The sequence below is a fragment of the Calidris pugnax genome, unplaced genomic scaffold, assembly GCF_001431845.1.
Source record: "Calidris pugnax isolate Ruff unplaced genomic scaffold, ASM143184v1 scaffold41, whole genome shotgun sequence".
NCBI lineage: Eukaryota > Metazoa > Chordata > Aves > Charadriiformes > Scolopacidae > Calidris > Calidris pugnax.
This window is the reverse complement of record NW_015094509.1, coordinates 8,199,455-8,343,294: the sequence shown is the minus strand read 5'-3', so window position 1 is coordinate 8,343,294 and position 143,840 is coordinate 8,199,455. Positions and strand designations below refer to the sequence as shown.

General features: G+C 43.8%; 3 protein-coding genes, 1 long non-coding RNA gene and 1 other non-coding gene across 9 annotated transcripts; 3 read left to right on the top strand and 2 right to left on the bottom strand.

Moving 5' to 3' along the window:
• The first annotated feature begins 41,107 nt into the window (after window positions 1-41,107).
• Window positions 41,108-41,189, top strand: TRNAS-AGA. Its single transcript has one exon. It is a non-coding gene; the product is annotated as a tRNA-Ser (tRNA).
• Window positions 41,190-41,422: 233 nt separating this feature from the next.
• Window positions 41,423-48,928, top strand: LOC106902109 (chromosome unknown open reading frame, human C8orf37). Its single transcript, XM_014965287.1, has 6 exons — window positions 41,423-41,567; window positions 43,015-43,114; window positions 45,285-45,355; window positions 45,877-45,942; window positions 46,743-46,838; window positions 48,769-48,928. Exons 1-6 carry the CDS (start codon window positions 41,425-41,427, stop codon window positions 48,926-48,928), a joined length of 636 nt encoding a protein of 211 aa, XP_014820773.1. The 5' UTR covers window positions 41,423-41,424.
• Window positions 48,929-51,793: 2,865 nt separating this feature from the next.
• LOC106902290 lies at window positions 51,794-59,123 on the top strand. The gene is made up of 2 exons (XR_001414470.1): window positions 51,794-53,607; window positions 58,690-59,123. It is a non-coding gene; the product is annotated as an uncharacterized LOC106902290 (long non-coding RNA).
• Window positions 59,124-83,638: 24,515 nt separating this feature from the next.
• On the bottom strand, window positions 83,639-105,925 carry PLEKHF2 (pleckstrin homology and FYVE domain containing 2). 3 transcript variants are annotated; one of them, XM_014965655.1, is made up of 2 exons: window positions 105,807-105,925; window positions 83,639-85,972 (listed from the first exon to the last, which is right to left on the bottom strand). In XM_014965655.1, the coding sequence occupies exon 2, from the start codon at window positions 85,956-85,958 to the stop codon at window positions 85,209-85,211; it is 750 nt and encodes a 249-aa protein (XP_014821141.1). In that variant the 5' UTR covers window positions 85,959-85,972; window positions 105,807-105,925; the 3' UTR covers window positions 83,639-85,208. The 3 variants fall into 3 exon arrangements, with proteins under 3 accessions (XP_014821141.1, XP_014821143.1, XP_014821142.1); XM_014965657.1 differs by lacking the exon at window positions 105,807-105,925 and adding an exon at window positions 104,996-105,016; XM_014965656.1 differs by lacking the exon at window positions 105,807-105,925 and adding an exon at window positions 104,014-104,034.
• Window positions 105,926-117,409: 11,484 nt separating this feature from the next.
• Window positions 117,410-137,055, bottom strand: NDUFAF6 (NADH dehydrogenase (ubiquinone) complex I, assembly factor 6). Of its 3 annotated transcripts, none has more exons than XM_014965587.1 (9): window positions 136,863-137,055; window positions 132,638-132,737; window positions 131,598-131,720; window positions 127,509-127,565; window positions 126,269-126,371; window positions 123,604-123,737; window positions 121,742-121,843; window positions 118,058-118,114; window positions 117,410-117,553 (listed from the first exon to the last, which is right to left on the bottom strand). In XM_014965587.1, the coding sequence occupies exons 1-9, from the start codon at window positions 137,042-137,044 to the stop codon at window positions 117,425-117,427; spliced, it is 987 nt and encodes a 328-aa protein (XP_014821073.1). In that variant the 5' UTR covers window positions 137,045-137,055; the 3' UTR covers window positions 117,410-117,424. The 3 variants fall into 3 exon arrangements, with proteins under 3 accessions (XP_014821073.1, XP_014821072.1, XP_014821074.1); XM_014965586.1 differs by lacking the exon at window positions 136,863-137,055 and adding an exon at window positions 136,235-136,424; XM_014965588.1 differs by lacking the exons at window positions 118,058-118,114; window positions 136,863-137,055 and adding an exon at window positions 136,235-136,424.
• Between the last annotated feature and the right edge of the window lie 6,785 nt (window positions 137,056-143,840).

Below are 143,840 nucleotides of genomic sequence, written 5' to 3'. Positions count from 1 at the left end.
ATATTTCTGTAGAAACTGAATCCATTGGCACTTGGGTCTCATGTGGATTTCTTCCTCTTGGCCACCTCTGTTTTTGAAACATACAGGGACATCCTGTGCTTGAAACCTTCACAGGCTTCTGTCAAATTTGGTTGCTCTACATTCAGGAGGGCTTACAGGTAAAGGACTATATTCCCCTCAGTGCCTAAAGAATCTAAATTAAAACAGGGATGGATGGGGAAAACAAGCAAATCCTGCTTTATAGCTCTAGTTTGTCACTATTTCTGCACATTACATCTCCTGTGTTTAATAATGACCTCTCAGTCTCTCCAGGGAGAAGGGTGGTCTTTTAGTTAAAGTACACGAGCAGCAAATCAGGACACTCAGGTTCTGGTTTGAGCTTTGGTACGTTTGCTCCCTGGCTTTGGGAAAATTACACCATTCCTGCCTGCCATGATTTTCACAAATGTCAAACAGGTTAATAACCTTGGGAGGGAGTGTGAGTATTCGTCCCCGCTCCCTGGGGTGAACAGCCCAGCTCCTCTTCAGAGGGACACTCCATCCTCCTTACAAGCAAACTGGGAGCAGGAGCCCATCTTCGGAGCCACTAATTGCCCTCACCTCTCTCTCCCCCATGATCACAGCAAAACTGCACACCCTTACACACCCTTACACAGGGAGCTGGCACTAGATGCCCAAGGAGGACAGCATGCCCATACTCCCATCTCCATGGGCTCAGCAACATGTTTTCACATGTACTTGGGAAGATATTTATGCCTTTAGACTTATCATAGACACTTGTTTGGACATTTTTCAGATAAATATGCTAAGTACTCTTAAGTACTCAAAGTACTCTTAATATTCTGGCAATCAATTTTAAACATTCTCATAATAACCATTTTTCTCTTGTTGGTAAATCAGTTTTACATGTTTATGGGTCTAAGCGCAAAGATGTGAAGAATTGAAGTGTAAATTGAAATGGTTATGTAAGAGAAGGTTTTGATTTCTATCCTACACATTTTTGCATACACTGATGTCCATTAGTTTGCAAATTGGATGCAATTTTGTACTTGGGTGTATACATTAGAGTGCCCAGTCCCTTTACAGAACCTTCCCTCAGGAGTTGGAAAATCCACTGAAGCCTTGGGTTTTTTACTTCTAAGAGCTGACCTTAAACTTATCCCTTGCTTAGAAAGTCCTGTATGTCTCAGCAGCACCAAGTCTTTTTTGTATCTCAGATGTGAAGTGAAAGATCCACTGTGTGGCACACTGTTAATCAAGGGAAGAGGAATGAGATATCAGGTCATTGGACACAAAGAGGAATACCAATCAAGTTATTTTCCTTTTACAAGCTCCTTGGTTGCTGGTGAATTGTGCTGGTCTTCAACAAAGCATACATATAATTTTGAAATTGGTGAAAAGAGTAAGACATGAGAAATTGTGCGGACAAGTGAGATAGTATGGATTTCAACTTGTAATTGCTTTGTTTAACCTTTCACAGTCCTGCAACTTGTCCCCCATATTCAAAAACATGATGTATTTCCTCCTATTTATTATTTGCACTGGGCTACTGAAGAAAAAAAGACAGTGAAATATGCCTGAGTCAAAACAGTCTCTGCCAGGAATAACAGCAAAGCTCTTGCACCGGTGCCTCATTAGTGTATGGAAAACAGGTCCCAAAGGAAATTGTGGGGTGTAAATAAATTTAAAACAGTTTAGCCTTGCAAGTAAAGGGGATGCCAGATTTTTAAAGCAGTGGTGGCTCAATGATGCCTTAACACAGTCTTGCATGTATCATAAATTTCAGCTAGGTTCTCCAGGACGTTTATAGGCACCATTGAGTGATAATACTACAGATGCATATTTTTAACCTGTAAAGTGCATGTGTGCACTATGTCATCTCTAAGTCATATCTTTACTAGTGGCAACTTGTAAAATCCTGTTAGATATATTTGACAGAGGCACAAAAGGGTCCCTCTGCCCCTTAAGATACCACCCCAACTCTGTTCTGCTGAGCAAACTGATTTACTTTGTGTTCATGCAACATCCACAAACACAACCGGGCCAGTGCAGAATGTGCGGAATAAACATCTCTCTGGATGAGCAATGAAGTTCAAACTTCTGGACAAAATCCTACTGCTGATAGAGATCCACGTGTAGATAGGTCATCCAGGTTTCTGAAGATCCCATATCTGGAATCAGCCCAGGAATAACATCTAGTTTCTCCATGCCAGCTCCATAGATCTCAACTGCTGATGTAGCTTGTGATGGGTTTTCCCATATGGAAAACTCCCACACTTGGAAGGCCTTCTTGGAAAGGCTATCAAGATGTCCTGCAGTCTCTCAGAAAGACAGATGTCAACTCCAGCCTAGGCAGTGAGACATTCTCATGTATCATGGGGTCCTTACAAAATATGAGCATGTAGTCCTCTTTCAGCCAACATACTTCTGAAGATATATATAAAGGATTCGTTAGTCTTTAACCTCGAGTTACATAAAATATTGTCTAAAATCCAGTCAAGATGATATGAAATGTTTATATTTGTTTAGAAAAGTAACATCACAAAAGATAAGCAAAATTAGTGCTTAGAAGTTGAGAAAATGTCCAACAGTATTAAAAAGACTAAATATATCACCAATGCCAGATCCTTCAATGATTTTATATCTAGTGGCAAATAAATGTCCGCTGTACAAACCCCAGCCAGGTCCAAGTCAATAAGGGAGAATACACCTTCAGTACGTTTCAGATTACTGGAAAAAGGTGTCATGAAGCATCACTCCAATGAGCAACCTAAGGCCAAAACAAGTCTATGATACGCAAACCTCACAGGCCACCGCTGCAGTAACTACCCTCGTGTATTCTGGTGAAGCAATAACCCTGTCTTGTGTTATACAATATAGGCAGGAGGCAGCACCTTATTCAAAGGTGATATTCAGGCACATTTTAAATTTTAAGTCTCAGAATACAGTGTATTTCTGTGTCGATTAATAAGATATCCCTTATTGCTCAAGGCTTCAGTGTAGCAGTCTGACAGCAATAGGCCCTGTTTCTACTTAACACATAGGAGCGAGATTACATCCATCCTGAGCTGCCAAAAATTTATGAAGCAAAAATTCTCCAGGGAAAGCCATAGCTTTAAATAACATTACTGGATATTTACATTTACAGTGGGACATGGGACTTCTCCATTAGCAGATATGTGAGAGAAAATACATGAATGCAGCCATCCTCCTCATGCCTGCACATCTGGGAAAGCTACTGCATATCTGTTATTTCATCTGAAGGCTGCAATATCTGTTTTTACAGTCTTCATCTAAGCCAATATCAGCACTGAAAATTTGATTTTACAAAATATTTTCCTGTTTTGGAGATGGGATGAGGTTAATCCCCACAAGCTCCCACAGGAATAAACTCAATAATAGAGATATGAATATCTGGAGTAAACAGCTATTCAGAGAACCACTCAGATGTCCCATGTTTCATTTTTGACACCCACAGATGCCCAACACCAAGAATTCTCAAAGAGAGTATATGGAGCTGTGAAAATTTGGCACCTTTGGAAAGGCCAGATTTTTTAGGTGCAAATTTGAGCAGGACAGTTTGATACTGAAGTTTTTGATTGTGACCATGGGCACGTTTCTCCCTGCCTTTGCTTGACAGGATGTCGAGCAGAGAGACAGCATGCTCCAGGATAGTGTCACACCATCCCGCAGGAGGAATGATGCAGGTTGTCCAACATCACCTGTGGCCCAGGCAGGGCAAGGAGAAGGACTGGGAAAGCTCTGCTGTACCTGGTAAAGTGGGACCTTGTCAGCTCATAGTTTTTGAGATATTGCAGGGAAGATCTTTCTGCAGAAATAGGCACAGGTGACTTGGGTGTTGCTGAATAAATTTAAAAAAAAAAGGCGTTTGGGAATCCTGACATTCGTCCACAGACACAGCTCTGTGGGATAAGTGCTTTTCTTTTCTCATTAGGATGCAGTCGTTCAGGCAGACTGTATTAATGAACGTGCCCAGCAGCCTCTGTGCATAACTCCAGCCATCCTCAGAGAGGGGCAGAAGAGCCTGGCTATGTCTGTGCTGCTCTCTTCTAGAGAGCTAAAGGGCTACAAAGGGCATCACTGATGAAGAGGAGGTTCGTTAACAAGGGAAATGATACACTGCACATATCTCAAATGGGGTTTGTTTATCCCTACAGTAAAATGAGATTCATTTCTGATTCTTCTGAAAGACAACAGCCAAGTCTGATTCCAAACCCCAGACCCAAGAACTTGAGATTGCAAGTGATCCTTAAAATTGCAAGGAAGACTTAATTCAACTTCACTTCATTTCTAAACAATAGTTTGAACCTTCATTTAATAGGACTAGAATAGCATAACGTATTCCAAGCCTCAGTGGGTTTCCAGTGACTAAATTGTACAATAAAATTGAATGAAAAGTGTTAAAGAGGTAGAACTCTTGCAGTGTTTGTTCCTCTCTGTTTGCTTTTGTGTGTAACCTGGATTTAGCTGTAACAACACTACATAAAACACTGGTGCGTGTTCAGCAATGCCTCTGGAACGAAAAAGGATGATGATAGGAGATCTCGCTACAGCTTCTGCTATTAAGTCTTTGGGAGAGCTGAGAAGAGATTGCTCATTAAATAAGTGTTATAAAGCATTCAGCACTGAGAGACTAGTTCAGAAGTAGAAAGTGAAAGGTCAACTGTTCCCACTAGAAAAGTATCCATCACAGCCAAGCAGTTATTATTGCCTATTGTCACAGCGCCCTTCCCAGAAACGTGGGAGAGGTCTTGGAATAGTGACAGAAACTAAAATAACAGTCATTAACCAGGACAGCAGTACATCATGGAGTCAAGATGACGAGGCAATCCAGAGAGCAGTCCCGTGCCACAGAGAGGGAAGTATCTGGAAGCTGCTTCCTCTGTATCCTTGTGCCACTCACTTCTGAGCTGTGTGTGTCAGCTGATGAAACAGACCACAGAAAAATGAGAGTAAGTTTTAATTGCTTCTTTCTCAAAGAGAGTATATGGAGCTGTGAAAATTTGGCACCTTTGGAAAGGCCAGATTTTTTAGGTGCAAATTTGAGCAGGACAGTTTGATACTGAAGTTTTTGATTGTGACCATGGGCACGTTTCTCCCTGCCTTTGCTTGACAGGATGTCGAGCAGAGAGACAGCATGCTCCAGGATAGTGTCACACCATCCCGCAGGAGGAATGATGCAGGTTGTCCAACATCACCTGTGGCCCAGGCAGGGCAAGGAGAAGGACTGGGAAAGCTCTGCTGTACCTGGTAAAGTGGGACCTTGTCAGCTCATAGTTTTTGAGATATTGCAGGGAAGATCTTTCTGCAGAAATAGGCACAGGTGACTTGGGTGTTGCTGAATAAATTTAAAAAAAAAAGGCGTTTGGGAATCCTGACATTCGTCCACAGACACAGCTCTGTGGGATAAGTGCTTTTCTTTTCTCATTAGGATGCAGTCGTTCAGGCAGACTGTATTAATGAACGTGCCCAGCAGCCTCTGTGCATAACTCCAGCCATCCTCAGAGAGGGGCAGAAGAGCCTGGCTATGTCTGTGCTGCTCTCTTCTAGAGAGCTAAAGGGCTACAAAGGGCATCACTGATGAAGAGGAGGTTCGTTAACAAGGGAAATGATACACTGCACATATCTCAAATGGGGTTTGTTTATCCCTACAGTAAAATGAGATTCATTTCTGATTCTTCTGAAAGACAACAGCCAAGTCTGATTCCAAACCCCAGACCCAAGAACTTGAGATTGCAAGTGATCCTTAAAATTGCAAGGAAGACTTAATTCAACTTCACTTCATTTCTAAACAATAGTTTGAACCTTCATTTAATAGGACTAGAATAGCATAACGTATTCCAAGCCTCAGTGGGTTTCCAGTGACTAAATTGTACAATAAAATTGAATGAAAAGTGTTAAAGAGGTAGAACTCTTGCAGTGTTTGTTCCTCTCTGTTTGCTTTTGTGTGTAACCTGGATTTAGCTGTAACAACACTACATAAAACACTGGTGCGTGTTCAGCAATGCCTCTGGAACGAAAAAGGATGATGATAGGAGATCTCGCTACAGCTTCTGCTATTAAGTCTTTGGGAGAGCTGAGAAGAGATTGCTCATTAAATAAGTGTTATAAAGCATTCAGCACTGAGAGACTAGTTCAGAAGTAGAAAGTGAAAGGTCAACTGTTCCCACTAGAAAAGTATCCATCACAGCCAAGCAGTTATTATTGCCTATTGTCACAGCGCCCTTCCCAGAAACGTGGGAGAGGTCTTGGAATAGTGACAGAAACTAAAATAACAGTCATTAACCAGGACAGCAGTACATCATGGAGTCAAGATGACGAGGCAATCCAGAGAGCAGTCCCGTGCCACAGAGAGGGAAGTATCTGGAAGCTGCTTCCTCTGTATCCTTGTGCCACTCACTTCTGAGCTGTGTGTGTCAGCTGATGAAACAGACCACAGAAAAATGAGAGTAAGTTTTAATTGCTTCTTGAAGGCTTGAAGGTAAAAAAAAAAAAAAAGCACATTTCCTACAGTTTCATCTGTACTTAAAGTATCTAATGTGCTCTACATCACAGCACACTGTAAATATTACTGAAAAGCAGAATCTAACTCATAAATTATTGGCATTCTGTGCCAGACAGGCTTGTACTAATGTTTAGAGAAGCAGATCACCTGGGAGAAATGTGCTCTACAAGTTGCAGGAGAAACTAAAGAGACAATTAATGGGCATTGGCTGTGCTGCACATATTGTTCCCATGTTGTTCAGGCCAAAGTTGACTGCCTGCCAATAGATATAGAAGTAATTGTCAACAAGATTTACAGTTACTTTTTCATTTGCACAGTTAAAGTAGAAAGGTTGAAAGAGTTATGTGATTTGTTGAAGGTCTGTGCTAACAACTGATAGACCATAGCATCCTGCACCAGTGATCGGTAAAGAACACAGAACACAGGCTTCACATTTTTCTTGATTCTGGAAGCTATTCTTCATGGCAGAAACCTGAAGTGCCTTGCTATCGTCAGCAACTGCTTTTTATTTTACACATCCGTCCGAAAAGCCATCCTTCCTGCTGCCAAACTAGGCACCAAGCAAGTTCTAATACTACCAGTGGAAGAAAAAAGAGTATTTTTTAGCAAGTTGCACTTTAATGTAATGAAATGAAGGCTGTAGTGTTTCAGCTTGAGGCAGAGCTGCTAGCCTGAATTGGCCACTCTTGTATGTGAACATGGACGGCATTATTTATTTAGCCACATTAGACTTCAGCCTGATGATACACATCTCCACTGCAAAAATATAAAATGGGAGAGTAAACACCCTATGAAAGTCTGGGAAATTGGTAAAAATAATCAGTTAACGGCACAAGGTTAGAAGTATCTGTGCATGTTTTAGGAAGCGCTGTCACCGAAAATAGAAAATACAGATTACTTGAAATGAACAACCTGGTCCAGAAACCTGTGACCTTCCTCCAGGCTGCACAAGGGATCAGCAACAATTTGGGATCAATCTGGAGATCTAGGCAGGCAGCCTGCGGATGGATCCAGGAGGTGCTGGATTGAAGAAGGATTCTAAGGTCTTCTCTTTAGTGGTTTTCTGGAATATCTCTAGAGCCAGGAGTATATGGAAGGCAATGAAATGCGACCATCCCATCAAGGTCAAAGGATGCCCGCTACAGGACAACCTTTCAGAAAAATGGTTGTACCTCTCTAGTGTCTCCTTCGCAGCTCACTCCTGGTCAGCCCCACAGGCTTCTCCTCTTGGCAAATGCTTCCACTGGGGCTCACAGGCAGGGCAGAGGCAGTGCCTCTGCTCTCCTTACTCCCAGCTAACACAGCATCCAACAGGTTTGGGCTGGTTTGTAGCTGCACCCCGCTGGCTAGTGTTTGCCTTCTGCTCTGACGGCGTAAACTGTGACACAAGTGGCTCTTTCAGCCTTTTCTGAACTGGGTCTCTAGCCCAGGAGAAGGCAGTTGGTAAATGTGGCTCTGACACAGTTTGGTGCTATCCGCACAGGTTTGTGAAAACATTTCATAAGCCGTCTCAGCTGGAAGCAGGCTTAACTCTGTCCTCCAGCAGAGGTGAAGTCCTTTGTCGTGGCCAGTGTAAACAGGGCTTAAGCTCAGCAGAAATTAATTGGGCTAATTAAGAGGTAACCCTAGATTTGTAGGATGAATCTATAAGGATTTGTATTCCCATCAGCATTTAAGACTGTGGCAAATGTTACTCGTTAGAGTAACTGCTGTGCGATTGTCACAGAAGTGCTGCAAGCCAGAATCAATAGGCTGCAGCCACTCAGCAGTGCCAAACTCAGAAAGGATGGAAAATGTGATGTATCAAATTAGGGACAATAAGTGATGATGATGCTGAATGAACATGATAATGGATTTGGAGTCATTTGAAGACACTTCTCAGTCTTCCACCCCCATGGAAAGGAAATGTGAAAATGCTAATATAACCTCCCACATTATTTGGAGTAGCCATGGCACTAAGGGATCTCGGGCTGCACTCCCTTGGTTTATAACAAAATAAAACCTGGATTTCAAGACGGTTTTCATCATCCTTGCATTTTCTGGTGTACTTCTTTAAAATGAGTAACAGAGAAAAGAGGGGGTCAGGCTTCAGACACAAAACCAGTAGAACACAGAACAACTCCTTCATGTTCAGGCTAGAAGACAGTTAAGCTAATTCTGGACTCTTGGGTCAAGCCTGACCAGTTCTTCCTCCAGAAATAACATTGGCATGAGGTCAGAGGGAAAAGAAGTCAGAGGGAGAGAATACAATTCTTTCATACTCCATCACAGAGAAAGCTTTCACCCCACCAATGCAAACATCAATTCTTAGTCCAGATCATCAGCACCAATGCTTCATGACTCCATTGCATCCATCCTCCAGGGTCTCCCAAGAAGGGTACTACCTAACTTCCTCTTTAAGGGGGGATTCCAAGAGAAGGGCTTCTTGGAAACCATGAAATGTGTGAACTTCTCAATCAATGTCATCTGTATACTAAATCTGTACAACTTAGCACTCATTACCCCTACACACTAATACTTCCTCACCCTTCTACTTTTATTTTCCCCACCACATAATGGTTGCAGAGACCAACAACCGATAACATGAGACCTTCAGGCAAGCATTAACTCAAAGACAGGTAACATTCTCTCTAGGAAGGATGAAACTGTCTCACAGAAGGGATCCACTGTAGCCAGATGCTGGGGAAATAATTTTCCCAGCACAACTGTCTTCCCTTTTACACAGAAAGAAAAAAAAAAAAACCCTAAGAATGTTAAGAGGTTTAGAAAACATGACCTATGAGGGAAAAGCTGAAAGAACTAAGTTTGTTTAGTCTAGAAAAGAGAACACTGAAGGGGCACGTGATAACAGTCTTCCAATATGAAAAAGGCTGTTGGAGACAGAGATGATGAACTGTTTTCTGTGGCCACAGAGGAAAGGATGAAAAATTAATTTGTGGTAAAGAAGATTTCAGAGTGATGTAGGGAAAGAGTTATCAGTCTGTGAGGTGATCGGAGTGAGCAGTGGACCAGAGCTTCAACCTCTTGGAGAAGACAGTGCAGGTCTTTAAAAACAGACTAGACATATATGTCCACTGTGGAATCCGGTGGTGGTATGAGGGGTGGGACACTTTGTGACCCCTTCCAGCCCTACAGTCTTTTCACAAAGCTCTGATACAGAGAAGCCTCACGTTGAAGCCAATGGGTTTGTCTGTCCAATGACTGAGCGAAAACTTCAGGCATTAGCCTAGTAACTTCAAAATCAAAATAGAAGGTTGCAAAGCACTATCAGATGCCAGTCAGAACCAAATTTTTGTTCCTAAACCTGACTAAATAAGGAATATTCATTAAAGGAAGCAGGAATTGGTCATGCTTTATCTTCATGCTTTATCTTCAGAAGATAGAATGCTTGCTGGGTGACAAGGCAGAAAGAAGTCTCCTGAGTGTGCCTTGGTGAGAAAATACAATTCCTTGGCACCAGCAGACCCAAAAAGACTGTGAGGCTGGTTTACAATGCTGTAAATCCAAGGTAATAGAGAAGTAATCAGTAGATTTATAACAGCATAATTGTGATCAGCATAGAAGCCATTGTATTTTTGCTTGGGAAACGGTAGCTAAGCATTCAGCAAAGGCTCTGTTTTCTCCCCTTGAGCCTCTTGCGTGATTCTGTGACACATTGCTGGCTTTTTCCATGCTCAGACATCACTGTTTTTCACTCAAGAAAGCTATTGGATGTCAGGAAAAGGACTGCGAGGATAAACTGTGCATCTGTTTGTTTAAGTGTTTTCAGATTTTTATTGTGATATGCTCTTTCTCAAGCCCACTTGCAAAAATGATGGCTTGTGAAAAAAACTGGCAGTGCCAGCACACCTAGAGCAAGCCTGGAGGACCTGGACAAATACCCTTGTGCTCATGTGCATTATTCTGCACATGTTCTTAAGTTATGGCTGCCTCCAGATGTATTTTAATCTTTCTGCTGAATTAGTCCTGTAGAGGATGTCTAGTTGCCTGTTGTTTGAACACTGCATGGATCTCCTCTTTGAAAAGACCCATTGCAACTCATCTTTTAGTGTGTACCATAGAGTATTGCCCTTCCCTTGAACATGCCTGCAACATGAATAAAAAGAAGAGGCAGAAAAGGAAAGACGTGAGCTTAAAGAAAAAAGGTTCTGTTTTCTTGACTCTTAACATGTCTTTACTCTCCCGGCCCTCTGCCATTCTCCAAAAGCAAAGTCAAGGGGGCTTAGGACAAGGCCTTTGGAAAGGTTGTTGAAAAAAGGACTCCAGACCCCAAGGGAATCTGTAGTTGGAGGAACCCTAGATCATATTTCCTTAGTTAGACAACAGCTACCTCAAGTTATTTCCATCCTGGCTTTCCCTTTGCCCTATTCACAGAGCTCAACTGAATGAGCTATTTGTTTTATAGATAAGAAGCCATTTCTTTTGGTAGTCTATGATTTTCCTGCTCTGGACCAAAATAAGCAATCAAGACCATCTTTCAGTGTAACTCTGGCAAGTTATGAAAAATTTACAAGTCCTTCTTGCATCAAGAGCTGCATCTAGAAGCTGCCACATGGATAAACCTAAGCAAACAGAAACCACTTGCCAACAGCCCAGCTGGAAAAAGTTGCCCACACACTCAAGTTGTGCTTACCCTGAAGTCATAAAAACCTTAGGAAAGCTGAAGCTGCAGCATGTCTTAGGCCCTAGTTCAGACACAAATATTTCCAACCAGTGGGACACAAAAATATGTAGGACCTAGAAACTCAGAAGAGTGTCCTGAAAATTCAAAACTCAACAATAAAGAATTGCATTCATTTTTTGAGATTTTTTTTTGCGTTTTTGAAGCTAAAAAGAGTTCCAACCCTGTGCACATAACCAGTGTAAACTGACCATGTAACCTTAAAAACATGTTTTTTAAGCTGTACTTACTGTGTTCCCACTGAAGTCATGGCAGCTAACTTATCCATTGCAACAGGCTAGAAGTAACAGAGGTTACAATAAGAGTTTTGGAAAATGACATAGAATTGTAGCTTGATTGCCTGGAAACATGTTTCCCTTTCCTTAGGGATTCCATATCTTCCATTTTTTTCACTCCCAGCCCTCTCATACTGCTATTACTCTCTCCGTCTTTTACCTTTCTACCTCCTTCCCTGTCATTTTCCTGTTGCACCTACCCACAGGAGACTCCCAAATTCCCCCCATAATCCTTGTAGGAATTCAGATATCCAAATGAAACCAGGAAAGCGTAATTTGCACATCAACATGTCAATAAGAATGTTGAAAATGTGTTTGGGAGGAGACTTGATAATATATTAACTCTACTGGCAGGCCATGCATTAGGTTTTTAATCATACCTTAATCTTACATTTATTATTTTAATCACACTAAATCAGAAAGATTTAATCTCCTTTTAGTTTCACAGGAGACCTTCAGCAATTAAAGAATATTGCTCATTTTTCTTGCACATAAATAGATAAGCATGACCTACCACCACTTAGCTTCTTAATCATCAAGAAATGCACTTCATGTGTTGCCACTGATCTATCACATGATGGTAGCTGTAGTGAAAAAATAACTAGAGGAAAGAAAGAGATTACAAAGTCTGGGTGTTCTGCATATACACTGGTGAATGGTAGACATTAAGAGTCGGCTAATTTCTTTTCAGATTGACTACATTCAGATCCAATTAATTTGCAAGGTACATATCAGGCTGTTGTAAAAATAATTCATTTGCAAAAGGTTGTGTGGACCAGCACATGAAGTTGCACACTCTTATAGGAAAGGCATAGAGTAAAAACATGGGATTTCCAATCATAGATGCTCTGATCATTCCCAGATGGTGTCAGACAATGTCTGTGCAGTGATACCAAACAAGGAACTGATCGCTTTTCCATATATTGAAGAAAGAAATAATGTGTGTTCAGAATTAATATAAATTGAATCTCAAACTTCTCCATGTGTTTGTGCAGTCAGATACATACCCTTTATGTACACATGGAAATGCATGTTGGGAAAAGATAGGCATGAAGGAATTTCTTCCAATTATGAAGCTTCCCATTAAACAAATCACACCTAACCCTGTGAGTATATTAATGAACAAGTGGGCACGCTTCAAAGAAATGAAAATGTCAATGTACATTCAACGTGGTCTATTCTGGAAGGACCCAGAGGAGGAAAATAATTTTAAATTAGTTAAAATACTTCAATCAGTTTTGTCATTGTGCCCCTCAGCCTTGCTGAGATGAAGGTATCATATAGCAAACCTGGTGCAATTCGGACAATTTTTAGACAAACAATAAATGTATCAAACAACTGAACTTTGGAAAGAGCATAAACCTACAAATGAGTTTTAGTCACGTTTGGAAAAATAATTTTGGCTGGGATTAAAAGATGGAGGAATTCTTTTTCATGTTGAAACTTTTTATTGGTTTGGGAAATGTTGAAACACTGTTTTTTTAATATTCCCAAACAGAAACTCACCAGCTCTTGGTTTTAAACTGATGTTTCTCTCTTTAACTTGTAAGCCTATGTGGGCGACAAAAGGGAGTGGAGGTAAAGATCACTTGACTTGCATCCACCAAGAAAAGAATCGTGGTGTGAAGATGCAGCTAGGGAGCTGTAAGTTAAGACCTACCCTGTAAAGGAGCAAATGTGCTCATTTTGGCCAGAGAACTCTACAAAGCCCTTCTTTTGATATGCACACACATCCTGAGCTCCATCCTGGATTCCAAAGGCTCCTTAGTTTTTGAATAGTCTCAAAAGTGTGTTAAAAGCTTAACAAAGATGACAAATGTTGCCTTTAAGGTTTTACAGGCCCTGATCACACAGTCTGTTACACAGAAACAGGCCTTTCTGTGCTCATCAGTATTGTACATTTATATAATGTTAAATATAAAAGTGGCTTTAAGAATTTCATACCTATTGGTGAATGCGAGTGAAATTCTCTGTATCTAGGAATGCAGGAGTTCATATCAATTTATTGGCTTTTGACATCTGTGACTTATTGACATAATTGGCTTTTTGACATCTGTGACTTTCTGGTATTTTTCCAGCTATTCCATTTCTAAGTTACAGGTTTTTCACTCAATTGTTCTTCATACACCTTTTTATTATGCACAGAAGCAGGTAAGAGTGCTCCCAGAAAATATCACAAAAGCACTCAAAAGGATCACATGAGTAGGTTGGGTCCCAGTCCCGCGGTCTCCCTGTACCCCCAGGAGAGCTCCCTGGATTTCAGTGGCATTTCTCCTGTCTGCCAATGTCCTCCTGTGCTACTCAAACTGCAGGATGAGGGCCTTGGTCATAGGAGAGGGTCACAGGTTTTTAAGGGATCGGCACTGAAATTTTTGTCATACTTTTTATGTCTCCAATGCAAGAGTGGTTAAATAACCCATGGACTACAGCCACTGAACATTTCACTTAGCTATCCAGGGGTGAATATTACCATTTATTTGGGGACTTGTCAAAGTATTATTTTCATTACACTAATAAATACTGTAAAAGTCAAAATAAAAAATGTTATAAGTTCTGGAACATGTCTTATCTAAATCTATATGATCTGGAAATATTTAGCAAGGGAGTTCAGTAATACAAAACAGAAACAGAAAGGGCCCTTGGTAAAGCCTTAGGGAAATGCCAAACTATTAATTACACATTAAGTGGATGGTTTTTATTTTTCTGTTGAAACAGCAACTATTCAAAGTCTATACTACAGTGCAAAAAAATTATTCTCTGGTATAACTTAGCATAGAAGTCCAAGCTATTTTGATCCCTAGAGTCAAAGTGTTTTAAAAGATGAAATAAAATTGTGTTGGGATTTTTTTAAAATTAGGAAACAGAAGAAACAAATTCTGACCCATTAGCACAGAACTTGGCAAACACTAATGATAAATCAAAGCTATGCTCTGCAAATATTCTTGCAAGTTTAACTGTATACTCGCAAATTCTTTTTTCTCACCAAAATGATTTTCCCAACTTGAATTGGTAAATATCACCAATCCTGCTATGTCTGATAGGATTTCATAGTTCTGATGAAGTCAAAAGGACTGCTCTCCTTTGTAAAACTGACCATACATGAGGACATTTGCCCAGTCAAGCCCAACAGCTGTTACATGTTGTTGCTTGCACTTCTGGCCATCCCTTTATATTAATTATAAATAATGAAGAATATCTAAAAAAGGATCCCAAAATACTTCACAAGGCAGGGCCATAAGCTTGTTCATGCTCCGTACAAACATGGGAATCTTGCTTTTGTGTGCAGAGCCCCCTGCAGTACCCAAGTCTTTCTGTATACACTTGTGTGTGTGTTTACACAAAGGCACAAACTGCATCATCAAAATGCAGACACTTCAGGGTGGAGAAGAGCCTCTAATCAGAGTAGGGTACGCTCCTTTGCTCTGGGGAAAGGGTTACATTTTGGTAAGGATGTGGGGGTAAATACTCCCCTAATATGTAAAGCACTGTGGGATCCTTAATGTCTAGGCTGAGCAGACATGACCTCAGTTTTCTGAGGTTTCCTTAATTCCTCAACTCCCACCTGTGAAAGGTCACAGAGCAGTTCCAGTGTTATTGAATTTGTGCTTTGCTTTGGATTTTTGGGAGGACCGTTTGGGGTTTTGGGGCATTTTTTTCATTTGACCAACCTGGTTCCTCCCCAGATTTGTGTGGTCCTCCGAACCATGAAGTCAGTTTCTGTCAGTGCCTTCGATGCAGGGTAGAGGAGAAGAGGTAATCTGAAATCTGAAGACAGACAGGACACATCATCCTATGAATCTGTGCTCACCTATATCCTTTTCAGACTTTAATGGAAGCAGTCCAAAGACTGCTCCACAGAAGACGTGTCTAAGATTTGCAAAGGTGTATGAGGTGTATATGACTACAAATGAGTAAAGCTCCCATTTCAAAAGGCTGCAATTTTCAGGACAAATCTATGATGCCTTCCCAGTTATATCTTGAAATCCATAAAACTGCTGCGTGTGAAAGAACTGGAAAGCATGAAGTCCTGCTCAGCAGAGAATGCACTGTAATTCATTGACTTGGACTTGGATGCAAGCTACGGTGACTCTAGCGCCCTGCAAGTCTTCCATCAGAAAGTAACACGCCGCTGATGAACACTCCTTCCAAAGGCACATTCTTACTTTCTTGTGTGTGTGAGCATTCATCTTTGTGGTCTCCCTGGGAACCTGAGAGAGGATTTTCATTATCCACCCTCACAGAGTCCTCCCTCCCCACCAGGATATTATCCACTTGACTCACTAGTTAAGGTCAACATAACCTTGAGGAAGTTATCACAGTAAAGCCACATGCATTTGTCTACAGCAGGAGGAACAGCCCAGCACTCTGCAGAAGCAGGGGTTTGCTTGGAGGAACTTCACAGACCTGAATTAAGTGAGGTCTCATAAAGTGCCATGGCCAATTTAAGCCCACAGCTGATCTGTGTCTACTGACCCTGCGGGCTACCAAGGGAAAATGGAGTGGAAATCATTGCATAATAGTGGAAGGGAGGGACTGTCCATAGTAATTCACCCTTCCAGTTTAAAAAGTCAAAATAAGCTTGCCAAAAGATGTTTTATCTTTTTGCACTCTGTCTTATGTTGACTTTCCTCTGTCTGCCTCCTCCCCCGAGTTCCACTGGCTACATCCTTTTCTTATTACACTGAAGTCATAAAATTGTAAAAATACCTTCATTTCACCTATTGACCACTCTTAGATCTCATAGTCCATAGCTCCTTTAATGAAGTCCTCGGGCAGCATTTCCCTGTATCCTTATCTGAGGTTGGTAATAAAGCATATCTTAAGCCAACCTCCTTTTACAATATATGAACTAGAGCTGGGCAAGCTTTTCATAGCAAATGTTTTATTTAGTGGATTAAGCCTTTTGTTCTCTTTGTGAATTATTATGGACAAACTTTGACTTTAATTCATCTGGTTGTTATTCACAATTGTTCAAATAACTGTGTCAGTGAACATATTTCAGCTGTTTAGATTGTTCTCAAGTGATTCACTTCAGTTCTTTCTTTTGCTATTTGTTATATGCTATTTACTATTCAAGGGCTGTATTTGGTTTTACCCACCCCACCTAGTGACAATATTACCTGATGCTTACACCACTGGAAGGTCTATGTAGAAGAGAAAAATCAAAGAGATTTCATAATTCCCTCTTTTCCTACGGTTCTCTGTTCACAACATATATTTCTTACAAAATTTTGTAAAAATACATTACAAATATCTGCGATGAGGCCTATTTTTGATGAATAGCCTTTCAGTAAAAGTCATTAGGTATCCCCATGTTAACAGAAACCATTAAAAGGCCTAAGAATAACATCTAATTGGACTGACAGCTTCAGTCAAGTATCTAAGATTCCACCTAGAAGTAACAAGGCAATGGGATACCAGACTGTATTAGTTCCTTATCTCACTGTGCCTTCTTTTGTTGAAATGAGCATTACTAAATATTTTTGTACAATATCTACCTGGCTTTAATGTGAACTAAGTAGCATACATATCTTCAGTTTATCCAGCATAACTGCAGAAATACACAGTATGTTCCTGCAAGTATAAATCCAGAGACAGAATACATCTCACTAAATCTACTTCAAATTATTTTTCTTCTTATACTTCATATAATAATATATTGTGCATATAATAATAGATCATACATCTCTTTTTTTTTGCATTTAAAGAGATTCCCAGAAACTGTAAAACTTTAATCTAAACCTAGATTTGATGTGCAGTAAAGTTAGAGTGTACCAGATTCAGCGGTTCAGGATTTAGTTCTTGTCCGTGTCATCTGTACTATGTGCCTCATGGCTCTGAAAAGACAGTTTCTGCAATGGTTTTCTCCACACATGCACAAACAAACAAAGCAATACAGATTTGTCAACAAGAAAATAGGCTAAAGGGCCAAATTCTATCCTGAAGTCAAAACTGGAGCTGGAGGCACTTTTTTGAAGAGGGACTTTAGCCTCTCGGTTCTCACATTCGAACAGAATATTTGGTAAACTTTTTCTAGGATTCAAAGCTTTTGTTTTGAACAGCAGTGAACTATGATTCAGTGAACAGGTTAAAAATATGTCACCAAAATCTCTTCAGGTCCTGCAAATATTTGAACCTCTCCTCTATCAGCAGCTTTCACTTACTGCGTTCCGTTTTTGTGTGTTGTCCTTTCAGTCTGTTAAAGTTATCGGTCATGAGAATAAGTTCCTCAGATTTCTGCTGAAAAAAATTTAGCTTTAACAGTTGCTGAATTTTTGCAATTTATCACTCTTTCTACCCTAGTATAACATGAGCTCTTCAATTTGCTTAAGTAAATATTGGCAGCAAATCAAAGAAAGTACTGTAAGTCCATGGAACACAATTTTAAACTAACTACGGAAAGCATGCCAGGGATAACCATGATGTTAAACGTGTTAGGCTCACTAATTTTCCTATGTGGTATATTCTTCCCTGACTATATGCACAAGGGGAAAACACAACCTATGAAATGTTATATTGTCTAGTTCCTCCAGCCTTTAGAAATACTCTATTCATTTTCTTTCAAGGGTCATTACAGCACTATTTAGACAGAGCTGGCAACCTGACTAATGACATTTGTTAATCTTAGTATCACATTTCTGCAATATTTTCACTAGTTACATTTCTCTCTTAAGTCTGTATTTTCTAGAGTTGTACTATAGCTTTGTATTATGCTTCTTTGGTTACCAGGATCTCCAGCAGGGCAGCAGAAAATAGTACTGTAAAACACAATTGGGATCCTGCCTGTGAACTCCTCTGGACTTGCATACATCCACCAAAAGATATTTCCACCAAAGGGTGGTTTGCAACTTGCTAGGCATGAGCTGTGTTTAATTCAGCAGCAGTGTGGTCAGGAGCCTATTAAGCTCCCTGTGGAGTTACTCTGGATTTATACCAGTGTGATTGTGATTAAGATTTAACTCAGACTGTGAGATGCAGCTGTAAAAATTTCTCTCCCTCCAATTTCCAGTGGCTGTAGCATTCAGTCTTCTCAAACACTTACATTCTTTTCCATAAATTGCATGTAAACTACATGCGGGTACCCCAGAGCTTATAAACACATTTAATACTCAAGACTCCAGTCTTGAAGAACTTGTCCTAAAAGAATTGTAATAAATAATGGAAAATCCATGACTTACAAAAAAAAAAAAAAACCAAACCAAACTAAAACCCCAACCTGTAATAATCCATGATTCACATTTTTCATCAGATTTATACAGAAAACACAACCTTGCTGCAGGTGCAGTTTTACAGACATTGTCATTTCTTGCCTGGAAAACAATCACAATTTATCATAATGATTATTGAATGCATGATTCTATAAAACTACATTTTACATTCATAGGACAACTTTGCTTTTGCAGTTCAGCTTTCCTTGGCTAGTCTTGGTCTTTCCATGCTGGATATAGAATAGTCATTTGTAAAAGCAAATAGTAGAAGTAAATTTAGAACTGTACTAAAAGTAATAACCTGCCTTCAGACTCATACAGGAGCTTGGTGCTTGGGTGGTAGGCATAGACAACTGCTCACATTTTGGTTGCCAACAAGCAGCAAATCCTCCCAGTTTTAGTCCTGGAGGAAACTCTTCCCCTTCCCCCTTGTTTTTTGGATAAATGGAGCTTGCGATAAAGTCCACAAGCACCAGCCAAGTCCCTTTCCCCCTCACTCCCGCAGCTTCTTTGTGGAAGTGCTCCCCTCACTGAGATGTCTATCCATCTCGGCCACCCTCGCTCCTCTCCTGTTCCTGCCTGCAAGCACAGCATCTTCTCCTCGCTCCCATCTGCCCCTCATCCTCCACTAGCTACGCTTTATCTCTAGGAGCAAATCTTTGCCTTTCTTTCTCCCATGAGAACCCCAAAATACTGCAAGGTCTCAAGGCTGGGAGGTGATACACCAAGGATATGAGATGGACATCTGTGGGTGCCCTGAGTAGGTACCAGTGTAGGTGACAATGATGACTGGATGAATAGCCAGTGTGTGCAGGAAGGGAACAGGAGCTCAGCAGTGCTGGGAACCCATGGCTAATGACGTACAGAGCCTTCAGGAGTAGGGTCTTGTGGGGACAACAAGGTGGGGACAGGGCAGGCTAGGGGCAGGGCCTTGTTTCACTGGCAGGGTTCCAGGGGATACAAAATGGATCAGTACATCAGTACCTACGGCCAGACAGGTACTTAGGAAAAGGAAGAAAAGGAAAGAAGGAAGAAATTGGCGGGGAAGAAAAAAGACAAAGAAATGAAGACTATAGATACGCAGGTATCAGGAGTATTTTAGCTGATGAGAAACCACTTGCAAACAAAGGACCCAGCTCTTGAACCTGGTGGATGCCCAACCCAGAATGTTTTACCTTTCTGAAACTAGTATCCCTTGAGACAAGTTGTTTTCTTTCCTGGACAGCTGTTCAACCCGCTGTCTTTTGCTCCAGTGGCTCTGCCCAGCAATTGCCGCTGAAGCACTGAGTGAAAGCTCATCATAAGATCCTTGATCCACAGGGAGGAGCTGTAGCTAAAAATACTTTATTAAGCTAATGAGCCAGTGCCATTCTTTTCCTCAGTCTTGGACTGTGTTCCATTTATTTATCCCTTTACCAAGTCTAGTCTAGCTTCAGGGCTAACTGGAGAGGCCTCACAGAAGCCCGGGTGGAGAAGGTGGATGCCTGCTTCAGGGTGAACTTCAGGAGTACTCACAGAATGACTAGATGGCTATGCTTTGCAGGTAACCAATAGTTACAACTTGAATTGTCTACAAATATAAATGCTATGAAGCTGAACCTTCTCTTGGATGTATTCCTTGGACAAATGGTATAAAGAAAAGAGATTCATTAATCCCTACCCATTGAGATAGACATCAACAGCTGTATATCTGAATTCTAGTCTTGGGCAAACAAGATTCACTAATCCAGGCAACTTTGTGGTTTAAAAGTTCTGACAATACAAGAAGCAAGGACTGAACGTCCTAAGCCGCAATGCCTGAATAGTAGGTGCTGAAATAGAAACCAACCCATCCACAGTTAGGCTTCCCACGGGTGCATTTTGAGTCAGAAATCCCGGGAAGGGATCCCACCACCCCCAGCATGAAGGGAATGTGTGTCTAGAGCTAGCTAACATAGAACGTGGCCAGCAATAGGGTGTCAGAAGCTTCCTTTCCCCCATAGCTGAAGCTCCTTTCTTGGTACTGCAGAGCACCCCTCTCTGTGAGATCAAGAGATCAGAGTTGCTCCTGGGCACTTCTTTCAGAAACTGGTCTTTAAACAGCTGGTGCATAGATATCCTACCACCAGGGCTCTATACAGCAGCCTATGGGATAGAGCACTTCAGCAGTTCTTTCCTCTGCCTGTTCTTTCCTCCCTCCAGGCTCTCAGGTGAAAACCACGTAAGCAAGGCTGAATATCCAGTTGGGACACTCATCTGGAAAAAGTGGGACTCACGTTCCAGTCTGTGATCCAAAGCCTACAAAGATGTTTTCCTATCCATGAATTATTCAATGTGAAAGAAAAAAAAATATCACTCAAAACGCTCTTGGAGAAGTGTGTCCCTAAAAACACCTCAAAGTTAACTCCATTACTATAACAACTAACAAGCATTAAATCATAGAATCATAGATTTATTTAGGTTGGAAAAGACCTTTAAGATCATTGAGTCCAACCATTAACATAACACTACCAAGTCCACCGCTATACCATGCCCCTCAGCACCACATCTACACGTCTTTGAAATACTTCCAGGGATGGCAACTCAATCACTTCCCCGGGCAGCCTGTTCCATTGCTTGACAACCCTTTCAGTGAAGAAATTTTTCCTAATATCCAATTTAAACATCCCCTGGTGCAACTTGTAGCCATTTCCTCTTGTCCTATCACTGTTACCTGGGAGAAGAGACCAACCCCTACCTCGATACAACCTCCTTTCAGGTAGTTGTAGAGAAGGATAAGGTCTCCCCTCAGCCTCCTTTTATCCAGATTAAAAAACCCCAGCTCCCTCAGATGCTCCTCAGAAGACTTGTGCTCTAAACCCTTCATCAGCTTCATCGCCCTTCTCTTGCTGTACTTACTGTGTTCCCACTGAAGTCATGGCAGCTAACTTATCCATTGCAACAGGCTAGAAGTAACAGAGGTTACAATAAGAGTTTTGGAAAATGACATAGAATTGTAGCTTGATTGCCTGGAAACATGTTTCCCTTTCCTTAGGGATTCCATATCTTCCATTTTTTTCACTCCCAGCCCTCTCATACTGCTATTACTCTCTCCGTCTTTTACCTTTCTACCTCCTTCCCTGTCATTTTCCTGTTGCACCTACCCACAGGAGACTCCCAAATTCCCCCCATAATCCTTGTAGGAATTCAGATATCCAAATGAAACCAGGAAAGCGTAATTTGCACATCAACATGTCAATAAGAATGTTGAAAATGTGTTTGGGAGGAGACTTGATAATATATTAACTCTACTGGCAGGCCATGCATTAGGTTTTTAATCATACCTTAATCTTACATTTATTATTTTAATCACACTAAATCAGAAAGATTTAATCTCCTTTTAGTTTCACAGGAGACCTTCAGCAATTAAAGAATATTGCTCATTTTTCTTGCACATAAATAGATAAGCATGACCTACCACCACTTAGCTTCTTAATCATCAAGAAATGCACTTCATGTGTTGCCACTGATCTATCACATGATGGTAGCTGTAGTGAAAAAATAACTAGAGGAAAGAAAGAGATTACAAAGTCTGGGTGTTCTGCATATACACTGGTGAATGGTAGACATTAAGAGTCGGCTAATTTCTTTTCAGATTGACTACATTCAGATCCAATTAATTTGCAAGGTACATATCAGGCTGTTGTAAAAATAATTCATTTGCAAAAGGTTGTGTGGACCAGCACATGAAGTTGCACACTCTTATAGGAAAGGCATAGAGTAAAAACATGGGATTTCCAATCATAGATGCTCTGATCATTCCCAGATGGTGTCAGACAATGTCTGTGCAGTGATACCAAACAAGGAACTGATCGCTTTTCCATATATTGAAGAAAGAAATAATGTGTGTTCAGAATTAATATAAATTGAATCTCAAACTTCTCCATGTGTTTGTGCAGTCAGATACATACCCTTTATGTACACATGGAAATGCATGTTGGGAAAAGATAGGCATGAAGGAATTTCTTCCAATTATGAAGCTTCCCATTAAACAAATCACACCTAACCCTGTGAGTATATTAATGAACAAGTGGGCACGCTTCAAAGAAATGAAAATGTCAATGTACATTCAACGTGGTCTATTCTGGAAGGACCCAGAGGAGGAAAATAATTTTAAATTAGTTAAAATACTTCAATCAGTTTTGTCATTGTGCCCCTCAGCCTTGCTGAGATGAAGGTATCATATAGCAAACCTGGTGCAATTCGGACAATTTTTAGACAAACAATAAATGTATCAAACAACTGAACTTTGGAAAGAGCATAAACCTACAAATGAGTTTTAGTCACGTTTGGAAAAATAATTTTGGCTGGGATTAAAAGATGGAGGAATTCTTTTTCATGTTGAAACTTTTTATTGGTTTGGGAAATGTTGAAACACTGTTTTTTTAATATTCCCAAACAGAAACTCACCAGCTCTTGGTTTTAAACTGATGTTTCTCTCTTTAACTTGTAAGCCTATGTGGGCGACAAAAGGGAGTGGAGGTAAAGATCACTTGACTTGCATCCACCAAGAAAAGAATCGTGGTGTGAAGATGCAGCTAGGGAGCTGTAAGTTAAGACCTACCCTGTAAAGGAGCAAATGTGCTCATTTTGGCCAGAGAACTCTACAAAGCCCTTCTTTTGATATGCACACACATCCTGAGCTCCATCCTGGATTCCAAAGGCTCCTTAGTTTTTGAATAGTCTCAAAAGTGTGTTAAAAGCTTAACAAAGATGACAAATGTTGCCTTTAAGGTTTTACAGGCCCTGATCACACAGTCTGTTACACAGAAACAGGCCTTTCTGTGCTCATCAGTATTGTACATTTATATAATGTTAAATATAAAAGTGGCTTTAAGAATTTCATACCTATTGGTGAATGCGAGTGAAATTCTCTGTATCTAGGAATGCAGGAGTTCATATCAATTTATTGGCTTTTGACATCTGTGACTTATTGACATAATTGGCTTTTTGACATCTGTGACTTTCTGGTATTTTTCCAGCTATTCCATTTCTAAGTTACAGGTTTTTCACTCAATTGTTCTTCATACACCTTTTTATTATGCACAGAAGCAGGTAAGAGTGCTCCCAGAAAATATCACAAAAGCACTCAAAAGGATCACATGAGTAGGTTGGGTCCCAGTCCCGCGGTCTCCCTGTACCCCCAGGAGAGCTCCCTGGATTTCAGTGGCATTTCTCCTGTCTGCCAATGTCCTCCTGTGCTACTCAAACTGCAGGATGAGGGCCTTGGTCATAGGAGAGGGTCACAGGTTTTTAAGGGATCGGCACTGAAATTTTTGTCATACTTTTTATGTCTCCAATGCAAGAGTGGTTAAATAACCCATGGACTACAGCCACTGAACATTTCACTTAGCTATCCAGGGGTGAATATTACCATTTATTTGGGGACTTGTCAAAGTATTATTTTCATTACACTAATAAATACTGTAAAAGTCAAAATAAAAAATGTTATAAGTTCTGGAACATGTCTTATCTAAATCTATATGATCTGGAAATATTTAGCAAGGGAGTTCAGTAATACAAAACAGAAACAGAAAGGGCCCTTGGTAAAGCCTTAGGGAAATGCCAAACTATTAATTACACATTAAGTGGATGGTTTTTATTTTTCTGTTGAAACAGCAACTATTCAAAGTCTATACTACAGTGCAAAAAAATTATTCTCTGGTATAACTTAGCATAGAAGTCCAAGCTATTTTGATCCCTAGAGTCAAAGTGTTTTAAAAGATGAAATAAAATTGTGTTGGGATTTTTTTAAAATTAGGAAACAGAAGAAACAAATTCTGACCCATTAGCACAGAACTTGGCAAACACTAATGATAAATCAAAGCTATGCTCTGCAAATATTCTTGCAAGTTTAACTGTATACTCGCAAATTCTTTTTTCTCACCAAAATGATTTTCCCAACTTGAATTGGTAAATATCACCAATCCTGCTATGTCTGATAGGATTTCATAGTTCTGATGAAGTCAAAAGGACTGCTCTCCTTTGTAAAACTGACCATACATGAGGACATTTGCCCAGTCAAGCCCAACAGCTGTTACATGTTGTTGCTTGCACTTCTGGCCATCCCTTTATATTAATTATAAATAATGAAGAATATCTAAAAAAGGATCCCAAAATACTTCACAAGGCAGGGCCATAAGCTTGTTCATGCTCCGTACAAACATGGGAATCTTGCTTTTGTGTGCAGAGCCCCCTGCAGTACCCAAGTCTTTCTGTATACACTTGTGTGTGTGTTTACACAAAGGCACAAACTGCATCATCAAAATGCAGACACTTCAGGGTGGAGAAGAGCCTCTAATCAGAGTAGGGTACGCTCCTTTGCTCTGGGGAAAGGGTTACATTTTGGTAAGGATGTGGGGGTAAATACTCCCCTAATATGTAAAGCACTGTGGGATCCTTAATGTCTAGGCTGAGCAGACATGACCTCAGTTTTCTGAGGTTTCCTTAATTCCTCAACTCCCACCTGTGAAAGGTCACAGAGCAGTTCCAGTGTTATTGAATTTGTGCTTTGCTTTGGATTTTTGGGAGGACCGTTTGGGGTTTTGGGGCATTTTTTTCATTTGACCAACCTGGTTCCTCCCCAGATTTGTGTGGTCCTCCGAACCATGAAGTCAGTTTCTGTCAGTGCCTTCGATGCAGGGTAGAGGAGAAGAGGTAATCTGAAATCTGAAGACAGACAGGACACATCATCCTATGAATCTGTGCTCACCTATATCCTTTTCAGACTTTAATGGAAGCAGTCCAAAGACTGCTCCACAGAAGACGTGTCTAAGATTTGCAAAGGTGTATGAGGTGTATATGACTACAAATGAGTAAAGCTCCCATTTCAAAAGGCTGCAATTTTCAGGACAAATCTATGATGCCTTCCCAGTTATATCTTGAAATCCATAAAACTGCTGCGTGTGAAAGAACTGGAAAGCATGAAGTCCTGCTCAGCAGAGAATGCACTGTAATTCATTGACTTGGACTTGGATGCAAGCTACGGTGACTCTAGCGCCCTGCAAGTCTTCCATCAGAAAGTAACACGCCGCTGATGAACACTCCTTCCAAAGGCACATTCTTACTTTCTTGTGTGTGTGAGCATTCATCTTTGTGGTCTCCCTGGGAACCTGAGAGAGGATTTTCATTATCCACCCTCACAGAGTCCTCCCTCCCCACCAGGATATTATCCACTTGACTCACTAGTTAAGGTCAACATAACCTTGAGGAAGTTATCACAGTAAAGCCACATGCATTTGTCTACAGCAGGAGGAACAGCCCAGCACTCTGCAGAAGCAGGGGTTTGCTTGGAGGAACTTCACAGACCTGAATTAAGTGAGGTCTCATAAAGTGCCATGGCCAATTTAAGCCCACAGCTGATCTGTGTCTACTGACCCTGCGGGCTACCAAGGGAAAATGGAGTGGAAATCATTGCATAATAGTGGAAGGGAGGGACTGTCCATAGTAATTCACCCTTCCAGTTTAAAAAGTCAAAATAAGCTTGCCAAAAGATGTTTTATCTTTTTGCACTCTGTCTTATGTTGACTTTCCTCTGTCTGCCTCCTCCCCCGAGTTCCACTGGCTACATCCTTTTCTTATTACACTGAAGTCATAAAATTGTAAAAATACCTTCATTTCACCTATTGACCACTCTTAGATCTCATAGTCCATAGCTCCTTTAATGAAGTCCTCGGGCAGCATTTCCCTGTATCCTTATCTGAGGTTGGTAATAAAGCATATCTTAAGCCAACCTCCTTTTACAATATATGAACTAGAGCTGGGCAAGCTTTTCATAGCAAATGTTTTATTTAGTGGATTAAGCCTTTTGTTCTCTTTGTGAATTATTATGGACAAACTTTGACTTTAATTCATCTGGTTGTTATTCACAATTGTTCAAATAACTGTGTCAGTGAACATATTTCAGCTGTTTAGATTGTTCTCAAGTGATTCACTTCAGTTCTTTCTTTTGCTATTTGTTATATGCTATTTACTATTCAAGGGCTGTATTTGGTTTTACCCACCCCACCTAGTGACAATATTACCTGATGCTTACACCACTGGAAGGTCTATGTAGAAGAGAAAAATCAAAGAGATTTCATAATTCCCTCTTTTCCTACGGTTCTCTGTTCACAACATATATTTCTTACAAAATTTTGTAAAAATACATTACAAATATCTGCGATGAGGCCTATTTTTGATGAATAGCCTTTCAGTAAAAGTCATTAGGTATCCCCATGTTAACAGAAACCATTAAAAGGCCTAAGAATAACATCTAATTGGACTGACAGCTTCAGTCAAGTATCTAAGATTCCACCTAGAAGTAACAAGGCAATGGGATACCAGACTGTATTAGTTCCTTATCTCACTGTGCCTTCTTTTGTTGAAATGAGCATTACTAAATATTTTTGTACAATATCTACCTGGCTTTAATGTGAACTAAGTAGCATACATATCTTCAGTTTATCCAGCATAACTGCAGAAATACACAGTATGTTCCTGCAAGTATAAATCCAGAGACAGAATACATCTCACTAAATCTACTTCAAATTATTTTTCTTCTTATACTTCATATAATAATATATTGTGCATATAATAATAGATCATACATCTCTTTTTTTTTGCATTTAAAGAGATTCCCAGAAACTGTAAAACTTTAATCTAAACCTAGATTTGATGTGCAGTAAAGTTAGAGTGTACCAGATTCAGCGGTTCAGGATTTAGTTCTTGTCCGTGTCATCTGTACTATGTGCCTCATGGCTCTGAAAAGACAGTTTCTGCAATGGTTTTCTCCACACATGCACAAACAAACAAAGCAATACAGATTTGTCAACAAGAAAATAGGCTAAAGGGCCAAATTCTATCCTGAAGTCAAAACTGGAGCTGGAGGCACTTTTTTGAAGAGGGACTTTAGCCTCTCGGTTCTCACATTCGAACAGAATATTTGGTAAACTTTTTCTAGGATTCAAAGCTTTTGTTTTGAACAGCAGTGAACTATGATTCAGTGAACAGGTTAAAAATATGTCACCAAAATCTCTTCAGGTCCTGCAAATATTTGAACCTCTCCTCTATCAGCAGCTTTCACTTACTGCGTTCCGTTTTTGTGTGTTGTCCTTTCAGTCTGTTAAAGTTATCGGTCATGAGAATAAGTTCCTCAGATTTCTGCTGAAAAAAATTTAGCTTTAACAGTTGCTGAATTTTTGCAATTTATCACTCTTTCTACCCTAGTATAACATGAGCTCTTCAATTTGCTTAAGTAAATATTGGCAGCAAATCAAAGAAAGTACTGTAAGTCCATGGAACACAATTTTAAACTAACTACGGAAAGCATGCCAGGGATAACCATGATGTTAAACGTGTTAGGCTCACTAATTTTCCTATGTGGTATATTCTTCCCTGACTATATGCACAAGGGGAAAACACAACCTATGAAATGTTATATTGTCTAGTTCCTCCAGCCTTTAGAAATACTCTATTCATTTTCTTTCAAGGGTCATTACAGCACTATTTAGACAGAGCTGGCAACCTGACTAATGACATTTGTTAATCTTAGTATCACATTTCTGCAATATTTTCACTAGTTACATTTCTCTCTTAAGTCTGTATTTTCTAGAGTTGTACTATAGCTTTGTATTATGCTTCTTTGGTTACCAGGATCTCCAGCAGGGCAGCAGAAAATAGTACTGTAAAACACAATTGGGATCCTGCCTGTGAACTCCTCTGGACTTGCATACATCCACCAAAAGATATTTCCACCAAAGGGTGGTTTGCAACTTGCTAGGCATGAGCTGTGTTTAATTCAGCAGCAGTGTGGTCAGGAGCCTATTAAGCTCCCTGTGGAGTTACTCTGGATTTATACCAGTGTGATTGTGATTAAGATTTAACTCAGACTGTGAGATGCAGCTGTAAAAATTTCTCTCCCTCCAATTTCCAGTGGCTGTAGCATTCAGTCTTCTCAAACACTTACATTCTTTTCCATAAATTGCATGTAAACTACATGCGGGTACCCCAGAGCTTATAAACACATTTAATACTCAAGACTCCAGTCTTGAAGAACTTGTCCTAAAAGAATTGTAATAAATAATGGAAAATCCATGACTTACAAAAAAAAAAAAAAACCAAACCAAACTAAAACCCCAACCTGTAATAATCCATGATTCACATTTTTCATCAGATTTATACAGAAAACACAACCTTGCTGCAGGTGCAGTTTTACAGACATTGTCATTTCTTGCCTGGAAAACAATCACAATTTATCATAATGATTATTGAATGCATGATTCTATAAAACTACATTTTACATTCATAGGACAACTTTGCTTTTGCAGTTCAGCTTTCCTTGGCTAGTCTTGGTCTTTCCATGCTGGATATAGAATAGTCATTTGTAAAAGCAAATAGTAGAAGTAAATTTAGAACTGTACTAAAAGTAATAACCTGCCTTCAGACTCATACAGGAGCTTGGTGCTTGGGTGGTAGGCATAGACAACTGCTCACATTTTGGTTGCCAACAAGCAGCAAATCCTCCCAGTTTTAGTCCTGGAGGAAACTCTTCCCCTTCCCCCTTGTTTTTTGGATAAATGGAGCTTGCGATAAAGTCCACAAGCACCAGCCAAGTCCCTTTCCCCCTCACTCCCGCAGCTTCTTTGTGGAAGTGCTCCCCTCACTGAGATGTCTATCCATCTCGGCCACCCTCGCTCCTCTCCTGTTCCTGCCTGCAAGCACAGCATCTTCTCCTCGCTCCCATCTGCCCCTCATCCTCCACTAGCTACGCTTTATCTCTAGGAGCAAATCTTTGCCTTTCTTTCTCCCATGAGAACCCCAAAATACTGCAAGGTCTCAAGGCTGGGAGGTGATACACCAAGGATATGAGATGGACATCTGTGGGTGCCCTGAGTAGGTACCAGTGTAGGTGACAATGATGACTGGATGAATAGCCAGTGTGTGCAGGAAGGGAACAGGAGCTCAGCAGTGCTGGGAACCCATGGCTAATGACGTACAGAGCCTTCAGGAGTAGGGTCTTGTGGGGACAACAAGGTGGGGACAGGGCAGGCTAGGGGCAGGGCCTTGTTTCACTGGCAGGGTTCCAGGGGATACAAAATGGATCAGTACATCAGTACCTACGGCCAGACAGGTACTTAGGAAAAGGAAGAAAAGGAAAGAAGGAAGAAATTGGCGGGGAAGAAAAAAGACAAAGAAATGAAGACTATAGATACGCAGGTATCAGGAGTATTTTAGCTGATGAGAAACCACTTGCAAACAAAGGACCCAGCTCTTGAACCTGGTGGATGCCCAACCCAGAATGTTTTACCTTTCTGAAACTAGTATCCCTTGAGACAAGTTGTTTTCTTTCCTGGACAGCTGTTCAACCCGCTGTCTTTTGCTCCAGTGGCTCTGCCCAGCAATTGCCGCTGAAGCACTGAGTGAAAGCTCATCATAAGATCCTTGATCCACAGGGAGGAGCTGTAGCTAAAAATACTTTATTAAGCTAATGAGCCAGTGCCATTCTTTTCCTCAGTCTTGGACTGTGTTCCATTTATTTATCCCTTTACCAAGTCTAGTCTAGCTTCAGGGCTAACTGGAGAGGCCTCACAGAAGCCCGGGTGGAGAAGGTGGATGCCTGCTTCAGGGTGAACTTCAGGAGTACTCACAGAATGACTAGATGGCTATGCTTTGCAGGTAACCAATAGTTACAACTTGAATTGTCTACAAATATAAATGCTATGAAGCTGAACCTTCTCTTGGATGTATTCCTTGGACAAATGGTATAAAGAAAAGAGATTCATTAATCCCTACCCATTGAGATAGACATCAACAGCTGTATATCTGAATTCTAGTCTTGGGCAAACAAGATTCACTAATCCAGGCAACTTTGTGGTTTAAAAGTTCTGACAATACAAGAAGCAAGGACTGAACGTCCTAAGCCGCAATGCCTGAATAGTAGGTGCTGAAATAGAAACCAACCCATCCACAGTTAGGCTTCCCACGGGTGCATTTTGAGTCAGAAATCCCGGGAAGGGATCCCACCACCCCCAGCATGAAGGGAATGTGTGTCTAGAGCTAGCTAACATAGAACGTGGCCAGCAATAGGGTGTCAGAAGCTTCCTTTCCCCCATAGCTGAAGCTCCTTTCTTGGTACTGCAGAGCACCCCTCTCTGTGAGATCAAGAGATCAGAGTTGCTCCTGGGCACTTCTTTCAGAAACTGGTCTTTAAACAGCTGGTGCATAGATATCCTACCACCAGGGCTCTATACAGCAGCCTATGGGATAGAGCACTTCAGCAGTTCTTTCCTCTGCCTGTTCTTTCCTCCCTCCAGGCTCTCAGGTGAAAACCACGTAAGCAAGGCTGAATATCCAGTTGGGACACTCATCTGGAAAAAGTGGGACTCACGTTCCAGTCTGTGATCCAAAGCCTACAAAGATGTTTTCCTATCCATGAATTATTCAATGTGAAAGAAAAAAAAATATCACTCAAAACGCTCTTGGAGAAGTGTGTCCCTAAAAACACCTCAAAGTTAACTCCATTACTATAACAACTAACAAGCATTAAATCATAGAATCATAGATTTATTTAGGTTGGAAAAGACCTTTAAGATCATTGAGTCCAACCATTAACATAACACTACCAAGTCCACCGCTATACCATGCCCCTCAGCACCACATCTACACGTCTTTGAAATACTTCCAGGGATGGCAACTCAATCACTTCCCCGGGCAGCCTGTTCCATTGCTTGACAACCCTTTCAGTGAAGAAATTTTTCCTAATATCCAATTTAAACATCCCCTGGTGCAACTTGTAGCCATTTCCTCTTGTCCTATCACTGTTACCTGGGAGAAGAGACCAACCCCTACCTCGATACAACCTCCTTTCAGGTAGTTGTAGAGAAGGATAAGGTCTCCCCTCAGCCTCCTTTTATCCAGATTAAAAAACCCCAGCTCCCTCAGATGCTCCTCAGAAGACTTGTGCTCTAAACCCTTCATCAGCTTCATCGCCCTTCTCTTGACATGCTCCAGCACCTCAATGTCTTTCTTGAAGTGAGGAGTCCAAAACTGAACACAGTATTCGACGTGTGGCCTCAGGGGCATCACATTTGCTAACCTCCAGTCACCTGGGACCTCCACAGCTTGCCAGGACTGTTGGTAAATGACGGAAAGTGGCTCGGTGAGCACTTCTGCCAGCTCCCTCAGTATCCTTGGGTGGATCCTATCTGGCCCCATAGACTTGTGTTTGTCCAAGTGGTGTAGCAGGTCACTCACCATTTCCTCTTGGATTATGGGGGCTTCATTCTGCTTCCCATCCCTGTCCTCCATTGAGTCTTAGTTTCTTTTTAGCACAAGAGGAACTGAGAACATCCCTCTCAAGAAAGACTGAAGCCTTTTTCTTGAAATGGATGGAAAAAATATACCTGGGATGGAACTAAACCTGGATTTCCCACATCCCAGATAAGGGCATTAATCTCCAGGTTGGGAGGGTAGGAGGTGGTAAAAGAAGATCTAGCCACAACCTTTTAAAGAAAGGGGGTTCTGTTGCACCGTTTTCAGGATTTATTGGTGTTGTCCCTGAGAGCTGGGCTCTAAGAACATCTAGAAGATCTGTCCTGTTTGGAGACCTAGTTCCAGATCCTCACCTGCTTTAGGTCAGATGGCTGTGACCCTGCCTATCAGGAGAGCTGCAAGCAACTGAGGAAATATGAGATTATAAAAGAATTAGGCACCATTTGCAAAATCCCCAAAATTTATTCTGATGCTGCTGCCTCCCTGAGGTGCTTAAAACCTATCCAAGTTTTAGGAACCTAAATCTAACTGGAATGTGACCTTCAGCTGCAGACATCCTGATTTGTTTATGTTATTGAGAAATGCTGACATTTAGTTGAGTGAAAGTGATGAGCTCTGTCATGCTCACAGTAAGATAATTCATGTCAGTGCTCACAGGCAGCCATTATGTAAAGACTGGGTGGATGACTTTACCCAACAACAGGAAAATATATACTACCTCATCCTAGCTACCAGCAAGTGTTTGGGAGACCTCTCCAGTTTCCATGTTTCATAGAATTATCATTGGGTTTGCTACTTCAGAGACACGGATTATATTTGCAATTCCCCTTACTCAGAAGAGAGAACATGAGATCAGTTCTATAAGAATTTTTACTGTTTATTTCTCTTCATGCTGCTTTTCTGGGTCATGATTTAGATGAAATTTCAGTAAATTTCTGTTCTTTTTGTCCTGTGGACCCTTTCAGACTACTGGTAAACCCACAGAAGTCAAGAAGAAAAAAGAAAGCCCGTAAAAAGATGTATTCTAGAGAAAACAGAACTATCATCAATAAGCAACCAAACAAGAGAAAAATGTGAATTCACATGGAATCAGTATATTCATTTCAAGAGTTTCAAAACAGACACAAGCAATTTCCAAAATGTGAAACAGGTTTGGTAGGTGTCATTCACCTTCGGTGGCATTAGACACAGAGAGCAAGGAGCAGTGGGGCAAAATCAAAATTGACATAGATCAGGAGCACTTAGAACTTTCTATCTATAGAAATGTGTGCTTTATTTCCATCACAGATTAATGAAACACCTCACAAATGTTGTGCATTTGCGGAGAGCGCGCAGGTCTGTAGGCAGCACACATATTACATAGTGTGTGTGTGCACTACTCCTGTGCATTGCTTTCGAGCATCATCACCAGAGGCTTTTTAAGACTCTGCAGCCATGGAATGAGCTGTGGTATTGCCAGCCAGCTGTGTATCCTCCACGGACTTCGGAACAAGCTATAAAAGTAAAAAGAAAAACATACTTTGCCAGCTCCTCACAAAACAGAGCCAGCACTTTAAAACCAAGTGGGTCCTTTTCCGCACAGCAGATCTGGAGGTCGGCCTCACAGGTCACCACTGGGGATTACGTCAGGGACCAACCGGTTGGGTTCAGGCAGGCTGGGGTTGGTCTGGCAGGCCGCGTGCAGCCAACAAAAGCCAGACCAAGACAACACAGTGAGGGAGTGGGATAGGAGGAAATGAAGAAGACTGTTCCAAAGGCTTTTAAATTACGATGGCCATGTTGTTGCAATACTATTGGAAAACTAAATGAATTGCTCCCTTCCTTAGCCCCTCCTGCTGTGGCTATATTTCTTGTAGCTAAGGGCCTGAGTCAGTAAAGATGCATCCAAATTCCACGCTGTCCAAATGGTTGAAATCACTGCAGAAGCCAGATAGAGATTTCAGTAAACTGGACTTTCATGATAAACAAGGCTGTTCATTTGGTGGCTCTTGGCCTTCCAAGTTTTCAAGACGACAGAACTACTAGGAGAAGGATATAAATTTACCCTAGAAAGAGCTGATTTCCTCAAAATCCTTCTCACCTATTTTCTTAAAAGCAGAGGACTTTAAAGAGTTTCTGTTCAGGAACCCAAAAGCTGAGGCACCTTGACTCTACAGTCACTGCTGAAAAAAAAAGCAGACTATCTTTATTATGTTTTAGTTCACAGTTAAATTACTGGAAAGCCAAAGGTTTTCTAGGCACTGTAAAACCACATCATAAAAGCAGTGCACGTTTTCTGTAGAAGCCAGGGGCTCTGTAACTTCACAATCCATAATACAATTTGCAAGGATGCAGCTACACAGAAACCCATTTTTTTAATACACTACAGTAAAAATCATCTAAATTTTGCACGTTTGAGCTTCACCTGGCACAGGTTGACATTGGGAGCGTTCCAAGAAAACGCTACTCATTACATACGAGATCTATCACCTTTCCTTGAGTTCTTCTGTAGCCATTAAACACCCCTTGAGTGCAATGACAGCCATGTAAGTTCCCTGCACAGCACAAAGAACCGTGTTAAAAGAAATTGAAATCGTAGAGCATGAGAAGTTGTGAATTTCATGGTGGATTCCCCATCCCTTTGTTTGCCCTTCTTCTCCCCTTAAACACTCAATGTGTCTGTTTAAAGACTGAGTTGTTTTCTGTTTCACGTTTTGTTTCCTCTTACTTTACTCACATAATTTGTTGCAGACTTCAGGACAGTAACCCCCGTAGAATTTGCTAGTGGCCCACAGAGCTAGCATAAAATAAAAAGTTACAAGTCCACATAACCTTAATTTTATGGTTATAAGCTATATTTACTGCTATATCATAAGTTTGAAAAGACTGCTAAGTGTTCAGTGTGGGAATGCAGGGAATTTCTCTTAAGTTAGTTTTATGGAGAAATGTGTTGTTAAACTGTAGGAAAGGTTATGGTCCTTTCAAGTCCTCCAGAGCAGAATGCCTATTACGTGTTTTTAGGGTATTTATAACCACTCCCTCAGTATCGTTCATTGAAATTCAAATTCAGGACCTTTGCTCTCTTCAAGTCCCTTTGGTTTTAACACTGTAAACTAACCTGAGTGAGAACGCTATCAAAAATCAAGCTGGGAGAATTTGCTTTTTTAACTCTTGCCCACCTGCACCTTTTTAACTTTGCAAGTATTTCTCACCACAGCACACAAATAGGTTGCAGCCCAGTGAGTGTACAGCACACTGAGCTGAGACTTCAGCAACAGAAGAGATGGGAGTGCTCGTAGTACTTCTGTCCTGATTTCACCTGATGAGCCCAGGCAGGAAACAACTTCCTGGGTGCCTCAGTTTCCCCACCTGTAAAACTACAATGATAGTACTGATTTCCTGAATCCTCCTGTGACCTGCTAAAAAACCAAATGCAAAGGAAGAGAAAGTCCTGTTGCTCCACATGTCCATCAGCCCACACAGTTTGCTGGGTGGCCACACAATAACCTGGACTAAATACTGCCTGCAGACAGAGACCTATTGGGATGCCTTAATGTGTTGTGGAGTCAATCTAATCACGTACAGTAAATCCACTGCCTCCAGAAAGTGGACTGGCACTACTGGAACGGGACACGACTGGCCAGGATGTGGGGACACTCCATCTGCCCTGTGGGGCACATGTGGGAGGCTGCAAGGCTCGGAGCAGAGATGACAGGAAAGACAGAAGCCTGGCGTTGAAGGCTATGCATTGCCCATAGGTACCTGGGTACCCTGTAGCTTCTTGGTTTCATACACAGCACACTCCTATCTTTTTAAAAATCTTCTCCTTTCTTACATCCACTTTTTCAAATTACATTTGTTATTCGCATCTACTGCAAATTATGAAGTTTCACTCTTCTCCTCGTTACATGATTTTTACTTTAATTCTCCGTTTCATTTTTATAGGGAACAGTATATTATTTTTTACAGAATGTCAGCCTGAAACAAGCCTTTGCAATTCAGCCTGCAGTGTCATTTAAAACATAAAATAAATTGTCTGATAGAGACACTGAAGAGCAAATGCTTTCTGGCATTAGTTTCCTCTTTCAGGCATTGGGGTTTTTCAGAGTGCAAGGAAAAATTCCTTTTATCTTCCAGCTACAGAGTTCACTAGCAGCATCTTTTGGTTTTAAATGACTGATAATCTACTCTCCCAGTGGAGGTCATTAAAATAAATTTTAGACCGGCCAAGCAATCCCCTGAAGTTCAGTTTACATTCTGCCAGCTTGTCCTAAAAACCAGTAATGTCACCCTGCAATGCCCTCTGCTGGGAGACGCGACTTGGAGCTGGAAGGAGAGCAACCAGTTCATGTCCTCAAGCAAGGAACAGATACTTGCAATGAGATGGACTTGATTTTCACCTTCTATGTGAAATCCTGACCCCGCTGAAATCAGTGGGGTTCTAGCTTTTAATTTTCTGTTTGGCCTTAATCATTCCCCCTTTCAGAAACTGCACTGTTATTAACTGTACTGGAAAAAACCTGTTTATTTCAAGTCCAAATGAAAACTTCATTACTGACTTACAGGCATGAAGATCTCCTTTTAGCATTTATTGAGCTCCTAGCGAGAGGTTTTATAAAGAAGCTTTTAGCTGCAAAAGACATTGTTCATCTTGACATTGTTCTAAATCATTTTAACTGTAGCCTACACAAAATCACACATGCAAACAGCGTTCCCGTTACACAGGTGTGACTCTGTCTAACATATATTTTCACTGAACAGGATTCTTTTGCTGAGAAAAGGAAAATGTTACACAGTAAAACAAAGGAGTGTATCTGGAACCCAATGTGTGAGGACACCAACTCGGTCAACTGCCACCTCCCACTCCCTCTGAGATGCAGCATCCTGGCGCCTAAGGAAGAAAAGCCTGAATCATCCCAGCTGAGGAGCAGGATACTAGCGTAGGAGCTCACACAAACAGCAATCTCCCCCCTCACATGCATTCTCACTCCACGACCCCATGGCTTACGGGCTCGTTATTCCCAGCTCACAACTCATCTGGAGAATCAACCCTGAAAAATATTTTCCAGCCTTGGCAAGGGTGATGTAACACTATCGCTGCTTTGGTTTCAGCTCCCGTGTCCCTCAGCTAGGATGGTCTGCGTGTTGTTTGACTCTCACTGCAGCTGTGCTATGGGCAGCAAGTAGGAAGGATTTTTCCACAATAGCCCCCCAGTCCTCTCTGCTGGACGCTTGCTCCTTACTACTCATGTGCCACAGCTTAGGTCCTTCTTGGCAGGCCAGTTATTTTATATTTACTACTAATTATTCTTTCGATCTTTTAAATGGAAACATTTTTTCCTTGTGATGAGATGTTTCCTCTGCATTAACCTGCTTTATCACCATGTGCCTCCCTCTGCCCTACTTTACAGGGACAGACACCCTTGGTGCCAGAGAATGCAGGTGCAGTGAAGCCACGCAGTGCCTGGCAACACCATTTTTATTTGAAGTTACACATAATTATCATTGATTTGGAAGTGTGACCTCCTTGATACACAGCCTTACAAGCTAACAGGTTTTTTCCAGAAATGACTTTTCAGTGTTTGTTATGCCCTCACGGACAACAAAATGTCATGGGTTTAAGCAGTTTTCAGGACTGTGCCAGGTTCCTTAAAAGGCCCCCAGACAAGTATTTTTTTGCTTTGCATACTGTCCTGAAAACCTTCTGTTTCCCTTAGTAAGCACCACAATGTCACACTAGTGTGAAAATGAGCACGTGTGGCTACAAACATCCAAAAGTATGTTTACCCCTGACAGCAAGGGCTCAGATTGTCACACTGGACACTCACCTGCTCTTCTCAGGAATATCTTCCTTTGCAAGAGAGCTGGGTAGCCCAGGGACCAAGCAGCGGGTGCTTACACACCCTAACCCTGAAATTATTATTTCGAGGGAAGGTTGGAAGTGACTGAAAGTTGTTCCAGTCCTGGTGCCAGTCTGGTGAGGCAGCTATGCCAGAAAATCAAACCCAAAATCCACCCTCTGAGCTGCTTCCACCTTTGATGGAAGGATCAGCAGTGAAGTCCATGACTGAACTGGCCTCCAGCTTAAACTGTCCTCTGATCCAAGGCCGTCTCTCTACATCACAAACGAATAATGTTATGCAGAACGTTGCACACACTGCTATTTTTTTGCCAAGCGGTCTGTCAAGAAGTTGTCTTCCGATCTGATATCTTTACACAGAGTAATTTCATCCACAGAAATGCTTGCTAGTGGTTAAATTATGGCCAAGAATCTACATCCGGCCTGAATTTGCTCATGTTGATGCACTGTACCACTACTGGAAAATAACTGTGGTGTCACTCAAACTGGTATTATACTGGAGTGTGACCAGGAACAGGATTCAAGCAATATCCTGTGACTGGGAGCAAGAAGTTGAACTGGTTCTACATTTGCTGGAGGCAGTAGAACACCTTGGTGAGAGGCAGTCACTGTGCTCCCTTCCATCCCAGCATCTGGGGCAAGAGATGGGAAGACAGAAGAGGCTGCAACGTGTCATCACCACATCAAAAAGAGCATCCCCCTGCGTTCCTTTCCGTCCTGGCTGGCCGTGGGCAGCATTAGGAAATGACAGCTTTGGTATTCCCTGTCTCTGCCGGCATCTATCATCGCCCAAACCCTGGAGAATTCATCATTCAGAGAAGAGGGCAGAGGAAAGCTCTTCTCGACCTCAAGGCTCTCTTTGGTTCCCAGAGAAAACAGAAGAGGCAAATTAACATCCTGCCCTAGGAAGCTTTTTTTGTCCTCATCACTGTGGTGGCAAAATCCAGTTTTATTGACACCGCTGAGAAGGCTTGCAGTGGCTTGAGGATTAGAGAACATGATGGCTTCCACCCAGGACAGTCTTCCAGCTTCCTGTCCTCTCTTCCTAAGGACACACTGAGAGAGTATCAAAAAAGAAAAAAAAAAAAGCATCATCATCAAAGTGGTCATTCTGGGCTTTTCCAGCCCACAGAAGTCAGTAACCTTTCTGTTTGCACCAATATAAGCCCCAAGCAGTCAGAAAGAGACATGATTTGCACAAGCAAATTCACTCATTTCCTAAGAGAGGGCAACATTCAAGGCGTGACCTCAACTCCTTTCTCCTGGCCACAGCTCAGCTGAAGGCCCAGTATGTCAGATTCACCTCAGTGTGATTCCAGGGACTGGTCTGGAATCAATTTGACCCAGTAAGTCTCTTTGATTGCATCAGGCCTTTCAGAAGTTTTGAACAACAAGGATCTAAACAGCAGGCAGCAATCTGCACAAAAACAATCTTTGCAGTTCAAGGAATTTTTAAAGGTCTGTGCCTTTTTTCTTTTTTTTTTTTTCTTTTTGGTTTCAAATGCTTTCCAACTGAGCAAATGCTGCAGTGGGTTCATGGGAGAAGGCCTTGAGGCACCCCTGACTTTGGCACCATTATCCCATAGACACTCCATACATTTTTGGCACCTTGCAGCAGACACATTGACAGCCACAGGATTGATGGAAAGGGAAAGAAGCTGTTTTGCAGTCAAAAGAGAATGTACTCGGATTTCTAAGGCCATTTGAAAGAATGCCAGAATGATACTGGATTTTGGCATTCTTAAGCTCCTTTAAGATGATGCAGCAAGTGGTCTTTTCCACATGTGATGATGTATTTCAGGACAAGAGTTTCTTCAAGATTTTCCAAGCCTGTGGGCTCCTGATCCTTTTTCAAATTACAGAGATGATAGCATACCGGGGAGAATTGTGATTAGTTTAAACTCTCCGCAGCTGCGAGATGAATGTAAAAATTCCACCAAAAAATCCACTTCTTCTGGATTGAATTTACCTACACGACACCGAGCCATGACCAAGGGACCACTTAAAAGAGCTGGAGCAGCATCAACACTATTTAGTTTCTTCCATCACATCAACCCAGGGAAGGCTCACAACTGTTCTGCCCTACACATCTCCCCCAGCAGCGCTGCCATGACACAGGCTGGGGCACTAACGAAGCCCTGAGACACATGGGGAGGAAAATGGAACGATGAAATAACAGCTTAAGTACGAGGGAATTCAAACAGGGCTTGCAACTCATTACTTGGAGTACCAGGAGGATTGTAAAACACCTTGTAACCGAGAGGCTTTGCTTGGAGCTGTTAAGGACTGCAGCCCCCACTTCATCACGGGCTGACAAATTTTGAACGGTCTTGGCAATGGAGGGGGGTACAAGCACTGAGCTTTCTGTCTCAGCTGAGCTGAGGAGACGGCAATGCTTTGTTTTGCTTAACAGGACCCCTCCTCTCTCTCTCTAAATTGCTTCCTTGGGTTTCTAATCAAATGTAGCAATGCACAGCGTTCAGCTCCATCGTCTGTGGCAAAGTGTCGGCACTGGCAACCCTGGCGGAGGGCCCACCCTGAGACATTGGACCTTCCACTTGTCACTGAAGGCAGAGGAGGCCACAGCACACCTTGACAGACCAGTGACCAACACCTCCAGCGTTCGCCTGGATTTATTAACTCTCCAATGGGCGAGAACCTGTTTTATACGGCCTTCCTCAACAATGCTAGATGAACAACAGGAAAAATACCCCACTTGCTTATCTCTTTGTCAAGGAAAAGCAGCACTAGGGCATGAAGCCCCACAAAGCCCACAGCCAGGCAGGGGGGCAGACGTGTCCCTCAGCCTCCCGGCTGAAACTGGATGGAACCATTTGGAACCGGCTGGAACCAGCCAGAACCGGGCACTCCTTGGCCCAGAGCTGCCAGCGTCCCCCCACAGCCTGCCCCGAGGTCCCCAGGCACCCCTCGGGGACATCTGCTTGGGAGCCTACCTATTTTTAAGGGAATTAGGGCCTTTCTCTTAAAGGCAAAAAAAAAAAAAGCCAAACAGGCTTCTCCTGCAGGACTTCGAGCAAAGTGTAACCATTGCTTTTTGGTCTCAACAGACCCATATACCCCATACTGAGCTGTATTACAAATACGTTAAGCATAAACTCTATTTTATGGCTCTCAATGCCATAATCCTCAGTTGTGCCAGGGAACGCTTCCCTACCGGCGGCCCGGCTGTGCCCCGGGGTCCCGCTCTGAGGGGGCTGCCCGCGGAGGGGCCCGGGCCGGCCCGGTTCGGCGCAGCGGTAGCCCGGGACATTAGACCTAGTGTGGCGGAAAGACACGAATGCAGCATGCGTAGTCGTGGCCGAGTGGTTAAGGCGATGGACTAGAAATCCATTGGGGTCTCCCCGCGCAGGTTCGAATCCTGCCGACTACGGCCGGAGGTAAACAACTCCGTGCTTTTTTTTTTTTTTTTTAATTTGACCCCTTTCACTCCCGTTTCCCGGGATGGTGGGCGAGCCGGGGTCACGGCGGCGGGAGAAGCCCCACGGGCGCTCCACAGGCGACCCCACACACACACATACGCAGCCCGCCGGGCCGGGCGCGGAGACTCCGCCCCTACCGGCGCCGGGCGGCGCGGGGCCTCCTTGGCAACCGGCGGCGGCGGCAAGATGGCGGACGACCTGGAGCAGTTACTGGATGAAGTGGAGAGGCGGCTATGCCGCTTGCCGGGGCGAGAGGCGGCGGGCGGCCACCGGCACGGCGGCGGCCCGGAGGAGAAGGAGGAGGCGGCGGCAGCGGCGAAGGAGAGCAGGTTAGCCGTCCTGCGTCCATCCCGGCGCCTTCAGGCGCCTCCCCGCCGACCGGGCGGCCCGTCCGGTGGGGCGGGAGGGGGTCGGCGTCCGGCGAAACCCCTCCGGAACCCAAAATACCGGGGCTGGGGAGCCGAAATGTCGGCCGGGGTCAGTGAGCATCCCCTGTCTCACCTCAACACCCGAGCCGTGTGCCAGCGAGCAGAGTTACCTCAGAGAGTTTTGGTCTCTTGGGAGTATCCCAGCCTCGGATTAAATATGGCGCTAAAAGCTGCACTAATTTGCTTGTGAGTTAGGATTGGGGGTTACTTAACTCTACAGCTGACCTCCTGGTTCATAAAATATCTATAAATCTCCCAGTTTATAGCAGGAAGAACTTTAGTGGTACTGTTATAAAACATTTTATGCTGTTGATACTTCAGTCATTTATGCGGTCTGTTCATACCTTCTCTATTAACCGTACAATAAGTGCTTAAGTTTCACTCTACACATCGATGCATCTACCTCAGATTTCACAATTTTCAACACGACGGTCAGAATAACGCCAGTTTTCGGTCAGCACTGGCTCACTGCTGAAAGTACTGACAAGCTGTTGACCACAAGCTGGCCCTCAGGTTTCCATCCCGGCCCTCAGGTTTCCATCCCAGCCCTCCCTGGTGTCTCAGACCCCGGTTGGAAGGTCTGTGGACCAGAGGGACTTGGCCAGATATCTCCACAGGTGACATCTCAGCAGTCCATTTCAGGCAAGGATCTTGACGAGCCAAATGGCTAATACAAGACCCAACAACCCCACTGTCTTTGGCCACTTTACTGGACTTCCTCATTGTTTGCATAATGATTAGATAACCACCCAAATAGAATCAATCAAATTGCAATATTTTAAAAAATCACACAGTTTTCTTCTTTCTCAGGGGTAGAGATTTGTCCTTGATTGGTTGACGCAGCAATACTACAGACCTCCCTTTCTTTGACAAAGAGCTAGCAAACAGCAGACTTGAGTGATGAGGCTTCTCACACGAGTGAAAGCAAAATATAGGCCATCTCTCTAAATGCATACAGTTCGGCAGGAGTTCTTTCGGAACCCCTGCAGCTGTGCAGCATGAGGAGAGAACTCCCTCTGACCTTTTAATATTCATGCCACTGAAGATTAATGTGAAAAATTGCTCAGTAAGTGCAAAATGGGTTATGATATAGATTTATTCAGGCTTGGAAGTGATTGGAAGTGAAAATAGCAAGCAAAAATGAGACCTATGATGATAGAGCTCAACAGGGAGTGAGAGGTGTCATCCTGTAGTTTACATCTGTCCAGTCGTGATTCGAATGGCCCACCTTAGGTACTACAGAAACATTAGAGGAAAAAGGCTGTATCTAATTTTATGTTTTAATTTACAGTTCTTAGAACTGCTCTGATCGTGCTACAAAATGAAGCCTGATTTGTTTGTTTTTCAGATCAGCCAAACTGTTAATGAGTGCTGGCAGCAGTGAAGAAGATATAGATGACATTATTGATGAAATCTGTAATGACAGCAGCTTTGCCAAAACACCTCTGGTGAGTAGGAGTCTGGGAAAATGCAGAACAGATGAGGTTCAGCAATGGAAAGAAAGGCACCATAAACTCAAACTGGGTTCAAGCAAAAAAATGAACTAAAACAAGCTGTAGGATAAACTTGGAAAATAAAGCAGAAAGGAAAATACAACCATCCTATGGTGAGGAACAGGAGACGTGTAAAGAAATGGTCTTACCCAGGCAGTAACAGGCAATTAAAGGAAGTGCTAGTTTAAGATAGAGCATAGTGTCAAGTCTCACAGAATCATGGAACAGTTGAGGTTGGAAGGGACCTCTGGTGATCATCTGGTCCAACCACCTGCTCAACCACTGCTTGTGAGCACTTTGTGCTCATTGCCTCTTGTCCTGTCACTGGGCTCTACTGGGCCCCTTCTTTACTCCTCCCATCAGGTATTTACACACATTGATAAGATCTTCCTGGAGCCTTCTCTTCTGCAGGCTGAACAGACCCTTCTCAGCCTCTTCTCATATGAAAAATACTCCATTCTCTTAATCGTCTCCATGGCCCTTCGCTGGAGTCTCTCCAGTAGCTCCATCTACCTTTTGTACTGGGGAGCCCAGAATTGGACACAGTACTCCAGGTGTGTGGCCTTGTAGACGTATCTGGAGTGCTGTGCCCAGTTCAAAAGAGAGATGGACATAATGGTGATTAAAGACTTAGGCCATCTGACATGCAGGTAGAGGCTAAGAAAGTTGGTGTTTAGCCTGGAGAAGACAAGGGTCAGGAGAATCTTGTCAATATAAAAAGAAAAAAACTTCTTTAGTTCTTGTGAGGGTCGTCAAACCCTGGGACAGGCTGCCGAGAGAGATTGTGGAGTCTCCATCTGTAGAGGTTTTCAAAACCCAACTGGACACCATATCCTGGGCAAGCTGCTGAAGGTGACCCGGCTTTGAGCAGGGTGGTTGGCCTAGATGATCTCAAGAGGTCCCTTCCAACCAAAATGATTCTGTTATTCTGTCTCACCAGTGCTGAGTAGAGAACAGGCTGCCGAGAGAGATTGTGGAGTCTCCATCTGTAGAGGTTTTCAAAACCCAACTGGACACCATATCCTGGGCAAGCTGCTGAAGGTGACCCGGCTTTGAGCAGGGTGGTTGGCCTAGATGATCTCAAGAGGTCCCTTCCAACCAAAATGATTCTGTTATTCTGTCTCACCAGTGCTGAGTAGAGAGGAAGGGTCACCTCCCTCAGCCTGCTGGCAGTGTTCCTCCTAAGGTAGCCCAGGTGCTGTTGACCATTTGTGCTGCACGGGCACTCGACTGGCTCATCGTTGACATCATCAACTGAATTTCCCGTCTGGCGCACCAACCACTGCTCCCCGTTCTGTATCATCTGCAAATTACTTCTATCATTTGACAGCAGGAGACTGAGATGAAGCCACAAATTTACATGGTCAAGACAGTCAGAGTGACAGAAGACACTGAAAATAGGTACTCATTTAGGTGTCATCAGTAGAAAATTGTGGCATTTATACTTCATAACCCCCTGGGCAGATTCTCTTGTTTTCATGAATGACATAGGTTTTGCCTTATTTGTCTTTGATAGGGAAAACCCTCTTGTATACCACAATACATACATCTGAATGAGAGAGGATTATGTCACTAAATTTAATTTATAATTATATTAATTTATAAAATTATCATTTTATATTCCTAGGACTTCCCATCTAGGATCTAGAATTCTCATATTCTAGAATTCAAATAACCTGTTTCATGTGCAGCAAATAAACTTTTCAAAGACACTTTATCTTTTTGAATAATATAAGTCCTTGATGTGTTGTCAGTAAAAGTAAAAGCTCAAGAACACTGAGGGAGAAGGTTCCTAAATTAAAACTGGTTTTAAAAGCATAATTATTAGAAAGAGGGCATAAAATACTAAGTCTTGATTGTAAAGTCAAAGTGGTCATGTGTGGCTGAATTCCTTCAGGCAGAGCTGGGAATTCAGGGTGGGCAGAGAAGCCTCGCTGCTCGTTTATCTGTTACTTCAGCAGCTTTTGTCTCAAAGAGCCTCACAGAAACTTGAGGAAGAAAATTCCTAAATTCTTAGTCCCTTTCTTCTATGACTGAGATTTTCTGGCTCCTGCTTATTAAGTAAACCAGAATATCGATACTTTGCTGTAATGCTGCCTTTTATTTTTGATTGCTTTTTAAATAGAAATTGAAGTCTAACTCTGCAAGTCTCACACCTGAAAGCAATAGTGTTGTTGCACAGGCTCACAGGAAAAGGTAAGTGAAAAAAGGTTTTGGCTAGTTCAGCATAGCTTGATCCTAGCTTGTTGTCAGTCAGATAGTATTGCTGCTGTTTAATCTGTGTTGACATTAACTAAGAAAGAAACTGATTATTTAGAGAAGCATTCTTTTTAAAGAAAAACAAAGATAAACAGAAAGATCATTTTGAAGAATTACTAATGTGCTTTCTTGTGGTCAGAATTATTTATTATAAATTTATTAATTATTTAAGTTATTGAACAACAGCTTCCTTTGCCTTATGGATATAAACATTTATCAAATGCTGAAACATATAGTCTGTACATATTTGGTATAGAGAGTGGTTGTCATGCAGTTTTTTTTGAACACCTTGGTAATGGGAATTTTAAAATTGTGTAGTTTGTAAGCATTTGGATACTTTGCCTGTATTTAATAAATATTATTTTTGACATACCATGCAGTTAAACAGGAGAAGCATTGTATTGCTTTCTCCAAAATGTTTTTTTATAATTTAGTATTTTCTAATTAAATCCACGTAGATGCTGTCCGGTGTACCTGGGTGGAAGCTCTTCACCGTGTGGCATAGGAACAAATATTTCAAAAAGGTAAGAAACATGAAAAAAAAAAAGTTCTACTTGCTTTATCATTATTTTTAATCATGGCTGTATTTCTCTGGTGATACGGAGTTCTGCATTTGAACTGGACAGGGACACTTTATATTCATTTAAACATATGTCTGACTGTAACTACAGTTGAATTTAGCTGGTCCCTTCCAGTCCTCTGTTGTTGACCACTAAATCTTTTGTTCTTTTGAAGAGTTGAAAGATATGTGCAAATTAGACACAAGACTCCAAAAATCGAAACCATGTCGTTAAGGAAATTGCTGCTGTAGGGTGTTTTATTTTTCCCTGCCTCTCTTCAGCTTTCTATATGATGCCATATATGTCACTTAAATCAGTGGCTGGTTTAAATCATCCCGGAGCCTGAACTGGAAATAGCCAGAGTGCTTTGCAACTGCAGCTGAACTTGGTAGAAGAGGTACTTTAAACATTTATCCCCAGCATCCTATAGGACATTATTACATTTCCATGTGGGATTTTTTGTAGTAAGTAACTATGCACTTGGTGCATGTTTGAATGCTGGTCAGGTGCCCCAAAGAGTATATATCAAGAGAATATCAGTTTATTTTATGTGTTCAGTGAAGTCAGGAACCTGTAAAAATAATACATGATTGTATCGTTAAAACACCATAACGAATGTGCCAGAAATGTAAAAAAATTAAGATTACAGAATAACCTTGATTCTAATATTTCTGAGTGAGTGCTGTACTTTAAAACAGTTATGATGTGTGTAGGTTCTCTGATTGTAATAAGCTTCTGAAGCTTTTTGTCCTTTTTTTGACCAGAACGTGTGATCAGCTGCGTTGTACTGCTTGTGACTTCCGTGTGTCTCTTTTCAATGACTATATCTGGGATCAGTCCTGCGATTATCTTTTTTTCAGGTATGTCTGAGGTGGGTTTGGTAATTTTTTGGTAATACAATAAGTATTGTGTTACTGTGCTTTGCGGCTTGATAGGAATGGAAGAGATGGGAAGTCCTGAGGACTCCTGTGTTACCTAAAAGGAGCGTGTGTGCAGCCTGTTTGGTGATCAGGTGGGAAAGTCTGCAGGGAGAGGGGTGCAACGTCTGCTGGAATCTGTTGTCATGTCTTCCCATTTCTTTCCCTGTCACTCCTCCTCTCTGCTTTTAAAAATTCAAGTTTCATGAATTAAAAGGCAACCTTACTGCTGAAATAAGCAGCTGATCTGTGGGATGGGTTGGCCTCTGGTGTGCCATTGCAAGATACCTGCAAAATGAATGCAGAGTGTTCAGCATGTGCTTCTCACGATACCTTCAGTCACAGGCTGTGATTGTTTCAAGTCAGATTTTCTTTTTTTCAATATCAAGTCTTATGCTGTCATGTTCAGTGAAAAACAAATAGTTTGATTTCTTAACAGACTTATTTGTGAAGCAAGGTTTGATTAAATGGGGGAGTGGTATTTTTGGTTTTGTGTTATATTGTGATGTTTTCAATGATTTCAATTTTTTTGAAGACTTAAAATTAAGGAGTTCTTATTTCCAGTTTCTCAAAAACTGTATCACTAAAACTTAGTGAAGGATAGTGGAGTAGGCGTGCTGCTAATACAGGCTTCAAATTTGGATTCCTTTTATTTTAGTAAAGTCTGTGTTCATGCCCGTTAGCTCATGGAGGTAATGGACACGTTCAGATAATGTGCTTGGCCACCAGAGGGTGTGACAGCTGGAGTAGAGCAGTGCTGGACAGCATATCATCTCCTTTTCCATTATTTTTCTTGTATTAATTACATGCAAGGTTTTTCCTGTATTTTCATTCCAGTTTCAAAATTTTTGTTTCTTGTTGAGTGAAAATCTTATTTTCCCATTATTTAAAGCAGCTGCACATACAGTGCTGCACTAGTCTCCTAACATGAGTTTAGTAGCTGGAATGGTTAAATAAAAATATGATTCCTTTATTTACTCAAAGTCTAAATTATTCTGCTTCTGAGATCTTGAAATCAATAAAATTCTTTAAAAAAAGACAGGAAAGGCATTAGTAGCGGATATTTGTAACTGATTAAAATCTGTAATCTTTAGCAAGATATTTAGCTATCTATTTTGACTAACCTGAATCTTAAAAAGCAAACTTGAAGATTATTTTCCTTCCACTAATATGCATCTGATCTCTTTTTCTAAAAATTCTTCCATTCATGTTTGCTTTTGGTTGTCTTTATTTAACTGGGCTTGTTAATATTGTTTTTGAGCAATTCAGTGGCCAGTAATTGACTGCCAGGAGGAGGTCATAAGAGCAGGGATAGTTAAAATGCTAGTTTTCACTTGTTTTTTGAAACAACTTGTTTTTGCAATAGCCATGCTGATTTTTCATTTGTTGTGATTGACAGTTGCCCAGGGATTATTTGTGGTTTGATGTACATTCTTTCCTTTTATGGCTGTTTCATTTCAGTCACTTTAACAACCACCCTGAGTAACAGTTCCTGATGAAAAGTTTAACTCTGTAGTTGTACCCACTCTGCATAGGGATTTTTACAGTAAGTTTGGTAGGATAAACACATTTTTTGGTAATTTCTTAACACGAGAATTAACTTTATCTGGGTTTCTTCCCAACTCTAAACCCGACAGAGAACATTGCTTACAAAAACATCAATCTCCAGTTGATCTGAGAATATAGCAAATATGTACGGAGACTGTTCAAAACAGAATTTAAACATATCCCTAAACTCGTTCATGACAGTGGTACTCAAAAATGTTCTTAAGAGCTTTTCTGAATTGAAATGGCCTCATGAATATCACTTTTTAAAAAAAAAAAAAAAAAAGCATGATCCTATGATCCTAAACTGAATTCATTTGATTGGCAGGAATAATATGCCTGAGCTCAGTAAACTGAGAGCAAAGATGATAAAGAAGAAAGGAGCACGAGCGTATGCTTGTCAGTGCAGCTGGAGATCCATCGATGAACTAACTGACCTCCAAACAGAGCAGCAGCTCCGGTGGGTTTGTGGTAAACATGCAGAATGAAGTCCTCTTCTGGTTGGTACCTGCTGAAATTAAAAGGGCCCATTAAAATCACTTTTTAAAAAAAAAAAAAAAAAAAGCATGATCCTATGATCCTAAACTGAATTCATTTGATTGGCAGGAATAATATGCCTGAGCTCAGTAAACTGAGAGCAAAGATGATAAAGAAGAAAGGAGCACGAGCGTATGCTTGTCAGTGCAGCTGGAGATCCATCGATGAACTAACTGACCTCCAAACAGAGCAGCAGCTCCGGTGGGTTTGTGGTAAACATGCAGAATGAAGTCCTCTTCTGGTTGGTACCTGCTTGTGCAGAAACAGGTCATAAACTCAGTTTGTTTCCCACACAGTTTTCTGAGAACAGATGGAAACCTGAATCCTTAGATCTAGAAATAGATCACAACACCCAGACTCCAACCCAAAACCTTTTTTCTTTTTCAACTTAACTGTCTTGCAAGCAATATGGGGAGGTGAATTATTAGAAGAAACAACCGATTTGGAGGCTTTGTGGAAGCTAAAGGAAGTTAAAGCTCATACTCCATAGTGTTAAAGAAAGGAAGAGGAAATGGACAGATTGAGGCCTGGGGCAAAGCACCTTGAGACTTTTCCTCGTATGTAGCAGAGAGCCCTGTTTCTCACGTCTGCAAAATCTTGGACTCAAAATGGTGAGTTGGGATGCAGCCATGACACACAAGCGGATGAATTTCTGCACAGAAATTAATACCTCTCTTCTGCTTTGCTCATAGCTGTTAATGAGCAAGTGGTTGTAGATCTCTTAAAAAATTACTGCAAGATCAGCTCTCACCTCGAAGGTTTCAGCACACCCCAAAACTTTACTTTCTTATACCCACCGGTAGCCAAAAACTGCAGGTGCTGGAAATTTCCTTCCAGTTCCTACTGCTTTCTTCAAAGCATTTTCTGCTGACTAAAGACTTTTCAGCAGTGAATTTCTTGGATCTCCCTTCAGCCTTCACTGCAAGAGGTGGACAAGTTATTGTGCAATTATTAAATATTGTGCAATTTTAAAGAGATTCTGAAGAATATATGACTCTTCTATCAATATTTTCAAGGGAAAAAAGGCTCAGGCATCTAAGAGTGAGGAAAATATGTATCCCCACTGACGTGCAAATTTGGATTTTTTACAGTTTCACTTAGTTTTCACTTCAACTTCACTTCAAAATACTGCATATTCAGAAAGTGTAACTGTCCTGTTTCAACACATTCCCTTCCCCCAGTAACATCGTAAAACTACTTCCAGTATCATGTTACTGGGTGAATTGTCTTGATTACAGTTAATGTCACTATAGTTTATGAGCTCTTTCTTTTCATTATGTATAAATAACACAGGAGATGGATTTGGGGTTTGGGCAGGCAGAAAGGAAGGAAAGGATTACCAGTCCTGGCAATTACTACTTTGAAAAGTGTTTCAAAATGGGAAGTCTGTCAGTATTTTTGCTATGCAGTATGTGATACTCTACAGATAAATTCAAAATTACTTACTTTGTGCAATTCTATACAGAGCCATTTATTATTTTTTGTGAAGTTTTGTTCATGGCCTTGCACTGTACATTGTCAATCTGTTCTTTTTCTGAGCGTTTCCAAAACAATCACGTGGTCTTTCTATAGAGGTCTTCTCTCAAATCTGTTGCTTTGTCCGTACCCCTCTGAAAGAGCAGATCCCAGTAGTGACCAGAGGCATAGTGTACTCTGTGTCCTGCTGACCTTGCCCCCTCCAGGAGTGTTTTTTTGGAAGGTGCAGAGGACCAGCAGTGTGCCTGGGATTCCTGGCAGCGCTTACATACACAGTGCTTTGCTGCTCTGGCCACGTTGGTGGTAGGTTCAGAGGTGAGTTGGCTTTGGAGAGGTACTACTTGGCCTAATGGTAGAGACATATTCAGGGTCATGTATTGTTTTCAATGCAATTGGTGTTTCAGGCTGAAGTTTCAATTGTAGGTCTTAAAACTGCAGGTTCAGGAGACAGACCCAGACACCAGTTGATTAATGGTCAGTCGGTTCCTGGAAGAGGTCTGCTTGCCTTTCTGTCCTTTGTGAAGAGACAAGCCCCATGTGGACTGAGCAGTAAGTGTTCTTGGGGTTTTTTTCAGGTGGGCCTGAGCGATTTCCATTCCCAGAGAGCATTAGCGCTAACGGTAAGAGCAGAGCCCAGCAGTGGTATGCAATTTATTAACAAGCCCTAGCAAAGAGTAAACCTGCTTTCCATTCTTCTTCTTGAAGAAGAATGCATTTCAGAAAGTGTTGAGCTGCCTTGGCTTGCCTGTTCCAAGGCCATTTAAAACTAATGAGCAAGCAGCTCCACGGGATGCTCTTTTGGCCTGGATTTGCACTGGAACTTGTGCCCCAATGTAGGGAAGAAGTTAGGCTGGCGACTTGTGAGCAGGAAACGGAAAATCCTAACACCCATCTCAGTTCATGAGACCAAATCTTATGTGACTTGGAAAAGGAGTGTGTCTCCTGTACCCTGCTTTAAACAAACCAATAGAAATAGACACCCCCTCTGGAACAGTTTGCACTACCAAGCAGGGGGAGCAAATTGGGCAGAACCAGAAGTTTAAGATGTCTATGCGAGTGATTTTTATGGCAAGAAGACAGCCTGCAGCACTAAAAAAGTGAAGGCAAGGAATGAATTGAGACAAGAGGACTAAGAGTGTAGGAGAAGTTAAAATTATTAACAGCAATATCTATTGACAGCATTAGTCAGCATTTCTCCCAGGTCACCTCATCCCTCAGTCTTCATAGAATCACAGAATAGTTTGGGTTGGAAGGGACTGCTAAAGATCATTCAGTCCAACCCCCCTGCGATGAGGAGGGACATCTTCAACTAGATCAGGTTGCTCAGAACCCCATCCAACCCTTGAAGATTTCCAGGGATGGGAAATCTACCACCTCTCTGGGCAACCTGTGCCAGGATTTCACCACCCTCATTGTGACAAATTTGGCCTTGTTGAACTTAATAAGGGTCACATGGGCCCACTTCTCTTGTTAGCCCAGAGAGTTGTCAAAAGAGTTCACTTTTCTCAATAGAGATTGCTGTCAGGCCATTGTATCTTTAATGCTATTAAGACTGCACTCCAAGCACTGAAAATGTTCAAATATGATCTTAATTGGTAAATATAAGTGGAAACCTGTGCATTCCTGTGAAATCATCGTGTTCATACAAACCTTGGTCAGAACGGTGGGATATGACAACTCTTTGTCCAAGTGAAGTTTTAAGCTGATGCAGAAATAGTGCTTATTGTATTGGTTTTCATTACAGAATTTAGCATATTTCCAGATCTGAGAATAGTTACTCTGTCATTAAATATAATTATTTTGTTGGCAATAGGACTGGTATTAAGTTTTTTTATTTTCCTTCCTTTGCTTTCTTCAGTTACATGTTACAAACCACTCCAAAGGATGTAAAGAAAGGTAAAATTAGAGCTTGAATGTTCCTTTGAAGGTATTGTAAGATTGCACAAGACTTTCAAGATGCAGCCCAGCCCCTAAGTGATATTTCCGTGTCAGTTATCTGAGACAGCAGGGATTATGTGTAGAATTTTGGTTAAGAATGTCATTCAGCTGTTGTCAAACGGAAGTACTGGAGAAACAGTTTTGCTAAGTATAAATGTGACCATTGTTTTCCTCCAGGTTTTTTTTTTTTGCTTTGGAAGAAATAATATCATTTCTATTTGTGAAACGGGCAAGGTGAAAACTTGATATTTGCATTTTGCTTGAGTGATGTGCTTGGAAATTTTCTAGCCTGCAGCATTAGTCTGTGGCAGATCCCTCAAGAAAACAAAAGCACTGAAGGGTGACAAAATGAGAATCTACACAAGAGCATTCATTTGGAAATGTAGTCAGTGGGTTAATGTCCTACCAACTTTTCTAAATCTGTGCTCCTGCAGTGCTTCTGGACAGGAATCCAATTCAGATGTACGGAGTACATTTTGAGAGCTGCTCTTTATCAAATTTTAATGTGCTGTTCTAACTGTATCTCACTCGTTTTGCCTGCAAATGATGGAGGGTGTCCAACCCAGATGCTGAATATAGCTCAGAAGAGTAATTATTAAGGATCTTGCCCTGCCATAAAATTTAACTTACAGAAACCTAGTAGCATTACATACTGCAAGCTCTGCACTGCATAAAACCGAATAAAGATTTTTGTTTTCCTGACCACCCATTTCAGGCACTGGAAGCTGCTGCTTGTCGAAAGACGGCTCGTTTCTCTTGTGTCCTGACATGTGAGTCTTTGGGTCGTGTAACCAGCACATGTGAGGTCACACAATAGGAGAGGAACTCTGCTGGCACCCACGGAGGCAAATTTTTCTTACTGCCGGGCTCTTTTTGCACAAGACCTGACCAGTTCTGTCTGTTGTGTGACGCCCGATAATCAAGGTCAACCTTGGAAGGGGATGGAGTAAAGCAGCGTCAGGTGCTGCTCCTTCGTGAGGGCCACGAATGCTGCCTGGGACTTGGCACGTGTGCTCCAAGGAAAGTATTTTTCATGTGTCGACGCGTCAATAAAATAGAATATTGGAACAAATCTGAGCTGTGTGTTGTGTAAATTCTCTTCTGTTCTAGTTATGCAAGAGAAGCCTTCTGAAAACGAGGTAGGACCATGTTTCCTCTATCAGAAGGGTTCTGGAATGCCCTTGGTACAAAAACGTTCTCCTGCTCATATGAAACAGTAAGTACCCTTGTGTGTATTCTCACAGCACTGGGGATGTAGCAAATACCTGAGAATTTAATGAGCTTTAACAGTCTTTACCAGATAACATGAGGAGAGTACGTTATGTTATAGAGAGCTCATAAAGGTGAATTAATTTAATTTACCACGTTTCTTGGATGTTTACCATGGATAAAAGATGGATGCGGTTGCTGTGGGAGGTGGCATAAAGGCAAATTCCTTGCAGAGTGGGATGTTGGTACCTTTGTGCATCAGTCAGGGCAGGTTATCACTAGCCTTATACTGGTCACTTAAAAGTGGGAGATCAATCAAGGAGTCACAGCGTTGGCGTCCCCGAGATCTTGCTGTAGAGAAATGTTCTTAGTACCAGGAAGAAGTTGCTCTACTTACGGGAGTTGGAGCAAACCTTGTTTCTCCATCATGAAGCAGCGCCGCGTGGTGCACATCAGAGCAACAGGCATAAATATTTCATTGGCTCCAAGGAAATTTGGATTCTAGGTGCTGGTGCTCTTCAGGCAGTCCTTGCTTCCCAGACTTAGTGAGCAGCGTGGACTTGGTGAGGACACACAGAAACCCCCCCTTGCCCCAGAAGTCCTCCTGACTTGTCTTACTTAGGACTTATGGTGCCCCTTAGAAGGTAGTGTCCGTTGTATGTTTAATTCACATTGACTGCTTTTATTCCGTCGTGCTTTAAACGGAATTTGGGGTAAAATGTGATTATAGGGTCTAGTCTGCAGAGGGCAGAGCAACACCGCTGAGTTTTATGGTTCAGGATTCTGCTTCACTAACACAAGCTCATACTTCTTTTTCCTGGAATAATGAAGAGTTGCATTCACCCGGCTTAGGCTTCTTGCATTTGTTTCCTAGTGATGTAGTTATAACTGAGGTAGCCAGATCTGCGGCAGTTCTGCTTGATTTTTGGGTAACTTCATCCAAATGGTCCTTCACCAATACTGAAGTGGATTAACTTTTTTAGCTATGAGCAAAAGAAGCATAAAAATGTGTGTGTGTATATACATAAATGTATGTATGTTTTTTCCTCTAACACCACCAGTGGAAGAACTAAAGTGCCTTTGGGATTTACCTGTTATCCTGCCCAAATTAATTTCCCCTGAAAACGTTGTTAAGCAGTTTTGGTAAGTAGGGGTTGTGTACTTTACACCCAGTACAAAGTTTATGCAGCACATCACCCCAGATGTGAAAAGATGGCAGAACTTAAAAAGGAAATAGTAAAATGTCAAGATTTAAAAATACCAAAAAATTGTTCGGGAAACCAGTAAGTGTGAATGTACAAAGCAGATCTATAGTGGATGTGGGGGTGATCTCCAATAACTGGTGAGGTTGTGCCTATTTCTCTAGAAGAGATGAGATTCTTTTAACTAGAAGCACAAACATATCATAGAATCATAGAATAGTTTGGGTTGGAAGGAACCTTTAAAGGTCATCTAGTCTAACCTCCCCTGCAATGAGACATCTTCAACTAGATCAGGTTGCTCAAAGCCCCGTCCAACCTGACCTTGAATGTTTCCAGGGATGAAGCATCGACCATCTCTCTAGGAAATTTGTTCCCAGATTTCACCACCCTCATAGCAAAAATTTTCTTCCTTATATCTAATGTAAATCTTCCATCTTTTAGTTTAAAGCCATTACTCCTTGTCCTATCGCAACAGGCCCTGCTAAAAAGTTTGTCCCCATCTCTCCTGTAGGCCCCCTTTAAACACTGAAAGGCCACAATAAGGTCTCTCTGGAGCCTTCTCTTCTCCAGGCTGACCAACCCCAACTCTCAGCCTGACCCCACAGGAGAGATGCTCCAGCCCTCTGAGCATTTTTGTGGTCCTCCTTTGGACTCCATCTAACAGGTCCATGTCTTACCTGTGCTGAGGGCTCCATGGCTGGACACCATACTCCAGGGGGAGATATCAAAACCATGAAACTGGAGTTTGCTTATTTTGCTAGTATCATCTAAATTTAGCCGAGTTACACCACAGGTGAGTGATCTCTGTAACACTTCGTGATTTTTTTTTTTTACTTCCTTCCTTCCCTGTAATAAGCGAAATAGTTGAACAAAAAGTTTTAGCAGAGAAAATAGGAACAAGCAAGGCTGAGTAGCACACCCTGAGAGGCTGCAGAGAGGACAGTTTTGTCAGAACGTGTTTTCAGGCAAGAAATCAGCCATCGTTTTTTCGTTTGCTTCTAAAGAAGACAAATCTAAGGGAAAGAAACGAAAATAGCATGCTGTACTTCAACGGCCCACAAACAATTTGCCAGAAGCAAGCACAAAACTTCATAGGGGAGGTGTCCAATTCCAGGGTCTGGCCCAGAAGACACGCATGAATCCACCCCTCCATCCACTGCCCTTCAGCCACTTCCATCCCAGAAACCTGAGCTGCACAGGGAAGCAGGAGGGACTTCATCAGCAGAGCAAGCACCTTGCTTGCTCCCAGGTGAGGATGCTGTGGAACACTTGAGCAGAGCACAGCTTACAGGGAGAGTTTTCCTCTAAAATTTGTAAGAAGGGTTTCCTGCGGCATTTTGAAAGGTGTTTCCTGGTGATAGGTTTTAGACACAAGAGCTAACACGGTCAGATGTGATATTTAGACATTATGTCAGGTATTATATTTAGTAATAAGAGCTAATATATTCAGAGCTGCTAAAATCCTCTTAGCCAGTGGTTCATAACTGTTATTCAAATATAGGCAAATGAAGTTTTTCATGAGAGTTTAGTGAAACTGAAACCCTTACAGCCTCAGAGCTTACACTAAAGCACTGGGAGGCAGAGAGGAAGAAGACATTTTCATACTGGTCAAACAAATGCATAATATACTAGCTCCGAGTACCTTAAATACTTCTATTTAAAAATGTGGTTGTTTACAGAGGGGAAAAAATATTAACTAGCTCTTGAACGATGGTAGGATATTTACTAAGTAGCCACGAAATCTTTCAATCTATATTTAAAAGCAAACAATACGGCCTTACTCTAAGACAATGCAATATATGGTATAGTAATTAAATACAGGCAACATACATCTTTCAGCTATGGCAAGGAAGCTCCAGAATACTCAGCAATCTGACCGTGCTCGGAAGCCCGTGTCCTGACCGCCCCGATGTAAACAGCACTCACAGGAAGGAGGGAAGCAGCCACCAGAGACAGGAAGGGTGAATTTAGCATCCAACTCCTTATCTAGGCAGAGCGGGCTGCTCAGGATGCTGAGGAAGAGTGTAGGAGCTGCTGGAGCAGACTGGGATAGCCCTTCCTGGGAAGAACCATTCACGTCGAAGCAATCAGGGTGCAATCTCGTGCACGCAGATGGGTTCAGGAAGAGATTGTATCCTGGGGCCTGTTGTCCAAAATGACGCTCCCTACGGCGCGTTGCCCTCTCCTTCAGCCTCGGTTCCTGTCACTTGCGGGAAGAGGTGGGTCTGCATGCTGAAGGAGGAGGGTGTGTGCCTTTTAAAAACAAAAGCTTTATCATCACAAGAATTATTATGGGTCTTACTAGCTCTAAAGAAATAGAAGCCTTTCCCGAATGCCAATAGGTACTGCAATATCTGGTTTAATTTTTAGATTATAGGTTTAATATCAGAGCTGGCACACCTCCGCTTCCAACACTTTAGAGATAAAGGCTGCTGCAGAGTTGTTTTACAGGCTCTGGATCGGCAAGGCGTCTTATTTACAAGTGGGAGATAAGCAGCTTCAAACCATTCTTTGCAGTGTAATCGGTTGCTCATTAACGTTTGATGCCCAGTTTTCTTTTGATTTCTGGTTGTATCTTGGGAAATCCATCTGCCCCGAGCCTGTAGCACAGCAAGGCACCGTTTAATCAATATATGCTCCCCAGTGGCTGAAATGAAAAGTTAACACAAAATTGAAGTGCCCTCTGCATTGATTTTCCTATGAATGATGACTTATTTCTCCCATCTTCCCCAAAGTACACTGCAAAATTATTTCAGATTGTCTCAAAACTTTACTCAAGCTGAGATTGAGACCTGGAAACACTTTAAAGGAGGCTTTTAGTTGCATCTTCCCACATGTGTCTAAAACACCTCTTTTCACTTTTTTTTCCATGCTAAATATATATTTAGTTGAATTCCAGTAAGGAAGGCTGGAAACAATTAAAGTAGGAAAAAGGAGAGGGGTATAAAAGAGCCTACCAATGTCCTGAACAGCAATAAAATATATCTGTCCTGGGTAACTGTGAAGAGAACGTCCTGGATTTGCATCGCTACAACAAGTTGAGCCAAGAAGACATTGGGGTCCCTCTGTTCTGCCCCCTGAATGTGGGTACCTCACCCCAGCAGCCTGGGGAGCACGGGAGGGCACAGCGATACAGCTGTCAGCAGTCTTAGTGCCCGGAGCATCCAGCCAGGTGCTTCACACCAGCTTTGCTAGTGTAAGCTAAAATCCTTCACCCTTCTGTTTTTGCAAAGGACTTTTTTTTTTTTTTTTTTTTTTTTTTTTTTTTTTTTTTTTTTCTACTAGGCATGATGTGTTGGAGATCCCCAGAGAAGAGCAAGCCCACTGTTACCCATCACAGACCTTCAGCAACAGAATAAAAGCTAATACACTTCTTTTTTTTTTTTTTTTTTTTTTTTTTTTTTTTTTTTTTTTTTTCTTTTTTTTCTTTTTTTCCCCCTCCTGCGGTATATTGGAAATCCCTCCTCAAACCTGGAGAGCATTACTTCTTTATAAAGAGTATGTTTGTGAAGTGGATAATTTCCAGATGTGAAACGGTTCCTCAGACCTTGCAATAACAACTCACCGCTGGGGCTCCTCGGCCAGCGCTGGGCACGTGGTTGCCTTGGGTATTTTCAGGGTCCATCCCAAGGCAAACGACACCTTTAGAGAGGGGAAAAGCAAACAGCACCTCACGGCCCAGAGCACCTCATCAGGTTTGTCCCGACACATTCTCACGTCATTGTTCGATAGGGTAACAGGCCATAAAAGAACCAAGCAGCTACTTTCCTTTTCTGTCAGATGTTGCAAGTTACTCATATTTCCTGTTCTGCTATTTAAAGGACTAAGGGCTGAAAAATGGGAGTTCATTAACTTGTCTGAAATGAAATATTTTCCTGCCTTTCTAGAGCCGCGTTCCAATGAGTGACACAAACACGGGCCCTGGAGAGCATCTCCGAGGAGCAGGCAGCACCTTCTGCCCTGAGACAAGGACCACCCCAGCTGGAAGCTCAGGCTGAACCCTGGGGCAGGTGGCTACCAGAAATCTCATCCCCGAGTCCACAGGGGAGCTGGACACCGAATCCACCAAAGATAGAGAGACCAGGAGTTTATGTACCGGCTTGTCCAGTGGGTCCCAGGAGGGACAGGAGGAACATCCTTCCCTGCTGCCTGATGGGTTGGGCTGTATTTTAGCCAAAAAACAGAAGAACACGGGAGAATTTCAATAAGCTAACACCAGTGGTATTTAGGCACCAAATCCCTCTCTGTATTTTTGACAGTCTCCCCTTATCTGAGCACATTCACACTTCAACCACTGAGAAATAAAATGTTGCTTCCCACACTTCTTTCCTTTCCCGTCAGCTGCTGTTTTCTTTACAGACTTAAAACTATGCTTGTTTGTCCTTCAGAAAAAAATCTTATCTCTGTCCGGACAGCCTGGGAAAAGCTCAGGGCACGCTTGCAATGCAAACTTTGAGGAAGTAAATCTAGTTTCTCAATGAGTCCAACCAATTCAGCTGTGGGGTCTGACAGCCAGCCTTCTAAACTTTTGATGGAGAAAGATCTTGCTGTGCTGGGACGTGCCGTGGAGTCCTGCAGGCCCTAACGTAGCTTTTGGCCCCCCAGGAGATCACAGGCCACATCTGAGAGGCCTGAGAAGGGTAACTAGGAAAAGCAGGTCTGTTGTCAGCAGCCTTAAATTTGCCATCCTGGATTCTGTACTGTTGGGAAAAAAAAAAAAAATAATAATAATGTGAGGATTTGCAGACTGAGAGAAAGGTCGGAGAGCATGGCCACCAGCCGGGCAGGGCAGCTGCTGTGCTTTTCAAAATACAAAGGTAAAGTCTTCCCGCAATGCAAAGATGTTTTCAGGGAAATCTTTTCATTCTAATGTACTCTGACTCAGCACCAGTGTGTAAACTGTACACCATGAACACACCTGTGCACAAACACCCTCACGTGAGTTGCTGCCGTGCGGGCAGGTGTGGGTGAGCACTCAGGGGCCTGCTCCCTGGAAAATCTCAGAATCCCATGGGGTTGGAAGGAACCTCTGGAGATCATCTAGTCCAACCCCCTGCCAAAGCAGGGCCACCCAGAGCAGGTTGCACAGGAACGTGTCCAGGAGGGCTTGAATGTTTCCAGAGAAGGAGACTCCACCACCTCCCTGGGCAGCCTCTTCCAGGCCTCTGCCACCCTCAAAGTCAAGAGGGTCAGCCTCAGGTTTAGGTGGAACTTCAAATATTCAAGTTTCTGCCCAATTCTTCTTGTCCTGTCCCTGGACACCACTGAAAAAACATCAGCCCCAGCCTCTTGACACCCTCCCCTTAAGTATTTATAAGCATTGAGCAGATCCCCCTCAGCCTTCTCTTCTCCAGACTAAAAAGACCAAAGTCCCTCAGCCTCTCCTCATAAGGGAGGTGCTTCAGGCCCCTCATCATCTTTGTAGCCCTCTGCTGTTCCCTCTCCAGCAGTTCCCTGTCCTTCTTGAACCGGGGAGCCCAGAACTGGACACTGATCCAGATGGAGCCTCACCAGGGCAGAGCAGAGGGGCAGGATGACCTCTCTCGACCTGCTGGTCACACTCTTCCTGATGCACCCCAGGATGCCATTGGCCTTCTTGGCCACAAGGGCAGATTTTCGGCTCATGGTCATCCTATTGTCCACCAGGACTCCTAGGAATCTCTCCTCAGAGGTGCTCTCCAGCAGGTCACCCCCAACCTGTCCTGGTGCAGGGGGTTATTTCTCCCCAGGTGCAGCACCCTACACTTGCCTTTGTGCAATCACACCTGAGGAGCTCCCCTCGCTCTGCTAATTATACTACAGGAAGCTTTAACGCACGGCACCAACCCATCCTGCCAACTGCTGGGCTCCAGCTTTTCCTTTGTGCACCTTAAATGCAAAGAAAGGGGGTCCCACCAGGAGCTTCTCAGTGGCTGCTGCCAAAAGAGCAGCAATGGGTTTGAAAGGGGAAGGAGATGGAGGATGCTGCCTGGGAGGTGAAAGCCAGCAGAGATCCTTCCATGCCTCCTCCTCCCCAAAATCCTACACAGGGAGCAGGGATTTGGGACTCCACCTTGTAGGCAGGGGGAGAAAAAGAAAAAGGAGCCTGTCAAGCCCCCCGTGCGCTGAGCCTGGGGAAGGCAGACGCCAGCAGCCAGGGAGTGGAGGAAGAGGAAAGGAAGGAGGCAGGCTGCACTGTTTTAAAAGTTTGGGGAGTTCAGGCAATGAGCAGTCACATGCATTACTTACCTTTTAAGATCTCCCCATACACTGCTAGCCATTTAAAAAAAAAGTAAAATTAAAGATCACACATCTTAGTGAGGAAAGCAAAAAAAAAAAATATATAGAACCTAAAAACTAGAATAAGCTACAGCCACAGCCTTAAATCAGCAGAAATAAAATGTGGGCCTGACTCAGAGATTTTTACATCTTACAGTCTTGAGAAATCATCTTCGTTTGATTCATAAAATAAATCAACATGATGCAAACAACGTCAGGAACTTAGTAGTTTCGAGAGGAGCTGATGCTAAAGTAAGGTAGGCAGGCACTGAAACACCTCCCAGCAGGACGACCTGACGCGTGGTTGTGTAATGGGGATAAGTACAGTATTTCTTTGGAGCATTAACCTGAATTAAAGGATGAAATGGCTGGGCAGGGATCAAGCGACACTCCTGGTCACTGCTGAGGCCTTGGTAAGTATTAGAGGATCGGCAATACCATCATTTAAACACGGAAAAATCTCTCTGAGGAGCACAGCAGGTTTCTTGCAAGGGATTTCTTCTCCCTGCAGGACCAGACCAGCTCTCAGGGTGGCCGTGGCTGGGGAGAAGGGGGTTCAAGGAGGGCTTCAGCATCCCCCACCCCATCGTGTCTGCACCCAGCACCTGCAGGACATGGTTCTGGTCTGTCCCTGCTTACCCCGTGGGCTGCAGTGGCTCTCCACGGAGCCCAGCCGTGCTTTCCAGGGAGGGCAGCTGGGCGAAGCGTTGGGGACTGATGCCAAACCAGCTTTATTGTGTCCATTACGCAGCCGCGTGGGGAGTTACATCCCTAAATCCCTCCGCATCGCAGCGGGGGAGCGCTCCCCGCGCAGCCCTGTGGCTTGTTGTCACTAATCCTCTCAGCTCGCTGCTCAAAATAATACACAGCGTGAGGCAGCCCCTGCCGCTGGAGTAAAGCCTGGTGTGCAGCAAACTCACCTAAGAGCCTGATCTCCGTCTGGGGTGAGGGGGGTAAAGCAGGGCAATGCCCCCCACAGCCAGTCCATCCCACTGGAGGCATTCCTTCCCATGAGAGTGGAGGCAAGGCCACACATTGAAGGGGAGGGGGGCTTTAAATCCAGAGCCCTTCAACAGGGTTATTCCAGATTTTCCTTGGGGAGCCAAAATCCAAATTTTGCCAATAGCACGTACACAAATGCCATTCGTTAAAGTCTACAAGCTTTGCTTCACTTTGAGAGATACCTCCAGGGAACAAACCCCTCCACGTTCTTTGCAACTTCAAAATGGATTTTAAGATGCTGCTGCCCGTGTAGGACCTGTAACAAACTGTGCCCTTGCAGAACTGCCTTCTGTCTGGTGAACCCGGCTGCTGTCATCAACACAAACTTCACCCTGTCATCTCCATGATAACACCCTAGATAGCCTTCCTGCAAAGGCAGCCCACGGGGGTGGTAGCAGCCTTCATAGAATCATAGAATCGTCTAGGTTGGAAGGGACCTTAAAGATCATCTAGTCCAACCATCAACCTAACTCTGACAAAAAAATAAGAAAAAAAAAAAAGCCACACCACTAAACCATATTCCTGAGGACCATGTCAGCCCGTCTTTTGAACACTTCCAGGGGTGGTGCCTCAACCACTTCCCTGGGCAGCCTATTCCAATGCTGGATAACCCTTTCCGTGAAGAAATTTTTCCCAATATCCAATCTAAACCTCCCCTGGTGCAACTTGAGGCCATTTCCCCTTGTCCTATCTCCTGTGACTTGGGAGACAAGACTGACCCCTGCCTCTGTACACCCCCTCTTCAGGTAGTTATAGAGCGCAATAAGGTCTCCCCTCAGCCTCCTCTTCTCCAGACTGAACAACCCCAGCTCCCTCAGCCTCTCCTCGTAAGACTCACTCTCCAACTGTCTCTCTTCAGCAAAGGGAAGATTGGTCCTTGTGGATACGTATTTTTAAAGCACATTTTCAAATGATAAAAAAGCGACAGTCAAAGATCTTGCCCACTAGATGAGGATTTTGAGGCTCCCAAGCTCTGGCTGGCTCCGTTTCCCCACCGCACCCCCAGCTCTCCCCTGCTGCTGGTGTTAACACAGCTCCATCGTTTTGTCACGGTGACTTTTGTGCTTAGGACTTCTTGATGGGATGAGCAGGGCTGACACACACGTATCCCCCCAGCCACCACCACTGCTTGCTTCTGGGGGAGCTCCTGCTCTCAAAACCAGCTCCCAAAATTGTGACAGAATAAGGTCTGAGTCAAACAGTGCTAGCACACTGGAAAGAATCTTCCTTTGCCACTGATTAAAGGCAATGTGAAGACACTTGGCTGATGTGTTCCCCTAAACTGATCATGTGTCTGAGCACCCAAACATCCTCTAACTCGGCAAGGCAAGCTGGCTCTAGGACAGCTTCCCACTGGGACCAGTTTAATGTGTGCTGGGGAACAAGTGACGGTGCCTTCACTTGGCTTGGAGCCTGCTGGCTACGTGGAAGCCAGCTGGGATGATTCTGCATCATCCCTTTCAGCTCTGTCTGGAGTTAGGAAGCCAAAAATAAGAACAGTCATCCAGACTTTGATACTCTCCTAGGAAAACTAGTTTAAGAGTCATTCCTCAGGAGCTTATCTAAATGTAAAATTGCGTTAATTCAACAGAAACAATTAAACTAATTGAAGCTTTTGCAAAACGTTGTGCACGTACTCCTGCTTGCATTTCAACCAGATGTCTTTCATACCTGCCTCCACCATCGCTTGCTCCAGTGGTTTCCAGTGTGTGCTTCCTCCACCTTCAGACAGGTCACAAGAAATACCCGAGAAAAGCAGTTTGGCAACAGGTTTGAATCACTCTGGGGTAAGCACTGGGAAGTATCTGGGCGAACAACAAATTTGAAAAGATCAAAAAAAAGCACTGGCTTTTTTAGTTAGTGAAACGTGCGTGTAGCTAAAGCCTGGGGATGAAGCCACCACTGTCTCAGGAGTGATCTGGCTGGCCATAGGGCAGCACAGCAAGAAAATAAAAAGTCCCAGCCATCCCCCCCACCAGCCTCACCGCTGCTGCTCAGGTCTGCTGTGATTTCCAGAGCATTGCTGGCCACCTGCAAACCTGGTCCTTGCTCTTGGGGCAACCAAAGCACACACGAGGCACTCTGTGGCACTGCCCTTCCCGCTGTCCCCTGCCAGCAGACGTGCTCCTCCACACAGGGGGGACCACAGAGATGTCCTCACGCCGCTGCCGTTCAGTGTTACAGGGAGCCCTCAGACTTGTGGCAAGTTGAACCAAGCTGGCTCCTTAGGGGGGACATTTTGCCTGCATGACTTCTTGTTTAGTACTTTCCACAGCTGAAATAGAGAACATGGAAGCCGAAGAGTTTAGACTCTGTGTCTATGCTGAAAGTGCACTGGCTATTTTATAGAATTATTTCTGTATGAAAGCCTACACCTCACATCCTCTCTAAGGCAAATTCTGGGGTAGTGACACATGGCGGGAGGGAGAAAGGGTTTCATCCCTTTTCATTCTTTAAACCACATTTTCAAACTATAGAAATCATATCACACATCTGATTGGATCCCAGACTGGTAGAACCATTCCCAACAGAGCTATTCTCCTTACAGTGTTTAACCTTAAAAAAAATAAATAGAGTCACATTATAGATATTTTCTATCCACTGAAATTTCCATTCACTTACTGTACGCTCACCACTTTGTTGATTTTACAGAGGTTTTTCAGGAATTATTTTTGCAGAGTCAAGAAGGGAGCATAAAGAACCATGCAGACTTTCATTCTCTTTACCTGCTTGCAAATTATTGGTGTTTAACTACATGTTTAACAACCATTGCTCCCAGACTGGGTGAGGGCTGGCTGTTGCATGGTAGCTCCTCACCATAGTAAGGTCTCTCAGCCCTTGGCCAACGCGTCCTTCCTCTTGTCCTGGACAGGGCTGTCATTTATAAGGTTGGGTTTTGACCATCTTCCTACCCTTCCTCTCATTTTTGAACTACCACAATCAGCAGTCAGACCTGGAGGACTATCCTGCCCTCACTCTGGAGGGTGGAGGAGACACAAGGACTTGTTTGTGTACTGCATGTTCTTTCCTCCTGCACGAGATGGATATTTCTATTTCAGTGGCTATCAGAAACCGGGAAAGGGTGTTAGCAACTGATAGTGCAGCTGCTCTTCTCCAGCTCCCTGAAAGAACGCAGGTGCAGGAAGGGAAATTAAGCAAAATTAGACATCTATTTCCAACGTCCCCCTCGGAGCTCCCTTTCCTCACTCCAGCAGCTGGAGACACACTGTGACCAAAGAGCATTACTCCAGCACACATAGGGTTATGCCTTACCTGGGCATTGCACAAGCCCCGAGGTGCTTCCCTCCCACATCCCAGCCATTGGGAGGTTTGAGCTGCCTTCACTTGCTGTTGATGGAGCTGCAGAAGGGCAATCCACAAGCTCTTCCCATCCTGCCAAACAGGGTAAAAGAAGGTCCTATTCAGCATTGCAGTTCCAAATTTTCAGACAATTCTCTTCCTTGAAAAAACGTTAGGGAGGATGCATGTTTTCTTCCTATAATCAGTGTCATCTGAGTGCCCCCAGCTTGTCCTCTTCTCCTCCCTAGGACCAGAGAAGTGGTGCTTGCCTCTTGTCACTTGTGTGCACCTCTCCTGCTCTCAGTCATTGACTCAATGACTGACTCCAAATGGTGACTTTTCCATGAGTCTTGTAGCCACGTGGCCTGTACAGAGGGGTCCTCACCAAAACTGACTGGAAGTAATGGGGCACTTGGAGCAGAACGTCCCTCTAGGACACAGTGGGATGCATGGCCCATGGGATGCTCTGCCCACCACTGCTTGCTTAGACACTGACACTGCAGCAACTTTGGAAACAGCAACTGTAGGAACATGCTGGATTAGTTATGCACAAGCTTGAGCTCTTTCTGATTCCCACTGGGAATACTCAGCTTGCACAAGGAAAGCTCAGGTAGTGCAGGAATGAGAAAAGACAAAACCCCTAAGAAACTACGGATCTCTGTTTGTTAGTTTCATGCTCTAGGCTGCACAGAGATCCCATCTCTGCTACAAGTAAAAATGGGATGATCAAAAACGTGAGGTATCCCACTAAAAGACAAAATAAAACCCAAAGCCTGGACTTCTACCAGGAACGCCACAGCACTGCGAAACACCAGGAACGGCACGTAATGCTTTTGCCTGTGTAACACCATTTTAATTTCTCTTTTTTTAGTTTGATCAAAAGCTAAGCTCTTTTCTGAAACATCAGGCTGTGGAAGAACACCGTCTAGTCCCACAGGGTGTTCATAACCAGGCAGGTGGGTGTAAAATGGCACCTGGCACTGTGGGACCTGAAGTGCCCTTCTCCGGCAGACACTGCCCGCCTGCGAGACCAAAACCACCCTTGGACGAGGTGTCGTGGAACTGGAGAAAACCTCCTGCTGGGCTGGATCAGGCCTCACTCTGGCCAGGGGTGCCCATCAATGCCTCTTTCAGAGCAGCAAGTTTTAGCACCAGACACCTGAGCAAACATCCCTGGCGTTCCCAGGCTATTTGCACATCCCGGGATTTCCAGATGTTGCTCCCTCGCCTCCGCAGTGCCCCCAGCTTGGCAGCAGCCCCCTTTACACTCCACAGAAATGGGACCCACATCTTTACCCAAACCTGCATGGTTTTGAAGTAAGTTTAACCTCACGGGTACGGACTGAGCAGGTCCTTGATGCTTCGGCTGCTTTGTTCTGCTCAGAGACACGAGCGCTGCTTTTTCTCCATCAGGGAAATGTCTGCAGCAAAAGAAAAACAATCATTCCCTCTCGAGCAGACTTTCAAAAAGCAGAGTTTCTGTGGCTTCAGCCTCAAACCCTTCCAAGGTACCATTTGATTGCAGCTTCTGCAATGGCTTGCGTGCGCCGCAGGCATTTGGCAGGGGGGTGGTTGCTGGAAGGTGCAAGGAGAATGGGAAGGGCTGTGTTTAGATTCCCATTTTCTGGGTCAGTAAAGATGTGGCGAACAAGAGACGTTCCTCTGAGCATTGTCCCCACCAGCAAGGGCCTCGTTCCATGCCCTGCACTGCCCTGGAGCTTTTATGAAGCTTATGCCTTTGCCAGAGTGCGACATCACTCATCTAAATATTAAAAGAGACGCTTTGGCCAGCTCAGAAGCTCTGCAAAGCATCTGTATGGCAGAGTTGCCATGGGTGGGTTGCTCTTAAAGAGCTACAGGATTGATTTTTCTCGTGCTGGAGGGGGTAAGACTGGGGAGGAAAGTCAATGTGTTTCAAGATGAGTGTAAAACTGGATGTACCTTTGACACATGTCCAAAGTGAGGTTGGTCAGGAGAGCCCCGAGCACCCACATGGGCCAAAATGAGAGATCTTATTTCCCCTGCTGAAGCAGCTCGTTTTGGAGGTGGCAGGAGATGCCATGGAGCGGCAGGAGGCTGCAGGCATCCCCTGATCCCTGTGCCATGAGTTCAATAACCCTGTTTTCTGTAATCACCATGAAAGACCAAAGACTGAAGATACGTCTTGCTGCACAGACGCTCAGGGAAGGCAAACTGCAACCTGGCCCAGCTCTCCTGCCCGTGGCTCACAGCAGTGCCAGCAGGCAGTTCCCCCTGGGGCTCAGCACCGTCCCTGTGCCCCACGGGGACAGGATGGGGACGTGCAGCTCCTCACCCCAAAGTTCCTGGAGGAGGGTGGCGTGGGCTGGCCCTGTGGCACCATGTAACCGCCCAGGCAGGTCTGGCTCTCAGCCGACCCCGTGTCACACGTGCCTGGCTCAATAGCCACAATATTTAAAATTTAAAATTACCACCGCCTTCACGCTGAGACCACAGGATCTTCCCTGACACCCAGCAGCATCCCCAGCCTTTGTAGGTCTGGCTGAATGTGAGCTCCACGAAGCACGTGCCGTGCCAATTAGCGCTAATCACTGTTTACTCCCTGCATCCCTTCCCGTCTGCCCACTTGCAGCAAGTTAAAATAAATGAATAATATTTAAATGAATAGTACATTTGTGATTCCTAGTAATTTCCCTTGAAGTAGTTATGACGAGCACGTTAACTGGTACTAATTCATCATGCTGCTTGTAATTTGGCCAGGATTCAGAGAAGAGAACCTGTTTTCATAGCAGCTAATAAATGGTGGTTTATTGCTGCCCCACCAGGTGTTGCCGTAGCTGCAGACTCCTTCCCAGGGCAGAAGCCATGAACGTCTCCTCCTCTTGGCACGTGCTTTTGGTTAGAGAGATGCTACTTTGCAAATAGGCCAGGTTGGTTATGATTCAGCCCTAACCATCACAGTCTTTCTGTTTCATCAAGGGAAAAATCAGGTGGAATGAACATTTACCCACAGGTTCCACCTAATGCCACGCAGCTCAGGCGCATTAAATAGCACCTGGAGCTCAGGGATGTCTTCATAGGCCTTTCCCTAAAACTCTATGCAGGCTTAGGAAACAAAATCATACCATAAATTGGTTATGCATCATGGTTGTAGCCGTTTCAAGTTATGCAGGCACCTCATTCTCCTGGAGTTCCTGTTGAGACCAGACCTGCAGTGGGGACTGGTCCAGGAGCACCGGGGTCTCCAACCCAGCACCAGGAGTCAACAGCAAAATGGGGAGATGAAGGAAAAGGGCTGCAAGAGGTTGGCAGGATCCCCAGGTCCACACAGACAGTCAGGGTCTGCGCTTACACCATCTCAGCAAGGCAAGAATTAAATTAAAGCCTGTCTGTGTGGGCTCTGCTGACTCACACCAGGATGTCAGGTGAGGGGGCTCACCCTGTTAGCCTGAGAAATGGCAAGGCTGGGAGAAGGTGCCGGGGCTGAGATTTCCATCCCGCTCTTGCCAGCACACCCAAATGCTGGAAGGAAACGTGTCCACCTGGTGATCGAGCAGGAACTACTGACCGGGACAGTGAGGGGATCTGCTTCTCAATGAGCCCCTGTAATTTGAAAGAGTTTGTCCTGGTGTGGGTGAGGACAGCGGCCACGTACACCTAGGGGATGTGGGAGAGCTTGCCAAGTCTCCTTGGGTATAAAGATGTTTCTGCTAAAATCATCTATTAAAAGTAATACCCATCAGGAAAAAAAAGACAATTAGGTTTGTTGGTCCCGTTCAAGGCCATATCAAGACCTGATCAGTGGTGGCCTCTGAGCCAGTGACACCCTGGGGTTACCAGCAGCATCATGGTGGGTTTGCTTTGGGTCTGTGTCACTGTACAGCAGCACCACCAGCAGTGCTCCATGAGGCACTGGGGCATCCCTGTCCTACCCCTCCACACACAGCAGCCAACTGCGCTTCATACCTTGATATCAGGCTGCAGGAAAAGCAGCTCAGGAGGCATCACAAGGTCCTCAGGGTTGGTCCAGCTCTCCTTCCCTGCAGGAACACTCACCCATGTCAAGTGCTTCTGGCTGCCGTAAGAGAAAAGCAAACCCTGGCCCGTCCACTTCTGCTCACTGCTGGTGATGCTCCATTCAACACAGTGATGGTGAAAATCTGGTGGGTCTTCAGGAAGACTGCAACCAGGCAGAGGATTTCGGGGGCGTTTTTCTTCTCGTAAAAGGATGGCCGCTCCATGGCCTCAAGCAGTTACTTTGCTTGATACCTCCCTGCTCAAAACCCGGGCAAGCAGCTGTGCAAAAGGCTGCAGACCCACAGAGGGGTACTGTGAGTTCATCTGGTATTTAGCCAGGCACCAGCTTGCCCTTCATCAGTGATCAGTCACCTAAAAATGAGGTTAAGTCAGGCCTTGATGTTAGAAATTGGATTTTGATTCCCTACTTGCTTTGCCACACCATCAGAAACCATCTCTTTATTTAAACAGAAAAAAAAAAAAAAAGCAAAAGCAAACCACAAACACGACCGGTATGTTTTAAAGTGGGTGGGGGTGGTTTATCACACACTAATGGAAACTCAGATTCTTTCTCCAAGATGCAGCTAACTTCACGTTAATTATACTTGGGCATCTCCCCCCTTTCCCAGGCACAGGTCTCATCTAAAGTCCCATTTTCTCTGTTAGAAGCACAGGGCAAGGCCAGGGCCAGCCCTAGGCTGAGAGCTGAGAAGGAGCTTTTTTAATAGTCTGAAAGGCTACACGGACCAAAAGCTGTGTGCATTTTCTACCACGTTATCCTCATTTTCTGCTGTAAACTCTGGAGAGACCTCACCCCTGCAGCCTCTTCTGTAGGCCAAGTTTCTGCAGCAGGTAGCTCGTTTGGCCAAATGACTAATCAGCACTTTATCCCCGCAGATAATGGCACGAAGGCAATCCTGCACCTCTCTGAAGGGCGGGCAGCGTTTGCCCACCTCTCCAGCACCCTCCATCCATCCATCCATCCATCAGTAGCTCTGTGCCCACAGCAGCCCCATCACCCATCCATCTCCCTCTCCCCACCACCCCAACCTGCAAAGGGCCAGTTGTGAGCAGCAGCTCCTGGCCCAAGGATGGCCAGACACTGGCACGCACCCCAAAATCAAACAAGATGAAGGGCTAAAATAACACGTGTCTCACCTTAGTGCCCGCTGGGGTGATGGAGCAGGTGGGGTGACACTGGGTGCAGGGAGCCACGTCCAAGCTTGTCAGCTGCCCGCATGGTTACAAGAAGAGCTGGAAAGTGCACCATTTTTACAGGTTCTTAACTAGAAAAATCAGACCCCAGAAAATTTCTCTTTCAGTCAGGATGTGTAAGAGGATTTCGAGCTGCCTGGAGGGAAAAGGGCTGCTCAAAGCAGGGCTTTTGGCTTTTGATATGAGCTGTGCTGGTGCTGGGCTCTGCTCAGGGTACACGATGGGGTCAGCAGGGAAAGGAGATGTGCTCAGGCTTGGGCAGACCCTCAGGGCAGGCAGCACCCAGAGCAGCAGGTCCACAGCTGGTCCTCAGACACCAAACAGTGATGGGGACAGCCCTGGGTCCTGCTGGATCTGGGGACACCACGCAGTGTCCCAGCACCTGCAGCCAGAGCAGGGACCAGCAGTGCTGGCAGGCAGGGACAGGGCAGGGACCACGTTGGCACTATTACTAATTTTTACATTATCACTGCTTATAAAACTACAGCTTTGTTTCCTCCTGCCCAGGGAGAGACCACCCCTCCAAGAGAAACGTCCAGCAGCAACAGGCTCATCCCAGACCAGACTGACCACAGCTCAAATCCTGGTTCTTCTTTTTTTTTTTTTTTTTTAACCCATTTACCTTCTTGTTCTCTAATCTATCTTCCCTTCCTCTTTCTTATCTCACTTCCAGGCCTTTATCTCCCTTTTTTTCCCTTTGCAACCCCTTTCCTTGCTGTCCTCCCCTCCTCTTTTGCAGCATTGAGGGGAAAACCATGCCCCCTAAACACGGCTGCTGGTGTCCCCTCCCCAGTAACCCTTACCTTGCAGGGTCACAGCTTTTCCCTCCGCATCCAAGCCAACAGCAGCTGAAGAAACTTTCTGGACCTTGGTAGGACCCCACACGGTGCTTCCAGCAGCAAAATCACACCGCCAGTGGCCATCCAAAAGGGAGAGGCTGAGTTCACCCAGGCCAGCCCCAGCCCTCTGCTGCCAGAGCTCCAGCAGGGAAAGATGCTCCTGAATTATTCAACAAGAAGAAGCAGCTGACTTGATTAAAGCATTTTGTACTTTTAGCCCATTACACCATTTACCATGGAAGCCGAGGGCAGGGATTGACCCCGGGAGGAGAACCAGAGGTGAGGAGAGCGGAGACGTGCCCAAGGTGGTGGGATCAGGCTTTGGAAAGAGCTTCAAAGCCATTAGGCACACTGTGGCTTCACCAGGAAAGATATCAAAGCTGCCAAATAAAAAAAAGAAGATAAAAAGTGGGAGCAGGGCGGCACATTGCATGAAGTTGCCATTTCTCAAGAAATCAAAGATCGCAAGTCAACGCTTAAAAGCGAGAATTTACATATAATACACTTGGGCTCTTTATTTCTCCTTCAGATTGGGAGCCTTTAGGGTTCTGTTTCAGTTTTCCTCCCAAAGCACTTAGTGCATAATGAAACCTGACATTTTGATGTACTTCATGTTACTCCGGGGAGGGGGAGCTTTAGGAGAACACCAAATATATCAAGAGCCGGCAGCGCTGCTGTCATTGCCCTCTGCAGCAGCTGCCACGCCAACAGCCAGCGAGAGGGCTCCTGGACTGCGGGGGCAAATCAGCTGTTCTGACTCCTCTGCTGGAGGGAAAAGCTGTGCAGGGTCACCAACCCCAAAGAAATGACAGCAAGGGACTTGGGTCTTTTTAGTCTGGAGAAGAGAAGGCTGAGGGGGGATCTGATCAATGCTTATAAATACTGAAAGGGAGGGTGTCAAGATGACAGGGCTGGCCTTTTTTTCAGTGGTGCCCAGGGACAGGACATGAGGAAATGGGCACAAACTTGAATATTTGAAGTTCCACCTAAACATGAGGAGGAACTTCTTGACTTTGAGGGTGGCAGAGCCCTGGAAGAGGCTGCCCAGGGTGGTGGTGGTGGAGTCTCCTTCTCTGGAGACATTCAAACCCCTCCTGGACACGTTCCTGTGCAACCTGCTGTGGGCGGACCTGCTTTGGCAGGGGGGATGGACAAGATGATCTCCAGAGGGCCTTTCCAACCCCATATCATTCTGTGAATCTGGTGGGGAAGGAAATTAATGCCCAGCCATGCCATTTTCTCCCCACCGCTTTGTGGGAAGCTCAGCTGAAGCAGCACCTCGCCCTGGCACCAAATAACGTAGCAGCATCGTCCTGCCCACCTGCAGACAGGCACCCAGCCTTGCTTTGCCTTAGGAAAACACAGCACCGTATTTTTACCCAAAAAATGAATGCACAGCACAGCCGGGGGTGTCCATACACATGGCCTCCAGCTTGCCTTCTCCAAGGGCTCCTCTCATCCTTGGATCCTCGTGTCGTTTGTGTTTCAACACTTGGAGGTACGGTTTTAGCCAGGTCTGCTGAGGAAAACAAGCCTTCTCTCTTACACCACACACGCACATGCCCAAAGAGCATCTGAACTTGCTCACCATGTTTTAACAAAATTTGATAAGGGGAAAAAAAAAAAAAAAAGTAGAAGCCTTGAAGCCTGCGGAAGTCTTGTGAAGAGAGAGATATCAAATGAAGATCTTGCTGTCACCCTCACGGCAGGACAGGCTCACAAATGAAGCGGGCTTGCAGCAGGCATCAAGGAATCCCACAGCAAAACACTCTCCCAGAAACCCATCTCTCCTGGCTCACGCAGCTGCCTCTTCACAGCATTTCTGCAAAACTCTTGCTATGGACAGCTATAGTGTTTCAGAAGCACAGGCAGCATCTCCTTCATCGTCCGTGGCAGCAGCTTCACATGACGGCACCTCTGGCACCGTGTGTCACCTACACGGGTAGCGGGGGGGCTGAAGGGTTCAATGGAGAAAGGCCCCAGAGACTCTGCACGATGATCAGCAGGTGCCCTTTGGTCCACGGAAAGCACAGCATGAGCAAGGTTAAGGCAACGAGCAGGTTTCTCTGTGTGCAGCACGGTCTCCCTGTGATGTTCTCCACATCTAGGTGCCTACTCGCTTTGAATCACGAGCCTCCTCTCTGATTTCCTTCCCTGATAAAGGCTTTTAATAACTAACTGTGCGTACAACAAAGTAAATATTCAACCAGCTCAGAGCCAGATTGCAGATCAAATATCTCCACATCTTTCTTCTTTCCCTTTTAAAAACAAGAACCCACACATGCAGCCTGCAGGGGAAAAGATTGCTCGCTTAGCACTTCCCTCAGCTCATCAGATAAATAAGCAACTACCAGTTTTGTACTTTACAAAACAACAGGCGAGGCAGCTGCTCCGCAGCGTACCGTGATGGTGAAGAGCCAGATGCCTGCTGAAGTCTGGCTCCTCTCCTCTCCTAGCTCTTTAGCTCTGTCCTCCAACCCACTGAGCTGTCTCTGGCCAGGGGAGGAGCTGGGTGCCATCTCCTGTGTCCTTCCCCACTGAGCGGCTGGGCTGCATTCTTACAGACCCAGACTAAAGAAAAACTCCAGAGAGATGGTGGCTGCAAAGCCCAGGCTCAAAACAGAGGGAGGAAAGAGGGTGGAGGAGGTTGTGGGTCCTGCAAAAGCGGGTGCCAGCCCCAGCACAGAATGTCCCCAAAAGGACCAGCAAGAAGCCGATGTCCTCCTGTTTCTGCAAACCCCTGGGACTCGCTGAGAGCACCTTCTGCAGGGCAAGGCCGTGGATCTTGGTAAGGTGAGTGAACTCTCCTTCCCCCGTTGCTGGGGTCATTGCACCTTAGCAGGGACACGGCCACCTAAAACATCCACCTGGGAAACAGCAGAGAAGGTTTGTGCCCACCCTCAGCCAGATGTTCAACAAGTCAAAACCGGGGCGTCCCCAGCCCAAAGCCCAAGCAAAACGACACTGGGCACACTCTGCAAAGTGCTTTGGGACCACTGGGAAACAACTTCGCAGTCCTGCTCACACAAGTCAGGAAACTTTCATTTATAAGAGGAAGCAAAGCAGATCTCCAAACGGCTTGTGTTAAGGGCTGAGCAGCGGCGCTCGATTTGGAGCGGTGCTTTGTTGCAAGCAGCAAACCCAAGACGGGAACAAAGCCTTGAAGCTTCTCGTCCATGAAGAATTGAAACTTGAGAGACAGAGGAAAAAACCTTAAATTAACCCCACGCTGCTCGAGCACAGCTTTGGCTGCCCACAGAGTGTCAGTGACTGCTGTCACTCTCCCTCCAGTGCAGAAACACAGCCAGGTCTCACCAACAGCTCGGCATCTGCTCTGGTAGATGAACAAATTCCCCACGGGACAGGTAATGACTGACAGGCACTCGCCTCCAAGCATTTTATCAGGGTGGGAGCTCGTTTTCGTGGGTTTCAAGTAAATTGTGCCCCTGTGTTCCCATTAGGTGCACTGCTGCGCTTGTTCTTGGGCCCACAAGGACAAGGATTGCCTTAAAGGGTTTTGGCTGTTATTTCCATTAAGAATTGTGTTGCAAAGCAGCCTGGCAGCACCTAAAGTTTTCCTCCTTGCCCTGAGCTTATAGGCAAACAGCAGAAACTGGCTGCCTTTCCCTTCCCCTCCGTTCCTTCCCTGCTTTCCCCTGCGGCACGCGAGGGAGAGAGCCAACAATTTCCTTTTGCAGGTGCTCCCCTTGGGAAGCAGCCTCCATTTCACAGAATGGTTTGGGTTGGAAGGGACCTTAAAGATCCAACCCCCCTGCCATGGGCAGGGACACCACCCACCAGACCAGGTTGCTCCAAGCCCCATCCAGCCTGGCCTTGAACACCTCCAGGGATGGGGCATCCACAGCTTCTCTGGGTGACCTGTCCCAGTGTCTCACCACCCTCACAGTGAAGAGTTTCCTCCTAACTTCTAATATAAATCTACAATCTTTTAATTTAAAACCATTATCCCTCATCTTATCACTATTGTCCCTTACATCCCTCCCCATCCCTCCTGTAGGACTCCTTTAGGCACTAAAACATCACAATAAGGTCTCCCCAGAACCTTCTCTTCTCCAGGCTGAACAACCCCAGCTCTCTCAGCCTGTATACATAGGAGAGGCGCTCCATCCCTCTGACCATCTTTGTGGCCCTCCTCTGGACCTGCTCCAACAGGTCCATTTCCTTCCTGTGCTGAGGGCTCCAGAGCTGGATGCAGTTCTCCAGGTTGGGTCTCACCGGAGCAGAGCAGAGGGGCTGGCCATGCTTCTTTTGATGCAGCCCAGGAATTAGATGCAAGCGTTGCCTTACCTGTGGTGGGAAGAGCTGCTCTCCCTCGCAGTTCAAAGGAGTCTCGTGCCCTGGCCTTACCAGAGGACATCCCACAGCTCCCACCTCGGCACAAGGAGAGGACAGAAAATGGCTGTATCCAGAGAGCTCCCTGCTGGGCAGACACTGACCACAGTAGCTCCCACAGCCCCTTGTTGTTCTTTAAGACAAACTGTGCTGGAAATCTAATAAGAACCACTCCAATTAGTATTATTAAGCGCCATGCCGAGCCAAGGCGCAGGGGACGGCCACGGGAAAGGGAGATCAATGGTGCCTTTGATGGGATGAATGACGCTGGGTAGAGCAGGGGACTTGGGGACTGGGGGGAGGGTTTCTGGAGGCACGGATGAGCTTCCTTGAAGGTTGCAGCATCACATGTTGCTCCATGGACTGGGCTCCTCTCAGCCCCAGGAACGGCCGATGCTCGGCCCAGGGATGTGGCTGCTGCCTGCACCGGGCAGATGTCATCATCTGGACTCCAAGGCAGGGGATTTAGACCTTTTGGAGCTTTGCAGAGCGTGGGCTGCACCTCGCAGCCACCAGCTAAAAAAAGTCCTGACGGCCACCAGCACCCAGCAAAGCAAGGGTGGGAGCAGCCTGGGGACCCCTCTCCTTCCCCCGTGGCCTCTGCAGCTCCCAGCACACACAGTGACACAAATTACAAGAGGAAAAAAAACCCACCTGCAGTGTATTTTATTCTTTAACCATGGTCCGGCTGCCCCCATGCCATTACACAAGGAATGTGCACATAATTCTGCTCCCACTTCTCTGCTCATAAAGACACCCCCGGTTGCTGGGCCACTAACAGGAGTTCCCTTTGAACTACACACGTTGCCTTCTCCCCACACCCCAGCACCCACAAAACACAGCTCTGAACCTCCAGACAGCACCACTGTGTGGGTCCCACAGCCTGTACAGAGGAGGAGCAACGCTAAGAGGAGCCTGGTGCAGCTTGCCTGGAGTCACAGCAGTGTTGAGGTGCACAAGCATGGCACTGGGGGGATGGATTGGTACCCAGGTCCCCCCCACTGTCCCCCCTCACCCCCAGAGACAGCCCAGGGTGCTGCTTCCATGAGAAATGGGAGGTCAAGCCTGGTCACCTTATCTCTGATCAACAAGAAACTGCACACGGTGGAGAAAGGGAGCCAGGGGGAAAGGAGCACACCAAGGACCCCAGACCCTGCCCTGGGGCTTCACTCGTGTTGCCCTGAACCAGTTGTTTCTCCGTGACTCATCTCCCCTTCTCCTTTATCTGCCCTTTTTGCTTTCAAACTTGTTAAAGAAGGCAGGTCTGGGCATTTATAAGAAGCAAAGCAACAAAGGAGCCCTTGTCTCAGGGGGGATGCAGGGCCATTTCCATACCAGCCAAGGTGTTGCCTCCCAGAGGGGTCAGAGCCCGGCAGGAGAAGCACCACTCCCTGAATTAAACTGCTTTGGGCATTAACTGCTTTGGACAAGCAGGCTCCGGTGAGAAAAGTCCTCTTCCCCCTACCATAAAGCTGTCATGGTACCAACACCCACAGATGTGCTATTTTAGTCATAGGCGGACCCACAGGTGATGTGCCACAGGGCAATGTGTCATCTGGGATGCAACCACCCCAAAATGTGGCAGGCTACACCGAGGTGTTTGGTGCGTGTGCTCCAGGCTGGAGCAAATCAAATCATCACAATGCGCCAAACCGAAGCGGTGTCAGCAATTCTGCTAAAAAAAAAAATAGAAGAGTAGTTAAGAGGTGGAATGATAGTTGTCCCACCACACTGGCAGTAGGGGTGGGAACATGTGGCAGAGCAAAGGAGTGGCAACAGGGGGAGGGAAACCTCCTTGTGTGGAAAACCTGGGTACAAACAAAGAAAACACCAGTGACTTTCAGAATCTCTTCCTCCCTCTTTCCGAAACAACAAAAATCTAAGCTTTCTCTTTCTCTCTCTCTTTTTTTTTTTTTTGGGAGGGGGGAGAGGGACACGCCAACACAGGGGGGACCAAGAAAGCCGAAATAAGGAATGGAGTTTCCAAAAACAGACATAAAGCAGCATTTTATGACCCAACTTACATGAGGCAGAAATAATGCTGTTGCAGCAAAGGCAGCTAAGAACATCCCCAGCTGCATGGGGGAAAATATTGCCAGCAGGTAAAAGGAGGTGGTCCTTCCCTGGGTCCATTTTGGGCTCCCCAGCACAAGAGAGACATGGACGTACTGGAGAAAATCCAATGAAGGGCCACAAGGATGATTAAGGGACTGAAGCATCTCTCCTATAAGGAAAAGATGAGAAAGCTGGGAACGTTCAGTCTGGAGAAGAGAAGGCTCAAGGGGGACCTCAGCAATGTGAGTAAATAACCGCAGTGAAGGTGCAAAGAGGTCAGGGCCAGCCACTTTTCAGTGGTGCCCAGTGGCAGGACCAGAGGTAACAGGCACATATTGAAACACAGCAGGTTCCCTCTGAACATCAGGAAACATGTTTTCACTGTGAGGGTGACCAAGCACTGGCACAGGTTGCCCAGAGAGGTTGTGGAGTCTCCATCCTTGGAAATACTCAAAAGCTGCCTGGCCATGTTCCTGGGCAACCTGCTCTAGGTAGCAGGGGGTTGGACCAGATGACCTCCAGAGATCCCACCAGCCTCCACCATCCTGCGACTTCACACAGGGGGCAGACAGGCACCATCTTCCTTCCCCTCCCAGTTTATACAAGTACAGCAAGACCAAGAGAACAGCTCACAGATTTTTCTACAGCCAAGGAGTCAGGTCAGTCCCAACCTCGTGTCACTAGTCCAGCAGCCCACAGGAGCAGAATGGACCTCGCGTGGCACCGTTGGTCCCTTGCTACTGCAGGTAAGTGCATCATATACATTCTGGGGAACAAAAAGCTGCCTTGTAACCCTGCTTAGGTTGCCACTAAGTGCTGTCATGAATAGCATCAGCCACAAAACCAGCAGGGGCAGAAGCTGGCCTGGGGCACTAGTCACCCGTACGCCAAGCACCGACGCTTGCACAAGCGGGAGGACAATGACACACACCTCTGACGTTCTTCTGACACAACCGAAACAGCCTCCTAAGGCAGGTACCGCCACAGAGCGCTGGATGTGAGACAGAAACTGCAGATAAAGCTTCTCGGGCAGCAGCTCCAGCGCCAGGAACTCATGGCCCAGCCCCACCTACCCCTCCACAGCCAGGCGACACGCTCAAGGCGTGCTGGTGCTTGCCCCTAACGAGCAGATCACAATCTCTCTACTCACCAGCTCCAAACTCCAACCCGGCTGCACCCCAGGGATATCCTCCCTGTGCCCCTCACCAGCTCTGAGCCGCCTGGCCCCAAAAACCAAACCCCAGGTGGGGTTTGCAGAGGCACAGCCAGGCAGCAGCAGAGCTCCCAGCATCTTGGAGGAGGTGCTCCAGAGCAGCCCAAAATGCCGGGCGCCCCGTTCCAGGGTGGAGAGGCAGGGGGTGTTTCAGATGAGGCATGGATCCTTCCCCACGTGCAATTTTGGGGCAGCATGGTGAGGAGTCACCTCTCTCCACCACTACTCCAAAGGAGCCTCTGGTGTTTGCAGCCACTCTTTGCACCGTTCAGCATTGATCTGTACCTGCTGACCAGCCACAGCAGCACCTGGGTTTCCTTCCCAAACTGCTCCTGTCCCATGGAACACAGGGGGACGGTGTCAGCATCGTACCCATCTGCAGCTCCAGACCTGCTGCCATCACCTCCAAGCCTGAAGCCACCACCTTCCACTGCGCAGTGGATGGGGGCTGCTCTGGTTGGGGCATGAGCAGAACTGCACAGTGCTCATCTGAATCGTGTCCAGTATTTCCTCCAACAACTGAAACGGGCTCATTCACCAAAATATGAGGTTTTTCTTCAACTTACCATATTTAGCTTCCATTAAGGGAGGTAAAGAACTCTCTTCGTTACAGGACTAGGCAGTAAGTACCCCAGCAGAGGGGAACTTCCCTCTGCTCCCAGAGGTGTCACACGAGAGGAGCTATACCCGGCACTAAAAGGCCAAAGAGAATTGTATTCAAAATGGGCCTTTTTTCATGCGTCCCCCCTCTCGCACGCTACTGTTTCAGTGCTGCTAAAAACATTACACAACTCGCTTATTTAAAAGCCTGGTTGGGTCCTGCCAACCTTTAAGACTCCTCTGCCCAAAATGCCAAGTTATATATAATAAAGGTCAGGTCAGATGCACACAATGAGTAATACTATGACAGACTGTCTTGCTCTTTTTCTTTTTTTCCCCTTTTTATTTTTTTAAATAGCAACTAGCTTCAGAAGAAAAGCCTCGGAGCAGACTACAGGCCCTCCAAGATCCATTCCTGCTGAAGCTGGTTGCCTTTCCTCCTGTGTCTGACAGTAAAGCTCCACAGCCCTTTGCACGCTCACGACTGAGAGGACAAGCCTTTCCTTCTGGACAATGTTAATTTACTCGTGTGCTCGTTTTTCTCAGCGCAGCAATTAGTTCTGTTGTTTTCCTTATTCCCGGCACACGTGTGCACATAGAATCACAGAATCACATGGGGTTGGAAGGGACCTCTGGAGATCATCTAGTCCAACCCCCCTGCCAAAGCAGGTCCACCCAGAGCAGGTTGCACAGGAACATGTCCAGGTGGGGTTTGAATGTCTCCAGAGAAGGAGACCCCACCACCTCCCTGGGCAGCCTCTTCCAGGGCTCTGCCACCCTCAAAGTCAAGGAGTTCCTCCTCGTGTTTAGGTGGAACTTCTTATGTTCAAGTTTGTGCCCATTTCCTCTTGTCCTGTCCCTGGGCACCACTGAAAAAAGACCAGTCCCATCCTCTTGACACCCACCCTTTCAGTATTTATAAGCATTGATCAGATCCCCCCTCAGCCTTCTCTTCTCCAGACTAAAAAGACCCAAGTCCCTCAGCCTCTCCTCATAAGGGAGATGCTCCACAACCCTGTGTAAGAGCACCCGCATCATCCCTGTATCATCTTGTGTAAAAGGATTTCTAAGGAAGGTTTCTTTTAGATACGTTCTTACCATTTAATCCATTTACCTCCTGCGTAGACCAGGGCTGTGGCATCGGGTCTTTCGGCATCACCTTCGCTTTTGCTGCTGCTGTTACTTGGTAGCTCTTTACACTGGCAGGAATGAACACCAGAGTTTCTTAAAATATTAGATACAAGAAACCACAAATTTTACAATGTAAAAACAAAAAAAGACTATTCCACTTCGGCAGGGTAAAGAGCAGCTGAATGGACTAGGTGACCCTTGGATGCCTCCTGCTCCTCAGCAGATTATTGCAGTCAAGCCAATCAATTTACATCCTTAGTTTTTTATCCTAAAACATGCCCAAGCGCAGGTGAAGAGGTGTAAATTTCACTCCAGGCACAGGCAGCATTTCACAGACACTTAAAAAAAAATAATATAGAAAGCAATGAATGTCCAAGTCTGAAGACAAAAATTCAGACTCCTTATCCCAGGAGCCAGCGCTGGCAAGAGACCGGCCACGGGCACAAACACGGAGCTCAGACGTCATCAAAGGGTGGGCAGAAAACAGCCAAGATACTTTCTAGTATCTACTACAATAATTTGCAACTGGGGGAAGGGGGGGAGAAAAATCAGTACTCTGACTCTTTTCCAGCTGCATCTGCTAACAGATCCAGGAATTCTTCTATCAATTCAGAGAAATTACAGGGGGAAAAAAATAAATAAATCACAATACAATCCATAATCTGCTTCTACTTAAACATTAACCAGCAAGTACGATAACCACTGTTTCATTTGCATTAAGAGATTAGCTAAAGCGTTTCCCCCCCCCCCCACACCCACCCCAGGGGGAAAGCCCCACATAAAAACAAGGTTTCTGCATGTAATTTTCATAATCTGCCTGTTAGAGATCATAAAACTCAACGCTCATTAATCCACTCACTCTTTTTTTTTTTTTTTGAACTTCATTTTAAACTGAGTAACCATGCTTGACCCTCACAGATTGCTCGTTATCTACAGGAAGTTCAGCTGCATCAAACCTGAAAGGAAAGCAGCCTAATTTATCTTAAGATAACAGCAGCAGTTTAGGTACAGAGGCTAAAATTAGCAGGCTTTAACTAAAACCTCCAGAAAAGAGACTTTTCCCTTTCCTTTAATACTTCCAGCAAACCAGCTATGAAGTACAGGCAAAGAGTGTGCAAAATGTGAACTTGGCTGAAGCAAATAAGTACTTATTTCTCCAATAACAGCATCTCGGACAAAGCAGCAGCTGCCCACAGAGCCTTGCCAGAGAGACACTTATAAAAGCTTCTAAAAAAAAAGAAAAAACGAGAGGGTTAAGTCTACCACAAACAAAAAAAAGTACCTAAAATATACAGAGGCAGCCCGTATTTAATCACTGCTTTAAGGTCTTCAGAGTGCAGCAGTCCTGGGAGAAGTACTAAGTTACTCCCCAGTTTGATACCACGAGAAGTCTCAGTCCCAGCTGGTTCAACTGGGCCAAGACCCACGGAGCCATGAGGGTGTCCTCCAGCCTCCACCGATGGCTCAACTGCCACCAGTTCAACACGCTTGGTCACCCTTGTTTTAAACAGTTACTCAAAGGCAGAAGTGGCTTCTCAATCCACGACTACATTTATTTCTAATTTAGTCTTAAAACTCCTGTACACTTATACTCCCAGTTTATTAATCCCTCCTGACCGTAAGAAAACCTGCTGCTACAATATTTGCCAAGAAGAAAAACCTATTTTCTGTCACCCTCGAAGGCCCACAGTGAAAGAAAATTAAACACATAGACTTGAAGCCGCACCGTATATTTGTAAATAAAAATAATTTGACAGAACAAGATTACAAAGTACGAAACGAGCCCTTTCAGGAATTTGTTAAGTACAAGAGAAGTCGATGTTAAATCCGTTTTGTAAAGTTTAAAACAGATACCACCGAGGGATAGGAGTATTGCCATAAAACTCGCTTCTTTTTTAATGCTTTCTTAAAAAGCTGGGACCATGTACATCAGACCCAGATGAGAAATCCCAGGCGCGCGCATCGGTTTGGTTACAGCTTCAGGGATCAGTGCAGCACAGTGCAATTTCCATTCACAGATAAAAAGATATTTCAAATAAGTACAAGAACATTCCGCAAAACACAGGATGTGATCTACCTGGCGCCTCTTTCCACCCCCTAAAAAGTGCTGGAAAGTAAGCACAACATACAGAAACACGGGGAAAAAGCACACAAGGAGATGGGTTCTTTAACAAGACAAGTTAATATTTGACAGCTTAAGAGGGAACGATTGCATGAGGAAGAAAATGACTGTTAGTCATTAGAAGGTATGCACAAGGGAGGTTTGTACTTTGATTCCGTAGGAAAAACCTGAAGCTGACAAGCCTCCATTCCTGAAACATAAATATTGAGTAAGAGAGGTACAAAAAGTAAGCACTATCACCTGAAAGTGCCTTCTCAGAGCGGACTGTTTGTCCCTGCTGCAGGTCATCATTCCCTCATCATTCAAGAAGTATCTGCAGCTACTTCCTTCAGCCAGCCTTTGATTCTATACAATTGTTTATTGCTTATCTGGCAATTTTACAGAACCTTCCTCCTCCCTAGTCTTCACCAGAACACATTTTCCCCTTTTAATGTTTATTTCAGAGTAGATTAAATACTCTTCAGTGCTTTAAAAAACAAAACAAAACAAAACACCAAAAAACCACCAACCACAAAACCCCCTTGTTTTTAGAAATCACCCAAGCTAAAAACATTAATTCCATTTTCACCTGAAGCAATGTTATGGCAGACTACTGATGCGGAGTGCCTCCCCTAAAGATGCTAAGTGCATCTTTAGCCACCAGAAATCTCATGGAGGGCTACGGCTTTGAAGCGCTCTGCTCATTTTTATAAAAATAAAACAAAAAATATGACTGACATTTACAGCATACAGAATGGGAGACTAGTGCAATATGCAGCATTGATTGTTTATTCAATAAATATTTAACCCAATTATTGCCAACCAAGGCAAACAGTGCAGAAATTGTCACTTAAAGAGATACAAAAGTTTAACTTTTTTTTTTTTTGTATAAAGTCAGTTGCTACTATATTCATACAACTATTTCAAAGAGGTTTTTCTGCTTCAAAATCAACGCTACCATTATAAAAATATAGAAACATAGCATTTGGGGGTTTAACACATCTTTGCAAGTCTAACTCTTACATTTAGATAGGAATATGACATTTCTGTATTCAAGAACTTATTAAAAGTAAAAATGAATACTATGATAGAGACATTTTCTGCACTGACGATTTCATTACAGTTCTTAAATACATCTTTCTTGGTCCTGGGTATACATTTAGAAAGAAATAACTTGCATCTCACATTTATCCTGAGGTCAGCTGTGTAAAAAGGAAAGCCAATTTTATAAGGATAGTTGCAGGCTTTTTTGTTCAGAATAGGAGGTTATTTTTAAACAAGACAATAAAACTCTGGGGGAAAAAAAAAAAACAACCAACCTTCTCACCCATGTTTTAAGAAACAATTTAGTGTCATTTGGGGGAATTATTTCAAAAAAATACATAGGCCATCACATCCAAATGCTCTATCACCCAACTAAAATTTCCATATGCATTTGCCAAATTTGAAACTTAAGAAACTGTTCTGAAAAGAAAACATAAAAATCCCTGTGAAGAGTCACCCTGAGCTTCTCATCTCAAGATCCCGACCCGCAAAGTGACTCCTGCCAGAGGAACCCCACTCAAGCCCGGGGGAATCTGGGGAGTCTTGGGGTCTGCCTGCACAGGTGGGGATGTGAGGTTTGGGTCCCCGTCACCCACCGCCGGGTACAGTTATGACCTTGTCAAAGCTCCACTTTGAACACAGCCGTTATTTTCAATAGCACCAACAATCTCTCAGATACCAGCATCAGGCAAACACGGACGACACAGAATAGGTTTGTTTTTTCCTGAATCAGCACAATCGGTACAAGGCACTGCTTGGCATAGGAAGTCATAAATAAGAGCAAAACGAGACGAGTTCTAAGGTTTGTGACATTTAAGTTTGTAAGTTATGTCACATTTCAACTTATTTTATACCATGGTTAGAAAAACAAGATGGTCTCAGGGATCAGCCAAAAACATCACTGTTCCGTGCGTGTTTACAGTTTTCCTCTCCATATGCGAAAAAACCCACATAACATACCAACATGAAGCATTGGGAAGTATGGGCTGTTAAATTAAGAAAGTACATTTTATTCTCCAATCTTCCACAGAAGTCTAAACTAGACACAACTCAAGTATAAGAAGTTGGAAAATATTCTGATAACATTTGCAACAGTCTATCCCTGCAGAGGAGTGGAAAAAAACAAACTATTGTCTAGAGAATTCATAGATTGAGGCACATGGCAATCGAAGATATTCAGGCATATTTTATGGCTAAGAACAGGATTTTTCTGAGGAACCTCACTACAGACTTCCCCAAAAGCAGCTCCATATGGTTCGAGACACAAATTGCAACACATGGAAGAAAAACGTTTGGTCCTTAATCGCTACTGTCCTCATCGTCGTCATCGTCGGATACGTCATTTAAAGACGATTTAGGCGACTGGCTGTAGGAGTCTGACCTAGTGGACTGACAAGCAGTCATCTCCCCGCTGGAAAGGAGATCGTAGCAGAAGTCGCAGATTCGCACAGGTTTGGAAGACTGGCTGGGGAGGAGAAACCTCTTTTCCGAGCAGGGCCCGCAGACAACAAAGCCGCACTTGCGGCAGTGGTGACGCCGGTTGACGGGGGTGAATTTGGCTTTCTGGCAGCGCATGCACACCGTGGCCTCCGAGTCCGGCACCCAGACAGCTGCGTGGTCATTGCTGGGAGTCTTCCCACTTTTGGAAAGCAAATCAGAAACGCACTTGTTGATGTGGTTCATCCACTCGGACTTCTCCGTAGCGGTGGCAGCGTACACTGCGAACGACTTGGTGGGCGTCTTGATCAGCCACCCGTTCCGTAAGTCTCCCTCATCCTGGATGGAATCGATAGTGACGTTTTCCAGGGGGATTATGTGCTGTTTGTTGTATTTCTTCTTCTGGATGACGATGTTACCGTAGACAAGAATGTCATTGAAGAGGAAGAACTGCCTCGCTTTGGGCTTCTTCCTACACAGCTTTGTCAGTACTCCCTCTCCGATCAGAACACGGCCGGGAATAGTCAGGGGCTGACCGGCTGCTCCAAAGCAGTTTTCCACGATACTGATCCTTCTAGTATTTGCCTCGCTGTTTGCCAAGCGATCCACCATCTTTCACGAGTAGCCTAAAATTAGGAAAAAAAAATAAAAGGTTTGTTGTTAGAACAGGACCGATTCAACAGCAGCCTTCCCCAAGGAAGGTACCAACCCCGCATTTCTTAAAATATCTCACAGAACCTGCTGGCTCAGAGGCACCGACTTGGGTTAGATTTAAATAAGTATTAACACCTAAGAATTTTTAGCAGCCGATTAGTCTTTTTTTTTTTTTCAAAAGCAAAAATGTTCCATCCAGCTGACAGCTATCTTTATCACCCAGCCAGCACCCACAGCTCTGCTCGAGAGCCTCTGGCAAGCGGCTGGGAGGGTTCCTCTCTAGTAAGGTTACTGCATCCCCCCTCAATGCTCATATTTCTCTGTATATCCTCCTGCACCTGCTCTCCGGGTGGCAAAAGGAAGTTATCATCCATCACTCCAAGTTCTAATACCGACAGAAATATCAATTTAACTGAGCAGCTCGGAGACCCACGTTAACACGACAAACAAAAGTTATATAATTGACATTCACACAGGAAATCACCATACCCAAACTCAGTACTGCCCATTATTCAGTACGTAAACCTTCAATCATAGGCCAAAACCATGAACTAGAGACATTTTGTACAGGCCACAGCTTGCACACACACACATACACCCCCCACCTGCTTCAATGGCAAACCGTGGAGCCAGGAGCAGGGAGAGAGCCGTGGCTGGTGGCCCATCACCTGACTTATTTTGGCAGGGCCCCCACAGTCCCTCCCTCCATCCCTCCTCGAGCCACATCTGCATCCATCACCATCAGGCGATGTACACAGGCAGCTCGGCACAGAGGACACGTCACACCGCTCCCAACTGCTCCCCAGAAAGATTAAATGACCTGCACCATCTGGGGGCTGACCTGCTGGAGAGCACCTCTGAGGAGAAAGACCTAGGAGTCCTGGTGGACATCAGGATGACCATGAGCCGACAACGTGCCCTTGTGGCCAAGAAGGCCAGTGGCATCCTGGGGGGCATCAGCAGGTTGAGAGAGGTTATTGTTCCCCTCTACTCTGCCCTGGTGAGGCCGCATCTGGAGCATTGTGTCCAGTTCTGGGCTCCCCAGTTCAAGAAGGACAGGGAACTGCTGGAGAGGGTACAGCAGAGGACCAGTGAAATTCAGGGTACAGCAGAGGACCACAAAGATGATGAGGGGCCTGGAGCACCTCCCTTACGAGGAGAGGCTGAGGGACTTCGGTCATTTATGTCTAGAGAAGAGAAGACTTGAGGGGGGATCTGATCAATGCTTATAAATACTGAAAGGGAGGGTGTCAAGAGGATGGGGCTGATCTTTTTTCAGTGATGCCCAGGGATAGGAGAAGAGGAAATGGGCACAAACTTGAATATTTGAAGTTCCACCTAAACATGAGGAGGAACTTCTTGACTTTGAGGGTGGCAGAGCCCTGGAAGAGGCTGCCCAGGGAGGTGGTGGAGTTTCCTTCTCTGGAGACATTCAAACCCCGCCTGGAGACGTTCCTGTGCAACCTGCTCTGGGTGGACCTGCTTTGGCAGGGGGTTGGACTAGATGATCTCCAGAGGTCCCTTCCAACCCCATGGGATTCTGTGGAAGTTTAGGCAAGAAGGCTTTGTGTCTCGGGAACGGATGTTGCAATTACAGATTAAATCTGCCCCTCAGCCCTCCCCGAGTAGCAAATAAGATTTTCTCCTGTAAGAGTAAGTTTCCTAAGGCATCCAACGGGGAACTGAAACTAAGAAGTTACTATACTGATTCATACCTTGGCAAGCCACTCTTCAGCCTGTCTTTTACCCTAGAGCTTCCCAGGCAGAAGCCAGGCAGAGGGAACTCCTGCCAGTCTGATCCAGATCTGCTCCCCGCGAGCTCCTCCTGAGCACAGCCATGAACCCAAACCCTGTGCTTGATGGAGAGGTGAGCACTAAGGGCAGACCTGTCTCGCAGCAGACAGTCTCCTGTGCCTGCTTTTCCAGCCACCGCAGGGCTGACACCCACAACACCCTTTGGTACAACCACTGCTTTGAACAGGTCTGAGGGAGAGCAAACACTCCGGTGCCTATTACCTGCATTTCCCAACACAATCCCAGTTTGGGAAGTCACCTACACTCACCTATCTTCTCTTGTAGATCTACCCTGCCTGCCATCAATCCAGCATCAGCCTATAACCAAGACAAAACTGGGCTGAAACAAGGCTCAAACTCACACACTCGGCCATAACCTGGACCAGTCAATCCTCCTCCGACAAATCAAACCTCCAATACTGCCTTATAAAATAGGGATGAAACTTCTGATCATGAAGGACAATTTTGCAACCTCACCGATAGGTGCAAGTATCAGCCCAAAAGGATGTGGCGGGGTGTTGTGTTTTTAGTTTTGGTGGTGGTGTGGGGTTGGTTTTTTTTTTTTGGCTTTTTTTTTTTTTTTAAGGTTGGACTCGATCTCAGAGGTCCCTTCCAACCATGGTGATTCTGTGATTCTGGACAGAAATTTGGTGGCAGAAAAACCTCACAGCAGGCCTCATCTAAGTAAGTGTGTTACCTGTGATTACACAAATCCACGTGCTCCATGTTAAATGTGATTAAAAAATAACTTATAAGTTACTGCTTTGAGAGCTTAATTAGTTTCACACTAAAATAGTTTGACAAGCTGGCTTGCTCAGATATAACTAAACTGACTTTTTTTTTTAAGCTCTGTACATGACATTATCTTTTATCAGAAGTCTGACACTGAAGACAGAAGAGTCTATTAAAGATATTACTCAGCACTACTCTGGCATTTTCTTTATGTGCCTTACAGCATTAATTACAATACGTGAGTATCATGTTAACCAGTTTTACGGTTAGTGGAATGACAAAGCCACCAAATCTGAAATTATTTTGATCTGCAGAAGGTCAAGACAAACTGCCTTATAAAAAGGGTTCAAGAGATTTAATTGTGCTGCATCGAGGCACACAAGCGACTACACCTATGCTATTTCTACCAGGTGCCAATCAAAAAAAAAAAAAAAGGTTGACCTTCTCCATTACCCTCTCCAGCAGCTCCCCATTTCATCACTTAGAAAGTATTTTCTTAACAGCAAGCTTAAGGCATCTTTGCTGCAAAACAGTTTTCTTTTTGTTCTTCAATCAGAATAACCATCACTACCTTCTTCATTAAGCTGAGAGAAGACTGGTAGTTCAAGTGGGGAAAAAAAACCCCCAACAACCCCCCCCTGTTATTTCCATCTCCTTCATCAGCCCTACTTTTCTGAACCATTAGTCTTGTCAAGGTTCTCGAAGCTTTGTCCATCATTCCCTCAAAGAGATGCCCACAAGTGGACACTGTACTAAATCCCTAAATCCTTCTGCAATACCAAACTCAGGGCGATACAGTTCTGCTTTGTTTCCTTCTGAGGCAATACCAATTTGTGATCCCCACCCCGCTCCCTGCTTCCTCGTGCCATTCAAAAAAGCTTCACGGTGAATTAGATCAGGGCCGATCAAGTTGAGAACAAACTGGAAAGTTTTGGGGCTCAGGTTGGCAGGACAGCTGCAGTGGAGGGAGAGGATGGAGGGATGGGGAGGGAGGTGCTCGGACAATGCCTTCCATAGAAATTACACTGGCTTAAACTGATGAGTAACCAGAAGTACTACCATATTTTTTTTTCCTCCTAGAGAACAGCAGAAGACTCAAATTACATCAATACGATTCTTTTTTTTTTTTTCTGATGCTATGAATATGCATATCCAAAATATACCTTTCAATAGACACCTTATTTCTTTCAATCATTCAGGACACACTATACCCTCCTTTTACATGTTTTATTCAGCATTAAGATCTAGCCACTCCCCGTACCCCCTTTTTTTTTTAAAATATATATCTTCCAACTACCTCCTACCCCATGGCAAGGAGTCCCAACACTGGCACTTGGGAGGGAGTTTTTCAGGCAAGTGAGTGGCTTCACTTCCACTATAGCCTTGTCTAATGGAGAGATGCCATCCCACAGAAAATAGCTGGGACAAGCCAACAGCATCTACCAACGAGAAAGTACTAAGGAGGGAATGCAAAAGATAAAACCAGGAACTTTTTGGTGTGCATCTGCTGTAGCCCTAGGCTCAAAGATCAAATTCAGGTGTCTGACTCCCAAGAGCAGGATTTGAAATGAGGGTTAATTGCCATTAACTGCCATAACCATTCCTACCTAACAACGTACTAGCAATAAACAGCCTTCACGAGTGCCCAAGCTGAGCCAACAGCTGCTTCGGAGTTAGAAAGCAAGGAGTCAGTCACAGGGTCAATGAGAAGTTATCCAGTAATCCCGGGTGCCCTGTGGAGCGGGGAAGGGAGCCTGTCAGCAGAGTGCAAAGGGGATGGACCAGAAGAACACCCTTTTCTGTGGGTGCAAATCAACACGTCCTACCTCTAAACTTACACTTTTATACGAATATCTGCAAATTACAGCAAGTTAATGGCTTTTGCTACTCCACAAGAGGGACACCCCCCCAAAAAAAAAAAAACCCAAAACCTCTCCACAATCATACTGATGAGTTCCAGTGAGGCAAGTTCTTGGTGTGAAGTTCCAGTGACCTGTAGGAAGCAGTCCCTGCTCCGCAGCTCCAGCCCAGGCTCTCTGTGCTCCCTGCCAACACGCAGCCAACTCGGATCAAGGTCACCACCAAAGCTTTCAAAATACAAGTCACTGGGAGAAGAAAACGGGGGGAGAAGAGGCTAAAGGTTTTAATTAACTGTTCTCTAGGACGACCTAAGAGAAAACAACTCTTAACCAGGATCATTTAATAATCAGCATGGCTTGAAACCAAGACACATGACTCCGGAACTTGTGCCGAAGACTGTACTTTCAGCTTGTTGTGAAAATAATCACTTTCTGGATTTAAAGCAAGAATCCAGGGCAAGTTAAGGACTATTAAGAGAGACAAGATAATCACATCTCTTCTGGAGTGAAACTTCTGTCTGTAATATTCAAAAACTTCTTGCCCACCAGCCTCAATTAAGGTCATAAAAGCCACAGATTGCTGATGGATTATTCCACCTTTCCACGGCATTAATTTTATTTTCCCACACTAATAGATTAGACTTTTTAAAATAAGCACTCCCACATTTTTCTCATAAGGTTTTAGAGAACCAGAAATTAAAAATCCATCTAATGCTCATTCACCTTCACTAGCCTTTTCTGAGAAAGGAAGGAATTTCAGAAATGGGTGAGAAACTACCTGGAAATATCACTATTACAAATAATAATGAAACATGGATGAAATAGACTAGGAATACAAGAGAGAAGCCACCTCTAAGTCACAGGAGCTAAAGTTAGGACAAGAAGTGCACCTCCTCCTCATGAGCACACAGACCAAGGAGCCATTAAATTAAAATATTGTCCGGATGCACAAAGGAACTTTTAACCCCAAGATGTCCCAGTCCAAAAGCTATGCAAGGTTACCAATTACCAATCTTTTAGAATTACAACAATCTTTTCTTAAAGCATATTTAGATAGATTGCCGAAGATAATAGATCGTACCCCGGAACTGGGTGGCAACATCCTGCTCTCTGCCAGCTAAAAATCTTTCCTCTGAAGTTTCCCCTGTTGGCCACCATAAGCAGCAAATACTGGATCACTGTCCTCAAGATGCAGGATCTCAAGACCTGATCAAACCAAGCAATTCCCAAGTGACAGCAAATTGCTGCAAACATGTTCCAAATCTTCCCCAAAGCAAGTGAGGAATAAACCAGAACCGTGGGCTTCAAAAATGACAGGCTAGACAGCTCCACTTCAGGGGAGTGTGGGAGCATCTTATACTCGGTCTCGGTTTATGGATGCTGTGAAGTCAAAAACCTCAAACCTACTGTTCAAACTTATCACATTTCATTCCAATTTCACACTTTTTGCATACAAACTCTTGAAGGACCACCAGGCCCTTACACAAGGAGGACTCTCTCTAAGGTCCATCACATCACATCCCTTTTCTGCATCCAGACTGCAGTGTACTACTGGCTGTTAGTCAAAATACCGCAAAAATAAGTGGATCACCTTGTAAGAAAAATCAGCTACATAGAGCTGCACCATGAGCAGGGTTTAGCAGCCTTTCCCAATAAATACATCTCAACTCTCAAAATGCTGCAATACCTTCAGTTTGTCCTCCTCCTCACGCACATGCTCTCAGTAAGCCCTTTTCCTGATGAAGATGCTGGGCAAAGGCTTTTATCTCCATAGCGTAATATGCTATTTAAAGGTGACAAAATATTTCATGACACAGAAAGCCCCAACTCCTCTACCATATGCAGAACTGTCTTTGACACCAAGTTATTTCTACTTTTACTCACAAGAAGCTTCTACAGAAATAACAATTCTGTTATCAAGATATCAAGATCTTCTTGCTCCCCCTATTTCACTCCAGTTTTACATTTGTATCCTGGTGACGAGAACAGTCATCTTCAAAGTGAGCAAACACAGATATTCTTGGAACCTCTGAAGAACTAACAAGTTACCCACTTACCTAAAACACAACCCCTGTTGAGGAAGTCACATATTTACTACAGATATTAACATTCTGGACTGCTGTAGCAGGAAAATAGTTCTGTCAGGGTTGCTGTGCGCTGACAAGTCACTCCCCACGTAATTGTTTCTTTCTGCCACTGTATCCTGGTGACCAAACCGATGATCTCCCAGGACTCAATGCTTCTACAGGTCTAATTTAAAAACAGGAGAATGTTTGGTTTATATGCCAGCTCTGCCCTTGATAGAGACCAGACTAAACTGCACAGAAGAAGAGCTGTAGCTGAAGACAGACATAAGGAGCCAACTAGGAAGAAAGCATCCCAGACTGACATAGCTACACCTAATTCACCACCACCAGAAAAGTCTCCTACTACAACAGCACCACAGCAGATGGCCTGATTGCCACAGAGCAGAACCATAGATAACAAAAAGGGGCTGAGGGGGAGAAAGGAGATGAAAAAAAAAGCTATTATGGCATAGTGATACGGCCTGCACACAGCTCAGCACAAAGACATCTCCTCACCTCAGCTCCATGAGTCCCGCCGTCACGACTGCAGGACAGGCACAAAAGGCAAGCAGCAGAGGGACACAACCTGAATTCCCAAGTTTCTTCAGCAATACAGCAGCACTGGCAGTGCTCCACTGCCTTCTGGCCTTCTTGTCCAATAAGCAGTCCATGCTAACAAGCATTAATTAATAAGCATCCAATTTTTAGCATTGTTTTTCTTCAGTGCTCCTTTAAGGGAGGAAAACGCTACTGGCCTGGCCATAATTGCCAGTTTATTTATCATCATCCTTACAATTAGCAATTAAGCTGTTAACAGTTACATTTAACACATTGCATTAATACAAACCAGGCAGTCTAGATTTCTCAGAGCCATGGTATCAAGATGCAGGCAGCTCATCTATTACTACTTGCAGCCACAGTTAAGGTGATGGCTTTAAAGTTAAAAAGAAAAAGGTGTAGTTAAGCTGTTGGAAAAAGTACAAGAGCTCAAAACTAACAACACAGAGGCCCATCCAGTCCTAAAGCAGCAGCAGATCCTGGATGTATCCAAGCCAGATTTGGTAACACAAGTCCAATTAAAAAAAAAGGTCTCTAATCACAGTATCTGATCACAGCATTAGAGCGGATGAAATGAGATCCACGTATTGTTGCAGCGAAGCACATGTAGAGGACAGAAAAGACTAGGAAATGGAGGAAAATCAAAGGAACAGAATAAAGAAAAAGAAAGGTAGAAAAAGCAGCTCTAAATCAAAGCACATTATACCTTGCCACCCAATAAACTTCTAATTATCTAGCTGCCGTACAGAGCCCTTGTTCTTGCACCTGCATTTCCACTCGCAGACAACACCAGCAACCCTGTTCCACCGTGTACATTCAAAGTAGCCCATTTTCCTTCTTGCCCAAGGGTAACATGTTTCAGAATAAAAGTTTCTAAACAGAAACTTTTTTGTTCTGTTTAGAGTCACTTAATAAAAGGCAAATGTTAAAGGTTTTATCGTGTCCGACTCCACAACTTGAGGGCTCTGAATTAAATAGAGATTTCAAGTAGAACTGAGTCTTGTTTTATGATACTTAATCACACAAGTGAAACATACATGAAAGGCACAGAAGATTAATTTTTACAAGAGAGAAACAAGTAAACTGTAAACCTAAGATGGACAAGGACTATCTGCAGACCAGATATCTCATGTGTGTTAAACGACTGGTTTGTAAGATGACTCATCTTTTGGATCTACAGAGGAAAATATCACACTCCCCTTAAAAAGAGCTCATCAGGCAGAATCACTCAGTAGTTACATTGGTGGTTTTGGGTTTTTTTAGTAATAGGTTTCAAATAGTTGTTATACATTATATTATCACACCAGACTCATTCAGCTTTCCTCTTGTACTTTCCCTATGCAAGGAAGATGCGCTAATTTCACTTACAATTGAATAAACACAAACAATCAAGTTACCCAGAACCCTCATACATCCCTGTGATTTAAAACTCTGTCTGAAATGGTAGTATCACTACTTTTTGTGGACAAACTTTCAGCTACAAAGGCATCTCAGTACTGTAATACAGTACACTAATCTCTACTACTATTAGATGTATTGCTCTTAAGAGCAACACTTGACTCTTTGCACCGCTGCCAAGTAAAACACAGCGTAAGTTTCTGAAGTGCAACCTGTTTAAAGAAACTTATCAATGCCCAATGCTTTGAGTTTTAGTGTGCAAAATTGCTGAACTAAACACATGCACAGCAGATATTCTAACTTTCTGACGCAGGTCAGAAACCAGCATAAATTTTAAATCTTGTTTTGGCCTCACTAGTTCCTTCTCCTCCTACAGACCTCCTTCTGTATGTATTCCTTCCATACATACAGAGGAGGAGGACACCGCTTGTCCTGAGCGTCTCACTGTGTCATCTTCGCCACCAAAATTAAGCTTTCTATGCACTTAGATGTGATTAGCCGTAATCAAAATCCAAGCGTTTGTGCACAAGTCAGCACCACCTGTCAAAGGACCATAAAGAGCCAAGAGCTGGATTAAAGATGATATAGGAATGCCAGCAAGAGGTATTTAATTAAACTTCATTTCTCCCATCCAGTATGTAGAATAAAATATTGAGGAAAATGAAGTTTTAAGTATCCATTAATCCATTTATGAATTCATTACTATTTCATTCTATGTTTTACAGTTACTTAAATACACCTGTAACAATTAACTGCAGGTTTTTTCTCTTTTTTTTGTAATATTCCATTATTCGCCAGTTGCTTTTTATGAAACAGTAAAAAGAACATTTTGACCATAGAGTTAAGTGAAACTAAAAGAAATTTTACCCCCCAAATACTACGTTGATAGAAGATATGTGTATGACAAACACTTTCTAAAGGTCTTTATCACTGCTAAGAGCTGACAGTAGCAACTAAATGCCTGTACTGTGCTTAAAGAGAAATACAGCCTTCTAACAAGCAGTTCTCTAATAATTCTCTTCACAAAAGTAATCCCAAAACTGTTGTATTTAACAAACTGTCTTGCTGCTGCTACTGTAACCAGCTGCTAAGGATGCAGAGGATAATCCCTACGGTATCTGAAAGACAGAGGAGTATCAAGAATGACAAAAAGCTACACTACATTACTGCAAAGAAACAAGAAGGACCAAGAGATTAAAGAGACTGTATCAAGGTAGGAATGACAGCAGGAAAGGAAGCAATAAGGTCCCTCTTAACTTCTTCAGAGCCTTCTTCTGGACAGTCATTACGCAGAATCAATTTTGACTTATCTGGTTAATGGCTGCAGCATTCAGACAGGTATCAGTAGTGGGACAGAAACTTTGACTTGATTTACAGACACAAAAAAAAAAAAATATTACCTTTTCCTTAAAGCAATTTATGCTGTTGCCTCTTTGCACTATTTTTCACACCCTTATTAATTATTGGCATTTATTAAAGTCAAAAAAGCAGCAAGAGAAAACACCAGAAAAGGATGGCGGCAGTAACAAGGCTGCTTCAGACTACTTGCTGTAAGGAAGCAAAGAGGTTTGTGACGTTTTTCATCCAAACACTGTAGAGAAAACACGGTGTAAGCATCAATCAATAGTGCACTGGCAGGAAAATAGACCAGATGACGCTGTGGACCTCTCCCAAGCCTCATTTCTGTGATTCTCGGTGTAATGTTTTCGGCATGAATGCGATCTCTTTATTTTTTTTCTTCCCCACTGTGAAGACACGGCTTCCTGCATTGCGCAAGCCTGTGGAGCAATGGCTGTGATGTGTGGAAACACGGATGAGCTAACTCACTCCCTTACTGGTATATCCAGTACGAGCCAGCAGTCTTAACCTTTCCTTTGTCTCAACCTGTTGGCTGATGTTCTGGCATCGGCCACAGAGTCGCAGAAACCACGCTGGAAACACATTAAAAGCAAACACGTAACTTCATACTGTGCAAACTGTGAATACTCTGCCTTGACAGTATTTTAGAAATCTTTAGATTATTTCCTCAGTCCGGCATTTAGTCATATCCAAAAAAAAAAAAAATCATGAAAGCAATTGCATTTATCTAGTCAGATGTCACCATAAACCTGTAATTACCATAATAACCCAGACAGATCTGTTTGGGTTTTGTTTTTAAACTGCTGCAAACGACTGTCACAAGTCTAGTCCCACTAAAACCCTTCTGGAAGGTACAACACAGAAATCCCTATTTTAACTGCCTAACATCTTAGTTTAGTAATTCTTTCAATACATTACAGTTAATTTCAGTATACTCTGATTTCCGAGTTACAGGGAAGGATTAGCATTTCACTTTAATTGACCAGTTGTGTAAGAACTGCTCACAGAATGTAAATGACTCTAAATGAAGAACAACAACAATAAAAAACTTTATTATCAAACCTGCACGGCACGAGTATTACTCTTCAAATTTGCAATAGCCAGTATCCAACTGAGCAAGGAAAGCCTAGAAAGGCCAATTCCATTTTGGGGATGGAGAACAGTTCTAGGCAGATCTTTCAAGACGTATGACCTCACATTCCCCCAACCCACTCAGAAGCTAGTTTGGGTAGAGAAAGCTATTTTTAGCAAAAGATGACCTCTTTTGCCAAGCAGCATATGTATTAGCACAGCAAGAGCAGAGCAATACTGTTTTGCTACCCAGGCTGCTCTGCTGAACAGGTCACCCACCACCCGAGCTGCTGTAGGCAGGCAAACCCACCCGAGTCCTGCACGTTAGCTTCTCACGAGGTTTGGTATTTAACACAATAAGCCTCAGCCGGAAAGAGAACACCAATTTGAGCTGCTTGTAAACAGAAAGACTGGCTCCCGTGTCCCAATAAATAATCATAGAGAGACCCGAGGAGAATAAAAGGCACGCGGAAGCGGCTGCCCCACCAGACGAGTTTGGCCAGTTCGCAGCCTGCCCTGCACGAAGGGCAAGAGGAGCCACCTTGGCCATAACGCCACGTGCCATCATGCTACCACCCCTGCTCCAAGCAAGAAACATGGGGCACCCATTAGGGAGACACAGAAATCCAGAAGAGCCAGGTCCCAAAGCTGTTCCCACTACCTTCTCCCGCTTGGCAGTAACAGAAATAGGAAAGAAGCAAACCCAAACAGTGCCACAGGGAAGCACGCCATCAGGAGAGCCTCAATCCACTCCCAGAGCAACTAGAAATGGTCATGTATCCCTTCTGTCCCCAGCTTCCCTGGCAGAAGGCCCTGAATGCCTCTTAGGGGAGAAGAGACCTCACTGCACAAGGCCAGGAGCGGTGTTCTTGTAAGAGATCCAGCTTTTTAATGAAATCAGCTGCTTATTACCACTGTCAAGCTTCTATTTATAATAAACCATGGTAGCTGATATTGTTTTTGTCTCCTGGCATCATAGAAACGGAGCTGCTGCTGGAAAGAAATGCGCAGTTCTCCATCCCCCACCTGGCAGTCAAGGGTTGGAGCAACAACAAGAGCAACTTCCTAAACTCGTTTCGTCTCCGCACCCTTATCCGTCTGCGCTCACCAAGCACGGGCACAGGCTTACCCAGCTCTCAACAGCACTTGTGAAACAAAAAAACCACTGCCATTTAAGAAGGAAATTCTTAATGCCTTCAAGATGTGAAAGAGGAGGTAGTCAGCACATCCATGCGGAAACCAGGTAAAGGCTAGAATTAAAGGAATCTTAAAAAAAGAAAAAAACACCAAAAAAAAAAAAAAAAAAACCAGCACAAAACCACCAAGAAAACCCCAAACCCCACAGCATCCAGTCACAATTTGCCACCTGAAAGCTTGAGTGCAAACAGAAGCCAACAGACAGGCCCGACCCACCATGAACAGTGTTTCCAATTTGGCATCGAACTCACGCACAGAAAGCAAGATCCAGGCAGCTACGGGCATATCAAATACTTACACCCATTCAGTATTCTTACAGCTGCAAGTAAAAAGGATGAAGTTTTGTATGTTCATATATAAAATGTGTGTGTGTGTATATATATAAACTGTATATTTATAAACTATGTAACACACATGTGCCTTTTTAAATCAACCAACAAACAATTACTTGAAAAAAGCCCAAAATTCAGATCAAAATCTTTGCTGTCATGGGCAAATACCCTATTATTTTGACTTGGCACTTGCATGTATTTAGGAGCAGCAGTGGTTAGCTTAGCCTCTGGTGTTAGCAGACTGCCTTTTTCAGCTTAACCAAAGCACTGGGAACACACACCAGAATACGGTTTCAAAACCAGCTCCCACAGATCTTGAGCCCAAAAAAAGTTCAAGCTCCTCCCAGAGTTCTCCACAGCTCTGAGTAGCTAAAAGGCATCAGAAGAACAGCAGACAACACACCAAGACCTTAGAAAGGCACCAGAAGGGTCAGGGGCAGAGGACAGGACCCTGGGATGCTCCAGCAGACACAAATCCCACGTGCTGCACTGCTGCCGAAGGGACCACTCGACCAGGCTGCGATAGCAAACACTGGGAGAGGTTTTTCTGTTTACAATTCAGTGTTTTCCTACTCCAATTGTTTAGCTGTTTGAAGAGTCTCTCCCAGCAAATGTTATTTCCCAGTTTGGCAGCAGTGACTTACCCCTCCCTTCCAGGCTGCCTGGACAGGCGCCGCTGTGCCCGTCCCATCCCAGGAGAAGGAAGGGCTTAACCGGTGACAGCCTGGGGTATCCATCTGGGCTAGCAAAGAACTTGACATATACAAATACTACAAACATTAAATTACATTAACATTAAATGCACATCGGGTGAGGGACCCAAAAAAAAAAAAACCTAAAAAAAAGAAAAATCAACCAAAAAAGATCTGACCAATTTCAGAGCAAGCCAGATCCTGCCTTAAGTTTTACCAACCCTGCACAGCCAAGAGAATCCACAGCATCAACAAATCTTTTAAATCTTGAAATAGACAGACTTATTTAAATTCTTTTGGGAAGGGGACACATCACGAGTACAGAGTAAACGGATCAGATACAGGTGTTCTACAAGAAGCATGGCTAAATCCCTCTTGCAAGCAGCTCTCCAAAAACAGGTTGGTTGCGTGGCTTGTTGTTGTTATGGATTAATGTATTTAGAGCACACGTGGAAGCAAGTGGCTAACAGTAAGGTAGACTACCTGTCAGTCAACATGAAAAAGAGGATTTGGTCTTCAGTGACTGAAATAAGTAGTATTTGCCTGCATGCTTCTTTGCAGCATCTTCAACCTACTCCTAGAGAACGTTTACAGAAGGATTTCCGATGTGTATCCCATGCACAAGTGTATGCTAAAAATAGCACCTCCCAGATTTCAGAGCACCTGTGTGTTTTAGCATTTGAGAGCTACCACAACATCTGCATGTTCAAACGAGCTTCCTCAAGTTAACAGAAATTTATTTTCCCTTTCTTCATGAGTGCACACCTATGGCACACCTGACTTTGATCACTGGCTCATGTCTTTTTAGAATGCACAGGTACTTAAAACAGCCAGTGTACAGGAAAAAAAAAAAGAGCTTTCTGTTTTAAGTTTTCTTTAGTTTACTCTTATTACCATTAGGAGAGAAGCCACTGAATTTTACTAACAGGCCAAAAGGGACTAGACTATGGGTAATTGATTACAGCATGACAAAGCTGCAGAGAGTTACCAAGTAGTCAAAGCTATGCAAGAGCCATTAACTTCCTACAAATTACTGCAACACAAAAGGACTTTTGCTTTTAGCCAGACATGTTTTTTAAACAGGGCAGAGTTTTCCCATGCAGTCTCACAATTCACAAGCACATCAGCATGACCACATCATCACAATTTCATTTTGTATGATATCAATATTCATTATTTACACATTGCATGTGTCCTTCGAAATCAGATATCCAGTTATAGGAAAAAAAGCTGCATGATAAAGAGGTTTCTTTTACCAGCTCAGTAATTCCAAGTATTTCCACTGAACTAAACAAGACACAAGCCAAGTAACAGCATTCAAACTCTTCCTCTGACCAGGTGCAACCACCTCAACTTTCTGCTCCTCCTGACCTAAGTTAAAAAAAAAAAAAATCTCTATTTTAGGGGGCAACCCTAATAGTATATTATGCTGTAGAAATACTTTCAGGAGGCCAGGCAGCTCAGGGTCAGACAAAGCACTTGCTGCAGCACATTTTCAATATTATAGTAGAAAACCATAATATTTAGACATACTTAGTTCCTTAAAATTCTTAACTCCTTCAAAAAAAAAAAAAAACAAAAAAAACAACCAAAAACAAAACAAACAAGAGGAAGCCAAACAATTTCTACCACCAGTTCACAACCAAGAACAGACCAAGTGCACATATGGCTGGCTATAGGGAATCTTCTTCCTACCGTTTAAACCTCCCGAAATAAATTGCTCAAATTAGTACCAAAAAACAGCTCAAGCCCCTGTAACCATGCAGACAGGGCCATCACCAGGCTGCAAACCACCAGCCCAGCAGAAACCAGGGGTTTGCAGGCAGCTGAGACACATCTTGGGGCTTGGAATCCACATTTTGTGATTTTCAGGAAGCTTGACAACAAGGGCTGCAATCATGGACCTGCCCCTGTCGCCTCCCAGCAATATTTAAAATACATAAGGCAAGCATTGAATTGCTCTTTCTTAACCAAGGGACATAAGCCCTTTTCTATACTGAAAGATGCTACCTGGTGACATATGGGTGGACAGTGAAGGTCTAGAAAACCAACACCTGACTCCTATCGACCAAAACCAAAAGGAAAGCTTTAACAATGATACTCTAAACAGAATTTGCCAGTCTTCAATGTCACTGGCTTTTCAGCCATAACCTGTGTGTTAAAAGGGTGTCTGTGCTGCTAACCTAGATCAGAACTGGGGGAGGTGTTAAAAAAAAAAAAAACACAACAAAAAAACCCAAGAAAATCCAACTCACTGTCACACATGGCGTTCAGAACAGAACTACATTGAAAAATTAGGTTCAGAAGTTTTACATTACCAAGTATTGACAGCTAAGTCAGGAGATATTTAAGGAAAAAATAAGAATAGAAAAAAAAAAAAAAAAGAGCAAGAGTAATTTCCTGAAAGAACCCCATAATCACAGCAGCTTACTGTAGGTGGCCTTCCTGGGAAATGCACTCACTGGCCTTTTTCCCTTTTTACTGCTTGTCAAATGTGTTTGATGCATTTTAAAGTTACACGGAAAGCACTTGGAGCACAGACATGAGAGCACTCAGCACAGCCCAGTCCTCCGAGTGCAATAAACAGCGCCCAGGGTACCGCGGGGGCTCGTGGGCCACGTGATTCTCATCCAAACCCTTTTCCTTCGCTCTCGGGCCCCTGTTGCTGCAGCAAAGATGACACGATCTAGAGGAATCTTTGAAAAATGCACAAAGGCTTGCACCCAAGTCAACCTGCCCAGCTCACTGTTCCGAGAAAGATGCTATCTGACGACCTGAGCGGCAGCGTGTACAGCACACTCTTTAATATTAATTTGCATTAACAAATTACGTGTACGCTTCAGAATTACGGCATGTTCTTTGACATTTGCATCTTTTCTTTTCGCAGAAGGCATACTAAGTACTTAAGATCAAAACGGTTACCTCTAGATGATGCTTGAGGTACAAGAGGTACCGGGCGAAAGCTAAGGATGCTGACAGAAAGATACAGCACTGTCTCACAACCCCCTGTATCTGTTTGAATCAGTAGAGCTTCTCAAGAGATTACATCTTAACACAGTAACTCACTGGTTGCATGTCCTCTTATTACATTCAGGCAGGGGAGGGCAGGGGGAACGTAGGGACAACATGCCTGTATTTGAAATCCTTAACTTTCGATTATTTTATTTTTTTCCTCCTTCTTTTACACTTACACAAAATGCAAAAATCCTGCTATATTACATACAGAATATGGTTGACACTATTCTATTGTAAAACCTAAGAATACAAAGAAAAATGATAGAAAAAAAAAAAGAAAGGTACTTTCTTCAAAATAAATTTTAAAATCTGTAAGTTATCCTTATTATTAGTTGGTTAAAAAAAGCACCGTTACATCCAAGGCAGTAGCACTCTCACCTATTTACATAACTCGAGAAAACCAAATTAAACATACAAGTATATTTTTGACTAGGTAGTACTGAAGTGTCAGGCTGAAAAACATGAAGTGCTCTTCTGTTCAATAACACTTAGGCACAATAATATTTATTTTCATAAAAGGAGAATCTATGTCCTACAACTCTCAGCCAAGCCACTTCTCATGCAAGCAGACTCATTTATTTCAACAGAGCTACTCATGCAGCTCAGAATTTGCAGGACTCTACTTGCTAACGCAGTTGTCATCTCATCTTATAGCTTATGACAAGGCTAAAATAATCTTTAGTATGCTAAACATGTTCTACCACACCTATCTACAGAGTAGCTTTTCACCCCCCTCAACTGTAAAAACAAGTCCTCTGCTATATCATGAAAACAAAAGTTATTCTGCAACAGACAGCTTTGCATTTGCTGCATAGGAGAAAAAGTTTAAAATACGTAGTTCTACTTCAAAAGCCTATTTTTGCACCTTATTTATTCTCTTTTGGAACAACCCCAATTATCAGACTTCCACCAAATTACTCAATCCTGGAAAGCAGTAAAATATGCATATACAAACATCACCTATCACTAAAAACAAAAAAAGTCACAAAAATTAAAAGGAAAAGTAAGCTTGACTATTAACTTGCAGCATTTTTAGTGACGTATCTTAACCAAAGAGGGCTAGAGGTGTTCAAGTGAAAGTTTGGAATGAGTCACAAACACACCTTTAGAACTTGAAGTAGTACAGAGCAAGATTTAATTTCTTCATACAAAAATCAAGAAGGTAACTACCTTTCTTGGGTAGCAAGAAACTTATCCATCGTTAATGTTGAGGTTTCTTTATTTGTCATTGCCCGCTAACAAATGGTCTTTAAGAACAAGAACTTGCACGCTGTTTGTTTGCTTGACCACCACTTCTAATATTTTAGCTAACAGACACTTTTTTGGAAAATTCTATCTGCAAGTATCAGAAACCTCAATTACATGCCCCCATCTACGTGCCACGCTTTGACCCTGAGCTTTCACTTGAACACCTTTAGCCCTCTTCAGTTAAGTCACTAAAAATGCTGCAAGAGCAAGAAAGCCAGGTTTCTGTACCCTGCCTTTATTGCCCTCCCTTGGCTCTTGGCAAAGTAGGCGAGACGTGCCAAGCTCCATCATATTATGCCTCACCTGAAACTGCAGTTCCATCTCTCTTTATTGGGCTGACTCAGGAGAGATGAAACCTTCCTGCATCCACTAACCACAAGGGTGACACCTAGAAGCCACAGTGCTGTCTGAATATAACAACCATTTTACCAAAAGTAATTTTTGTAGAAAAAATGATGGGCTTCAGCATGTTACAGGTAGATCTTCTGTTCATCGAGTGACATATGTAATACTAGATTGAGTCTCAGCCCATAATTTAAAGGAAACAGAATGCAGCTCTTGCTAAATAATGATTTCATCACTGCATCTAACGAAAACTTGCTTCTAGGTGAAAAGACACCGCTCCGTTTCTTTTTAGATGACACGACAGAGGAAACTGATCCAGCTTCCCCAGCTCCAAAAGTTCTACTCACCGGTTTTCTTTTAGCATTTAAGGGATTTCCTCCGCGTGGGTGTCTCTGCAGGGCAAAACTCGTACACTCCAAAAGGCACACTGCCAATTTGCACTCAGAAGCAAGAATTCGGGACTCAGGCACACAACATTTCACTTTCACTGCTGTTTTCAACATAAGTAGCACAGCCCTCACACAACTGGGAAAATGTTATTTAACAAACTCGGCTGGCACACATGACATTTAACTACATAAGGATTGTTATTCATCCCTTGATTAGCCAACAGTATTTAGACGATAGAGTTTAACAGCAAAACCACTGCCTTCTGAGCTAAAGAACGATTGATTCCTCTCCACATGTTGATGAGTGCATACAAAGAAAATCATCTGTAGCAGTTCAGCACTGGCTACACTGCCACCCTTTAGTACTTGCCATCTTTATATAGTTCCCTTATTTCAGCTAGCCATCCCCAAAGTAATTCAATATACAAGTCTTAGAACCCAAAAGCTGAGTAGTTAAGTTCTCTTTTTTTTTTTTCAGGAGGGAAACTGAAATGAGCAATCACAGTTCTGAAACCGATTCCTGCCTGATTTTAGGCTCACTTTGCCGACTGCATTCACCTCGCCTGACGCCGGGCACCTCGTAGCCTGGGGTGACAACTCAGCACACCCCACAGCCGGGGTCGGGGGCTCCACGATCCTTCTGGAAGCGCTCCCACCCACTCACCCGAAATACAGGCAAAGGACTCCATCCTCCCCATCCCCAGGTTTCAGGGCAGGACGGCGGGGCGTTTCGGTGGTTGAGAACCTACTGCTTTGAGGCTTCGTGTCAAGACTTGCGCTCCCGCCGCCGCTCTCACCCCAAGGCGGGCTGTTCCCCACCCCGGCTGGCCCCTCGCCCCCACCAGCCCCTTTTGCCACCTCGAAACCCCCTCTACCTCCTGTGCTCAGGGTATTTCGGGTGAGACCAGAGGAAAAAAAAACACGTCCCTGCCTTCCTCACCACCCCCAAGCCGCTTCCAGACGCCAGCTTGATGTGCCACACGGATCTTCAGCAGCGCAGCCACCGCTCCTCTCCAAAATATGCCAATTTCACAGGGAAAAAAAAAAAAAAACCACACAAAAAAAACCCCCACAACCCAGCACCTTATGTTCGCAGCCGCACCACCCGCCGTTCCGCTGCTGTCTTATATATATATATATCTATATTTTTTTTTACCACAGCAGCAACACTTTTTCAGGCGACTCGCTCCGAGAACGACAAGGAGTGTGTGTGGGGGGGGGGGTTAAAGCCGCCAAACGAGGCGCTTCCCCGCGGCGAGCGAAGGCTGCGGGGCGGCAGGGCCCGCCGGGGAAGGAAGCGCCCTCCGCCCCGTCCCGGTCACGAGTGGGGGAGTTTCGGGCAATTATGTAACCCCCCGGGACCGGGGGCCGTTGTTGTTTTTTTCCCCCCTCTCTCCTCCCTCCTCGTTTCCGAGGCTCCGCAACTCCCTGAGCGCCCCGGGACAAGCCAGCGCCCGCCCGCCGCCATCTCCCCTCTCCTCCACAAGCCCTTCCCGCCCCGCCGCCTGTCTTCCCGGGGGGAAGCCGCACCGTCCCAGCCCCACCGCCTCCCGCCGGGAGAGCTCCTTCCCCGCCAGGCAGCCCCTAGCTCCCAACATGGCCGCGGAGAAGCGGCCGGAGCCCCGTCAGGGAAAGGCTCCGCCGGGAAAGTTTCCCTCGACCCTCTCCGACCGGTCCCGGAGACCGAACACCCCCTTCCCCGCTCCCGGCTAATCCCTGCCGAGGAGGACGGCAGGACCCGCACTTCTCACCCGGCGTCGCTCCGCTCCGGCTGCCGCCGCCAGCCCCGCCGCCCTCTCCCCGCTCGGCCGCGGTCATGCACCCCGCCGGCGGGGGACGGGCTCCGGGACACCGCCCGCGCGGGGCGGGGCCGCCGCCATCTTGGGAGGAGCCGCGGGGCGGGAAGGGCTGAGGCGGTGGCGTCCCCTCGGCGGCGGGCGGTTTGGCCGGGCCCCGGGGAGCCGCCCTGCGTGGGCCCGGCGCTTCTCAGCCCACGAGTGGCACCTTGTGGAAGAGGGATTCTCAGGATACGAGAGCGTTACCTCAGGTTGTCTCGTAAAACCCCCCACGTTTCCATTCTGTGCGCGCCGTCCCGGGCCCGTGTTTTACCTCCATGGCTCCAGGCACGCTCTCCCAGAAGTAAATAAAGATGGTCGTGTTTTTCATTGCCTCTCTCTTCATAAACCTTTTGTAACCCGTGGAAGGGAGCTATTAATGTGTTTTAGTTTGAAGAGTTGCCAGTCAGCTTGGAGTCTGCTAATAGGTTTCCCACTGGGAACACCACACAAGGAGCCCCATTTGTGGGTTTCAAGGACAGGGAACTGCTGGAGAGGGCACAGCAAAGGGCTACAAAGATGATGAGGGGCCTAGAACATCTCTCTTACGAAGAAAGGCTGAGGGACTTGGGGTCTTTTTAGTCTGGAGAAGAGAAGGCTGAGGGGGGATCTGATCAATGCTTGTAAATACTGAAAGGGAGGGTGTCAAGATGATGGGGCCGGTCTTTTTTTGGTGGTGCCCAGGCATAGGACAAGTGGAAATGGGCACAAACTTGAACATAAGAAGCTCCACCTAAACATGAGGAGAAACTTTGAGGGTGGCAGAGCCCTGGAACAGGCTGCCCTATTGGAGTCTCCTTCTCCAAAACCCACCTGGACACGTTCCTGTGCAACCTGCTCTGGGTGAACCTGCTTTGGCAGGGGGGTTGGACTAGATGATCTCCAGAGGTCCCTTCCAACCCTGTATCATTCTGTGATTCTCTGTATTGCTATTTTGAGAGTCTACGCATCGGGACATCCAGAGCAGTATTTTCCAAATCTAGCCCGTTTACCATCATTTCACTCACTCCCCCCAAGATTTCAGGAGGCTGATGGGTGCTAGCAGAGCAAGGGGGTGGCAGGGCTGCTCTGGGGAGCTGTGGGGCAGGAGGGAAGGGGACACAGCTTGCCCCATTCTGGCTGTAGCGCCATGCACTGCTCCGGTGCCAAAATCTGCATGCTGGAAAATGGCCTGAGGGTTTTTGTTGAGTTTTTTTTAAAGAAAGTTTCCCTTACATGCAATACAGCAGGGTTTCATTTTCCAAATTTCACATTATTGGGCAATAACGTGTGGCTGGCTTTTCTGGGGAAAAGAAATAGAGTAGTTAGGCGGTGGGGGCTTTCCAGCGGTAACAGTGAACCCACTGAAGTTTCTGAATTTCTTCTGAATTTTTTTATCCCAGCTCAGACAGGGGCACAGACAGGTGAGAGCTGTGTCACCGAGTTCTTGGTAAACCCAACACAGCCAACTAAGCAGCCGACTGCAGCCAAAGATGAACCGCGGAAACTTGCTGTTAATCATTTCTTAACACCTTGGTTCTCTCTCCCGCTGTGGGTGATGGACACGGGGATAGGAGCAGGACATGGAGGGTCAAGCACGTGTGTCCTCCTACCCTACTGCATGGCAGCCTGGCCATCTCCTCCTCCCCTCAAATCCACCCGGTGCTTAGCCCGAGCTGAATGCTTCCATAAGGGTTTATTTGAGGACAGAAATTAAGGACTGGGGCTCTCTTGTTTTTGCAACAGATGTCACTTCTGGAAGTGGGGCACATTCAAAAGCTTCTACGTGGGGGTGTGACAAGTGACATGGACAGCTGAAAAAGACGGCGCAAAGGAGAAATGAACAGTGCTAAGGAGACAGTGCCTGGTGATGGAGAGCAAGTCTCCCACAGAGGCAAGAAACCCATGGTGAGCTGCTTGGATTCTATGCAGAAAGCAAGCAATAGCTAGAAAACCAAGCACGTGTGAAAAAGATTTTTTATTAATTCTTTTTCTTTCTCTAAACAATATTTTGGTAGCTTTTTAAGCCCAAATATAGACCCATATATGTTGCCTGTCAACAACAATTCTATTTTTTTAGAGTGTCTCTACAAAATATGTGAGTTGTCTTTTTCGCTGTTATCACTTCCTCACTCCTTTTGGGGATCTGTTCATTTTGTTGTAGACAATAATAGAAGGGAAAAAGAAACCAACAAACAAACGTTCCATAATGCTCAAAAGAGACCACTCTGTTCTTGAAACTCAACAGCAGCCTTAAGTGGTGTTTGACGTCCGTTTAACTTTGTGCCCTGTCCCCAACAGTGACCACTAGTGGAGGCTTAAGAAAAACCAGTAAAAATAGAGCAATTATGTATTTATCTCATTAACTGAGCTTCTAATAAGTCATCTTTTTAGGGGGGAGGAAGGAATGTGGGCTTCATGTTACAGAGGTTGCAATTAACATGCTCCTTAGTAGACACTCCTTAATAGCTAATAGTGAATCCCTAAATTTATCTAATTCCTTTTTCCACCTTCATAATGTGTCACTTTATTTACTCTTTGAAAATTCATTATTCAATGACTCAATGATTCGATTCATTATTTCAAAATAAATTTTAAAAATATATCATCTATAAAATACACATTACTAAAATTTTGCTGCTGTCCGTTTCTGTTCATTCTAGAGGATGCAGCACCCCTAAGAGCGCAGTTTGTGTCCCGAAAATGAGCACACCCGTTCCCTAACCTTTGAGCAGTTGGTTCTTGGCAAACCCACCGCAGCCAACCAAGCAGCCAACTAGAGCCAAAGATGAACCGCGGAAACTTGCTGTTAATCATTTTCTGCATTTCTCTAAACAGAACGCAGGTCAGTGAGCGTTTTTGCTTCAGTTGGGTCAACACGGGGTTAGAATTTTACTCTCGGCACAGGGAAAAAAAAAAATTGTTAGTAGCAAACAGACCAGAGTCACAATGGAAACAGCTGAGCAAGAAATAAAGATGCTCACACCGTTTTTATGGAACTGCATTTAACACTTGTAAAATTGATATATTATGGTTGTTATTTTCCATATGACATTACTGAGAAGAGGCAGTCAAAAGAACAGAATGGCTTTAAGCATTTCCCTTTAAAATAAAAATATGCAAATGTACGGGCTTTTTTTTTTTTTCTGGTGTGAAAAAGCACAACATTTGTCTGTCTCATGTATTACAAACAACATGCCCAGCAAAACGGGACCATCTGTAATTTTATATCCTTTTAAAATATTTTGTCAAGCTTATGTTAGTAACATGATTTTCTGGCTGTTAGGTACCTTCCAAAAAAAAAAAAATCGTTGCAAAGGTTTTGAGAGTTGCATTAAAATGATGCATTATGTTCCATAATGAAGAGCTTGCAGTGATGTATTATTGTGAGAGCTGGTAGCTGCACACGTACAGAAACTCAACCTGGGGACTCTAATTCAAGACAGCAGATTGATTTCCGACCTCTCTGGGTTAAAATTGCTTAAGTGTGTTCTACAAATTTAGCCCCAAGCTGTGAACTTGAATTCAGATGGTTATCTGTGGTTTCTGTCTGGTTTTGGTCGAGCTCTGTCCATGTACCATTACCAGAGTTTAATATTTTAACCGACCTTCAAAGCTGAATTGCGAATCGATAGGTTATTTTTGAAGTGAGATCAAGAGAGATTACAATGCGGTGCTTTTTCTTTCTGCCTTTCTGCTGTACAGCCCATATGGATGAGACTCAGCAATAACCATTTAACACTGTATTTTAACAAATAACAGAGCCAGAAAGGCTCCAGCCAGGCCCATTTTCTGACAGATCGCTTCTTCGACACCGACAGAAAGGGATCGCTGGTTTTGACCCAGTAAGGATTTCTGCTCACCATCTGTATATTAAAATCTCTCTGGAACTTGAGGGCAATTTCTGACCAGCCAAGGGAAAACTAACAAAATCCATCATTTGTGATCTGAGTATGAGGAGAATTCATCACAACAAAGAGGCTGCACTCATTGTATGCTTAAGGTACGAAAGAATTTGGCAAAGCAGCAGCCACAACAAGCAAGGCCTGTCCTTAAAAATAATGTCTGTAATAGAAACTCATATAAACATAGAACAACCTTTCATTCAGTTGGTGTTCATTCCATTTTCATTGCAGAAATTCAGTTCTCTTCCAAATAGCATTCTGTTTCCTCAGTTTCCACAGCCAAACTGCTAGCCAACTGCCCGAGCAGAAAGGGCTCAGAAGCTGAACCAGAAATACCTCTTTGTTTCCAAGGGATCAAAGTGTCTCGTTCTGTCCCTGCAAATAGTCATGTCATTTTTAACTTTATCTTTCATTAAATAATTCATAATGCTGAATTCCATACTTGCACTGTTGAAAGCAAAAGAGGATTCTCTATTTCTTATTAGAAATTAATCTGGTAAGATTTTTTTAAGGGGAAAACTTCAACAGCTCCTAAGTTTTATACTTTTAGTGTTTCTAAGTACCTTAAAGACATAGCATTTTTGCAGTTCAAACCTTACTAAAAGTTGAGAGTATAGGATTTGTTAAGTCTACAAATCATATTCATCTGGTTTTGTAGAGGGTTCTACAAAACTCTGCAGGAGTTCAGTCCCATGTGTTTGTTTCTGGATAAACCATTTGCCAAAATTTGGAATTCTCATCCTTAAACTGTCCTGGTCAGAGCTATGGTTTAAGAGGGTGAGCTCTTGTGTTCAGCTGGGGCATAAACGGGCAATAGCTCAACTACAAAAATGCGGATGGACAAATCTTCAGGGTGCTTCTACATCTCCTGACGCTAGAAGATGACAAGTAGATGTTATGCTATATTTGGATCTTTGGGGATTTTTAAGCAGTGATAACCATGTCTGACTGCGGGCTGGCAGGGGAGGTGTCTCAGACCTCCAACCCCTTCAGGAACGGTTTGTAATGGAGCTTCCCAATGGACTGAGGCCCAAATCCACATCTTAAATGTGGATAAATGCCTAATTCCCAGCCTCAGAAGCGGACACCAGAGCTTGTTGGTCTCCTCTGGGAGGTGACAAATACAACCGCAAGGCCTGCATGGCCATGGTCCCTTCTCACCTTTTCCCAAATGCACTGTGAATCCTGGGCAGCACCGTGGAATAACTTCCATGGAAAAAGCTGAGTCAGACAGAGCAGCCCATTTACCCCTCCGATACTTCAGGTCAGCTGTCTCCTGGTGGAAAAGGTGCCCTTCTGCATGATGAGGCCTTGAAAGTGCTACAAGCTCGAGGGAAGCTGGGCTGGGGTCTCCGTTCCTGGGATGCCCACGAAGGACCACAGCCCCGGCTCTATTCTGTGAAAACCCAGTTGTTCTGTCCTTGGCTTGACGAGGGGTTTAAGAGGCCCCAGTAGAAGGACACTGTATATCCAGAGTCTGGATGAGGGAAACATCAAACTACCCATACTGGGACAGCTCTGAGCCAGCCCAGAGACACAGCTGCAGGCACCTCAAGGACTTGAAAGACAACAGACTGTAAAGATTAGTGGTGGCTCTTGGGCAGCAGAGTGGCTTGCATTGTGATTTTAGATTTATGGGGTGAATTTCTCCTCTGTCTCTCATTAGTTGCTTGAATCATAGAATGGTTTAGATTGGAAGGGACCTAAAAGATCATCGAGTTCCAACACCTGCCATGGCCAGGGACACCTCCCACCAGACCAGGTTGCTCAAAGCCCCATCCAGCCTGGCCTTGAACCCCTCCAGGGATGGGGCAGCCACAGCTTCTCTGGGCAACCTGTTCCAGTGCCTCCTTCACTTACACTACACAAAGATCAGTATTGGCAGGCAGGCAGAATTCACGCTAGTTCTGCAGCTACAGTTCACACCTCTCATTTCCAAACATTCCATCATTATGAAGCCCCATATGCATGTCCACCGTTGGCCCAGCCCTCCTATGGAGTTTGGGTTTTGTGGTAGGTTGTGTTGTTGGGGTTGTTTGGGTTTTTTTTTTAGTTAAGAGTGAAAACATCTAGGGGAGTCCGACTGAATCTGGTAATCTCTAGATTTGTACAGAGTGAAAACAGCAGCCAACATAAACCAGAAAGCCAGATGCAAGGACTTTGTTGAAGGAACGTGGTCTTTCTGACACTGAAACAGCCCAAGAGTTACATCTTAACTATTTTTCTTTCCCCTTCATTTAATTTTATGCTTGTTTAAGCATGGCAATGTAAATAGGCATGGATGTCCTGGACCACAATGTTTTCCTCTGCCTCGGGTAACTAAAGAAGGTGTGAAATTACAAAATCTAAGCCTTCACGCTTCAGCTTTAACTGATTATGTGCAGTAATATGTCAAGGAACAGCATGTAGATACACTCTGGCAAAACTAGACGTGCACTATGAATTTTTAAGCACTTGGGGTTTGGGTTTTTTTTTTTAAAACTATAGACTGAGAGGAGTCTGAACAATCTCCCCACCCTAGCCCCAACATTTTGGCTTTGATTCGCCAGAGCACTGTGATTCTGATGTAGAAAACCAAGCAAGATTGATCAGTATACAAAATTTCATATATATTTACACAAAATCAACAGATTAGAGCCCAGAGTAGTAGCAGGCAGCAAACATGACAGTCAGTATATGACTAGAGTCACCCATGGATGTATTGCCATCCTTGTTCCACTGACACCCCAATGTGATTTTAAACATCCTTTACAGTGTTTTAATATAACCCTGCAGCGTAGCTGTAAATCCTGAAAAAACAAAAGCAAAAATTACTTTGAGTCCTTTTTGCCATCTTCCTAAACTATGATAAATTATAAACTCCAAATCTCTGTCAATAAAAAAAAAAAAAAATCCTGTTATTTAATGCATAACATAATCCATTTACGCATAACATTTCATCCATAAAATGGGTAACGGGATGCTCCGGCTATAGTTGATTCTGCGAATAGATGGACTAGTACTTTAATTACTTCCCAGGGTCCCTTTCGGCCCTATTTTTATGATGCTGCGCTGAATATCTGAGTGAAATCATCAAGATGTTTGCATAACAGATCTGTATGCCCAATTGACCTGATTTGTTCCCGCCAGGATGTTGCCCAGAGGGAAAAGCAAACAGAAGACTCGCGTTTGTGGCTCTTTGGGAAAAGGAGCTCTTTCAGCCCCGAGAGCCAGTTGTCAGTGAACAGGGAGGTTAAGTGGGCATAACGATTCATTAGGGGCTTCCAGAAAAAAAATGTTGAGGCTGATGAACTACAATCGAGCTAATTTAATGAAAGGACAAATCAATTAGAGCTGAACTAGTGAAAATACCCTGTCTTGTCACACACTGCCTACCTGCAACTTGAAATAAGCTGCGGATTTTGTTCATTATGTACAACAGGAAAAAAAAAATTCTGTTCTTAAACAAATTCCAACCTTCTAGACAGTGACTGATATTTAGAGCTTTAATTTTATTTTCTTAATTATTCCTTATGATCATTTGCAAATGGTTGCTGCCTATAAAGCCAAACACCAGTCAAGGTCTAGCATGAAGCATAACGACAGCTTGTTTATTTTGTTCTAGTTTTTATTTATGACTTTTTTTTTCAGTGGATTGACTTAAGTGGATTCAAAGTGGTAAGGGTCAGCCACATTTAAAAAAATGAGCAAGATTCATGAAAGCTGAAAAAAAGAGGGAGATGTTTTGAGACAAGTGTGGCTTTGAGAACACACAACTGCCAGCAGCAAACACAATGGAAAAACATTCTGAGAACATTCAGCATAATGCTGTATCCACTTCTAAATCCTTTTATAACTAAACCTGCATCGTTCTTAACCTGGCATCAGAGCAGTAACACACAGCAAAAAAAAAAATCATTACTATTTTGGCAGACTGCTCATAATCATCTAAATTGTATCTTTTATCTCCCTTTGGAAAACACAGATGCACACGTAAAAGAAGAGTGCATGGCCCTCCCTTCTGCAGTACAGCAGTTCCTAAGTTTGTGGCTGGAAAGTATTTTCTGGTCCTGTTGAACATTTTGACACTAAAGAGGACCAAAATAAGATGCAGACATTCAGATGCTAAGTTCTGAGGGAAGTGGGGACAATCTGGAGGACGTATGTCTCAAACGTAGCGATTTTTTTACATTTTTTTCCTTGAAATTAATCTTTGCTTTGCTTTTACTAAACCTGTTTTATACGGTTAAGTGGGAAACCAATTAAACTGCAAGATGACAGGGCAAGTGATGTCTGATGTGCTTCAGCACTTTTGACCCCGCTGCTGTCACCAACCATGGACAGAACACGGTCCGTTACGGCAGCAACATGACTCTTGTGTTTTACTACCCTGAACCTGCAAGTCTTAAGTGGAAAGAGACTCTGGAACAGCCTCCAGCAAACTGCTCTGAAGAGAAATATGAAGATACAATTCTGTGCTTAACCCAAAAAGAAAGCAAGGCCATAAAGATGAAAGATACACAAAGCACGTGAGGTCACTGAGCTAGCACGTGAGGTCACCAGGCTAACTAGACATGATGGGACCAGGCATGGAAATTATTTTCCAAAGTGTAATTAGCAGCTAGCAACAGATTTGTTAGTTCTGCTAGTTGCTTTTCTGATAAAACTGACCCCTAGGTTAGCACCAATTATGAGAAAAAAGAAGTAGAGATAGGACAAATTTTTGTAGGATGTGAAATTATAAATTATCACAACTGATGAACAGAATTTCTTACGTGGCACCAATCGCTATCAAAAAATAAAAGGAGCCAATAGTAGTGAAAGCAAATAAATTAAGACCACGTTGTTTGACAGGTATTTAATGCCTCCATTGACAACACTGTCCCTAAGGGTGGAAGCAGGCATGGCCATCCCAAAGAGAGCTGTTTCCTGAAGGGCACACAAGAGGACACAGGTTGCTTATTCAAGCAGCCTCCTGCCATTTGCAATTCAAAGTGCTGCTTTACTTTCTGAGGTCACTCAAAACTCTCTCATGACTGAAGTCATAACTTGCATTTATTTATTCCATATCCTATTTACTAATTCCTATATAATACAGAATATTAGCAAACATACCCTGTTCACTAATTCCCTGGTAAGTCCCTCTCACCATTCACAGCATCACATGGCTCCTTTTCCACATGAGAACAAATCAGCCCTTCCACGGACGCCTTTGTAAGCACATTGTCAAGATTTGTTCCACTTTGACACCGAAGCGAAGCCCTGGCCTTGTGGCCTGGAAGTAAAAACATCACTGCAGCCACTTGATGTACCAGTGATACCGCGGGGTTTCCCTTCTCTGCCTCCTGCCAAAAGGTAACTTCACAGGAGAGCGGTCCCTTTTGAGGGGACAGACAGGGCTGGCCCCGTTGTCCTGACTCAGCTCCCTTGGAACAAAACAAAAGAGGTGATTCTGCCACTTTGCTCTGGTGAGACCTCACCTGGAGTATTGTGTGCAGGTCTGGAGCCCTCAATAGAAGAAGGACATGGACCTGATGGAGCGGGTCCAGAGGAGGGCCACAAGGATGATCAGGGGGATGGAGCACCTCTGCTACGAGGACAGGCTGAGGGAGCTGGGGTTGTTCAGCCTGGAGAAGAGGAGGCTCCGGGGAGACCTAATAGCAGCCTTCCAGTATCTGAAGGGAGCCTACAGGAAGGCTGGGGAGAACCTGTTTAGAAAGGCCTGCAGTGACAGGACGAGGGGCAATGGCTTCAAGCTGGAGGGGAACAGATTTAGACTGGAGATCAGGAGGGGGTTCTTCACTGTGAGGGTGGTGGAGCACTGGAACAGGTTGCCCAGGGAGGTGGTTGAGGCCCCTTCCCTGGAGATATTCAAGGTGAGGCTCGACGAGGCCCTGGGCAACCTGGTCTAGTTGGGGGTGTCCCTGCTGACTGCGGGGAGGTCGGACTAGATGACCCTTGGAGGTCCCTTCCGGCCTGGGAAATTCTATGATTCTATGAAAACCAGGACCACCTGCAGAACAAGACCTTGGTAAGGCTTTCTCCAGAACATGAAATAAGCAGAGCAAAGGCGCAGCTGGCCCGGTGGCAGCAGCAGAGCCCCAGCCTTTCTCTTCCTTTGGCAGGAAGAGCTGCGGGGCCGGCGTAGGAAGGAAATATTTTCTTTTCACCAGACCTCTCGGCCACATTCAAGAACACCAATGATAAGGTACCACAGCTGCCTCGAGAAGTGGACAGAGCCTGGTAAGGTTATACTTTTAGAAAATACCCAGTGTACTCCCAATGCACTACACACGGGTTTTTCTAGGTTCATATCAACCTTGATTATCACACCTCTAGTAATACAGATACCAAGATCCTGAGCTGAACAAATTCAAAGGGAAATGTCTTACTCGGGAGTAGGAAACTGCAGAATTAACCAAGATCCATACCACAAACCGACTTCAAACATGTAAAATAAAATCACCAAAGGAAGGATTTAATGTTGGGTTCCTAAGATTTCTACCATGCTGACAGTTTCCGTGATTAAAAAAAGCCATGAATCTGGTTCTCAGAAGTCCATCACTGTAGCATTGTACACTAAAATACAGGATGCTGTTATACAACCAAGCATCTGGGGAGATTAACCCTGATTAAAAAAAAAAAAAAAAAATCTCTGGGAAAAGCAGCTATTTAATAGAACAAGGATGACGGCAGAATAAACTACCGGATTTGTGCAACTGAATCAAGCTGGATGTTAGGAAGTATTATTTTACCAAACAACAAATCAAACAGAAATATTTACCTTGATCCTAAAAGAGGCTGAGTACAAAGCTCCCAGTAATCTCCCACCAAAAAAACCCAGAGCGGTATCTTTACAGAGAGGGAGGACTAGAATGACCTGGAACATGCAGGAATACGCTTCTTCACGGTGCCAAAGGAATTCAGGGAAGCCTCACAGGAGGCTGGAAACGCCTTTGGCTGCAGTCAAGAGATAACAACTGGATAAAGGTTCTCTTCCTACGTTGTAAAGCTCTTCTCCCACTGCCTGTAGCTACTTCAAGGCCCGATCTCAACACACAGTTAGATGGTTCTGTACTACAGCTCTATTTCACCGCTCTGAAATTCTACATAAATACTACATAATCAGAACAGCTAAAGCTTTTCCTGACAGTTTGCTCGCATTCAAATGTATGTGCTTATTCTTCCAACTACGAAGCATCGTTAGGACTTGCAAGAAGTCTGCTCCTCACACTGAACAGAACTGCTCAGCTGATTTATAAGGCATTTACTGTAACTGCTTTTGGGCACAAACAACGCAGTCATTTCTTTACTGGAAAAAAAAAAAAGAAAAATAAAAAAAGTGTCAGAACTGTCAGAAGTATCCATTAACAGAGAATTTGTTCAAGAAGAATTCTATCATGTTGCTGTTATTACAGGAAAGACAAGAAAAGTAATCTCAGACAAGGACATATGACTTGGCAGACATGCGAAGCAGAGACATCGGCCTAATATTCCAAGAACAAACTTAACTACTGCCAGGAAGCTGACAGCTACAATTCATGTGCATCTGCTGCTTCCCATGAACTGCACTTTGCAGAAGTGTGAAGTCAGACACTTAACATTTCTATCAAGTTAAGACAGTAAAGAAAAAAAAAAAACTCGGCACTCTGAAACTCGTATTAAAAAAATTTAATACGTTTTTTTCCAAGATCTAATATATAAATGCAATGGTAATAATGTACTCTTCTTTTGTAAGCTTGGATGAAATATATTGAAGTCCACTTTTCGAATATTACATAAATAATCATCTAAAGCAACCTAGAAAAGAAGACAAAAGCTTAGTCCATATGGTGCACACAAATAACGGGGCATTAAGTTTAAAAAGCAATACATGAAACCGAATGGAGAACGGCAAAAAATGGGTGACAGTTTGCCTGTTTTATTAAACCGTAGCGTAACCATCCCATTCAAAGGATATAAAAAAAGGCAGGTCTGGTGAAGAGAAGCATTATTTTTTACTAGACCAACCAGCAAATCATAAAAATAAACAAGATTTTGGGCCCTTGCAATGTTCTATGAATATACAGACATCTTGGGCGAAATTATTTGGTTAAAGAAGAAGGATGCAAAGTGTTGCTCAAAACTATTTGGTTCCAGAATCAGACACATTCTGATATTCCGAAGTTTTAGGTATTACATCTTCCCCAAACAGACACGTGATGACGCATTGTTAACCACGTTTAATTTGATACTCTACTCTTCACACACAGATTAGCACAGAAATCAGTCCATCGCTTAAAGAGTGCATGACATCACACCCACCGTACAGAGAAAAGCAGGGTATGCCTTCGCAGGAACTTTCTTACTGAAAGATCTAGCCTGAAAGTAAATGGGGTAAGGTGGGAGAAAAAAAGAAAAAAAAAAACAAACAAACATACTTAGCAGGAGAGTTTTACGTTTCAGATTAAACATCAAGTATTATATACAATGGCTAGAGCCACTAGACTGTATTATGAGCTTCGTCCCTTTTTATTTTGACATCCTGAAACTGTAATTTTTCGTTATGTGCAAAGCAGCACCATCCCTCACTGTACACAAAAGTAATTACACTGAAAGTATGTAATACTGGGAGAGGCCCGCTAAAATGCTTACATGTTTTGACCTTACAGTTTACATATAATAAACCAATGTAAATTAGCAGCCCCTGTTCCAACAAAGCTCCAAGTTGCATTTGATAAATATTGTTTAACACTTTCTTCTCCTGCCAAATAACTCTCCTCCCAAGAGACAGAAGTGATGGAAGACCAGAAATGCATTTCTCTGAGTGCATCTTTTCGGTGCTCTGTTGCCATCAGTCCCAGAAGCCCAGTTATGCTCCATTTACATTTATGGGGCTCTGAAAGGATCTCAACATCTTTGTATAAACAAGAGTCTAACCCACGGCTGAATCAAATCCACTATTTAAACCCATGTACAACTCAGGTACGTTTAACAGAGCTGAAGCAAATTCTCCTGTAATGCTTATTTATAAATACAAAATGCCTCCTTGTTTTGACTTTTCTTACAGGTTAAACAAACCAACCAACCCACCCTTTATGAATACTGATGAGTATCCATGAGTTTCTGGTATTTTTCCATGGATCTTTCCTGACAATTGGGAAAATCAGACTGAAACTTTAGGACGGAAAAATATTTAATCTTTTCAGGGGGCAAATGATTTTAAAACTTTGAGATGCAATAACATACGTACACTTACATATAGATATAAAAAAGGAAAATGCTCTTCCCTGATCTGACGCTCTGCCTCGCTATTCTTAATTGCGAGATGAAAAAAAGAAAGTAATCTTGCTTGACCTTCTTAACCCAGAATGGGTCACATGTCAATCAGAAAGCACGTTATCTTCCTTGGTAAATTGAGTCTGTAATGATCCAGCAGAATTGAGATAAATGCAAAAAGCCAAAAGGAGACTTTCTTTTTAAAGAGGAATGGGGGAGGGAGTGCTTAAGAGATAAAAAGGGGAAGATGTAAATGTATTCGCAGGCTTTCAAAAGGATCACCGGGGGACTGACAGAGCACTTCTATTATATGCTTTTATTCTAATAAAACACACACTGCAGCCTTCATTATCTTATTTTGCCCTCTGCCGGTCGGCAGTTGCAGTATCAGAAGACCCAACCACACTTCAGGAACTTTTGTCCCAAGATGAAGCACCACGTTACTACAATGTGTTTCATACAATATCACCGAGATTCATTTAGCATTTGAGGATTATGGTCCTTCTGCCAATGAAAGGGAGCTGGTAACTGTTACCCTCAGCCTCCAAAATTCCTGGTTTGTGTAACAAACGCTGAGATTGCTGAAACCTCTCTGCAGGTGTAAACTTTACCCCACCCTGTAATTACAAGTAAGACTGAGCCTACCTGACTCAAAAGACCCTCGGGCAAAACGAGATGGTGATTTTATACCAGAGAATGGATGCGTTTAAAGGCATCAGCCCATTACATTCACCAAAAGTCTTGAAGTACCCAGCAAATGCTGCCAGCAAAAGTCCATTTCATCCATTAGGGGAGAAAGTATCTTTACCCTTGCATTAACAAAGACCGTCTGATTATCAAGGAGGCTAATCCCCTGTCATTACTGCCAGTTATTGCCAGTCCAAGTGATTTGAACACTCTAGAGATCCTGCACTGTCAATTATTCTTCACTGATGATGATGGAGGCTGGAAGCAAGTATTCAGAGAGGCCTTTTTTTTAATTTTAATTAACATGATATAACCCATCCATTAGAAAAAAAAAAAAAAAGGGGGGGGGTGCCTGCCAAGATCAATATTCAATTCAATAAAACGCTAAAGCTGCCCTGATGTGGTTTCCTTGTGTTGATACTTTTCTGTATAACCCCAATTGCATGATTGCATTGCAGCTTTTCCACAGGTCCCTCCCGGTGTGTACCAAGGGCAGGGCCCCAGGAATGGAGTGGGAAGGCAGGCAGGGGTAAGGTTCTGCCCTGATGGGAATAATCAGGGGCCCAACGCACTAAGAACTGAATTCTCTCCCTGCTTCTGCCCCCAAGTTTCCATGCAATACCAACTACCCAGTTTTAAACAGCTGGACAATAAATCCACGTTGCTCCTTCTCCATCCCTCCCATCATTGATACAAGGCATTTCAGGCCAGGAATTTGGCATTTTTGTAAGCCACAACTGTAACCAAAGTCAATGGGTTTTATACACAGTGCATTATGGGTTGAGGGGGGGGAATAAAAAAAGAAAAATCAAAATGTATCAGCTTGAACAATGACAGTAGACAGTTTTGACCTTGCATTTTCTTTGTCTCTGTTCCCTGCTTCTAAACGAAATAAACACTTTCCTTGGGCATGTGACAACAAAAACTGAGACATAGGTGAAACAACATGAACAGGAATGCATTAAATGCAAATTATAAATAGTGTGTCTTAAAAATAAAGCCCAAGGCTACAAATTATTAACAAAAAATATAAACATTAATCAGCTAACTAACCACTGACTGGACAAACCAGGGATGCCTCATTCTACCTTCAGAAAAATGAAGGGCTTCCCTGCTCTCTCTACTGCATAAAATACTGTGATCACTAACACTGCAGCTGAGGATTACAGTAATGGTGCAAATGCCAAGATAAATCTGGCATTTCTTTACTTTGAAATGGTATCTTTTCAGACCACCTTGACTGGAAGTATTGGGTGCAGTACTCAAAGTATAAGCATACATGTAGTTGTAGACACAAGAAACTCTTTACAGTGCTTCTTGCAAGTCTTATTTGCCAGATAAAGGCAGACACAGCGTTGCTGATGAAACATTCTTTTGCTTTTGTATTATGTACCAAGAAGCAATTCTGAGCGTAGCTAAAATAAAAGTGTAAAAGAAAACCAGAGTAGGGCTCTGCAGTTCTTCAGGATTCATTATCCACTCTTCCAAACAAATACAGTCTTTCCTAACGCACTTGTCTGGGAGCCAGAAAAGAAACAATACAAGAAAGCACCTTTCCCACCATGGCTTTGAGCGTGGCTGGTCATGTTAGGGAATGCTTCCCCCCCTCCCACACCCAGGAACCAGCAGTTAAAGGCAACAGGCTGTGCCTCCCTGGCAGCTGTTCCGCTGTGCCCTGAAATACCATCTGCAGAAGCACTTTCTGGGGCACTGCTCCCACGCTGGCATGGAGCCACCTTTTATAAAGCTCTGCTTGAAGATTTCTCTCCCAGTTATCAGGCTTTTAGGCAGTATTTATACATATCTGCAACTGGACCTGGCTGTGAGTAAACTGCCTCCTCTACATACAGATAAATGTACTATATTTACAGAAGTAGTAATATTTAAAGGTTTTGTGTGTTTGTTTTTTACTCTCGAAGTAATTAAAGGTAAAATATTTGAAATTAAGTATGCAGCTGTAAAATCTTCTAAGCACGTACAGTGCTTTGTAAAGATCAGCATCAATTATATTTAATAAAATAAGGAAAAGGGAAGGAATCTCACATGTTCTAGATGAATATGGGCCTGGCTGGCAATGTCGTAAATTACATCTCTCACATTCTTCTCTTGCTTGCCTCTTATGAAATCCTCTTGTGAAACTCCATGCTAGACATTGGAAGGAAAATCAAAAGGAGAAAAAATCCTCAGTAAGTACAAAGTTTCCATTTTAGCTTCTAAGAAACCCGTCCCAGCAACAAAACTAGCGACACAAGACTGAATCAGCCTAAGTGTTTTACCACTGCCCCCTCCTTTTTTATTTCTTTTTTTTGTAAGTCACTTGGGGAAAAAAAAAATAATCAAGAGAACAAAGAGAACAGTTGGTACAGACTCTCGCTGCATGAATTTCTTCCCTAAAGACTTTGTGGTCAGTCGGATAACCAAGTCAGATTTTAACGTTTTGGGAATTTAGATTAGTTTAGATGCTCAGTTTTTAAAACCCTAATCCAAGAATCCATATTAAAGAGAAGAAAGCCAGTAGCAGCTAACACAGAAGCCACGCTGTCTTATGAAGTCAGTCACTATCTTGGGATTGGTGTACACCACCAGGCTTGCCAAAAAACCAAACCACAAAACCCTAACCAAAAAAATCCCCCAAAAAACCAACCCCAAACTTATTCTTTGACTGTGGTGACCACTGTAGGACATAATATGGTATATTCAGAACTGCACCTGCTGCCCGATCCTCTCACCACCACCCAGACATGTGAAAGCTGTGGAAAGGCAGGCAGGTGGGCTTCACAGGAGACAGAGACTCCAGCAGAACTCTGTGATGCCCACCAGCAGCTGAAGCACTCACAAGATGCTCGGTCTGCACAGAAGGGATGCAAGCTGTTTTTAACAGCTCCACCGTAAAACACCTTCCGTGGCAAAGGATGACTGCGAATTTTCAGGCTGTGTTTGAAAAGCTACGAACTTGGAAGGCCTCCCACACCATCCAGTCCCAGAAGGGCTGAAAGCAGGGGGCACAACTCCTCTCTGCAGTCTTATAACCCTGACCTAGAATCTACCTAATTTTTGCAACTACCTAAATTACTGAATTTCAAATCAAAACTTTCCATTGTGTTGAAATTATATTCAGAAAATACTAACACGACTGCACTTAAGCAACACCATAATTATATAAATTTTGGTTAAGTATAAAAAGAACAGGATTAACATTTAGAAATCAAGACTGGAGATGAAGGAATAACAGCTGCGATGCCTACAAATCTAGACAGAGAACTAAAAAAAAAAATTGGCGTTTTAATCCCATTTTACCAAATTGCAAGATCTGCTAAATTCCAATGCAAATTAGGTGTACAGTTTAAATTGGAGGACCATACCATCTCCTACAGCAATGTATGGAATGTATGCTTATAGCTATCAAATATGTAACAAAAACCCCACAACCCAACCTCCCAAAAAACCCCAAACCACCAGCACATTTATGAAAAGGCAGTAAAGAGAAACCCTAGAAAGTTGTTCAGAATTAAAATTTCTCACAGTGCTTCCTTTATGGGGGATAGGAAAAGAAAAAAAGATAAAAGCAACATAAAACCCCCCAAACCCAGGCCCCCATTCCATATGTGTATTTCTATGCAGAAATGGAAAAATTCCTGAAAGCTAAAATAGTACTATATTTCACTAAAAAAATTAAAAGATAAAAAAGCAGAAACCCTGGAGTTTCACGAAGGTCACTCCTCTCACCTCCCAAAAGATCTAAAACCATGACAATGGCATATTCCTAGGCCACAGCAGAGAGTGTTAAAATAGAGCAAAAAGGTGTTCTCTTTCTGGCGTAATAAATTACAATCTCATATCTAGTGTTGAGAGACACAGTTAGAGACACTACACTGTGCAATTCCAGACAACTTGCTTCTCCTTACCAACATACAAACGTCCATGGGAAGAAAGACCTTCTGTCTCGTCCTGTGATAGGGAGTTGCTCTCAGACAGGTAACTATGCCTTGTGCTTTCCCAATGTGACTGGCGGCGTGGTCGGCATGGATGTCCCTCACACCTAGAATTGCAGAAATAATAACGTTTAGAAACACACCACCAGGCCTTCTGAGGGGTATAATATTCCCTAGATGAGACCAACGAGCCCAACCAACACCTGAAAATCATACTGGGTGTACAAGATGCCTGAGCCTCACATGGATCTCGTAAGTCTTTGCAGAAGAGTGGCTATAGGCAGACTACATGGACTTATTTTGGCAACGGCAGCAGAAAGCAGAGTGGGGCTTGGAAGAATCAATGGATATAACATACTGATACTGACTGGGAAGCCCAGGCTTTACATACACCTAGGAATTAAAAAAAAATAAAAAACAAAAGTGTAAGAGTTTGGAGTGACTCATGCTCAACCTGGGAATACATCCCACAAGTGAGGTCATGAAAAGGTTTAACAAAATTCTTGAGTAGTACCAAACTCCTAACTACGTAGGCAATGAATCACAGAGCATAATATTAATATTTTTAAATGGAAGCTGGAAGGAAGTACCAGGACTTTGGACAACAAAATTACCAGTCAAAATGAGCTTGACAAAAGAAGTAACCCAAAATCAGTGAGAATAAAGCAGCACTACTACTGGGAGAGATACACACAAACTGGAGACAGGTCAGGAACAAAGAAGCTAAAAAGCACAATAAATTCAGCAAACGTGACCTGTGATGAAACCAAGTCTCCCTAGTCTAGAAAAGACTGCTGATAGGAAACGCCAAGAAAAGGGCTGGGTTCAATCAATTCCTCCATTTGTGGAAAAAAACCCACAGAAGTTCCCTGTTTAATATGCAGTGAGGCAGACTTTTGCTTAGGTATTTTGTTATACTGGTATATTTAGGAGAAGTTAAACATGACCAACAGGGCACCTAGAAAATCCAGACACCCCCACAACAGATTTTTCAAGAGAAGGATCATCTGACTTGTAACAGGAGTGACCCAAGCATGACTGAACTTCTTCAGGATCAGAGACATTTCTCAGAATGGAAGACACCAATATTTCTCATACTCCCACATTTCTTCAACCAGAAGTTCAGAAAGACACTTGCAACATTTCACTGATTTCCTACTGAGGAAGCAAACATCAGAGGTTAAGAGAGAGGTTCTTCATTTCTTCCCAAGAAAAATGTGCTCACCGTATCTCTCTCTCTCTCTACTTTTTAAACCCTTTCACCCTCAGCATTGGCCTGCTATCAGACTACTTGATAAGCAAAAGCAAAATATTGCTACTACAGTACTAAATGCTACTAAATGATAATACTACTAGTAAATAATAACTAATAAAATACTAATAAATACTACTAAATAATGATAATTCTCCTGCCTCTCTTACATCTAAGCTCATACAGGGAATATTTCCATAATGCAACAGACACCTAAAAGAAAGAAAGTCACCCTTTTCTTCACTGCAAATGAGCAGCTCTTTCCCAATTTGTTACTCTTGTATTAGACATGACACAGATACTTCCTCTTAACCACAAGGATCATATCTTCTTTGTTGTGTTTTTTCTAGCTATTCAATTAGTGATAGCTAACCTACTTCTAGGAAGGGGAGAGGAGAGAATTCAGACCCAAATTTACAACATCACCCAGGGAAGTTTATAGGTTGAGAAGTCAGCTGCTTCAAGATAACCAGGGTACACCACCACGATATAGAACAACAGCTGCAGATGAACTAGAGCAGTTTGTGTTCTGACAAGTCAGAACAAACACTCACTACTAAAAAAGACACCAAGGTGCTGGAGCGTGTCCAGAGAAGGGCAACGAAGCTGGTGAGGGGGTCTCAAACACAAGTGTTATGAGGAGCAGCTCAGGGAACTGGGGTTGTTTAGCCTGGAGAAAAGGAAGCTGAGGGGAGACCTTATCACCCTCTGCAACTACCTGAAAAGAGGCTGTAGCGAGGTGGAGGTTGCTCTCTTCTCCCAAGTCACAGGCGATAGGACAAGAGGAAATGGCCTCAATTTGCACCAGGAGAGGTTTAGATTGGATATTAGGAAACATTTTTACACCAAAAGGATTGTCAAGCATTGGAAAAGGCTGCCCAGGAAGTGGTGGAGTCACCATCCCTGGAGGTATTTAGAAGATGGGTAGACATAGCGCTTAGAGATATGGTTTAGTGATGGTTTTTGTCAGTGTTATGTTGATGGTTGGACTAGATGATCTGAAAGGTCCCTTCCAACCTGGGCAATTCTATGATTCTAAGCGGGAAAATCAGAAAATACTGTGATGAGCTGAATTTACCACACTCTGTAATAGGAGCAAGAAAAGACAAAACAGTGCTAAGCAACAACGAACAGAGCAGTAGGAAACCTCACTTCAATGAGCTTTCCACTGAGCAGCTTCAAAGAGAAGGACTTAGTTCTAGGGCAGGTGCACTAAGATTGCAGATTTATGGTTGAGCCTTCAGAACACATCTGAAGTATTAACTAAGACAACTTCTACTGAAATTAAACTCCAGTGGGTAGAGAGTGGGCTTTTGGAAACATCAATAAATACTGTACCTGCACTAACGACTCATCAACAAAATCTAAAAAGGGGAAAATGCCTACCCAGCATTTCCAAGGTGAGGTACAGGAGAGCACTCTGGGTGTTCTCAGCGTACGCTTCAAGCTCCTGGATGTTACGGTACGCTCTATCATCCAAATTCTTCTCCTGTAATAAGAATACAGAATTTCAGTAAAACATAAATGTAACTGCTATTTGTGCAAGTTTATTACTACAGTCAGGTCAGCATAATCCACTATTTAAAAAAAAAAAAGGACAAAATTAAGAGACAGAAAGAGAGTATAAACTCAGATAGGAGTAGTTAAAGTCATTAAAGTTTAAGCAAGTCTAGCGTAACCAAGTTACTACATGCAACTGCAGCCAAATTTGGTTACTGGTGCAAATATAACCTTTTGCAATAAGAAATCAGAATTCATTAAAAAATAGACAGCTGAAACAAAACATCATATGGTAGTCTTACACTACAGGGTTGCCAATTTTAATACTTAATTTGCAACAGAGAAATTTAGATAAACAGAAATGTATTTTTAAAAACATGCATAAAAATCAATCCATCAAATACACACCTGAGTTTCAAAGTCATATGCAAACATCCCTCTAAATATAACATCCTCCAGCATTCTTTCTGTCCTAGTGGCTTTTGTGGTTAAAACATACCAGTCTTAAGATCAAAAAGCTCTGAAGTCTTTCATAGCTATGACACTCTGCAAGTAACTGACCGTCAATTTTCTCAAGGTATCACTTCATGAGACACTACCTTTAGCAGCAGAGCCAGCTTAAGAAATTCCTGCCCTCAGTTATTCATTCTTGCCTTGTGTCAGAGATTCTTCTAAAGCAGACCTTGCTACTCAATCCCATAGGATGGAAATTCCCTCACTTATATCCAGAAAGGTATCTAATTGCAACTCCAAACAGATTACCTCTAGGAGTAAGCACTTCAAATCAGCAATAGAGACCAGCAGCAGAAAACATGAGCACAGACACACTGGTTGTAAGAGCACAAACAAGAAAGATATTGACTCACAAACGATATCTATTTTTAAGCAAAACTAAACAAAGGATTCTGTTAGCAGTTTTGGCCAGAAAGAGCAGAAATTATGAGTAGAGGCATCAAGGGAGAATTAAAAGGAAATATAGCAGTACCATTCTTAAAAAGAAATACTACTGTCTGGAAAAAATGAATTTCATAAACTTTTGTTTTACACACAAACACATAAAATGAAGGGGAAAAATAACCCACATGCAACTAAAAATAGAATCAGTCCTTGAATGGAAAGTACTTACTCTTTCATCAATTATCTTCATGAACCACATTTTAGTCAAGTTATGCCTCTTGACAGCCTGAAAATTATCAAATAAAACAGCCATGTTAATGTACACAAACTGATGGTAGTATGGCATTACAAAGTCTGAAATATATTTTAGACAATCCTTTTTTTTGCAGGCCATGCTGTCAGAAAGGCTGCAGTAACACAAATATTTATAAACACAACTTATGGGGCACATTTCTCACAATCTTAGCCTTTACACCTCACTTTCAACTTCTTTTCATCCATTATATTTGTAAATATTTTTTCAAGGTTTGACAAGACTAGATCCTCTTGTTGATTCAACAAAATCTGCCTGAGGAAGTACTTGGTACATGAAAAGGCGAATCTTAAGTTATAACTATGAATGTCAGTTTTGATTCTCATTTGTTTGCTTTGAGTATCATTTTGTAAATTGAATCCTTGAAATACTCAGAGGTCAAGTCTTAAAGCACCAAACTGAGTTCTGCTAAATTAACCAATTTGCACGTTGCATCCATTTTGAGCTACCTTAATTCAAACACACAGAGCCTCATTTTGCAGAAGTTTTAAAAATTGGCTTCTTCCACAAAAATTAACAGAGAATTAGGCCTCACTTTTCATATGTTAAAAATGGACCGAAAAGTAAGAACAAATATCATACAGTTGCTGTGTAAGTTTATGTTAACGTCGCTGAGAGCTGAGCTATTAATAATTCTAGAAATATTATTAAAGGCTATTTATGTACTTTAATAGTGCATAAAACTCTTGGAATCCAAACATGAGTATTCTGGGATATACAAAACTTCAAGAACACATTCAACATGATAAATCAGTATTCTGGAAAATCAAAATTGTCCTCGTACAAACTTAACAGCAAGAAAAGAGCACACATAAAATATGCCTTGCAAAAGCCATACTGATTCTATTAACAGCTCTGCCATAGTTTTGAGTTCAGGTGTCTTTCCAAATCCTTCTAAGAATGGCAGTAACATTCTTGAACAATTGTGAAGATGTGCTCTTCAAATAGGTCATTCTTGGGGTATTTGCTGAAATGTAGAAATAAAATCACATCTTCAGCACACAGGTCAGCAGATCAGGTTGGATTGTTAGCTCACTCCGGCGCTCTGCAGTGTTCAGAGCTATCACAGCTCCCAGAAATACTTTGTGAATTATTTTTCAACATCTTATTTCACAAACAGTTCTCTTTGGATTGTCTTATATTGGTCTTCCTTTAGAGAAATCATATGCAAGGTGAAATCTTATCACAGAGATAGGCCAATTCTTTCTCCTACTTCAAAACCAATTTTCTGTTTTGTGAGAAAGGACTGTAACTGGCAGTCTTCGCTGCTGGAAAGGGTTGCAATTATTATCTCAATAGCTGAATGATTTACACCCAAATGTGCTGGTTGATTTACATCTAAATATTGTGCTGGTTTTGGCTGGAATAGAGTTAAATCTCTTCATAGCAGCTTGTATGGGGCTATGTTTTGGGTGTGCTGAAAACAGCACTGATAACAGAGGGATGTTTTAGTTACTGCTAAGCAGTGCTTACGCAGCTTCAAGGCCTTTTCTGCTCTCACCTGCCTCGCCAGCGAGCAGGCTGGGATGAAGGAGAAGTTCAGAGGGGACACAGCTGGGACAGATGACCCCAACTGACCAAAGGGGTACCCCACACTATATGACTGGTTGGGCATCAGACAGCTGCTGGAGAGCAACAGTTTTCATTTGCATCACTTGTCTTCCTTGCGTTTTATTTTTCACCTCTTTGTTATTTTTTTTTCCTCTTTTCCTTACAATTTTTATGATTATTGCTGTTATTATTTCTTTTTAACTATTGAACTGCTTTTATCTCAACCTTCCCATTCTCTCTCCCATCCCACCAGGTGGAGTGAGTGAGCGGCTGTGCGGTGCCTGGTTGCCAGCTGGGGTTAAACCAGGACAACGTTCTGGGTTTTTTTAGAAGTTCTACTAATAAACATTTCCACCCTCCATTGACACACACACAAACAGCCTGAAATGAAAAGCAGTCGAAAGAATATATACAATCGTATCCCAAACTAACTTGTACCTAACCCACTCAATCAGACAACTAAATGAGAGGTTATCTTTAGAAACAAAAGTAAGTTGAGCCACACTAAAGCGAGTTCCTCCTTGGACAGGAGACAAAAGCATTTTGGGAGAAAACGGTCTTGTTCCTGGCAAGTTTGCTGTATGCTCAAAGAGAGATAGAAAGAAGGAAATTAAAAGCAAAGGCACAGACAGATTGACATGCAAAACGACCAGTTCTGCATTTTAATGTCTGCATTAAAATATCACCCTAGGTGCATCTTCACCTCCCATAATCCCATAAAAAGACTCACAATGATTGTCAGTCTTCATTCTAACTGTACGAACGCTTTGTTGTGGCTAATGCACACACTTAGATAATCTGAGCTGGAGACACCTATGAATAGCTCCAGTCCTCCTAAAAGTGACTGTAACAGGTGTTTTTCCTTTATTTTACTTCTTGGCTTTACCTATGTTTTCTCTTAGTTAAACAAACTGTGTCTTGTTTAAATTCCAATTTTAATCTAAACATGAGTGGTGACAGACAGGAACAAATGCTCCCTTACGTTTTATTTCACATTTGAAGGAAGAGTTGGGGGCAGGAGACAGTTTCAGCACTGCCAAAAATCACTGAAAGACGATTTGGAAAGGATTCATTCTTGTGGTCTCAGAGGTGCAAAAGAGTGGATGTGAAGCCAAGACAGCAACAAGTGAAATGCTCCAATCCTGCAGGAACTGCATTGTTCTAACTCAGCATTACTGTGAGTGTCCTAATTCTCCAGAATTTTAACAGGAACAAAGCAGATGAATACTTGGATGAAGACTCCACATTTCACTGCCTGTTTTTCAGCAGGGTTATAAAACTACCTACCTATGGGATCTATGTTAACTGCATTCAGCTATTGAGATCTAGACAAACTGCAGGTTTTCCTGTCCAGGAGCTCAGAGATCTTTAGTCTAAATTAAGGTTCTGACCTTACAGAGGCCTTACAGTAGCTGCTCTTTTGGAAGGTTCTGAGACTTGCTGTGGCTCACGGCCCTAAGAACATAAGTTAGCAATGTATGGAATTTCCATCCCCAAAGAAATTCAAAATTCAACTCAATGTGACCCAGACAACCTAATCGAACTTTGATGTTAAACCTTCTTTGAATGGCAAATTGGACTAGATGACAATTAGATGACAACCAGAGATCCCAACCAACTAAATTATTCTGTGGTTCTATATCAGCGTCAAGGGGAAATCCATTTACACTGCCTTCAGACCTTCAATCATCCATCAAACATATCAATGATAGCTCTAAATAGGAACAAAAAATATTGCAAGAAAGCCCCTGTTTCTTTTGCCATGACCAGCAGGGGAACAGATCTGTAGGTGTACTTTATGTGTGATGTTCTAGTGCCTGCAGAACTCGGGCACCTTGGTAAAAATAAACTTAAGTTCACAAGTACATTCTCTGTTATTCAATGCACTGTTAAGTTCACAAGTACATTCCCTATTACTCAATGCACGCAAAAGGATCTGTGCAAAACATAATACATAAATAGAAGTCATCAAGCAACTCTTGACATGAGAAGAAGACTGTATTAAGATTCTTCTTATTATCCAGTAACTAGGTATGAAGGTCTTGGGCTTTTCCTCATACTCTACTTGCTAATTCAACCTCTGTGGTCAGTCTTTCTTTCTGTAGAGCTTAATCTCTTTGGGCAGGACCAGCACTGGCTCAGGAAAGTATAATCGGGCACTTCACTTGCTATCAGCTAACAGCTTACCACAATTTACTCTGTCCTTCAGCTAAACAAAAGAGAAAAAAGCAGATGGTTCACAGAAGTTTGACGCTCCAAGTAGGTCCTACCTAAATATCCTCCAACTCTGCTCTTTGGTTGTAGGTAGCATCACACAGAAACACAATTTACATTATCTGTTTTACACAAAATAATGCTGTTAACCATGCAACACAGCAACACAAAGCAATGATGTTATTTCCCACAGTAATATTTTAATTAAGTGAATTTTAGGACAATAAAAGTATACTTTACCCTCCACAGTTCTGTAGCAACTGGCTGATGTGGCGGGTTATCACAGTATATATCTTCCACAGCATCCCTCCAGAACTGCATTCGCATCAATCCTATAGTCTTCTGAGTTATGGAGTCTTTAATCTGGAAAGGATACATCTGGAGTGAAATTCACAGTGTCTTTAAGGCACTTGCTCTATCTACACTGAAAAGAGAGACACAGGACATACCCAAACTCAGTAGATAAAGATCTTGGTTCTGAATTTACATTTATTCCTCAATAAAGCATATGAACACTACAGAGAGTGAAAAAAAAAAAAAGCCTTCACCACAACTTGACTTTGAAACCCACAGAGCAAGTCCTGGGCGACCCTCAGCTTAGCTTTCTTCCCAGAAGGAAGAGAAGCAGAGGCAACAGCAGCAAGGGAGCGCAGCACCACAGGTTGCCACAAGCACAGCCCACAGGATCTGATCTGGGATTTTGCTCGGTCAGCACATTTCCTGGATCGCTCCTTTCTGGCAAGCATTACCAACTTTCCCAGTTGCACTGGCAGTTTCTGGCCACCTCGCAAAGGGGAGAGACTGCAGCCACTCCCCTCCCACAAACTCTAATTGCAAACTTGCCTCCTGGCAGCCTTTCCATCGCCCAGCTTCTGCCAACAAAGACCTGGGACTGATTATATCATCCAAGTTTTTGACAGACTTTCTACAGATAGGACTTAGCTGCACTTCACTGATTCAGTCACTGCATTTGAAGCCAGGACATAGATGCAATCCCATAACAGGATCAAGGACCACAGCCTGGTTGTTATAATTTAATTTCAAAATGCACATCAAAGGGGAAAGTCAGAAAAACTACACACATAAACAAAATAAACTGGTGGAAGCTAGCTATTTTCCTAGGGCCATTCAAAGCTAGATGTTTGCATTGTACACTTTATTCATTGCCCCTTATAGTACAAAAAGTTAATCTCCGCAAAACACCCACTATTAGTGTAATTTAGAATATTCAAACTGTCATTTCACATTTCCAAAGTTCACAAATATATTTTAATACCTGCCTGAGCCAGTTCCACATTGAAGGCTCTCAAAGCAAGAGCTGAGGTTCGAGATTCCGCAGGCAACAGCAGAGAACACAGAAACCCTTCATAGTCACGCTTTCTATAAAAGGATGAAAAAATACATTTATTATTTATAGCTCTATGTAAATTGGCTGTGCTATTGATGAAGTCCTAAAATAGTAGCAATAAGTTACAGTTCAAAACTCCGACGTTGCAAAAGTAGCAGCTTTTAAGCTTATTTCCAAATAAGACAAACTCGAAGAAAGAAGGGATGCTGTCTGAACTCTCACTGCACCTCTCAATTCCAGATCTCAAGATATTTGGCCAAAGGCATGGAACAAGGCTGTGGCAGAACTGCAGACAGAATCCAGATTGTCCGACTTCCAGACTTCTGTTCCAAACATGAAACCGCATTTCTTTAAAAGATTGTGCTTTGGAGGTTGGCAGAGGAACACTTGCTTAACCAGTAAGTTTTTTGTTTATTGGCAACTATATGCAAAGCATAAAAACTCTGGGTCTTGGCAGTTCCACTGCAGGTAACTCGTTGCCAACCTGGAGTGGTATGCCTTTGTTTGGCCACTTGGGTGTGCCACTAAATTGAAAACAACCACAGTGCACAGAATCCTAAATTGCAAAATCATACATAACTGTAGAGAACAAAAACACTTGAGTCACCTCTGAAAAGCTAAACTGCTTGTTTTGAACAACATTTTTCTGTACCTTCTGGTAAGCCTGTAACCTGATTCTTCATTGGAACAGGACCAGCAACTCCAAGTTTCACCTCGGGAGTGGAGAAGCAGGTGTCAAGGAAAATGCATTTACTCATTTTCATGAAGTCTGCTGCTTTTACATGTCCTCATATTTCTTTTGAACGTGAGCTTAAAATAGCAAAGCCAAACTAAAACCAAGGGTTATTAGGGTTGCTACCTTTAGCATCAAACAAAAAGGAAGTGAGATTTTAACAGAAGTTCTTACCCCTACAATACACAGCAGCTGGTAACTCGCAAGTGTTTAGAGTTTTCACAACAATTGTGAAACTTGTTTTAGAGCTTGGCACAAATCCAGATGCATCAACAACAACATAAAAATTACATTTGCGAATTTTAGCAAGCTTTAAAGGTCACCTTCATATTAAAGAACAGATGCACCAAGCCTCCCTCAATTAAGACACTTTCTCAAAAGTACGATCAGCACAAAAAACTAGTATTTTTTTTTTCCAGGCTGACTGTAATAATATCCAGTAATGCCCACCCTGGGCAGAGCTGCAATGTTTGCAGCCACATTTTCCCAGTTCCAGTTAGGCAGTTTGCCTGGGTTTTCCACACAAGGCAGAACCACCTCAACTTCCAGAAAGGAAACAAAGAAACGCATTACACAAAGTAAACAGCAGTACAATAGAGAAATTTGTCTTCCCTCTAGTGTTGGTGTGCTGGGTTTGTTCTGTTGGTTTTTTGTTTTTGTTTTTTTTTCAATTGCTCTAAGCTTAAAAATTAAGTGTAGCAAAAAATAGCTAAGAAAACAATCAGGAAGAAATGTGAATTTTATGTTGACAGTGCTCCCTTGGACATAACAGTAAAAAAGCAGACCCATTAAGCCTCAGCCTGTAAAATAAAACTGATATTGCTATAGATCATGTTCCACCCCAACTCTCTTTGTGTATACCCTTTGTGGGTAAGGAATGAAGAGATGAGGGAATGATCTTAAGTCTGGTATTGAGTATTCTTCATAGTTTCCCTCTCAAATAAACTTCCATGTGGACTCACAGAGGGATGAAAGATTGTTTATGTTCAGTACTGGACTTTCAATATAGTGAAAAATTTTAAATCTTAAAAATAATTTCTCCCATATTAAAAAACTCTGTAATGCCACCAAGTCACAAGCTTGTCTTCTGGAGTAGACATCACGAGTCAGAAAAGTTACCTGCTAGGGAAACGTATTTTTAATCAAACAACTTTAAGCTATTTGCTTACAAGTTATTCAATGTAAAAAAGGAAAACCCAAGACATCTTGCATATTGCAAAAAGTTGCACAAATCTGCATCCTTAAAGCATAACTCAGTTGTTGTTCTTCCTAATGTGTGGGAGACTCAAATTCAGGACTGGGAAGCTGCTGATGCTTCCAGAGCCTCAAGTGTTTCATTTGTTTGAATAGTAAATCCTTCCTCTTCCTCTTATTTTTTCATGAGTTACGTGCAATATATGAGCTACTGTGAACAGCAGCTTCAATTAAATAATGCCAAAAGCATAACCACCTTTCATTTTATTACTCGGAATGCTTGTGTATTTTTATAAGTAGCCCTTTTTATGGTTTAACAAAAATAACAACAATAAAAAAAAGTTTAAATTCAACCATCTCAGCTTCTGGGCCTCGGAACCTAACTATTCTGTTCACAGTTGTTACTGAAAATATTTTACCTGAATATATACACAGCCTGTAGTCTACTGAGTAACCATTAAGCAAATCCTGGGTAGAGTAACCAGGAAAACAAAGCTGCAATCTGAAGTTTTATCACAATAAATGCAGCCCAGCCATGCATTCTGATGCACCTGTAAAGGTCTGCTGCTTGGTGCTGTGTAGAAAATCTAAGATGGTCACATTTCTTCCCATTAGTTTTCCTACTTCAAACAGCACTGCTGCCCACACACACCTTTGTATTTTTCACAAACATCAGCTTGGAGAAGATGATCCTGTTCCACTCTTTTCTATGCACGCTTGGAAGCCTTCTCCCTGCTTCTGTCAACCATCTAGGGCAACTGCATCCAAAGAGAAAGTATTTAAGTCTTTTTGTAGGAGGAGACTTGTTTAATTTTTTACTTTGTACCTCTGCACCCTTGTGGACTAGAAAGCAGCTAAGGGCCTTGTTTACGCACACTGCTTATGTCCCAGAAGCCAAGCAAGAAACCTTGCCTGGCCCAGAGGTGTCTGGGCTGCCTTCCTGCTCCTCTTGGAGTGTTTTGGATTTCACCAAAACCGGATACTTTTGAAAACTAGGCATCCTGTCCCTCCGGCATTCAGGTCAGGGAAGCTACTTGAGCTGTCTGCCCAGCTGTCGGATTTCCTCCACTTTTGCTCATTTTTCCAGGCAGCCCTTGGGCAGCCTGGCTATTTCCCAGCAGCCAAGAAGATCTGAAAGGAGCTCTGGTTTTTAAACATCCACTTCGGCGATCTTTCTCTCAAAAAAAGCCCAGACAACGAAATGGAAAAGTCCAGTATTTCCGAAGACGAGCAGCTGTGAGGGAAGCGGGGGAGGGAATTTGCCGTGTGCGAGTTAAACCATCCATATAAAGCTTTAAATAAGACTCGTGTTTCCCTTGCTCTCCCTCCCCCCCCGAGAAGGCCGGGCCCCGGCCCAGCTTCTTCCACCGGCACCACTCGCCTCAGGGCTTATTTTCGCGGCCGGGGCTGCCCGGGGGAGACGGAGGAGAAACCCCCAGTCCCTTTTTTTTTTCCAGGAAATTCAGGAGCCTTTCCGTCAGGAGGGAAGCCCTCTCAAGCCTTCCTCCGACAGCCCCGCCGAGCCCTGAGGAGAAAGAAACCTCAGGCGTTGCAGGCCTTGAAACCCCGGGCGTTGCAGGCCTTCCCTCCCCGGGCACTCACCGCACCAGCTCGGCGCAGTACTGCACCTCTCCTCCGGGCGCCGGGCGGCTCCAGCCCGCTGCCGCCGCCCTCCCGCCGCCAAGCCCCGGCCACCGGAGGCCGCCGCGGGCTCCCGCCGCCCTCAGCTTGGGGTGGCAGGGCCCGTAGCGCAGCCCGCCCCGCGCCATGGCGGTGGCCGCCATGCTGCCCGCCGCTCCGCCTTCTCCCGTCAGGCAGCCCGGCCGGGGGGAACATTTAACGGAGAGCCGTGCCGGTAGATGGCACCCGAGAATGCGGCGGTTTATGCGGGAGCCCTACGGCCTTTTGTTGTCCTGCAAATGGCGTCCCTCCACCGGCCTTTTGCCTCAGTTTCCCCCCCCGGCTGCTGGGCCGGGCGCGGCTGGCGGCGGGTTGAGGTGAATTCCTCCACTCCCTTGGAAACCAGGCACTCGGGGTTTTATAGCATTATCCTCCCCTCTCCCCCCCCCAAAAAATGAGGAAGGTGAATTGTAAAAGCCTTTCCGTCAGGAGGGAAGCCCTCTCAAGCCTTCCTCCGACAGCCCCGCCGAGCCCTGAGGAGAAAGAAACCTCAGGCGTTGCAGGCCTTGAAACCCCGGGCGTTGCAGGCCTTCCCTCCCCGGGCACTCACCGCACCAGCTCGGCGCAGTACTGCACCTCTCCTCCGGGCGCCGGGCGGCTCCAGCCCGCTGCCGCCGCCCTCCCGCCGCCAAGCCCCGGCCACCGGAGGCCGCCGCGGGCTCCCGCCGCCCTCAGCTTGGGGTGGCAGGGCCCGTAGCGCAGCCCGCCCCGCGCCATGGCGGTGGCCGCCATGCTGCCCGCCGCTCCGCCTTCTCCCGTCAGGCAGCCCGGCCGGGGGGAACATTTAACGGAGAGCCGTGCCGGTAGATGGCACCCGAGAATGCGGCGGTTTATGCGGGAGCCCTACGGCCTTTTGTTGTCCTGCAAATGGCGTCCCTCCACCGGCCTTTTGCCTCAGTTTCCCCCCCCGGCTGCTGGGCCGGGCGCGGCTGGCGGCGGGTTGAGGTGAATTCCTCCACTCCCTTGGAAACCAGGCACTCGGGGTTTTATAGCATTATCCTCCCCTCTCCCCCCCCCAAAAAATGAGGAAGGTGAATTGTAAAAATCTTCTAGCTGTGGGCAGTGTGGCACAGGAGGCTTCCAGGGGCGGGTTTGCTGGGTGAGGGAGCGGAGCAGAGCAGTTCTGCCTGGGCAGCAAAGCTGACCCCAGGGCTTCCTTCCTTGGTAAAATGTCGTGTTTCAGGTTTTTGCAACAGAGGCCCTGTTTCCCCCTCTTGGCTGGAAGAGAGTACAGGACGGGTGGAGTTTATTTAGAGACAGAACGGTCCCATTAGGCCTGTAGTCACAGATGGAGTAGCCATACTCCTGCAAAGTTTGGCCTATGTGGGGGCAGGCCAGCAGATTCTCACAAAAGTGCCACCGTGCTTAAGAACAGTTTCATCTTAAAACTACACCAGTTCAACCTATTAAATAGCCCAACCTAGTTATTAGGAGCAGCAACAGCAGCATGGCTTTTCTTTCTATCCCCAGCCTTGCCGTCCTCTTGCCTTTAACCTCCATTTGATAGTACAGTGAGTTGTTTTTTTCAGGGAGTTAAACCAGCAGAAAGGCCTCCACTGCTCACTTTTGGTTTTCCTGAGTTGGTTTCTCTGCCAGTTTGGTGCCTTGAATCAGTTCACTGCATGGTCAGCTAAGCATCAGCGCCAAGGAAGGGGCTGCGGGCTGGAGAGAAGGTAGGATCGCCTGGTCTGTGGACAGTAATACAAATGTTCATTAGCTTAGCTGTAAAGTGAAGCCACACAGTAAATATGGGGAGAGTTTTGAGTGGGCAGAGACATTCAAGTGACAAGACATCTGTCTGGAAATAAGAGCAAGCCTTTATTTTGTGTCACAGAGACAAGGAGGAGAGGGAGGCTAGGGATCTCACTTAAGCATTATTTATTTTATTGATTAGTGGCTCTTGTGGGTTTACCCTGAGCCTTTCTTCTTCCCTTTCCCTCGCCTCTAAAGTTCTCTTTGTCTTGAAACTCTGGACCTTGTTTTAAACCCTTGCTATGCCTTGAGCAGGATTTATTGTTTGTCAGGGCACCCAAAGGAGGTCATTTAGCTTTGGGTGGAGGCTGAAACTGCTGTTGTTTAAGTTTTCAGAGAGAACCCCTAGATAAATGAATCCAGCTCTTTCAGCTGCTGCCAATTCCTGGCAGAAGGGTTACATAAACATACTCTAAACCTCAAGGGTATTATAAATAAATCTTATAAAATATTAACTTTTGTTAATCTCTGAATGAACCAAAATGGCTCTAAACTGATTTAAACCCTTAGTAAGAAAAGAATAAACCAGGTGTCGTATAAAATACAATAATCCTGACCTCTTTCTTGGTGTGCTGACATGTGTTTCTTATTGGTTTGTACCTTTACTGTTCTCATTAAATGGCTATATTTTCCCTTAAACAAATATTTCACCTATCATGTATAGTTATTGAGAAGCTTCTTCAAGTCGGTATTGATTCTGCTAAGTTAGCCTTTTATGTTGCCAATGCAGTGGTAGTAATGATTTGGCTTAATCCTTTAGTGAGTTTTTAACACTGTATGTGAAAATTTATGCTTAGTAAGGCGCATCTACAAACACTTAAAAATAATGTCATTGTGTTAAAAAGCACACTTCATCACCTTTTTCAATATTTCTCTCAGAAGCTGAAAGATGATTGCCTGTCTTTCTGATGTGTACTTCTTACTGAAGTCTTTTGTCCAGCTGACTCCTCAGATAAAGCTCTGAAATCCTTGGGCAGCAGTGCTAGTGACAGCAATGGCTGATTTAGGTAGAGATAATTCAGTTATTGCTCTAACCTGGAATTTCTGGGAAAAAAACCAACAAGTTCTGTGTCAGGAAATACCAGTTAGTTATAGCTGACCCTTGTTAAAAGAACATCCAGATGTTATTTGTCAACATATAAATGAGAAAAAGAGACCCTCTGCTGTCCCATGATGGCCAAACAGAGGCTGAAGTTTAGGAGGTCTACATATATTCACATGCTTCTACCAAAAAAACCTTCATGCAGAGGAGAATGGCGGGGAGAGAGAGACCTGCCACAGAATATCCAGTGGCCGGAGGCTGAAGTGTTCTCTGGGATACAGGAGATCCCTCATCTGTAACGATGAGAAAAGAAATACAAACAGTGATCTGACAGGTCTGTTCTCTACACTCACATGGGCAAGGATATATTCTCCCTCTCTCTCATTTTCCTCTTCTGAATAATCCTGGATTCATTCCAGTTTCAGAGTTAAGGGAAAATCTGTGTGTAGCAACAATAGTGTTTCCTGTCCAGTTCCATGCCACAGCAAACAGGCATATGCAGTTATTTTTACCTGTACTATTAAAAATATTCAACCAAAACTCTTTGTTTAAAGGAGTACACTAAGAAAACATGTCTAACTGCAGTCGTTCCACTGCTGGCCACAGAATAAAATACATCAATGCATGTGGTAACAAGCACTAGGCCACTTTGAAACACAGTTTACCCTTTTTCTGTGGTTTGTACATTTAAGTCTTTAATTACAAAGTAGATGGAAAGTTCCCAAAGGATGTTGCAGTGAAGGGGTTTCATCTTTGTTGCTGCTGGATTTGTTTATTTTTTGTAGATAAATGTGCTGGTAAACTTTCGTTTATTTCTTGTTACACAAAGGTCTTAGTGACTTATGGAGGATGAGGACCACTGCACGGTTCCTTGGCTGTGTGCTGGAGGACCAAGCTGGAATGACTGCCCTTCAGAGTGGAAGAAAACAGCTCTTTTTCCCTTTCCACTGACACCTTTTCCAACTGTGGGCCTACTCCACTGCGCTCAGTAGGAATTGCTGCTCATCTGGTATTCTCAAGCTCCTGTGGTTTTACCTGAGATTCAGTTTTACTCCATGAAACAGATGAATCTGTTGAGGCTGTTTATATACACCATCAAGTAAAGGACAGAGATTACTAACTTTCAATTACTCCTGATTGGGACTGCAGATTTGTGAGTGAAACAGTGGGTATTCAGGTCCTGCAACTTTTATTGCATACCTTTTGATACCTATCTTTTGTTAGGATAGTCTCTTATATCTTTTTAACCTGTGGAGTAAAATAGGTTTTCTACAGAGAGTAGTTTAGAATAAGGACATAGCTTCAGCACTCAGATCATGCTAATTAACCTTAGTCTCTCTACTGGTTGTAGGTTACTGACCCTCTCTGACCAGGAACCTCTCCTCAGCTGTGCCACCTTCTCTGAACACACAAACAGGCAGAAGCAGAACTTGGGGCCAAATTTTCAAGGGCTGAGCACATCCTAACTGCCCAGCTTCCACTTTGACATCAAAATAAGATCTTCAGAATTAAGAAGACTTCATTATTAATTTAATGAGTTCCTTTGAAAATCTTTCTCTTTGGGACAATACATTCTCTTCAGAATTTTGTCTCTAGTTTTTCCAAGAGCCATCCTAAAGCCTCCACGCTGTCGTGAGAAGAGATGACTTGTCTGGCTGCCCTTGCACAGAAGCACAGGCCCACGCAAACAGCGTTTGATTCCACGTTGTTGCCTGGGGTGACACACATACAATATCAGATGCAAATACGGTGAGTATTTGAATGGAATTCACAAAGCGTATGCTTTTAAGATAAAGTAAAGCCAAGTCCTTCTGTTGCTGCTTTGGATGCAAATGTATTTGTAATGAACTCTTGTTTTTGTACGTATCCCTTATCTTGCACCTGTTATCATCTTTGTTGTAAAAAGCTTAGGGGTAAGCTTGCCAAATGATACGCCCCATCTGTGCTACCTGGATAAACAGTGTTAGCAAGAAACATGCAAACTGAAAAGCCACAGGTTCTTGACAGACAGGTACCAGCACTGTTTCTCTGGCTAGCAAGGACAAGGTCTTTGTGTTCTTTCAACAAGTTTCCAGCCTTTTCTTGTTCAAAATTCTTGTGTAGTTTTTGGGAGGGATATGAGAGAGAGAGGAAGCTGGGGGTGTGCAGACTCATTTTTGGCATGCAGGTGAAGTCAGCTGCAAATATAACAAGGATTTCAATGGAATCCACCCAAGTGAATGTTTTTTTACCAGAGCCAAAATAGAACGAAAGGTTGTGTCTGCTGTGTTGGAGGCAGGTGTATTTGTTGTGAACGATGTTCTTGCTTATATATTTTTGCTTGGACCCCTGAAAACCAGACTAGCACTTAGGGGGAGGGAAGGTGAATAATGGGAAACTGCATCACTAGGACTTGTCCCTGAGAAGTTTGGAAAGAAATGACAGTAGATATAGCAAGGTGAGAGAGCCTTCAGGCATTTCGTCAAAGAGGCAACAGTAGGAGAGAACAATTTGTTCCAGAACCTTATCATGTTCTACTGAGATCTCTAAATTTTCCTATGTTTTCTTTCTTTAGGAACTTGCAAGAGGGAGCACTGTTGAGTAATTAAAGCACAAGGCTGGCAGCTTGGCTTCTGAAGTCCTGTCACTGGGCTCCTGTGGCAACACATGTACTGGCTGTGATGATCACATCTGAGAGTGGCTGACACTTCACAGTCCCTGGACCAGGTTATTTTAACTGACTTACATCTTTATTGTTGACATCTCAAGGTCTTTTGGGTGGACGGGACACATCATTACTGCATATTAGCAGGGACACAAGGTGGCATGAGACCTGTCCCAACATCCACAGGCTTGTTTTCACCTTTTCTGCCTGAGTTGGAGGGGATGAGACCAGCAGCACTCGCTGTGGCTGGGAAGTTCTCCCTGTCCTGCCCTTCATCCTCTGCCTTGTGCTCCCCGTGCAGACGTGCTGGTGCTTGCTGCTTTTGTGTGCTAGAGCGAGGTAAAGGGTAGAGCTTGGAGTCATGAGCATCCTCTCCTAGACCTTGGGACAGGGGAGTTCGCTCAGTGCCATTTCACCAGGAGATAGAAGGAGGACCCACATTCCTTTTGGTGCCTGCCCCATGGGGTCTGTATCTGCAAGAACTGGGAAGGTACTGCACCCTGATCTGACCAAGCCTCATCAGTCAATGAGAATAATTCATAAACTAGTTACCCTGACAGAGTCCATGATGACAGCATCTTTTGGCATTTGGATACGTTCCACCAGACACAAGCCAGGAACTTCTGCTGTTTAAAAAACTGGTGGCCTGAGGGGATCCCTCTTCATTATGGTCAATTCAGCCTGACCCCTGACCTGTCCAGGAACTTTAACCAGGCTCCAAACTCTTGCAGGGTTGAGTGTGCTGCCAGGCAGCTGAGCAAAACATTACAGATTTGCTGGCAGGGCTATGGCATCCCAGGCACCCCTGCTGCCTCCGAGGCCCTTGTAACAGCTTGTAAAAGGGCTCAGAGAAAACTTTCCGTGCAGAACGGGCACTCCTGGGGTGTTGCAGGCCAGGCAGTGTGCCAGTCTCTGGGGATGAGACAGTGCTCTGGGAAGCTCACCTGTAACCAACGCCTGGCAGCAACGTGTCCATAAGTCGTAGAGATGCAAGGATGCAGACAGGGATTCGTCCCACCTTGACTTCTACTCTCTGCCTCCCAGGGCCAGCCTTCTTCCCTGATCCTGGTATGAAAGTACCCTCCTCTCTCTCCTTCCTCCATCCCAGCCCCTCCTGGCAGGTGCCAGGCAGTCCCAGTGAGAGCAGGCCATGCAGTCAGCTGCTTAGCAGGAGAGTGCCCCAAACCCTGCAAGCTTCTTTTTGAAAAAATGTTTCTTTTTGAAACCCACTGTGCAAGACTGCCAACCCAACTGAAATACCCTTAAATGATTTGATGGTTTGATACAGTGCAGACCAAAGGGAACCATTGTAGGGACAGGGCTGTAGAATACAGTGTTGAGACACCCGCACGGGCTTCTGAGACAGTGCATCACTTGTTCTATTTATGCTCATTTTAAAATGATTGTTGAGAGGATATGGGGTTTCCTGGGGTTGGTCCCTGAGGTGAGTAAGGCTTTACCAAGATAATGGCACTTACAGCCACACACAGAAACTGGATCTTCTCTGCCTAAAAATTTTTCCTGACAAAATCTTGGGCACTTACAGCTCCTCAGATCAGCAGCCAGGGCCTGAATGTTCAGTCAAACTGCTTTCTGCCTTGTCTTTACTTTAGGCAGCCGTGTCCCCTTCTGAAACTCAGCCTGGTTCCTCAGGGGTCACACAGGGTGCTTCCACCCTGGTCACATTGGTCCTGCTCCAGCTCATGTCAGGATCCTGCTCTTTTGGCCATCCACATGACAGCCGTTCGTGTCTGCATCTGTTCCCCTGACATGAAAAAAGGAAGCCCAAGCACTGGGTAGAAAATAGCTCCAGTTGGCTCTGCTCTGAGCAGGAAGGGTGGACTAGATGGTCTCCAGAGGCACCTTCCAGTTCTCTGAACAGAATCCACTGATTCTGTTATTCTGTGGCTGTGAAAAATGTAAATGATGGCACCAGTCCTCACTGGATCGACAGAAAGCACTTGAGTATCCTTGGACAGAGTACAGACAATGTAGCAGAACTTGAAAGTACTGCAGAAGCCTGCAGAGGAACCAAGGAAGCTGACATTTATGTTGTGGACACCAGAGTATCTGCAGTAACTTACAAAGTG

Bases quoted from the DNA above. Each gene is read 5' to 3' on its own strand.
- NDUFAF6 (XM_014965587.1), bottom strand. From the start codon at position 137,044: ATGGCGGCCACCGCCATGGCGCGGGGCGGGCTGCGCTACGGGCCCTGC. The intron at 132,738-136,862 runs GTGAGTGCCCGG...ATCCTTTTATAG, and splicing joins TACTGCGCCGAGCTGGTGCG to AAAGCGTGACTATGAAGGGT. The intron at 118,115-121,741 runs GTGAGATTCCTT...ATTTACTTTCAG, and splicing joins CCCATATTCATCTAGAACAT to GCTAGATCTTTCAGTAAGAA.
- PLEKHF2 (XM_014965655.1), bottom strand. From the start codon at position 85,958: ATGGTGGATCGCTTGGCAAACAGCGAGGCAAATACTAGAAGGATCAGT.
- LOC106902109 (XM_014965287.1), top strand. From the start codon at position 41,425: ATGGCGGACGACCTGGAGCAGTTACTGGATGAAGTGGAGAGGCGGCTA. The intron at 45,356-45,876 runs GTAAGTGAAAAA...AAATCCACGTAG, and splicing joins GCACAGGCTCACAGGAAAAG to ATGCTGTCCGGTGTACCTGG. The intron at 46,839-48,768 runs GTATGTCTGAGG...TTTGATTGGCAG, and splicing joins TGCGATTATCTTTTTTTCAG to GAATAATATGCCTGAGCTCA.